Consider the following 118,342-nt stretch of genomic DNA (forward strand, 5'->3'; position numbering starts at 1 on the left):
AAGCCACCGTGGCCAGTACCTTGGGAAAAGATCGACGAATCCCAAAACATCAATTCCTCAAAGCTCAACCGAGATTGAAAAATAGTTATTGTTTCAGTGGTAGAAACGGGGTTGTCATGAGAACAGCCATCTCCAAGATCTGATACCTGTCAAACATGAACAGAGGTCAAAGGGAAGACCGGGTCAACCGGCCTTCGACCCTCCGATGCCTAAGTCAGTTACATGTAAGAATGTAGACTAGGGAGGAGTAAATGGAGAGTTGTGGCTTACCTTGAATGAGTGGAGAGACATGTATTTATAGTGTGGGGATGAGCTTGTCACCCCTTTGTTTTCAATGTGAGACTAGGTGTGGCCTACCCGATACCACAAGTGTATGGTATCGGCATTATTGGCATTGTTTCACTTGGCTAGTGAGCCATGTGCTTCCGATATTTGTGCCTAGGCGGTATATATACTAACAAATCTCCCAAGTCCCCGGTCAAGAGTTCTCTTGGGTAGGGATTTTGTCATGGTAGAAATATCAGAAGTGCAAGGAGAGCATTCTCGGCACATGACTTCTGTACAACCACTACCCCCAATCCCCCAAGTCCCCAGCTAAGAGGAGTCTTGACTGGGGTGGTGATTTCATTTTCCAAGTAAAAACCGCGCAAGCATTCATTGGATATTTGGCTAGAGTGTCTTCCTTAAGATAACCAGTCCCCCGAGTCCCTCAGTGACAAGGTTTGGACTAGGGTCCTCTAGCATGTGGCGTTAGGTGTTGCTCGCTATAAGGTGTACTCGATACACTTGGTGTCTGCAAGGATAGCCTTGGTTATGTCAGCCCATTTTTGTATATGGCGATAATAATAATTTTGGCGTGAAGCTGATAATGAATGTAATGAATGTAGCCGATAGTGGCTGGAATGTACGTGGCGATATCGCTGTTGTTAAGTTTGGGACATCTTTCTATTTTGCATGTGGTGTCATGCAATCATATAATGGATAAAGATGAGATATGGCGATATTGTATAATGGAGAGAAGACATGGAGATATCCTATCGTGTAATGGACAATTAAAATATGACGATATCATGTAATGGAGATAAAACAGGGCGATACCGCGTGTTGGAGAAAGATAACTCTTGCCGATATCATATAATAGAGAGATAACACATGGCGATATCGCGTATAAAGGAGAGCGTGTCGTAATCATGCTTGGTGGCGATATTTGGTGTTTTAAGGGATAGTGCTAGGCTATCTCACCACGACTGTGCTTGTAGTGGTGTTTAGTGCTGGTTGTTTCATCTTGATTGCATTTCGGCATTTTAGCCATTTCATTTTGGTTGCATTTAGCCATTGCACTTGATCGCATTTAGCGCAATCGCCTTTCATTGAAACATTTAGCCTTGATTGCCTTTCATTGAGGCCTTTCGGCCAATACCGTCCACGAGACATCCTGACTTGTGGAAACATATGCCGCCCTTTTCTGTCAACACATGCCCGGCCCCCTAGGCCCCCACAGGTGCCTGGGAGAAGCTCACTTAGTGCCCCATGAAGGCCAGCACCGAGGGTGGTGGAGAGCTTGACACCATGTCTCCCTCTATAGAGCATATTTTGCTTGAATGACCAAGCTGGGAGGAAACATCAAAATAACCGAGGAGACTAATATGCCATAACTAATTCATAGAAAATCCAAATGACATGCCGTCAAGTGCGTTGAACTCGTTTCGATGTCTCAGACATTTCTGGTGCTTTGAGTTTTCCCAAATTCCAAGCCGAAGTAACTCGAATCAGAACTTCCACTTAATTACGACAATGACACTCACCCTCCAAGGCTCGCTCCTCTCGGCATTTCATTCACAAAGTGTCACGATAGCACTACTTTTAAGTGCGGCTCGTGACACAGGGCATGCATGGAAACTATAGCATTTTGTATTATAGATTAGTGCAATGGGGTCTATTCAAGAAACATAGATAATGAATAATCGAGTCCTAGAAGTTTTCCTCAGCTCATCAAGAACTTGGTGTCGAACACACATATTTTGCCCAAAGAGTTCCAAATAGTTCTTGAACATTGCAAGGCCATGTGACATTGGAATTTTCACTCCACATTAGCTTGGAAAATTGTTGGTTAGTTCTTTCTGTAGGATGACTGCCATCGAAGAACACATAGTCAATAGGATTGTAAAATATATAGTTCATACTCTTTCTCTGGCCCCTTCCCTCCACAGTTAAACGGCTCTCTATGGACCACTTAGATCCACAACATACCTACTTCCGTTCCTTGAAATCTTCAAAGTTTTAACTTTTAAGTGACCAAAAGAACATTAGCACATAAAACAGCTTAGTTTAGTCTGGAACAAAACAATAGATGATCCAAATGTTGCTTATACCGTATTTTGTGGGGTTATTCAATCTTTCACTCATGGAAGTATAGAAGTCGGAGTACGAATATCTGAATCCTTTCAGCTTGATCTCTAGCACATGGAGGACTTTCAAAATTGCCTTATTGTGTATTTGTGCCTTTTCTGTGAGTTCGACCGTGCAAGTTCCTATTTTTCTTGGCTGAAATACTAGCAAAGCTTGATGACAACCATTTGGTCCCAAGCTTAGAAACCCAAGTTACCCTCCTCCTTTCTTGTATAATTCTTCCCAAATTGGGGTGTGCAAAACATGGTACAAACCGGCCAAACCGGTCAATGCAAAACACATAAAATGATAACATAACCTCCTTGGAATTTTTTTTTTTTTTTTCAAAAAAGAGAGAGAACAAATGGAATTACTTTGACCACATGTACTATTTTATTTAAAGAACAGATAATTGGGTTATGGAAAATTACTTTGACCACATGTGTTAAGTTGCCAATCACCATCCCTGTGAATTCTTCTTGTGAGTATGAGAATTCCTTGCTGATGTTAAACCGCAGAGGAGCGAAGTAATCATTGCTTCCGATGCTGAAAATGTACAGAGCACTAGAAAGCAATGTCTTGGCTTGTGCATAGCCTAGTTTGTGCCTCAATTGCTTTTCTACATTTTTGAAATAACTAAGCTGAGTTTGAATGTCTATCACCTGGGATGAAAAAGAAAGAAAAATTAATGACCCTTTTCACTTGGGGATAAGTAACTAAAGGTATGGGATAAAAACAAAGGGTACATTAGTACAAATATGCCATATGAGTAATGCAACTTAGATGAAGCAACCGTACAAATACCTTAGATCACAAACCAAGCCTTGATGAGTTTCATTTTAGAGCACCAGCTCCCCTAGATGCAAACTTCACTCCATAAACGTAGTTATTTAAACCGGTTTGTAGATATGGTGGAATCAACGGCAAATTGGTAGCTGCAGCAATCAATTTTAATTGGTGACCGATGAAGTTAAGAAAAACAGCACATTTTAGTTATGGCATATGTGACCGATGAAATTTAGAATGAGACGCTCATCGGTGTATCTTCTTGTGGGATACCCAAAATAGGTTTCTCCATATAGCCAATAGTTGACCTGAGCCGTCTTGGTACTGTTGATGTAGTTTATTGTTTCTAGCATCAAATGGTGAATCCCCAAAAACAAACAAAGGCTTGTGGGCTCCTTTTGAAGAGAGAAGTGAGCAAGGCAATTGCTAGGAATAACAATGCCAGCAAAGACGGACAATACAGAACTATAACAAAACCATTAAGTTGCCATGTATGGTAAATAAATTGCTTTTAGCCTATGAGTTAAACAGCAATTGTTCTTTGGGATGGATGGAATTGGCTTTAATGCTTTCATCCTCGAAACTCTGTTACTTTATGAATTTCTTCATGTTATGTCACATGAGACAATTTCGTATACATGTATAAGCATGCAAGCAAGTTTTGAAGTATTATAATTATTCACTCGTTCTCCATTTCAATCATGCCCTTCCAATCCAAAATATCACCAGAGATTAGGGTTTGACAGCCACAGATTAATTAACATAGAACAGAGCAAACCACACATCCCTAAATGAGAGAGAAAATTAGGACACGATTACTAACATAAAAGTAAAAACAAGTAGACCACAGATCGATATGAGAGAGCAAAGTCCCAGATCTGGGCCCTCCAGCCTATATTAACATATACTAAACCACGAACATAAAAGAAATAAGGGGAAATTACTGGTTACTCCCTGTACTTTTAGGGAGTCGACAATTCAGTCCCTGCTATCCTAATTTCGACAAGTTACTCCTCAGACTTTCAAATCTCACACAATTTGGTCCAAAATGACTATTTTGCCCCCCCCTTCCTCTTTTTGTGTTTTTATTTTTCTCTCCTCTCCCCTCCTTTCTTCTAAAATTCATAATTAATTCATACAAACTCCGATTTTTGCGTTCTATATATGTACGAGATCGTATCGATGAGCTCTACAAATTTTATGAATGAAGTTTTTTCAAATTTTGTATGTATAAACAGTCAATTTTCACGACTCCCCCCCCCCCCCCCAACCACAAAATAACACACACACACACACTCTCTCTCATTATGCACATTTCAACCCAAGAAATATCAAATATTTGAATTATGAATATTGAGACTATTTCATAAGTAGTTGTACGAGAAATTCGGTTTCGTATCAATTTTAGTTTCGAAATGAACGTTATTTAGGGGGGGTCGTGAAAATTGACTTTTTATACATACAAAATTTGGAAAAACTTTCTTCATAAAAATTGTAGAGATCATCGATACGATCTCGTACATATATGGAACGCAAATATCGGAGTTTGTATGAATTAATTATGAATTTTAGAAGAAAGGAGATTTTTGAAATGAACGTTATTTAGGGGGGGTCGTGAAAATTGACTTTTTATACATACAAATTTTGGAAAAACTTTCTTCATAAAAATTGTAGAGATCCTCGATACGATCTCGTACATATATGGAACTCAAATATCGGAGTTCGTATGAATTAATTATGAATTTTAGAAGAAAGGAGATTTTCGAAACGAACGTTATTTAGGGGGGTAGTGAAAATGACTTTTTATACGTACAAAATTTGGAACAACTTTCTTCATGAAAGTTGTAGAGCTCGTTGATACAATCTTGTGCATATATGGAACGCAAAAATCAGAGTTTGTATGAATTAATTATGAATTTTAGAAGAAAGTGGATTTTCGAAACGAATGTTATTTGGAGCGGTCGTGAAAATTGACTTTTTATACATACAAAATTTGGAAAAACTTTCTTCATAAAAGTTGTGGAGCTCATCGATACGATCTCGTACATATATGGAACGCAAATATCGGAGTTCGTATGAATTAATTATGAATTTTAGAAGAAAGGAGGGGAGAGGAGAGAAAAATAAAAAACAAAAAGAGGAAGGGAGGGGCAAAATAGTCATTTTGGACCAAATTGTGTGAGATTGGAAAGTCTGAGGAGTAACTTGTCGAAATTAGGATAGCAGGGACTGAACTGTCGACGCCCTAAAAGTACAGGGAGTGACCAGTAATTTCCCCAAGAAATAATCAACAACGGATCGGATCGGATCTCTAAGAAACTCAAGCTCCAGGCCTGTCACGAACAGTGGGGCACCACCATTCCTCAAAAGACAGCGGCCCTTGAATCGGACCTTCTTCGCTGGAGCAGCATCGGGAACGGGAACCACCTTCTTCTTCTTCTCCTGGGGGGGGCATACAGAGATGGGTCTCCGCACAATGAATGATGAGAAGCAGAAGAAGGCTGATCTGGCGAATCACCAGCACGCGGTTGACAAGGTCAAGTGGAGAAACTCAAGCTCCAGGCCTGTCACGAACAGTGGGGCACCACCATTCCTCAGAAGAAGGCGACCCTTGATTCGGACCTTCTTTGCTGGAGCAGCATCGGGAATGGGAACCACCTTCTTCTTCTTCTCCTTGGAGGACGTGGATCAGTCTTGCCCTTGTCAACCGCATGCTGGTGATTCGCCAGATCAGCCTTCTTCTGCTTCTCATCATTCATTGTGCGGAGACCCATCTCTGTATGCCCCCCATTTGCCCAGAAAATTTCACTGTTTCTAATTTGCTTCCTCCAATTCACACGGCCCGAAATAGTAGGCTATTTATAAAGAGGGATCACTGTGGTGAAACCCTAGTGGGATAGAATGGTAATTCTCACTTTAGAAATATCTGGAATCCCACTGGGGAGTAGTGGGCTTCTCAGTAATTCTCAGAGCCAAGGCCCAAATAAATTACCAATCTCAATTTTAAAACAAATATTAACATAGAAATAAATGCCAAACAAATATTAACATAGAAATTTAACTACAAGCCGAAAATAGCTCAGATAAATAAATCCCCTCAATCCTCTGAAATACAAAATCACCAAAACAAAATAGCTCAGATCTAAAATTTAACTACAAGCCGAATTCAATAGAAATAAACACAACTCAACTTCAGGCCAAAAAAGAAAATCAAAACAAAAGGACAAAAACTTCCGTCATTTAGGGCTTAAATCAATCCCCTATCTTGCATTCCAAGTATGGCAAGTCCCCGGTTCTATACAAATGTAGGACTTAAATCAATCCCCTATCTATATTGTGAATAGATATTCTCACTTCTCCGTCATTTAGATTGACAATTTGTCATCTATCAGATAATAAAATGGGCGGATAGTTGAGCCACCCAGTTTGTGGATTAAAAAAAAAAATTATTGTAGTCAAAATAAAGTGAAGGTATTCAATTAACGCACAAGTCTGAAATTGTAGATATGGGAAATACCAAATTATGTCTATAGGTTTTTTGTCTATACCGCACAATCCTACATACAGTTATATAAATGTAGAAAAGCACATAAAAACAAGCGCCAATCCCTATCTGAACCAGTGGCGTTGCTTTACATTCTTGTAGAATAGCTCACACGTTCGATTGGATTGGCACCATCACCATTCCCCATCACTGAACTCACACAGTACTAGTACCCATCACTGAACTCACACAGTACTAGTACTATTCTGAGATGAGGTATTCTATAATACCTCTGTTTTTTGTTTTCTGAAAACAATTCCCCGCTTAGCTCAAGTTTTTCCTTTTTTTTTAGGGATTTTGTCCATTTACCCCATTTCTAGGGATTTTTTTCCCACTTACCCCACTAAGTTTTTTTAATTCCCTCTTACCCAATACACTCTAAGGGAGTCTTCCCTAATACCCCATTAAGATTTTTTTTTTGTTTTTATTATTTTTTTAATACCATTTTACCCTCACCTTTGTTACTTAGAGAGAGAGAGAGAGAGAGAGAGAGAGAGAGAGAGAGAGAGAGAGTGGAAGAGAGAGAAACCATAGGGGACTTCGCCGGAGTCCGATCACCGGCAGCTGGATTCCGGTCACCGGCCGCCGGATTCCGGTCACCGGCCGCCGGATTCCGGTCACCGGCCGCCGGATTCCGGTCACCGGCCGCCGGATTCCGGCGACAACTTCGCCGGAATCCGGCCAATTTTCGCCGGAATCCAGTCACCGGCCGCCGGATTCCGATCACCGGCTACCACCCACCGGAAAGTTTTTTTGCCCCCAATAGACGTCTATTGCCCCATAATAGACGTTTATTGCCCCCCAATAGACGACTACCAGCCATGTATTGCCCCCCAATAGACGACTATCAGCCATGTATTGCCCCCCAATAGACGTCTATTGCCCCCCAATAAAGGGGCAATAGACGACTATCAACCATGTATTGCCTCCCAATAGACGTCTATTAACCATGTATTGCCCTCCCAATAGACGACTATCAGCCATGTATTGCCCCCCAATAGACGTCTATTGCCCCCCAATAGACGTCTATCAGCCATGTATTGCCCCCCAATAGACGTCTACTATCCCCCAATAAGACTTTCAGTTGCTAGAATGAGAACTAATCTCTTTAAATTTAGACAAATAAAACTTTGATTATAGGAAAAAAACAAGGAGATTACATCAATTCAAAACGTCTATTGCCCCAATAGAACCTCTTTTTTTTCATTTTTCTTTCATTTTGGTCTTCTGCCCCATTTTATCTATAAAAAAAAAAAAATAGTTTGGGCACCCAGAGAAAAGCTCTGGGCACCAAATCGTTGTTATCCTCCACCAATTTCCCGTCTACCAGCAGCCCGGCCGCCACCTCGAAGAGGGATGAGAGAGAAAGTGCAGATCGGAGAGGGATGACCGGTCTCCGCTTCCTGCTGCCTGGATGAGTCGAAGGCTAGGTCCAAGCAACCGGTGACGGCTTCGTGCCAGAGAGAGAGAGAGAGAGGTGCCGGCGACAGAGTCGTCCTTCGACCCAGACCTAGAACCGGCGCCGACGATCGAGGCTTTGACCGCCGGAGCTCCATAGCACCAAGCTCGATCTTGACCGCGAGGGCGAGGTGTTCGATTTGCAACACGGTGTTCGACAGATTCAGCTAGAAGATAGAGCTTGGGTGTCCTGAGCAATTGCTTGGGTGTGAAGAGCAGTCTGAGCAATTGCCGGAGTTCGTCATGTCGTTTGCGATCGATGTTGTGCCGGAGGTGGATACCGGAGGGAGAGGGAGGGAGAGAGAAAGAGAGAGAGAGAGACCGGAGGTGGAGATCCAGGGGAGAGAGAGAGAGAGAGAGAGAGAGATGAAAAAGTGGCAGAAGCTTGTAATTCTTTAATTAAGTTATGGGCAAAATAGTCATTTTCCTTAAAATTGGGTTAGTGGGAATGAAAAACTGTTGCTGGGGTAAGTGGGAAAAGTTTTGCTCATTTTGGTGCTTTTGGGCAAGGACCCTTTTTTTATCGTAAACTTACCATTTTGATCTCTTCAATGTAATCTTCTTCTTCTTTTTTTGCACCGACTCATCAACTTGGTTATAAGGTGACAAGAAAATCGCATAGTTTTTTTTGGTACATTGGATGGGTTCAAAATTTCTAATTTGTTTTCAGTTTTCTTAATTAACTTTAAAAAACACGTTCTCATGCAACGTACAGTGGTTAAACATTTTTAAAATTTAAACTATGTTTGTAGTACTGTATAATAGCTCAAGCTGTATTGATGAATAGTTAAAAAATTGAATTATGATATATCTGAGGATTCAACCCTCCCATAAACTTGGCAAACGGGTTGCCAACTCGGTAACTTACATGGTACAACCCAAAAAGTCAAGGCCGGCCCTGAGGGCTGCAGCCTGAGGCGGCCGCCTCAGGCCACCGGCCTCCGGCGGGCCTCCGTCAGTTTTTTTTATTATATAAATATAAACTTCAACGAGTTGTTATATATTTTTCTTCGCCAATGATATCAGAGAAAATATTGTAGTTTAGCGGTAAGGGAAATTAGTGGCCTCCTTTTTTAAATACCCCACCCAGGTTCGATTCACAGTTTGTTCAATTCACTTTGCCTATCTTTTTTTGTTTTTGGTTTACTTTGCCTTTTGTTTTATTTTTCTGGTTTCTTTTGGTATAATCACATTTAGTTCCTTTTCTTTTTTATGGTTACTAATGTATATGAATTTAATATATTTTGCCCCTTATAATTTAAGAAAACAATATACAAGTAATTATGTAAGAAACTACTATATGAAAAATAAATTTCATTATTGAACAAAACAATAAATTTGGTTATTGATCGAACACCCATTAATGAGGCCACATTTTTATTATTCGCCTCAGACCTCTAAAATGTCAGGATCGGCCCTGCAAAAAGTTATGATATGTCTCAGGATTCTAACTCTCCTTGACTCCTCGCACATTATAACTGTTTTTATTATTTAAAATATGATTAAATTTACAAGGGTTCGAACTCAAGATTTTCCTTGTCTGTAGGGAAAAAAAAAAAAAACCAAGAGCTAGAGAGAACTTCCATGAGATTCTTTACTTAAGGAGAAGTGATTTTAACACCTTAACTTTCACACTTGCACTTCGATCAGCTTCGGGAGCAAGAGTCTTGATATGTATTGACATGTTGGTTGCATGGTCACTTCTACTTTGTATAACTTTCAATATCTGGGAAGAGATATAGATTATAACTTGAGCACGAATAAGGCCGGTCTCTGAGTGACTTGTTGGCCTTGAGTTACTTTCAATGTCCAGCTAGTCGCCAGTTCGATTGGCACGAGGGTTTTAGGGGAAGGGTTAGTGAATGAAAAATTGGTTTTGGATTTGAAGATGAGGTAGGTATTTTAAAATACCTCTGTTTTTGTTTTTATTTATTAAATAATAACATATGACCATTCATTTAGCTTAATTACAGATTTTACTGGACTTTCATTCATGCCCTTCGGTTAAAATATATGGCCAAGTCTAGAACCACAGAGCACCTAATTAGGCTTTCCCCTTCTTTCCCTGTATTTGGTCCATATCTGCATACTACGTGTGTGATTATGATCTTCATAGTTAATGGCAATAACATGACAATTTGGTAATTTACTATATACTAATTCTCATCGAACTGTTCATCGGCTTATGAACAATGTCGGCTGGAGCCGAGCCGGTTATGGATGAAAGACGATTTTGCCCTTCCATTCTGTTTCTTGCTTCGACACTTGGGGTGCTGCTCAGTGTGTGTTGTTTCTTCCTTCGACACCTGGGTGTCTTTGCTACTTCACTCCACAAAGAGGTAGATAATGAAGGATTTCTTTGTTGGGTTTTCTTTGATTTACAGTTTATTAAATACGATTCGGGTTGAAAGATTGGGTTTTGGTGATGAGTTAAATTTCTGGGTTTCACGTAATCTTTTTTCTCAAGCTGACAGACATGATCTTTTCTTTCTCTCTTTTCGTCCTTGGTTGAGCTTTGTGTTTCTATTGTTGATATAGTGAAAGAGAGGGAGAGAATTACAGAGAATAGGTTCTGCATGTTCTCTGTGTGTGTGTTTTTTGTGTTCTCTGATAAGAGAAATAATCAAGAAAAACGGAGAATGAAAGAATTTGTGGTTTTTTTTTGTTGAAAGAATTCTGATTTGGGGTTCTGGTGATGCAGGGGTTTAGGGTTGTCGTATTGGGTTTGTCATCAACAAGGAGAAGGAAGGCGATTATGGGTTATTGGCTCAACCTTGAGGTGGAGGTGCGTTGAGAAAAGCAGGAGAGCTGCAGCTTCTGGCATTTGAGTTGTGGCCTGAAACATCCGATTCCAGAGTCATTGTTCATGCATGTAGACATAGGTTGCTTCTACGTTCAAGGTTCCTTAATTCCCCTCTCTCAATTTCTCTATTGTAATTGTAAATTGTTCCCATTAGAGTTTTCAATTGAGTAAAATGGTAGGGATGAAATTCCAATTTAAGAGATGCTCACCTCGGTTTTCTGGATGAAGCATCTATTTTTGTGAAGCCCTTTTATAAATTTGTAGCTTTGCTTGATAAGATTGAAAACCACGGGATTTTTTAGTATTTTTGGAGTTGTATTGGTTATATTCTTAATCTGTGATTGTAGGTTGCTATGGATTTTTGGAGTTGTGTACATAATTTGTAATCTGTATGAATTTGGGTTTTGTTTGGATTGATTCTGTTTGTTTAAATATTTTTTTTATATTATATATATTTTTTTAAGGGATTTATGGTTTTGATATGTGTTTTTAATGTCAAACTGTAATTGGTTTTGTATGTAGGTTTCACCTGCTACTATCATTGTTGTTGCAATTGATTTTTCTGTTGTAAAAAATTAGTCTGCAAGGTCTGAAAAAAAAAAGGAGAAGCTTGAATCTGTCAATCAAGGTAAATGGAAGAGAATGCATGTTAAGCAACTTTTGATAGTATAATGGACTATTTGATCAAAGTATGGTATGGAATGTGTCAATAAACGTTGAGAGTTAAAATCAATTAGCAACAATTTTCAATCATACTTCTCTGGTTTTTGTGTATATATCAGATTGGAAGAATTTTTGGGTGGAGCTATCGGTGATTTTTGCTCAAGTTGTATCTAGCTGGAGCTATCGGTGGTTCAGTCGTTTACTTGGACCACCATACCTGGATGTACTTACCGCCAGAGGTACCATGAAACTCAATTGATAACTTATCTTTCTGGGTATAATGACTCACAAACCTGTAAGAAGATCACAGCATACTTGACACAAAGTAGCTATTCAATCCATTCATTACAAACATGGTTTATACTTAGACACTTTTGAAATAAAATTGAAATAATAAAAAAAGAATCATTTTATTTGATTTAGTTTGGTTTGATTGGTATGTTATGGTCCAAAACAAGAAACTGCATGCATGTCTTTTGAACTGTGTATTCTCAATCAGCTTTGCTTTACTATCTATCTCATTTGTTATTTGTAAAATAATGAAATCTTATAAGATCATGCATAGCATGTTACTGTCCAAGTTTTTGTTCTATTTGGACATACCTCATGATATTTAGAAGCATGGCTTTTTTATATGAGTCGATTAATGGCTAACATAATCCCTCTATACTCCCTCATTGATTTTGGTATTTCATTAGAAATGGGTCTAAATGATGTGCTTTTTCTATTCTTCTAGGGAAAGATCTAAGGCATGCATCACCAGTTCGATGGAGTTCGGTTCTATTAAGCATCATAGACATTTCTGCTCCTAGATTGCATCAACAGGTAATGGAGCACCTGGATGGAAACAACCACAGTCAGCTTTACAATGTCAAGAAGGGTAAGATTATGTAAAAATCAAATCTGCTAAATTTTGATCATATTATTTTCAGCCTCCTTTTCAAAGTTTATGAGATCAAAATTTTTTGGATTATACAATGACTCAAATCAATGCTTTTGTAATTGTTTTTATGAGATGAGGTGCATATATAGCAAAAGAATATGCTTTGAGAGGCAATGTTTTAATTGTCTGTGAATCTGTGATAAAGTGGTTATGTGTGTCGGTAGGATGTGAGAATGAATTAATCCCCATGAAAATCAGTTCTAAGACTTTAGATCTGAAATCATGTAACTGAATGTTACTGTTCATATATGGCTAAACTGAAAATTATGCATGAACTCAAAGTAGCCTTGATATCAGCACACGAAAGATTGTCGCACTATCATATAGATTTTATTGTAAAGGTATTCCGAGAAGAATTAATATAGACTTGAACAGTAATTTGGTAAATTTGAATTTTGGTCTCTTATGATATGTTTGATAGATTTGCTTATATTTACCATGTGCTTTGCTTGCTCATATCAACTCAACCAATCAACTGAGTTTTAGGACCTAAATGAGTGGTCTGTGCTTAAACCCCTTCCATCTTATGGTACAAGAACAGATGCAGCGGCTGGAAGGTACTCCACTTTCATATTTGGAATAAATCTCACTGATCTCATTGTTACAAGTACCTACTTAGTTTGAATTCTGCAACAGGTTCCAAGTTATCATAAGAAGAGGCAGAGAATAGAAAGGTATATATGATTCGATTTATACAACCAAATAATCACTCTTTCTTATTGCAGTAGTATCTACTTGACAATATTTCTGTGAACGCATAAACCAAGACTCAGGTTTTGGTTTCTGTAATGTATCAGTTTTTAGTTAATACAAAATACATATCAGAAACCACATGATTTCATCGTATATTCATCTTTATATACTTCTTATTTCTCTGTTCTTTATGACAGTCTTGCCTATTCCATGACCAAAATGATGGCACATAAGATCTTAGTACGTCTACTTGATTTTATTTTTATACATCTCATGTTTATACTTTCAGAGCCTCAGTAGAATCTTAAATGCAAAGTAGATATCAGTTCATTGGGATTTAAGAATACTTAACGGTGCCTAATGGAACTAAACTTTGAACTAAGTGAATTACTGTTATAATCTCCTGGACTGGAACAAAACTTTGAACCAGGAGGTAGATCGTTTAACTTCTCTTTGTTTTTTGATTGATTAAAAGCAATCTGTGCAGCTCTGATCAATTAATAGCTCTGAATAGAAGTACTAATAGTGATCTATTTGAATCAAAAGTACTAATAGTATTCCAGATATTGCAAATAAAACAAGTGTGCTTGCATGCCTGTAGATAATTTTTTGTGTGGTGCTGATTTGTGAATAATTATTTATGCTGTTAGTGGGAAGAAAATCTATCCTTCTGACAATAAGTCATGATTGCCTCCAGTGCTATGGTCCTTAATTATTGAAAGCATTGCACAAACAAATCGCAGTGTCTACAGCTGAGATACAGGTACATCCTTAAAAACTGTTTAGCAGAAAGTTAAATGGTAAATCAAGGGTTGATGTGGTAGTAATTTTCTGTTGGTACCCTTTTCAGAATGGTACTGACGTAGAGGTTTATGGATCACCAATTGAAAGAGGAATTCTACACTTGAGGAATTAAGATTCTATTCAATCTCGAGGATCAGAGCTCTTTCCAATGTTCAATCTATCCATAAAAGGTAATCATCAATCATCTTCTCTTCCCTTTTGACCTTCAACACTGAAAGAATAGCCATATCTCATAGAAATCATCGCAGTATTCTGCAGAGTCTCAAGCAACAGCATTTGATAGAGTTTCAGATAACTACAACTTCAATACACTTCATGCAAGTGGCTTTCTATGGACTATCAGTGTGAGTATAATATATCCTATACATATTTTTCTCTTAATTACATACATTCAACAAAATTTTTCAAATATCAGTATCTAGAATTTGACGATCAACTATTTCACCTTGCAGGACCTCAACAACAATCTGGATCAACATTATCTTCTCAGTAGGTTTGATTTCAAGTTAATGATTCTGGTGGAGAAATTCGTGTAACGTGTTTTAATCATGCAGCCAAAAAATTAATGTATGCGACAAAAACAATATAAATATTCTGATATGTAATGTTATAAGATCACCTTACCTAAATTGTAAAGTTCGACAAAAACAATCAATGATTAAATCAATCCCGCAGCAAAGCACGGGCAACACTTGTAGTTGTAGAATAGCTGTAAATCTTATGTAATTATGATTCTTATTTATTTAGGTTATCATGTAATTATAGGAATGATTGTTTCCTGTTAGGGTTAGACTACTCCTCTTGTCCTTGTATATATACCCCTTTGTGGGATGAATAGAATATTATTGAAAACCCTAAAATCAAAGTATTCTTTTCTACTTGGTATCAGAGCCAGGTTCAATCCTTTGAACTTGCCTGCATCCTTTGAATCCTGAATCCTGAATCCCAAAGCACACCACAAACCGCTGCGTACCACCACCATTAAAATCAAGCCATCCCTGAATTTTTTGAAACCCTAGAAAAACCAAACCTGAAAAAAAAAAAAAAAAAAAAAACAAACAAACAAACAAACCCCAAATTCCTTAATGGCCGGACCTGCAATTGAAGGCGAACAGTCAAATCCCGAGAAGACAATGGTGTCATCCTCACCGATCATCCATCACCACTACACCACCCAACAAGACAACTCTGCTTTCCCCACAAGTGTTGTCTTGAATGAATCCAACTACACCATATGGGCTCCTCTTATAAGAATGTGCATTGGAGCACAAGGGAAGGTTGGTTATCTGACCGGAGTAAAGGCTAAACCCACCATGAATTCTGCAGAGTATGAAGCTTGGGCCACGGACAATGAAAAGGTGAAAAGTTAGCTAATTGACTCCATGGAATCCTCTCTCATGAACCGGTATATTCGTCTTCCTACTGCGAAAGATATTTGGGAAGCTGTAGAGAAAACCTTTTATGATGATTCTGATGAAACCCGAATCTTTGAGTTGAATAAAAAGTGTTTTGAAGCAAAGCAGAATGGAAGGCCCATTCCGACCTACTATAATGAGTTAGTGGCAATGTTCCAGGAGATTGATCACAGGGTGGCCTCTCAACATGATAATGTTGCAGCTGTCGTTCAAGAAACTTCAGCAATGTCCCGGATGCGTGTTCACTTGTTTTTGAGTGGACTTGACCCAGAGTATGATCAGGTGCGTGGAGAAATCCTACGCAAGGAGCCTAAATTCTCCTTGGAGCAGAGCTATGCTTACATTCGCAAGGTGCAATCAGAGAAACAAGCTATGGGGCGTTCGGTACCTACCGAATCTTCTGTTATGGCCGTTCAACACCGACCATGTCCTCCTCCAGGCTTCTCAGGTCCTTCTCCACGCCGTCCTCATGACAAACCAAACCCATACGCAAACAAAAAATGTGTTGTCTGTGGGGAAGTAGGTCATACCAAGGAGCGGTGCTATGAAGTAATTGGCTACCCTGATTGGTGGGACTTCACAAGGAAACCGCGAAAGAATCCGGGCAAGGCGGCTATTGCTACTATAGAGGAAGAGCATCTCGACAATGCCTCCGCTAATGTAGCACAGTCAGGTATGAAGGGTAAGGCTACTTTGAATAATACATGGATAATTGATACAGGTGCATCTGATCATATGACCAATGACCCTAGTCTTGTGAAAAACCTTAGACGTTCCTCTCAAAATATTGTCTCTACTGTTGATGGTACTCCAACTCTGGTCACCGGAGAAGGTTCTATTGTTGTATCTGATACCTTAACCCTTGAATCTGTCCTAGTTGTTCCCTCACTAGCTTATAATCTCCTATCTGTTGGTCAGATTATTTTAGCACTTGCATGTATTGTGACCTTCTATTCATCTTTCTGTGTGTTTCAGGACATTCTGACTCGGCGGATTCTTGGTTATGGTGTTAGAAGGGGAAAATTATACTACCTGGATCTAACAGAGACTGGAGAAAACCAGAAGCATCTTTTGGGGCAAGCTAATCAGATTAATGGGGTAGAGAATGCAAAGGAAGCAGTATGGTTATGGCATCGCCGTTTAGGTCATCTATCTTTTAGTTATCTTAAGAAGCTGCAACCTCATTTGTTTTCGGTTGTCAGTGATTTGGATTTCCATTGTGACATTTGTGAACTGGCCAAGAGCCACCGTATTTCATATTCACCAAGTCTTAATAAAAGTCATGTTCCTTTTATGAAAATTCACTCTGATGTCTGGGGTCCTGAAAAGATTCCTTCTCTTTCTGGAGCTCGGTATTTTGTAACGTTTATTGATGATTGCCCTCGCATGACATGGGTGTCATTACTGAAGAATAAGAGTGATGTATTTGGAATGTTTATCGAATTTCACAAAATGGTGGCAACTCAGTATCAACAATCCATCAGAGTGTTTCAGTCTGACAATGGTGGAGAGTTTGTGAATGGCCCTATGATTGAGTTTTGCCGGTCACATGGAATTCGTCATCAAACCTCCAATTCTTATACTCCTCAACAGAATGGGTTAGCAGAACGGAAGAACAGGCAGTTGATGGAAGTTGTTCGTGCTTCCTTATTTGGCATGAATGTACCTCAGTCCTATTGGGGAGAAGCAGTAAAATCTGCAGCATATCTTATCAACCGTACTCCTTCACGGGTGATTGAGTTTCAGAACCCTCATCAGAAGCTTCATACATTTTTGACCATCCCTTCTATGCCTAATTTGGAGCCCCGGGTGTTTGGGTGCACAGCCTATGTTCATATTCCCAAGCCTCAACGCAGCAAGCTTGATCCCCGTGCCCGTAAGTGTATCTTTGTTGGTTATGCTGACTTCCACAAGGGTTGTCGATGTTATGATCCCCTTACTGGCACTTTACATGTCTCTCTTGATGTTGCTTTTCGTGAATCCGAGCCTTATTACTCAGGGGGAGCTTCTCAGTCTTCCCTTCAGGGGGAGAGAGGTTGTGAAGGGAATCCTCGTTCTATTATTGATTTTGATGTCTTTGAAGACTTGGAAAATTTGGAGGATACATTTGAGGGTAGAAATTTGGAAATAGAAAATGCAGTTGCTGAACAGAGCATTGTGAATTCCGAAATAGACAATGCGACTGCCGAACGAAGTGTTGCGAATTCCGAAACAGAAAATGCGACTGCCGAACAGAGTGTTGTGAATTCCGAAACAGAAAATGTAACTGCCGAACAGAGTGTTGTGAATTCCGAGACAGAATAGACGACTTTTCTGGATAGTTTGAATTAAAATCAAGACGTATCTGAAGCTCACACACAAGATATTCCCCCTTCTGCATCACCAACTAAAGATCCCGGTCAGAATGATCCTCCTCAGGTACCCCTAAACTTTAATGAATCTTCTGGATTAGAAAGTGTCGAACCTAGGAAATCACAAAGGGTTACCAAGGGAATTCCTAAGAAACAATATGAACCAGATATCAAAGCCAAAGCTAAATACCCTATAGCTAATTTTATGTCTAACCATAGGATTTCTGGGTCACATGCACTTGTTATTGATCAATTATCTACTGTATCTATTCCTAGTAACGTGCAGGATGCATTGACGGATCCAAAATGGACAAAGGCGATGAATAAAGAATTGGAATCTCTTCAAAAGAATGCAACATGGGAACTAATACCTATGCCGGTTGGAAAGAAGACTGTAAGGTGTCGTTGGGTATTTACTGTGAAGCTTAATGCAGATGGAACTATTAATAGATACAAGGCAAGGTTGGTTGCCAAAGGATACACACAACGTTATGGGATTGATTATGAGGAGACTTTTGCACCTGTGGCAAAGATCAATACTGTTCGGATTCTAATCTCACTTGCAGCAAACAAAGATTGGCCCTTGCACCAGTTTGATGTGAAGAATGTGTTTCTTAATGGGAATTTGGAAGAAGAAGTGTACATGGATGTGCCCCCAGGTGTTAAGAATTACCCAAGTGAAGATGGCAAGGTGTGTAAATTGAAGAAGTCTTTGTATGGCCTGAAGCAATCTCCAAGAGCCTGGTTTGGGAGATTTTCAAAGTCCATGAGAGCCTTTGGGTACAGACAGAGCAATTCTAACCATACCTTGTTTATCAAGCGCAAGAATGGTAAGATTACAGCTCTTATTGTGTATGTTGATGACATGATTGTTACAGGGGATGATCCGAAAGAGATGAATGAGTTACAAAAGTATCTGTCAAAAGAGTTTGAAATGAAGGATCTGGGGCAATTGAAGTATTTTCTGGGTATTGAAGTTGCGAGGTCTAAGAAGGGAATTTCACTGTCACAGAGGAAGTATGTTCTTGACTTACTTACTGAAACGGGGATGCTGGACTGCAATCCAATTGAGACACCCATTGAGATGAATCACAGACTTGCCATTTATCCTGATCAAATTCCAACTGATAAAGGAAGGTATCAACGTCTTGTAGGAAGGTTGATTTATCTTTCACATACTAGACCTGATATTGCTTATGCTGTGAGTGTTGTCAGTCAGTTTATGCATTGTCCTAGTGAAGAACATATGGATGCAGTTTTTCGGATTTTGAGGTATTTGAAGATGGCGCCAGGTAAAGGATTACTGTTTGAGAAAAAGGATGAATTGGAAGTTGGGGGATACACAGATGCAGATTGGGCTGGTGATAAAACTGACAGACGTTCTACATTTGGGTACTTCACTTTTGTAGGAGGGAACCTTGTCACTTGGCGTAGCAAGAAACAGAAAGTTGTGGCCAGATCAAGTGCAGAAGCTGAATTTCGAGGTATGGCACATGGAGTCTGTGAAATGTTATGGATTCGTAATGTCCTGAAAGATCTATGTTACAAGCTTAGACAACCTATGGATTTGCATTGTGATAATAAAGCTGCAATTGAGATTGCACATAATCCAGTTCAGCATGATAGGACAAAGCATGTGGAGGTTGACCGTCATTTTATTAAAGAAAATCTTGACAGAAAGGTTATTCGTTTTCCATTTGTAAACTCAGAAGAGCAGTTAGCTGATGTTCTTACTAAAGGAGTGTCCAGGAAGATATTCGACAGCTCAGTTGACAAGTTGGGCATGATAGATATCTATGCACCAACTTGAGGGGGAGTGTAGAATAGCTGTAAATCTTATGTAATTATGATTCTTATTTATTTAGGTTATCATGTAATTATAGGAATGATTGTTTCCTATTAGGGTTAGACTACTCCTTTTGTCCTTGTATATATACCCCTTTGTGGGATGAATAGAATATTATTGAAAACCCTAAAATCAAAGTAATCTTTTCTACTGTAGTGCTATCAAGAGTTAAGTTAATGTACACGACATGTACATTAACACGACATGTACATTAACTTTAATGAAAAGAAAAAACAAATGGTCACCGAACACAAGCAGCCCAACACGTATGATTTCATTTTCCCCTTCCCATTCTTACTCCTATATATTTCCTCAAAGCTTCATTCTAGTTAAGGATATATCACCTAGGTTCATGTTCATAAGCAATGACATTTGCTCTATGAAAACTTTGAACTTCATCTCATTCGTCATTTTAACTGATCTAATGTTCAAAACATCATTTTGTGTCACTCACATTCAACATCGCCTTACACTTAGTATTTGTCATTAAAACTCTCTCAGGGCCAAGAAAGAATGAGCCAAAATCAGAGCGATAATCCTACCATTGTAAACACATGAAAGAAAAATAAATACAAACTTTGGAACAAGGAAAACAACAAGTTGTTTTTCCTAACCCATATGCCTCTGCTATTATTCATAACCCATATATATGCCTCTGCTATCCTTCTAATTCTATTCAAGAGCCACCGAAACCACCGTCTTAGAACTTGATGGCCTCTCTCTCCTAGCCTAGTTAACCTTGTAAGGCGTGTAGCAGATGACACTTCCGACTTTGGACGTGTGATCAATGACATCCATGCACTACTAAAAACAATTGCTTTTGCGACGCCTATTTTGCGACGGCAAATTGAGCTTTTGTGACGGCAAAAACTTTTCGCGACGGCAAATTGAGCTTTTTGCGACGGAAAAGTTAGCGTTGCAATAGGTGGCGTCACAAGATCCATTTGCGACGGTAAATTTCCGTTGCAAAAGGTATTTGCAACGGAAAACTGTTGCCGTCGCAATGGTTTAACTATTTGCGACGGGTACTTTGCCGTCGTAAAAAGATATTTCATTTTTTAAAAAAATGGGGTGAATTGGTTGCGACAGATACTTTGCCGTCGCAAAAGAATATTTCATTTATAAAAAAAAATGGTGTGAATTGCACTCCAAAGCTAATACCATCTGCAGCAAATATCATAAAGAATATTTCATTTATAAAAAAATATATCGCAAGCATTCTTAAAAGCGCGGAAAGGAATATATTAGTCACCAAAGTACACTATTACAATATGTATAAAAACTAATATCCGATCAAAGGAGAATCAACTACAAAATGAAATTAAAAATGTAACGTAACTACTATACTTGTCATTAGGTATGTTCTATCAACCTTAAATAGATGCAGAGCTGCATGAACTCCAATGATTTGTCCTTGCCAAAATAAGAACCTAAACAAACAAGCCAATAGACAGAAATTTAGATTATTGATACAATGTATCTGCTATAAGGTTGGTGTTATAACCTAGCAGCCAAAACTAAAACCATATGCAATTCAGTTACTAAGGTTTGTGTCAAATACATTTGCAGCTTTTCTACAATAGTAATAGAGATATGTCATGCATGCATATTAGGTAGGAAAAAGTAGGTAGGAGGTGCAGATTACAGATTTTCCTAGATTAAAACAATGATCAAAACTTAGCTTATATAAAGCTAATAGTAACTAGTATCCTAAATCATGCAAAATCAGCCTAGTCTTTAGCTTGGAGAAAAGTCATAATTTCCCTAAATCAAGTTCAGGACAGTGAATATATATCAAGCAAAATAAGCATCAACTTATACATCTTCTAGGTTAGGTGCAAATTTAAGAAGTTAAACAAATTTCTAAATTAAAACAAGAATCAAAGTAGTGCAAAATGAGGCCTTAAATTGAAAGCAAAGTCATGAGTTTCATACCTTTTGGGAGTTGTGGAGTCTTGACTCTTGAGCTTGCTTAGTATGGTGGACAATGGAGAGGAAAAAGACTGCACCTCCAAGTAGTGAGATAGGACAATGAGTGTCTTGATATGCTTCTCCATTTGCTGATAAGGGAAGACAAAAACAAAGGAGGGGATTAGTTGATCAAAACTCTCAAACTTTTGGTGAACTCAATCGACCAAATATAACAACAAACAATCAGTGCACTAAGATCTGGAATAAAAGGTTTTGGGATTACCTTTGTACACGATAAACTTTAGAAGTGTATTAACCTTTCCATATACATCATCTTCAAAGGATTATTCTCTAAAATTTCCACTCCTTCCGTACGATTCATGTTCTGTTGCTGCATCTTTGTGACCATATATGCCTTGAGCAACTTGATACTGCAATCCACATCATTTAAAGCACTCCATAAGTTTTTGATAAGTGAAGTTCAACATTGCAATGAAACTAAGGAATCTACAAAATTCAAATCATAATTTCACAGCTACATTTAACTGTTCCAGAAAATAATAACAATTATATAGAGTATAGAAGAGCATATTTCTTTTCTTTCATAAAGCATATAGAAGAGCATATAGAAGAGTATAGAGTATAAAGCAAACAAAACCCAGTAAGCAAGACATCGCTGATTTCTGGAGTGAGAGTCACTCTGAACGGCCTGAATGGAAGCATACCTGATTGAAACCACAAATATTTGACCATCGTTTGACCAAGCTTTACCGATCACAACTACATTACTTGTGAAATTACTCAACACTTTACTTGAAATTGGAATATCGACAGATTTCCATGCCCTTAAGGTACCATTTCTAATTTCCTTCACAATTATGTCGAATGGCGAATTACTATGGACACAGCACAATTCCAATTCCATTCTTTTCTGGTATCACGTAATGTAATCAATTAACCAGTGAAACGTATAAAAGCATTTAACCAAACTTATCTTAGATTTCACTCAAATAACCAAAGAACCAAAACTCATTTATTTTACTGCAACAAAACTCAAGTTACCATTCAACAAGTCTCAATTCACAGTGAGTATAAACAAACACGAGCAACCCTTTCCAAACCATTTTCACAACTGCACTAACCACCACAATCATATCAACATGATAAAATCAAATTTACAACCAGGATATTTCAATTTCAATTCCAACACCACAATTCATCTAAACTGTCGAAAAGTACCATAGAGCAGAATTTCAATTCAAGAATAAGAAGTTACCCTCGAGCGTATGATTAGTAAGTTTTCGACTTAACGATCAGCCACTAGCACGCACAGTCCTCAAATCCGACGAACGACGAACCAAGGACTCGGTGCACTCCAAACTGGTACTTCAGGAATTTAGCTCCAGTGTAAGTCAACACGCGTCAACAGGCGGTGGCATGGCGAAAGGAGAACCAAAAAAAGCCAGAAGTCACCGGCGTCAATGACCGCGACGGAGCCGAAACTACCCCAGAAAATCAGTCAAAATCGATTGAATTGAAAAACTAATTATACTAACGTGTAGAGCATGACGAGGGGATCGATTTCATACCACATGTAGATCAAGTGGTGGCCGGAGTCGCCGGAGAAACTCAAAGCTTCCAGCGTACGATTCTTCCTCCATGGCGGACGATTGGTCCTACAGGGCATAAACCAAACTAAACGAAGGCCTGCACATCAAGAGCAAAACACGAAACAAGCAAAGTCAAGATCTTTTCACTGAAATTTCAAACCTTTCATCAATCTCATAGTGGATCTGCATAAGCGCAGCCTCTTGGACCTCTTCTCGACAGCAGGTTTTCCGAGAGCGGAGCCGGGGCTGGTGCCTCTGGGCGGTGGGGGTAGAGTTACTGCCAATCATAAATACGAATCTGCACTCAGAACTTGATAAAATAGAAGATTAGAAGGCATAGCTAGCTAGATCTGGGTGTTTGGTATTTTAGGAGGGGCACTTTGGATAAAGAGGATTTCGATTTCGCTGAAGAGAAAGAGGATTTGGATAAAGAATACAAGCAAGGAGCTGGGAGCCTGGGACTGAGATAGGTTTTGACGAGAGAGACAGAGAGAGAGAGCGGTGAGGTTCTGGGCGAGAGAGACCGAGAGAGAGAGCGCGGTGATGTTTGGGACTTAGGGAAAAAAGAGGGAAAAAATTAGGGTTGTTTTGTTAGTAGGAAATTTGGACAAAAGAAAACCAAAAACAAAAAAGAGGGGAATTTTTTTGGGCTAGTGCGAAGATTACGATTGACCAATTCGATCAGATTCAAAAATATCGTGAAATTGGCTAAATTTTTTACCACTCTCATAATTTATTGTAATAATCTCATCCAACGGTCAGTTTTCCCATTTTCTTTGAATTGATAGAGGTTACCCTTTGGAGTGTATGATATATAAATATAGATTTATAAAAGTAACTAAATCTGACATAGTTGATCGAATTCGAAACGAGAACCAAATTGGCTGGATTTTTTACAACCACCATAAAACATTACAATCTCTCCATCGAGCGGTTGATTTCTCCAAATTCATTTTCCACTTCATGGTTGCTTTAGAATGAACATCAACAATTTAAATGCAATGTATAAGTCATACAATTTTAGGAGACAAATTGGTATAAGCTAACATATTTGTAATTAAAATTGAAATTTTTATCTTATGTCCATGCACATCCATCGATGAAATATTTACAAACGTGATGTGAAAAAATAAACACGTTTCGCGGTCATCACGTCATCGGTCAACCAAAAAGACATATATGTGACAACGATTGACCAATTCGATCGGATTCGAAAATATGGTAAAATTGGCTAAATTTTTTACCACACTCATAATTTGTTGTAATAATCTCATCCAATGGTCGGTTTTCCCATTTTCTTTGAATTGATAGAAGTTGCCCTTTGGAGTGTATGAAAGATAAATATAAGTTTATAAAAATAACTAAGTTTGACCTAGTTGATCGAGTTCGAAACGTGAACCAAATTGGCTGGATTTTTTAAAACCACCATAAAACATTACAATCTCTCCATCGAGCGGTTGGTTTCTCCAAATTCATTTTCCACTTCATGGTTGCTTTAGAATGAACACCAACAATTTAAATGCAATGTATAAGTCATACAACTTTAGGAGGCAAATTGGTATAAGCTAACATATTTGTAATTAAAATTGAAATTTTTATCTTATGTCCATGCACATCCATCGATGAAATATTTACAAACGTGATGTGAAAAAATAAGCACGTTTCGCGGTCATCACGTCATCGGTCATCCAAAAAGACATACATGTGACGACGGTTGACCAATTCGATCGGATTCGAAAATAAGGTAAAATTGGCTAAATTTTTTACCACACTCATAATTTGTTGTAATAATCTCATCCAATGGTCGGTTTTCCCATTTTCTTTGAATTGATAGAAGTTGCCCTTTGGAGTGTATGATATATAAATATAGGTTTATAAAAATAACTAAGTTTGACCTAGTTGATCGAGTTCGAAACGTGAACCAAATTGGCTGGATTTTTTTAAACCACCATAAAACATTACAATATCTCCATCGAGCGGTTGGTTTCTCCAAATTCATTTTCCACTTCATGGTTACTTTAGAATGAACATCAACAATTTAAATGCAATGTATAAGTCATACAACTTTAGGAGGCAAATTGGTATAAGCTAACATATTTGTAATTAAAATTGAAATTTTTATCTTATGTCCACACACACCATACCAATATTACAAAAGAGTAATATAGTGACATTTATGTGTTGCCACAGCTTCTTTCTGTAGTGTTTTTTTGTTTTTGTTTTTGGTAAAGTACATATACATATAAGTTTTGCGACGGCAAGAGGTAAAACCGTCGCAATTGAGCACAAAATTACTACGGCAAAGATTTTCCGTCGCAAATGATAAGGGTTAATCGCGACGGAACATTTTCCGTAGCAATAGGGTGTCAATTGCGACGGCAACTGTTGCCGAAGTAAAAAGGCGAAGCAATTGCAATTGTTTTTAGTAGTGATGCCTTTCTCATTCTCATTTATGTTGCCCACATTGATCATGTTTATGATGAAACAAATAACGTAGCACATGGATTAGCTACCTCTGCTATATCTTCTTGTCACGCAAATATCGTGAACTCTTAGCTTTTTACATCGCACCAGTTCACTTGAAGCCTTAAGATACCTTGTATTCTGCTTGTCATTGGTCAATCAATCAAGTACCTAATGCTCTCAATGCCTACAAATATATAAATCAAGCTCGAAGTATTGACGATCCCTTTCAACGCTGGTGGCTTTGCTTTACATTTCATGTGGAGCAGGTCCCAGGTTCGAATCGTTCGATCGGATTGGCATCACCACAGCACCAACAACCACACAAACTGTTTCAAATAAATGAGGTACTCTAAAATACCTCTGTTTTGTTTTTGATTATTAAAACAAATGCAAATTGAAATGTTACCAGTAAGTTTTTTCATTCTTCATGCTAAACATTTCATTTTCATTTCTTTAGTGTAATCCTTATTCTTGGTCAACGCTATTTGGTACATTGAACGGGCTCAAATCTATCATTGGAATATCTGACTCAAATCTATTGTCCCAACATTTTTCACTACTTAAGCAACTCCACTATCGAAACGTTCTCACTATATAATTTTCTAAAGGAGAGAGATTTTGTTTGCTAGACATGTCTAAAGGGGAGTATCAAGTTGGTTGTAACATTGAGCATATTAGACACGTCTTTAGGAATGTGATGCACCTAAATAACAGCGGTATATTTCTGTTTCAAAGAAGTCACTGATTATTGGCACCCCGTCTCACTTGTAAATTCTTAAAATTTTATATAATCCATCTGGAAATCTTTTAAGCAATTCTATGAAAGAAAAAAGTACTCCTAAAAACTTGTGTGGATTCTCTCACTCATGTTTTTGCTCCTTTTGGCTCTTACGATCATAGTGACTCGAGAAACTACCGCTGGTGTTTGTGTGGCTTGTTGGCATGGCCTTGAGCACTCTCTCCGTCTGAACAAGTCATCAGTTCGACTGGCATAAAAAGGAAAAGAGTAGAGGAAGATAGAAAGAAAGATGATATACAATTATGAGGTATTTTAATACCTCTGTTAATAACTGAAGTTGATGACTTGAATCTCCCAAGGAAGTATATATAGAGTATATAATATGCCTCCTAATTAATTTTCGCGTCGTCGGTCGCATCATTGAAATTCAGGCTTTAGCATTGAGACTAGCTACATGTTTGTTTGGGACTCCGGCCATGGAAATGTCTAGATTGAACAATAGGGTTGCACATGACCTTATTCAAGTTGAAGTCTTATGATCGATGTAGTATTTATATTTCAACTTTCACGAGGATGGTTTGGACAATGTTCTTTTTGACAGATTCAATAAAATTACCAGCTCCTTTCAAAAAAAAAAAAAAAAACCAGCTCTCGCAAATCATAAATTTTCTTTGTGCACAACTTTAACGTGTCAGATGTTACTTGTTAGCACCTTGATTCAGTTGTAAGTTCCATCTTAAAATGATTAAAATCTCTTAAAAAAACACTTCCACAAATTTCTGGATTTTCATTCATGTTTTTTTTTTCTTTACCCCGTGTTAATTGTTTGGACTCGAGAGAATGCACTGCTGGTGCCTGTGTGGCTTGTTGGCTTGAGCAACCCGCTATGTCCCCCAAGTCATCAGTTCGACCGGCATCGGATAATTTCTTTTCCAAAAATACAAGGTATTCTAAAATACCTTAATTTTGTTCTGGTGTTTTTTTTTTCCTGTTGTTTTGTCCTCACCTCAAAGTCATAAATCTTCAACTTCAACTTGAGAGGTGACTGCTGGTCCTTTCCTTGCCCGGTGGCATTGTGTTGCATTCCAAGTATTGTAAGTCCCCGGTTCTATACAAATGTAGGACTTAAATCAATCCCCTATCTATATTGTGAATAGATATTATCACTTCTCCGTATTTAGATTGACGCTTTGTCTTCTATCAGACAATAAAGTGGGCCTATGGTTGAGCCACTCAGTCTGAAATTGTAGATAGGTTTTGTGTCTATACCGCACAATCCTACATACAATTATATAAATGTAGAAAAGCACAACAAAACCAGTGCCAATCCCTATCTGAACTAGTGGCGTTGCTTTACATTCTTGTAGAACAGCTCACACGTTCGATTGGATTGGCACCATCACCATTCCCCATCACTGAACTCACACAGTACTAGTACTATTCTTAGATGAGGTATTCTATAATACCTCTGTTTTGTTTAGCTCAAGTTTTTCCTTTTTTTATCGTAAACTTACCATTTTGATCTCTTCAATGTAATCTTTTTGTTCTTTTTTCACCGACTCATCAGCTTGGTTATAAGGTGACAAGAAAATCGCATAGTTTTTCAAAATTTCTAATTTACTTTTTCAATTTTCTTGACTAATTGAGCTAACTGAAAAAAAAAAACACGTTCTCATGCAACGTACACTGGTTAAACATTCTCAAAATTCAATTATGTTTGTAATATAATAGCTCAAGCTGTATTGATGAATAGTTAAAAAATGAATTATGATATGTCTGAGGATTCAACCCTCCCATAAACTTGGCAAACGGGTTGCCAACTCGGTAACTTACACGGTACAACCCGAAAAGTTATGCTATGTCTCAGGATTCTAACTCTCCTTGACTCCTCGCACATTATAACTTTTGTTATTATTTAAAATATGATTAAATTTACAAGAGTTCGAACTCAAAATTTTCCTTGTCTGTAGGAAAAAAAAAAACCAAGAGCTAGAGAGAACTTCCATGAGATTCTTTACTTAAGGAGAAGTGATTTTAACACCTTAACTTTCACACTTGCACTTCGGTCAGCTTCGGGAGCAAGAGTCTTGATATGTATTGACATGTTGGTTGCATGGTCACTTCTACTTTGTATAACTTTCAATATCTGGGAAGAGATATAGATTATAACTTGAGCACCAGTAAGGCTGGTCTCTGAGTGACTTGTTGGCCTTGAGTTACTTTCAATGTCCAGCTAGTCGCCAGTTCGATTGGCACGAGGGTTTTAGGGGAAGGGTTAGCGAATGAAAAATTGGTGTTGGATTAGAAGATGAGGTATTTTAAAATACCTCTGTTTTTGTTTTTATTTATTAAATAATAACATATGACCATTCATTTAGCTTAATTACAGATTTTACTGGACTTTCATTCATGCCCTTCAGTTATAATATATGGTCAAATTCATTTGATAAAAAGATGAACAGTGAGTACAAGTCTAGAACCACAGAGCACCAAATTAGGCTTTCTCCTTCTTTCCCTGTATTTGGTCCATATATATCTTCATACTACGTGTGTGATTATGATCTTCATAGTTAATGGCAATAACATGACAATTTGGTAATTAGAAGTTAGAACACAAGTTAGTATGACACATAGAAGAGCCCACCTAAGATTATATGCATGATTTAAGAATTCAAATGCATCTTTTTTCCTTGGTTTTTGTGACTATTCATTACCCTAACACTTCCACTAAAACTTCCAAGTGATTGTAGATATATATATTAACCTAATGAGATATTGGAGGAGAACTGACACTAAATATGTAAAATGTGTTTAGAATAAAATGTTTGAAATGTCAGTATTCTAAATGTTGCTAATTCGAATAAAATTATCTATACTGATTTGTGATTCTCTTAATTTTAGGATAGATGAAAACTCTCTCAACCTCGCTCCCTCCATGCTAGGATTTGTGACCGTCAAATTTCGAGTTTGACCGCTCTAAACTTTCTTCATTGCTTGTCCTTGGAGACCCTTGTAGGTTTGGGCCTATTCCTCATTCTCTTCTTCCCTGTGAGAGATGGAGCAGCCTTTGCTCTTGATGGTTTGAGTTGGGATGTTGGAGAACATGGTCTCAGGTTATTTCCGGTTCGATCCATGGATTTTGGGGTGGCTTGGTCAACGACGTATGGGTTACAGACTTCATAGAGATATCTCTTTATGGCTTCGCTGTGTGGTAGTGAGGAGGATAGGTCTAGCCCTCATCCCTTTGCTGGTGGCGGCGACGTATAGGGCTCTTGGACCATGTCTCCTGATTCTCTTCTCCTCAAGAATGTGGTGGATGGCGGCAGGGTGAGGTTGCTAGGGACGATATCTCCGATGGATCTGAGTGTGGTGGGCTTGATACCGGCGAGGATGGTAGCAGCAGGGAAGGTGGCTCTATTGTCGGTGGAGGAGCTACTGCAAGGAACGTGGCTAGGGTTTCCTATGGGTGGAGAGTCTGGGCATCAAGCTGGAGTTTAGGCCTCCCTTATGGCCTTATGTGAGCTTGGGTCTCCTTAGTTCTTTTGTTTTTATTTTCTGTTGTTGTCTTGGGCTTGCCTTCTTTTTTACAAAAGGAGGCTAGGATATTTTTCTTTTTTTGAGTGGGAAAAATCGACAAGAGATAGGCTTCTTGGTTAATTTTATTTGATCTTGGGGCTGCCCTCTTTTCTTGTTTTTGCGCTTGATAGAATATATATCAAAAACACAACATAAGACACTTCAAATGATGGCAAGGAACCTGAAGATTCTCTTACAATTTTCTTCCTTAAAATGCCACAAATTCGGATACCATGAATTCCGCCACGCCCAATTAATAAAGAGAGTACATTTTCAGGTAATATAGAAGTTTCTTATGTCAGTAGTTTTAGGATAGTGTTGGGCAAAATAAAGATATAAGGAAGAGCTAGAATACATAAATGTTTTAATAAATTAATGTAGTGGAAACCTATTGAACTAGTTAATATGTTATCTACTTAAATGTTGACATATGTCATTTAAAAAAAAAAAATTATCATATTAACAATACATTCTATCTTGATATGTAATATTTTTCAATAACATGAAATATTATTAAAAGGGAAAATTTCAGAAATAGTACTTGAAGTTTGGCCCACTATTAATTTATGTACATGAAGTTCCAAAATATAAACTTTAGTACATCAAATTGCAAACCCGACCCAATATATGTACACGTCGTCAATAACGGTATTAACCCTTGTGTCATTATTCATTTGTCTAAGGGTACTTTAGTACTTTCAGATTCCTCAATCTCTCACTCTCACTCTCACACGCTCTCTGACTCACTCACTCTCCTATCTCCTCTCTCTCTCTCTATGTACACATACCTATTCTCTTTCTCTCCTCCATGTCCACGACCACCATATCTCATCCACCTTCCAAACCCATCCCCTTTCTCTTCTTCCATGGCCCCGACCGGAAGCTTACTAGGCCGGAGATAGGCCACCTGCAGAAGATTGGCGCCATATCTCTCTGCCATCTTCAGAAGGCCCATGACTCTCACTCTCTATCAAACCCTCAAATTTCCAGAATGGAAAAGCCCCAAACTAAGAACCCTAACCCCAAATCGAAGAATTCCCAGAATTTCCGTTGCCGAAATCTCCCGATCGTTGCTCCGCCTCCATTTCCTCCTCGCCCTCCTTTGGTTCTCGTTTGCTTGATCTGGAATAATTGGTGGCTGTGATGGGTTGAAACCTCTGCCCTCTTCTTTTTTCTTACTCAGATGTGTTGCTTTTGATTTGATTGCGTCTGTCTTTTTCTCTCTTCCTGATTTGGGGGTGTGTATGATTCTAATTATTTGGTTGAGCTTGAAGAGGAAGTGAGAGGGATTTCATATTGGAGAAGAAGACTGCAGCGTCATTTGGAGAGTCTCCAATAAATGTTGGAAGACAAAACATGCCAGGATTAATATAAATGGGATTTTGGGCAACGATGGTGGGCAAGTTCATGGAAAATTCGATGTGGGCGATGGGGGCAATTTCTACATCAAGAAATTGTTGTCAAAGATGAGATTTTGGGCAACGGAGGTGGGTTAGTTTGCAGTGGTGGTGTGGCGGAGAAATTGGGTTTGAAGAAGATGGGTGCAAGCTACGAGCCATCTAGTTGTGCCCTATATTTTGCGAGAGAGAGAGAGAGAGAGAGAGAGAGAGAGATGGGTGCCCAGAATAAGAGAAGAGAGATAGCTGGGTGCTCAGAGTAAAAAATGTGAAGAGACTGTTTTACCCCTTGAAATACGACAGCTGGCACTAGACTAACGGCGTCATTGACATCGTGTATGTATACTGTGTCGATTTTGAAACCTCATGTACCGAAGTTTATATTTTGGAACTTGATGTATTGAAATGCATAGTGGCCTTAAGTTGATGTACCCTTCTCAAAATTTCCCCTTGTTAAAACTGTAAAATGGTTGATAATCTTGTAAATGATGTAGTTTTTGAAGTAATTACTACAAATAGAACAAAAGTTACCATATTTACATCAATTGTTAGGGGTTTGGTCAAATGTGTAGTCATTGTAGTAATCATTTCATTAAGGATAAATTTCAGTTTAGTACTCTGCGGTTTGGGGGTAACATCGATCATGTCAGTCCCTGCTCTTTCAATTTGATCAGTAACACCCCTGTGCTTTCAATTTCAATCAGCTGTGCCCAAATTTTACTGTTCCATCCAATTTGAACATTAACTTTGACTGGATTGACAAAGTAAAATTTGGGCACGGCTGATTGAAATTGAAAGCACGGGGGTTGTCACGCCCTGAATTTAGAATAAAGAAAATTCAAATCCGAAACGCGAGAACAAACACAAGAAAACACATATAGAAAAATTTTCATTTAAACTAAGTAACAAACAAACTGAACTCACAATGTCAATACCGACTCATTCTTTAGAGTTACATATTACATTATAAATAGTTTACAAATCAAACTGAATGACAATTCAATAAGTAAACACACCCACCAGAACTCACTACCCAGCGGAAGACTTAAAACTAAGAGCACCCTTCCACGTCCACACCATCGAACGTACACCTCAGCTTTGATAATGATCACTCGATATTCTAACCTGCACAATAAACCTTACACCATAGTATGTGCACTGGGAATGAACATAACAAACCCGGTAAGCTTTTCAGCCCGTATGAGTAAACTTAAATAAAGTGACTCACGTCACGCATGCTTATAATTTCTCAATTCGTGAGATGAATTAAAGCAACAACATTTAATTCCACAACACAACCAAACATCAAGTTCATATCATATCATCTCAACGACAAATCACACTCACATCCCCTCAACATAAAGCATTTGTCAAAACGATGACCTCACAACTCACCACAACCGCACTTACAATTGAATTAAGTAAAATCAGTAATCCCTGCATGGAAACTTAGTTCAGGAGATCACATTAAAAACAAACAATAGAAATCATATAAATCCCTGCATGGAGTTTAGTTCAGGAATTTACATTAAACAAACAATTCAAAAAGCAGTAATCCCTGCATATAACTTAGTTCAGGAGATTACATTAAAACAAACAATACAAAATACAGTAATCCCTGCGTAGAAATTTAGTTCAGGAGATTACTTAAAAATCAATCATAGAAGAGAAAAAGAGACCAAACAATAGAAATGAAAAAAGAAATTAATTAAAGAAATCAACAACTCATGCTAAAACCAAGACTTCACCCTTCAACTCCAAATACACCATCTCCAAAATAACTCGTTTCAAAACTCGACATCGTTACCTCAATCGTAGCCCGTCACCGACTACGGTTATGGCAACGGATACACTAGCCTCAATCGTAGCCCGTCACCCGCCCAGGGTTATGGCATCCTATACTCTCAACCAATCGTAGCCCGTCATCCGCCTAAGATTAGAGCATCTGATTCCCTTAACCGATCGTAGCCCATCATCTGCCCAAGATTAGAGCATCCGATTCCCTCAACTAATCGTAGCCCCTCATCAGCCTAAGATTAGAGCATCTGATTCCCTCAACTAATCGTAGCCCCTCATTAGCCTAGGATTAGAGCATCCGATTCCCTCATACCGGTCACTACGTCGACCCTAAATCCAAAATTCACAACAAATAGGATAGCTTTCTCACGACATGTTCAACAATTCATTATTCAACATCTTACGTGCGGAAATAAAAGCTTGAATAATAATCAATCCATTCCAATCACCTCATCACTCGATAACACGCCAATCAATATATATATTTCACGTAGATATACATATACGTAGTCATTCACGTAGGAATGACCACTAATACCAACTATAGTTTACAAATTAACTACTCAAAAATCATTTTATATCAAAACATGTTTTAACTTACCCATGAACCGTTGTCGATCAAGTTCATATATTTTAAAACAAATAATTTGTTTCGAAAATGATACAATTAAACAAGTAATTCCGAGTAATAAATAATTCCGTTCGTAAATGAACCACTTGAGATTTACTCACCTCTAATCCAGCTGCGTCTTCACACAAAACCAAGACATGCACCAAATCATCCAAACTCCGCTCACACAATTCCGTCAATCACCTAATTACATCAAGGTCACAATCAATACAACACAAATCACACAATTCACAAAACACAATTATACGACGATCCAACAGTCGGATCGTCATCCGAGACCATCCAATGTCTTCGGAACACTTCTATAATCAATAAAACAAAACTACCAGTCGATCGGACGGCCAAATCCTCACGGATCGATAACCGAAACTATCGAAATCACAAAAACCCTAACATGCTCATACGATCTCCAAAAATTACATATTGTATATCGAAATGCTCGTATCGACGAGTAGATCGAAATCAGGAATAGAAACCATCCCTGAGGTGGCCGGAAACAGCCGGAAAACACCACCACAGTGGCGGCACTGCCACCGGCCCAAAGTCAGATTTTGGCAAACTCACAACATGAAAGTTCTTCATCTCAACTCCAATTGAAACATTCATAACTAGCACAAAGTCAGAATCAAAGACATTTGGTCGGAATTTACCTAGCAAGTTTTGAAAACCGATGAACCCTAGATTCCCAATCTTCAAAATTCGATCACCACAGATCAAATCGCTGCAATCCTTCTTGGGTGTAGCTTCTACTTCCTCTGGGATAGAAAAGCCCCCAAAGAACTCGAGCTATAGTGGCCGGAGCTGGGAGAACCAAGGCCGGTGATTTGCAGCTCCTCCACAGACGTGTAGAGGGGACTGAGGAGAGCAGGATTCCCTTTGGAATCGAAGCAAAATGTGGCCGGACGAGGAAGAAATCGACCGGCGAAGGTGAGAAGGCGAAACTGAGCTCGGGACCGAAGAGAGAGAAAAGTTTCCCTTTTTGGAAACTTCTGAATTTTCTGATAATTTCAGATTTTTTTGCTATTTAACCAAAATGGAAACATTTCCCGAAGGCCATACTTCTTCATACGAACTCTGAATTTCTCGTTCCGCATGTCCACTAACTCATATCGACGCGCTCTACAACTTTCGTGAAGGAAGTTCTCACAAAATCTAAACGTATAAAAAGTCAAACTTCGTAACCCCCTAAAAAGTGCACTTCGAATAATTATTCACCCGAAAATAATTCCACTCCACCCTCGAACCACGAAATCAAACAAACGAACACCTTATTAATCCCAAGAAACATTTTAGAATTAATAACAAATTTCCGAGGTCTTACAGGGGTGTTGCTGATCAAATTGAAAAAGCAGGGATTGACGTGATGTTACCCCTAAACCACAGGGTATTAAAGTGAAATTAATCCTTTCATTAATGATAAAAGCATAAACATTTACCACTCTGACAACAAATTTGTTGTCACACTTGTTAAATTGTCCATAAACTAGTACATTAGTTTAGGTGGAGTAATTACTACAAATAGAACAAAAATTACAGCTTTTACATCAATTGACGCGGATTGTGGTAAAATACATAGTCATTAAAATAATCATTTCATTAATAATAAAAATATAAAGATTTACCACTCTGACAACAAATTGATTGTCACACATGTTAAATTGTCCATAAAGGAGTACATAAGTTGTAGGTGGAGTAATTACTACAATTAGAACAAAAATTATTGATGTAAATTGTTGTAGTTTGTGATAAATTACGTCAACTGAAAGTGATTACAACTTCGACTATGAAAATTACACAATATATTACTTTAATTATGCAAGGGAGAACTTCATTACACTAATGAGGACATACGTGGTTTTAGTCAAAATATAATGGTTAATTTACCTATATGATAATACATTGTGGTAACATTTATAAATTAGTTCAAAAAGCAGTAATAATAAGTTGTACGAGAAGTAGTTACATCTAAAATAAAGATTATTTACTTTTAAAATTAGATTGTTTTGAATTGAAAAATAGGGGATGAGAGGGCCTTTGAAACTTGTGGAGCCACTAGGACAGGCGAAACCTAGGTTTAGTGATGGCAGTAGGGAGCGTCGCGTTCTCCAGACCAGACAGAGGCGAGTGGATGGCGGCGTGGGTTTGGAGAGGCCGTGGTCTCTTCTGTAATGGCGTCGGAATCTCGACCAAGTTTTTCGAAGGCTCCGGTTGAGGCAATTCTCAACTAAGGGTGGTTATGTGAAAGTGGATTGCCGGATCGGATCGGATCGGAGAGTGGCATTGGTGTCGACCCTGGCAGGTTTCGGGGCACTAGAATCTGCGTCGTTGTGGCTGCGTCAGCTGGCCAAGGTTAGGCTCAAGTCGGGACTACTGGAGACACTGGTTTCAGTGGTGTTGGGCTATACGACTATGCCGCGCTATGTGGAGGTGGTAGGAGGGTCGGTGGTTGGAACTGGTGCGCTGGAGATCAGTGCGGCAGAAGGTCGCGGGGAAGGAGACAGTCCAAAAAAATCGGCGGCAAGCCCTAGGTTTGAACTAGGGTTGATTGTTAGTTTGATTGAGCTGGCTTCTGGGCCGAAGACTGGGCCTAGGGCAGCAACTGGGCCGAAGGCAGGAACTGGGCCGAAGGCAGGAACTGGGCTGTAGGCAGCGACTGGGCCTATTTGGCTAAAATCTGAAGATGGGGGCTATATGTTGAAGACCCTCAAGAAGAGCCCAAGGATCAACCTAATGCCGAGGTTGTTGGTTACTGTGGGGGTTGCAGATGGTGCTGGTTCCAACCCTACGAGGAAGGGACTCGCGCTTTCTTTAGTGCCCTAAGCTTCTAGACATTCTGAACTCAAGCCTTTTGAAGTAGGGGTAATTTCTATAAGCTTTTCTAAGACGTTTCTAGTTGATATTTATACCACAATTGCGTGCTTGGCAGATTAGACTAGATGAATATTTTTCCTTAGAGAGCAAGATTATTCTTGCAGAGATTAGGCTTGCTGTTCAGCGAGCGTCCCTTTAGAATTTAATTAGTTTAGTTGTGACTTAGATAGGTTACCCGGTTTGTCCCGGGATTTCTTATGTAAGTTTTGTTAGACTCTGGCCTATTTCATGGCTTGATTAGTAATGCAATCAACTCCTTTTCAAAAAAATATTATTTATTTTTACATTAATTGTTGTGGTTGTCATAAAATGCATGTCAAAATAATTATATTTGGTTAAGGAAACTACTAATGATATAATTAATTAGTAATAAAGATTCTTTAACTAATACTAATTCCGTGAACCAAGGTTAGAAGGTTTTTGTTTTTAATAAGGAAAAAAAATGTAATTTCCAATTGTGTAATTGTCAATTGATAATAAGAATTAATCAAATATTAATTGGCTAATGATAAAATTAATTAGTAATAAAGACTATTTAACTAACAGTAATTTGGTGAGCCTAGGTTGGAAGTTTTTTTTAATTTCTTTTAAAAAGGAAATAACATAATCGTCAATTTTCATATGATAATCAAACAATAATTAACTAAGGGCTAAACAGATTACCAAATTTTTAATATTTTGGACCATTAGTAATATCCAATGGTCCAAAATATTTAACAAAATGGGTATATGGCATATAGTCGGGTATCTAAAAAAATCCCAAATGTTTTAGGTTTGTTTTAAATTATGTTTGTTAAAACATCTTTAAGGTTATAGTGAGAAAGGCCCTATTCCAAGAAGCAAAATACAATGCTCTCTTCTCTGACTCCTGCAAGGGAGGTTTCTCGACGGCGGCTTTTCGGGTGGTGGCGGTCTTGTGTTTTTGACTGTGAAGGGTGTCTTTCCATTTTTCTCTAGTCTATTTCTTGGTGGTGCCGGCGGGATTACTTGACTGGGCTCCTTGCTCCTAGGCTACTGCCTAATTCTTCTCTTTGTCGGCTCTAGTTGTGGTGATGCTGGTGCCGATCTAAGATTGGATCGGAGTGTTAGTGATGTGGGGTGAATGGATGTGAGGGCAGGAATCGACGTTCGGCCTACGGCATGCGGCGGCGGTGATTGCACCTGTGGTGGTCGTCACGTTGATTCTTTTTTTTTTTTTTGCCTAGGTTTGCATAGCTCCGATGGTGGTAATGGTGGATCGGTCTTGCTCGTCAGCGGCCTTGAGCTCGGATTCGATTCCGTTTGTGCAGTCTATCATGTGCGGCAACGATCTGTACGATGCTTGTGGTGGTTTCTATGGGAGCAGTAGTTTCCATGGCGACGGCAGTGGTTTCCATGAGGGTGGCGGCAGTGGTAGAGCCTTTGGGCCTATATGGAGGTGGCGGCGGCAACAAAGAGGTTGTCTTCTCCTCTAGGGTTTGCCGAGATTGGGCCTTGTTTATGGTCAATTTTTGCTGGGCTATGGGTTCATTTCTGGACTATGTTTTTTATTTTTTCACTTAGCAGCAGGCCTTTCTCTTTTTGTTCAAAAAGAGGATGGGTCTGTTTTTTTCTTAGCTTGAGTGGGAAAGATCGCGAATGAAGATTGGAGCTCTGTTGTCTTTTTTACTCTTCTTTGGAGCTCTGATTTTTCTTTGTTTGAGCTTAATACTAAAAGGTAGTTTGCTCTATTGTTAGGGGTGGACTTTATAGTGTACTCTACATAACGATTTTTATTGTCAATCCCATAGGGGTGTGTCGTTATTGTACTGCTTGAAATAAAAAAAAAAAAATTATGTTTGTTTTGTGCTTGTAATAAAATCAATGATAATAAAGAATTAGAAGAAGTTTAAAGAGAGATCTGGCAATACAAGAAATGAATACACAACATTTGATATTCATTGTTTGTAAACAAGTCTGGCTTGAACCTATGAAAAAAACAAAAAGAATGCTTAAATGGAACCATATGTATACGAGCAATAAACCATATAGACTTTGAATGTATAATTATAACTCTGTCATTGCAAATGTGCTTTCAGTTGAAGTCTATCACTCTATCTGCAGCACTAGTTTTTCTATACATGTAGGAAAAAAGTGGATGGGATCTGCGCCGAACCGTATCTGAACTAGTGGCTTTGCTTTACATTCTGTGTACGGTGGGTCACTGGTTCGATTACATTGGCATCCCCATCATCATCATGTCATCCACAGTTGCTGTTTACATATGAGGTACTCTAAAGTACCTCTGTTTTGTTTTCTGAAATCTCCCCCCATGCCACTTTGTTTTAGCTTTTCCTTGTTATTGTAAACCTACCATTTTGATCTCTTCACTGTAATCTTTCTTTTTAACCCACTCATCAACTAGGTAATCAGGCGACAAGAAAAATATTGCCGAACTTTTTTTTTTCTTTTTGGTATACTGGTGCGTTCAATTTCTAATCTATCACCTAAAGAAACTTGGTCTCATGCAACTTTCCTACTCAACAAGTTAATTTATACTCTGTTTTTTTTTATTGAACAACTAAAAGTCAGATTGAACAACTTTCCTACTCAAGATTTTCCTTATCCTTCGAACAATACCCAAGAGCAAGAGAACTTTCATAACAATCTTTTCATAAATAGCATCAGTTATAAGATCAATACGACTTTGGATATCTGGCAAAAGAGTAGGTAGTGATATATAATGATTTAAAGCGGCTTTGGGTCATTCTCAATGTTCAACCGGTACTGATAGATTGAAAAAGGAGGTATTCTAAATTTTCATACCTTCAAAATAATTATTTTGTGGTTTCTTACCACGATGTGGAAGGGTAATGGTCCATGCCAATAAGATCGCTCAAATTTCATGGTGCCTGAAAAAATTATACTAAAATAACAATAAAAACAAACATTTTTCATGTGAACCAATCACATTAATTCGAACCACAATATGCGTGATAATTTAGGACTAAATTATATTTTTTCCTATCTTCACACCAATTTTGTGAGTACATAACTTTAAAGTTAACAGCATTAGGAATTCTGCATGAACATGACAATTTGTAAGTTAGAAATTACAAAACTATTTAGTATGACATATTTGACGAGCCGATTGACCTAGAATTATATGCATAATTTCACATTGAGCTAGATCTTATATAAAGTTAAATAAACAACTGGTTGCGAAATCTTCTAATCAGACTGAGTTCAAAAGATGATGAGCAATATAATGAGATATTGGAGGATACTTAACATTATATGTGTAGATTTCTCTTTCTTATCATAGCTTTTTAATAAATAAATAAAAAACTCTCTAGAGAGGATGAGAGCACGACTAGGCCGGGTTTTTTAGCGGTGTCCTAGCAAGTTTCGGGGTAAGAGTTGGGTATTCCAATGAATTCGACTACAACGAAGATAATGGAAATGAGGGTTTGGGAATTGGGCTCGGGTGTAGGCTTTTGTACCTGGACTTGGGTTGTGGGAGTTACTTTTATCTTTTATTTGCCATGATGGGTTGATGGGGTGTTTGCGGCCTCTTTGCTTGCTTAGAAGAGATGCCGTAGACTATCCCCTATCCTCTATGCCATTTGCTTGTTCATGGGTTTTGTAAGGGCTTTTTGTTTGGGCTTAATATATAGCTGGAAAAGATGGTTTGCCTAGGTAATGGTTCTTCTGTTAATCCCATTGAGATGGATCGTTATGTGTAATCTCGTTGAATTATAAAATATCTAACATTTACTTCAAAAAACATTATATGTGTAGAAATGATCAGTAATATAATAAGATATTGGATGAGACTTCTAACATTAGATGTGTAAATAACGCCTAAACAGTACTAAATCAGGATTGTTGTTGTTCATTGGATTTCAGATGAACTATTTCGACGAGTACGAGGTTTAACTCGTAGCGAACCGATGGGGTCACGTTATCTCCCAATGGCATGAGATCAGATGAATGCACAATGTCTAAATATCTCTTCAAAAGATCTAACCACCACTAAATGGTGTACCTATTTTTTCTGTTTCATGTATCATCCTTTCTTTGGCTCTTTTCTTTTATTTCTTTAGCTAATTAATTGTAGGCAGAGATTAACCCTAGATAAAGCAAGGAACCATTAATTAAGTTCAACTAACTGAAAGACATAAACTCATAAAGCATAAATAAACAACGCTTGATCTTCACTCTTTGCGAAAGTTAAATTTCACTCTGTAATTATGCTTTCAACTTAATTAATAAAATAAAGTTACCTGAAGTACCAAGCACTAGTTCACTTGAAGTCTAGTATAAATCTATCAACAAGATGTGAACTAATGCCGATCCCTTTGTAAACTGGTGGTTTTGCTCTGCATTCTGTGTGGAGCAAGTTACTGGTTCGATTGGATTGGCAATTTGGCATCACCATCATCACCAAACCATCCATAGTGGCTATTGCTACCTACTATCATCTGTACTCTTTAATTAGATGAGGTATTTTAAAATACCTCTGTTTTGTTTTCTCTAGTCTTCCCCGCTTAGTTTAAGTTTTTTTCCTTTTAACCAACACATCAACTAGGCAATCAGGCGACAAGAAAATCGAGTACTTTCTTTTTGGTATATTAAGATAAGTCCACAATTTCTAATCTATGACAGATTCTAATTCTAATCTAATTTCTCCACTTTTACCCTACTCGTGGAACTAGGTTAAGAAACTTGTCTCATGCAACTCCTAGTAAATTAACTTATATCTTCATTTCTTTTATTAGTTTAGTTACAAAATCACTTTGATTTCGGATATAAGGCAAAACAGCAGGCAGTTAAATATAATGACTTTAAAGTGGCTTTGGGTCATTCTCAGCGTCAACCTGGTATTGATAAATTGGAATATATATGAGGTATTGTATATTTCCAGCTCTATCTCATACCAAGTTTGTCATACAATAAACTTGATAGTCAATAGTTAATGACACAATGAATTATGCATGAATATGACAGTCTGATACAGAGTTTAGAACATAATTTAGTATGACATATTTGAAGAGCCAGCCTAGAAGTATATGCATTCACCCTTCCAAGTACATCTTACATCCTCAATAAAATCATATAATCAACTGGTTGTAAATCTCCTAGTTAATTAGACTGAGTTCAGAAAAGATGAGCAATATAATAAGATATTAGAGGAGACTTTTTTAAGTGTAGAAATTATGAGCAATATAAGAAGGTGTTGGAGGAGATTTAACACTATGTGTGGATAACACGTAAAGTTGGCATGCTTGGCATCAAGCCCATTTAGAAAAATGTGCATCAGCATTCTTCATCTTGTTAGGACACCTCTGGTCAATTTCCAAACCGTATGTTCTTAATCTTTGATCTGAGATTAAATTTAAAAGACTAAGAGTAATGAGAAACAAATAGACAAAGTCCAATATGGTTCTTTGCTCTGATACCAACTTGAGAATAAGAATATGTTTGAGAAAATAACTCCATATTTTACTATTCTCCAATGGAGACTATATACACTAGGGTAACAAGTACAGACTAGATAAGTAAATATAAGGGAAAATGATCATTTACCCGATTTTAGGCTAAAAATTGCCCACTTGCTCCACCAACTGTTTTTTAACCCCATTTACCCAAAACACTCTAAGGGATTATTTCCCCTTTACCCAATTAATTTTTTTTTCTTTTTTTTTGAGACTTTTTTGCCCTCTCCTTCTTTCTCACTTAGAGAGAGAAGTCACCTTCCACCTTGCTGTGCTACGGTGACCAGTGGCCGGCGCGGTCTCCGGCGACCGGTGACCGGACTCCGGCGAACGGTGACGGGATTCCGGCGACCGGTGACCGGACTCCGGCGAACGGTGACCGGATTCCGACGACCGGTGACCGGATTCCAGAATCCAGCTATTATTGCCCCCCAGTAATCATATTATTGCCTCCCAAAAATCATATTATTGACGTCCAGTGAATTGTATGAACTCCCAAAACCAAAATGAATACACTACAGGAACAATTGATCAATTTATAATCATATTACTGCTCCCCAGTAATCATATTATTGCCCCCCAATACAAAGTCCAATGTCTCTACTGCCTCCCAATAGACCACCAAAAATGTACCATTTTGTAGGATTCACTGATAATTTGACCTTAATACACAGAAAACAACAAGTAACTTATCAAAACACCACATTATAGTGATCCATGTCCCTCGTATCAAGGTCTACTGGGGGCCAATAATGTGTCTACTGTCCCCCAGTAGACCATCAAACAAACCCCACAGTTACATTGCAATCTCAGGATACCAAAAAAAAAAAAAAAAAAAGTGCTCTGGGCACCCACGTCTAAAGCTGATCGTGATTTCTCGCCGGTGCTGGTGTAAGAGAGAGATAGGTGATTGTGCTTGGTTGTATTTGAACTCGATTGTGTACGAGAGAAGCATGGGGTTGATATCGTCAGTGTCGGGGCGAGAGACGGAGATGATGGTGGTGGTGGGCAACTCCTCGAAAATCCTCGGGGACTGGAACAACAATTGCCGGAACGATAGAGGCCTAAACCCTCAAAACCCCAGAACCGAAACACCCAGAATTCCAAACCCCAAAATCGAAACACCACCCAGAACTTCAAACCCAATGAAAGGCCCAATCTTTCGAAACCCCATTTTCCTTCACTCCCTGATGTCACCAACAACAGTGAAAAAGCAAAGACCTTTGAGAATCTTCCGAAGCTACCGTTGATTTCAGCCACCAACATTGGAGTTTGGTACGAAGAAGCTGAAGATTTGGAAGGCAAAGTGGTCGGGAAGATGAAGAAAGCCGAGGCAAGGAGTGACAAGGAGTGGCGATGGTCGGGATCGCCGATCAATCGAACGGCGACGAGGACGTTGGAGTGGCTGGATCGCCGATCATTCGAACGACGACGAGAACGTTGGATCGCCGACTGGAGCTTCATCGTCGTCTTCAGGTTTGGACTGCATCTCCGGCGCGGCGATCAGAGAGAGACAGACCGGAGGTGGAGATCATGGGGAGGAGAGAGAGAGAGAGAGAGAGAGAGAGAGAGAGAGAGAGAGAGAGAGAGAGAGAGAGAGAGAGAGAGAGAGAGAGAGAGAGAGAGAGAGAGTGGAGGTGGAGATCGGGGGGGAGAGAGAGAGAGAGAGTTTGCGAAGGAGAGAGAGACTGATAGGAGATGGATGGGTTTTAATTTAATAATAGGGGCACAATTGTCAAAAGATGTTAGATTTGGGTAAATGGGTTAAAAAAACTCTTAGTGGAGTAAGTGGGCAATATTTATGCTGAAATTGGGTAAGTGGTCACGGCCCCTAAATATAATAAGTGGTATTTACATTCCTAATAAAATACAATAAACGTTCCCTAATAGAAACGTTGACAAAGAAAAAAGAAAAAAGAAGAATCAAAACCATACATATAAATGGGTAGTGAAATTTGCACTCTTTGTTTTTGTAAATGACACTCCCACTACCTTTTTGTTACTCTTATATATTTCCATAATTGCTCTTCTTTTCTTTCCCGTCTTTTTGGTCTTCTGTTCTCCTTCTACCTTCTTCTCTTTTTGACCGATCAGAACCCATAAACAATTAGAAGCCTTACCCTAATATCTAATGTACACACCCTTCATTTCACAGTAATTGAAACGTCATTGTGGCCTTCTTTTCATCTTCTCAACCACAAACTATAATTATCATTTCTCAATAACGTGTTTCATAAAAAAAAAAAATAGTCTTAGAATCCAAAGTATGAATAATCATGTCCAGAGTCTGGGTCCTCTAGGATCAATATCAAAGCTGCAATAGGTATTAAATACTCTAGCTAACAGGTGAATATTCTTAAGCAATTGAATTATGCTAGGTGAATTGTCTTAAGTTGAATCTTATTTAGCTTAACAAGGTAGGAAATCAGATTGTAAATAAACAAATAGTCAGTTTAGGATATTTTCACAAACAGTGTATGAAGTACGGATGATTCTACACTTTGGTATTCAACTATGAGAGATTATTCAGAGCACCGCCGTGCACTTGCACCAACATAAATGAATGGTTAGATTGCATTAAATACACTTTTTGTTTATTAAAAATAAAGTTGATAATAAATATCAAGGGTTGAGATTATTTTATAGGGGCTGGGTCACTTACACCGTCGGTGCATAGAATAATTTCCATTCAACTATTCATAACACAACAAATTGACTAGGTCCTGCTCTCTTTAATAAATTAGCCTTCATATAATTGCTACATGCATGCATGAGAAGGCTACGGTTGCACGTGTAATAATTGTTCTCGCGTATTTTATTTTTCCGTATCATGTGTCTTTCCGTTTAATCAAATAGTTTCAAATTATATAATTAATAATGTTATTGCACGTGCAACGGCGGCCTTCCTATATATGCCCATATTATCTTTCTGCATACTTATATTATTTATTTTTTTAATTACGCTATCTTGTTGTTTTAGTCCTAATATATTTAATTTTATATATTAGTTAATATAGTTTAAAAATAGACAAATCTTGAGTTTTTGAATATTTACAAAGAGCCCAATCATGAATCAGTTAAAAGCTCAACACAACAAGATGAACGGCCCATGGCTGACCCAGCTCCAACATCAAAATCATCAAGATTCTTTGAAGAACCACAAGGAAGGTTATCATCTCAAAAAAAAAAAAAAAAACCACAAGGAAGGTTCTAGCTCCTTTGTTTTTTTTTTCCCAAGGTAATTTTAAATAAGATGTTTTGGAGAATGAAGATAAGGAAGATACAGTAGATGATTTTGGATTCGTTTTCGGTTTGGTTCAACTTTTATTTTGGGGCATTGACTACATTTCTTTATACAATTGCATTTGCCAAGGCGTGAAGCACAATATCCAAAATCATCTACATATAAGCTGCAATCCCCATTGCTGGTTCATTTGCAATCTAGTGGCTTTGCTTTACTTTGCGAGTATCGCAGGTCCTAGGTTCGATGGCATTAGCACACAGTCGGAAATCCAGAACCCTAATTAAGAATGATGAGGTATTCTATAATACCTCTGTTTTGTTTTTGGGCATATTTTTACTTTAGGTTGGGCATATTTTTACTTTAGGCCGACTAACCGACTTCGAATGGGTTCAAAAATGGTTGACAATGTAATTTATATATTTTTTTTTAATAATGTAATTTTTATTTAATGTAGCCCAAATGTAATAGATATTATAGAGTTTTTTAGACATCGATCATTGAACTTGAGATCTCATCTACTATCATGAAAGAAAAGTACCATTAATTACATAAGTTATTTTTTAGGCATATTTTTACTTTAGGCTGACTTCGAACTAGTTAAAAAATTATTGACAAATGTAATTTATATTTAATTTAGCCTAAATGTAATAGATATTAAAGAGTTTTTTAAGTATCAATCCTTGAACTTGAGATTTCATCTACTATTGTGGAAGAAAAATACCATTAAATTAAATAAGTCTCGATATGAAGATTACAAGATTGAGAAATGATTTATACCAAAGGGTTCATGGCATCGTAAAAAATCCGATTTAGTAAATACTGTAATCAAAGTCTTGGTCTGCATACTAAAAATCTGATCATAAATTTGCATGAAAAAGTGACCTAACTTTTGCATGAATTTAGATTTTAAATGCATCTCATTTTCCTCACTATACTAACTCAATCCTTTCTTTTTCTCTTTTCTATTGAAAAACTGCATGAAATATTTGTTTCTAATCTATACATATTAACTTTCAAATATAGTAAGGTATTAGAGGATACTTTATTAAGGAAACATGAGTAATTTAGGAAAACTAATGCAGTGATCGATGCTAGAATAGTGTTATGAAATCATGTCAATGCATCATTACTTTTAACTCATTCTAAATTGTATTCCTGATGCTATTGACATCCATCGTTCTTTATGTTGTTGGCTCTTAGGTCTCATTTGGTTCATGGAATTGAGGACTGGGAAAGGAAATTTATTCATTTCTTATATATGTTTGGTGTGCACAAGGAAATGAACAAATTTCCTTTAAGAATGGAAAATATGGGGGAAAATGGATCCTCCCATTCTCAAAAGAATTCATTTTCTCTTCTACTTTCACAACATTAATTGCATAATATAGTTATATTTATATCCTTGTTGAAAAGTATTATTGACAATTTTATTCAAAAAGTTTATGAGATTTGTATAATTCTATATTTTAATACATTAGGATATAAATGGAATCTTAAAATGGAAACAAACTATACACTTTCCTTGTACAAAACAAACACTAAAATGAAAACACGCATACATTTTTTTTTGTTGCTTTCCCAACGTTTCCAAATGGTGGAAAGGAAAAATAAACTTCCTACTAGCTGTTATTTCCTATAGGAAGTACAAAGGAATTGATTTCCTTTCTGCGAACCAAACGAGTTCTTATGGCCTCTGGTCTCGGATTGAAGTTCTACTATTAGGACTTAGCATTCCTAAGTATATCCCAACAATAATTGTAGCCTAATCTGCTTTAAGTCAACTACCAAATACATAAAGCTTATGCTAAAAGCTCAACTCTGAGGAGAGATGGATCGAACAACCACCACACGATGGAATTTTAGGCTAATCACTCCAAGGCTCCAAATTAATTACCTAATATTACCCTTTTAATAACTCCAAGTGATGAAGTCAAAGCTTAGAATAGAAAAACGTAATTAAATAAATTCAACAAGACAATAACTAAGAAACACATAAAAGGTACACGAACAAACAAATATCTCTTCATCGATCATGATTAGAACTTTGTAGAAGTTTCAAGTTTGGTGTTAAAACTTGTAAAAAAAGAAGGCGTAGGTTTATCATTAATTAATCAATCACTCTTATGGCATTCATCGAATCAGAGCAATATTCATTAATTTTGTCTAGATTGTAAATAATCATTTTTGACTCCATTCTCAAAAGAGTCCCTATTGATTCGCAAGTTAAAGCGGACTTAACGCTGGTCCCTTCGTAATCTGGTGGCTTTGCTTTACTATTGAAGCTGAGCAGGTCCTGGGTTCGATCGGATTGGCACGCAGTCAAGTTCATGAACTTTGCAGTACCAGTACAAGCTACTACTCGTACTAATTAAAATGAGGTATTCCAAAATACCTTTGTTTTTTGTTTTTATTTTTGGGCACTCAAAAATCCATTTTGCTAAGTAAATCTATGCATTAAGTCATTAACATTGCTGACAGGCACATACATATATAGTCCCTTTGCTTTGCTCTTCTTAGGAAGTAATTGTTTCTATATAGGTTTAGAATCATCGACAGAGTTACTTGTAGGCTGAATTCTGCTACTTATTAAGACATATATATATATATATATATATATGTTATCCAGAGCAGAGGTCCGCTCTGAAATTAAAGTGTGAACTTCGAGTTTTTGGTTGCTTTTCGGTCGCACATCCACATCTCGACTATTCAGTTTTTAGGTACAAGTGTATAGATCATCTCTGCAAATTTTCAGCCAAATTAATTATCGTTAAGGTATCTAACTCGCTTAAATTAATCGACGGATTGAATCTGTCAACCTGAACCGTACTAGCTTTGAGGCAGTAATCAATGCCTTAACGATCATCAATTTGGTTGAAAATTTGCAGAGATGATCTACACACTTGTACCTAAAAACTGAACGATCAAGATGTGGATGTGCGAACGCTATTACCACCAATTAAGACAAATGCACAAGAAGACTGAAATTTTTGGTCAAAGATTCTCCGATATCTAAGTCAGATACTTGAGAAAATATTGACAGAGTAATGGTAGGAAAGAGAACAGTAACTTTCATAAATAGGAATAAATGCATGTATAAATGATATGGGTCAGGATCTGTCTCTTTTTCATAGCTGGTATGTACATTAACATTGGTATGGTCATTGGTCATAGAACCTTGTTTTTGGCCATTAGTCATTGGTCAGTAGTCAACAATGGTATTTTTCGAGCATAAGCATATATGAAGCTGCAAACCCTTAAGAATTGAATACTAACACTTAGAGCTAACAAGCTCAAAATTATTTGTGACGTGCATCGCTGCCATCGCATAATCATCGTAGGTCAATTCCAACGCAATATATCTCTTTAAACCTAATTTAACAAATTACGCAAGTATTTCAATGAATCCAACATTAAAAGATAAAAATAAAAAATATGTACGAGACAAAAGTCACATGCACGGTTTGAATAAGATAAAAAATAAGAAAATTTTTTGCGACTTTAACTCTCCTACTCCAGTTGTTGTTTCTTCTATAATGGAGTTTCCCAATTTAACATATCATGACATGTTACATGTCTTAATACGTTTGTCAAAGTTTTTAATGTTTAATTTTCTTAATTAATTACTAACCATGTTTAATAATTACGAACCGGTGATTTTCTATACGAGAAAGTGTGGTTAGTAAATACTTTGATTCCTAGTTCAAAGTTACTGGACAAAGTATTTATAACCGTAAAGACTGAGAAAGACGGACCCCAAGCTCCAAGCTTTCTCCGTTGAACAGAAAAAGGCGAAAGAAAGCTCGAAACTTTCCCAATGAAACTGAAAGCAAAAGCCCCCAAAGCAAAGTTGGGGCTACCCACCATCGTCCTCCTCTGTTTCCTCTGCTTCATTGCCGGCCTTTTCACCTCCACCCTCCTCTCCCAGGTCTCCGTCCCTCAATTCCTCTCCGGTCCACGGTCGAGTTCTAGAATACTCGAATCCGAGGATGAAGATCACCGTCCAATACTGCCCGGGGAGACCGGAGAGAGCTTCATTGCGTCGATTCCGTTCCAGGTGACTAATCTTGGTTTTGATTTGCTTTTGGTGATTTGGGTCATCTGGGTTTTGATTTTAAGGCATTGTTTGAGTGCAGGTGTTGAGTTGGAAGCCGCGGGCGCTTTATTTTCCGAGATTTGCAACTGCGGAGCAATGTGAGAGTGTGATCAAGAGGGCCAAGGCTAAGCTCAGGCCTTCGACGTTGGCTTTGAGGAAAGGAGAGACTGTTGAGAGCACAAAGGGGACTAGAACAAGGTATCTTTACCTGTCCAGTTTAAATGTTATGTATTGTTTTTAAGCATCACAGCAATGGCATGGTGTTACGTGAATATGACTGAAAGGAGATAAGTTAGAATAATGTGTTATGTGTCGATCAGATATGCTGAACATTATGTTATGCAGTTACTTATGGATAGTGTAATTTGGAAATTTAGGAGTGGGGAGATAGAAACTTAGGTGCGTCTTTGGAAATAAGGTGGCACAAGCTGAGCCCAGCTGTTAAGATTAGTGACATTTCATTAATAATAACATTCTAGGAAGGGAAGTTTTTGGTTTATCATTTGGTTTTTGGGCAAGTGAAAGATGGTTACAATTTATTAATCATGACATTTTAGGAAGGGTCTTTTTTTTTTTTTTTTTCTCTTCACTTTTTAATGTTTGAGCAAGTTACAGATAGCTCTTGGTGTTTACCATAATGAAAACACAGAAGGGCAATAGTGTTTTTTTAGTTAACCTTTTATCCCAGAAACAAAATCTAGACGAATGCAAGAAAAACCAACCCTAGATTGAATATGCAGCAGTTTACTTTAAATTGGTCCTCGGTCCACCTCTTCTCCTCCATCTCGGCAAGTCTACTATGATCTTACTTAGTAACAGCGAGCAAATAAAGACACTGCTTGAACTCTTGTATTGGGAAATGTCAGTGTGTGACTTATAACCTTATTTATATCGAACACCAGCTTGTAACCAGTTTTAACACTACTGATCCTTGTTCAAAATTATTCTGTGAGTTTCCAAAGTATGTGTCCCATTCCTTTTATTCCGTTACTGACATTGTTTCTTTTACCCTGGGATTCTGTTGAAGTATGGTTTTTCATCTTATTCAGCTCCATTTTTTTTCCTGAGAATCCATCTTATCAAAGCCTTTTCCACCATAAATCGATTTTCTGTCAAGTTTGATATGATTAAGCAAACGAGGAATTCTGAGGGTGAGGAATTCTGAGGGTACAAATATCAAAATAGACTGAGCTGACCTTGTGCATTTTTCAGGTAAATAATAATATGGAATCTATATATTTACCCTACTAGAAAACTAGTTCTGACAGCCCTATTATGTCATAAGTGTCTTTTGTCTCTTTTCTCTAAACCCCACTAGGCTGCTTAGGTTTAAAGTTGCAATTAGATCATAACATACTCCTAGTCTTAAGGGTCTTTAATTCGGTTAAGATTAATTGCTTTATAGATACATTAATGTAGATGCAACGGAGGAATGGGCTGCATTTAGTTATCTTATTCATATATTTGGCATCCTAATCTTTTTAAAACACAATTTACTCCTGATCTAGATGATATACAAGGTAAATGATATCATAATTGGGACACTGAATTTTTGGGATGTTATGATGGGATTGTTTGAACTACTCTAAGATATGTTTCTAATGATTTGAGACTGTTTTTGACACTACCATGCTGAGGGCATGTTTTTCCTGTAAATGAAAACTGAGAAATGATTGAAGTTGAGTTAATGTTTCCTATTCCCACTAACTATTTCTTAAATTCTGCTACATTGACAATGCTCTTGGACCTATACGTTTTGTTAGTAATGCAAGAATATAGCATTAGAAATAGGAATGCAATTCAGATTTATTTTCATTTCTTTTTGCCACTTCAACTGGTAAGGTAGTACAAAAAAAAAAAACATACTTGACTTTACGATTTCATTTGCAACACTTTGTCCTTTTTGATTGTTAATGGGCCTGTAAATTTGTAAAATTTGTGAATTGAAAATCATTAATTCTTCACATGCCCATTCACGGACACTCTTTCAGAAGAAAGGAGTTTTGAAAGTGAATTGAAAATGGGCCTTGCTAAATTCCTCTCTGTAACATGTTACTTCTATATATGCTAGTGTCAAGTTATATGTACTATATGTATTTTTTGCTCACAGTTAATCGTCATTTGGATTTTTTTATTTTATATATAGTAGCTGAGCTTTTATATAGGACATTTTGGCTGCTTGTGACATTGACTCTGTATTCTAAATGTGTTTATAGTTCAGGGACCTTTATCAGTGCATCAGAAGATGAGACTGGAGTCCTGGATATTATTGAGCAAAAGATTGCCCGGGCTACGATGTTACCAAGGGACCATGGAGAGGTATGTTTGCTCGTTATTTATTCTTATGGGGTAGGCATAAGTGTGACGGTGTATTTGAGGAGTGCTCAAGAAGATGATTTTCATTTTTCATATATCTCTGTTACCATCGTTATATATTCTTATGGGTTAGGCATAGCTCTGTCTTCTTTTCATAGGTAGAAAATAGTGTATCTATGCTACCTCTACTTTCCTAAAGATTTTAAATGTTAACCTTTCATTACAGGTAAATTCTAAATTAATCTGAGTAATGCGGGGATGTCATCATGTTGCAGGCATTCAATATATTGCGGTATGACATTGGCCAGAAGTATGATTCTCATTATGATGCGTTCAACCCAGATGAATATGGCCCACAGCAAAGCCAAAGAGTAATAATCCTGTACTTTCATCCTAAATATATGTGAAACTTGTGAATAGTTATGGCTTTGGGAGAAATTTGATTTTCTTTGGCCCAAATATCTGCCTTCCTGTACATTCCTCATCAACCATTGGCTGTTAACTGTCACAAAATTACCCGCAATTTTGCAGTTTGCTTCATTTTTGCTGTATCTATCTAATGTAGAAGAAGGTGGAGAAACAATGTTTCCTTTCGAGGTAGGTTAGAAATTTCATATATTGTTGCTGCAGTCATGCACCTACTCTTTTCATTCTCAAATACACTTTTTGTTGGCAGAACGGTTCAAATATGGATATTAGATACGATTACAAGAAATGCATTGGTCTAAAAGTTAAGCCAAGGCAAGGGGATGGGCTTTTATTTTATTCGGTGCTTCCAAATGGCACAATTGATCAGGTGATTTGATTTGAATCTGAAATCACATCTTTCCTGTCCTACCTTTTATTTGTGATTGAACAAGAAGCCTCTGCTGGTGCTTTTTATATTTGTTACTCTATACTTTTTCTCTCATCTTGAATTTATATACCATTTGCAGACATCTCTTCATGGAAGCTGCCCAGTGATCAGAGGGGAGAAATGGGTGGCAACAAAGTGGATTAGAAATCAAGAAGAGGAATAAGAGAATCTGTTTCATTGATAACGGTGTAACACAGCGGATCACCTGACCATATTGTAGTCGAGAAGTCATCAATAACAGTGTCTTTTCTGGAAGCTTACTGGTTCTTTTAGTTTGATGCTTCAAATAGATGTATGGTGAACCATTTTGTTGCCACTGTAATTACTTATGTATAGTTGCACACTAAAACTTGATGTTAAGTTGGGGTACTAAATTGACGGTTCCGATTTCCTTCCATCCGGATCGGACCCTGACGTGCCTAGGTTAAAAGTCACCGGAGTAGCATTTTGAGTTTTATCTCTATTCAGTATAAATGGACCCTGTTTGAGAGGATCATTTACCCCTCTCGGAATATGATATTGTGACACTTGAGTTATCATTTACCCCTGTTTTATCTCTATTGTGCTTCTTCCTCCTAAATTGAGAAATGATCCAAGGATGGTATCAGAGCCACTCTCCGGCTGCAAGTGTCGATTAGGCCTTCGAGCCCTTAAGAGGGATAGATTGTGAGATCTCACATTGCCCGGGGGAGAAGAGGTGATATGCCTTATATGTGTAGACTCATTTCCCCATAGTAAGACGCGTGTGATTTAAAATATTTTAGCAGGCTCTTTATCTTGGCTTCTTAGCTATTTAGAAGAGCATGCTTAACGTTTTATCAATTTTAAGTGGCTCTCTATTTTAACTTTTAGTTATTATGCTTCTACATATAGAGAGTGAGATGAGACTATATTATTTTTTGTTATTTTAAAACATTTATACAATTAATAAGTACATTTAAACTACTTTTTCTTCATTCAACAAATGATATAAATTCAAAACTTACTAAAATGGAGAGAATTGATGCAGAAGTATGTTAAAATGACTTCCCAAAATAATTTTTTAGTCATTTTGGCTAAAATTTAACTAAAAAATACCAAATTTAACGAAAAAATGGCTAACATTGCTAAAAGTTCTCTTAGTTAAGTGATATAAGGACCATTGTATCATTTCTTCTTTCTTAAGCTTGATTTGGTATCTTTTCACTTTCTCTGTAATTAACACAGATCTGCAATGTAATTCACCTAGATTCCATCTCTTTGACCTAGCATGTACGACCATCAATTAGATGCATGTCACGAAAGTCAGAAAATGAATATCTTTGATTTTTCACATCAAAATAATAACTGAGCTCACGTTTCCTTTAGAATCAGAATTGATGCACAATCGGGTTTGCAATATATATTACTGAAAACGCAGTTAAGTACCATCATCACCCATCGACCATATTTCAGTGTAATTAGCTCTTAATTTGACCAAACTAAAATAGTTAATCTCTTAATAAAAACATTGTTGATTAGGTACAAGCTTCGTTAGCTAGCTGGTTTAATCTATAAGGGAGAGAGCTATGGTTTAGCTACTGATTGCTAGCATTCCTGTCAATTGGGGGACCCCGAGTTTAATTTGCTTACTGATTGCTAGCATTCCTCACTAAAACAGCAAAGAAGAAGAAGAAAAGATTAGCCATCTGTAAAAGGGATTGGGCATCTTTCGCTGGTCCATACTACACAATCCTATGTTTTTCCTTATAGATCGGTTGGGCATGCTACGAGTACCTTAGTGACTAACTTCTTAGAAGTTAGGATACTGTCAATTGTGTATTAAATGGTAATAGTACGAATTCATCATGGAAAATGGAGACCTTGTAAATGAGTTTATACGGATTTAGGCCACTCATTACCAATTGATTTTGGATCTATTCTATAAAGGTTTTGTAAAACTCTTTAACTTTATTCGTGACTAGCTATATGTGTATTTTGTGTGAAAAGATATACGCTTCTGACCACGAACTTACCTCCCTCGGAGGGCACTTGTGCACATACATGCCTATAAAAGCTTGGCTAAGGATGCATGTTTTATTCACTCATCCATCCATTTTAATTTTGTTTGTTGCATGAAATTAGCAATGGCTCGTTCAATTTCTCATTTCAAGAACACTGCCTCCCTTTTTCTTCTTGCATTGAATCTCAGCCTCACTATTCACCAGGTCCTGGGTGCCACTGATAACAGTACTCTCAAGTACTGCGGGCCCATTACAGCCACTGATACTGATCGAGTCCAATTTGCTTTGAACTTGGAGTTCTTGGAGACTGAGTTTTTTCTGTACGGTGCTCTTGGCAAAGGCCTCGACAGCATTAATCCTGCTTATAGCCAAGGCGGTCCTCCTCCTATTGGTGGTCAGAAGGCCCTTCTTGAAGACCCTGTTGTCGCTCGTATCATTGAGGAATTTGCTTATGAAGAAGTTGGCCATATCAGGTTTGTTAATCATGAAACTATCAATGCATGCATGAACGAAATTATAGCAATGATATTAGAGGATATTCATGATGTGTATTAATGAATTTCAGAGCGATTACTAGCACAGTAGGAGGATTTCCAAGGCCTCTCTTAAATATCAGCCGTGGGCTATTTGCAAGAAGTTTCAACGATGTAGTGGGTTACCCCCTCATTCCTCCATTTGAACCCTATGCAAACTCTCTCAATTTTCTGCTAGCAGCCTATATCATCCCGTATGTGGGACTAAATGGCTATGTCAGCACCCTTCCAAGCCTTAACAGCACTATTTCTCGCAGCGTAAGAAACTGAGAACTATACTATATATGAATATATCATAGAAAACGCCAATTATCTTGTGAGCCTATGAATTTGGACTGCGTATACGCACCCTTGCATGTATACAACAAAAGATAATTAAACCTAATGAATAATTCAAATTCACAGAGTAGTTGTACGTCTGCAAAGCTTGTTTAGTTTTTTGTGGTCCCCCACCCCTAATATATACCGTACTTGTGGCTGGGCAGTTGGTTGCAAAACTCTTGGCAATTGAAAGTGGACAAGATGCAGTGATACGTACGTTACTGTATGAGAGAGCAAACGAGAGGGTGGTTCCGTACAAATTCACGGTGGCTGAATTAACCAACCTTATCTCTGCAAGACGGAACTCCCTCGGTGGGTGTGGCAACAAAGATGAAGGCATTATACTGCCTAACAAGACGCTCGGGGCAGAAAATCAGACAACCAGCAATGTTCTATCCGCTGATGCAAATTCTCTTGCCTACGCGAGAACCCCGGCTGAGATCTTGAGGATTGTCTATGGAAGTTTCAATGAATCTGTGCCTGGCGGGTTTTTCCCTAAAGGAGCTAATGGTGTTATTGCAAAGAGCTACCTTACCAGGATCTAATTAGGGTTAACTGCATGCTGATACAAATGCTGCCTACTATAATAAACAAATAAATGCTACGATTGTAATTAGAACAGTATGTAACATCCAATAGTTTATTGGATTATCATGCCATGGGATACAAGAAAATATTGGTATTTCTTAGCAAATGATCTTTGGGTAACCTTTTATTTATTTGACATTAATCTCTGAGTAACCTTTTATTTATTTGACAATAATCGATCTCTAATTTGATTGAAAATTTTGTAAAAATAATCTTCGTAAGGTAATCTAGTATATAATCTGTTCCACTTACACTGTGATAGAAATATAGTCACATAGAAGAGATCGAGATTGAACTGGTAGACTTCTAAACTGAATTGCAAATTAAGTAGTGCTTTCCTTTGTACTCTTGATGTTCTTTGATGTAGTTCAGTGAAAATAATAGTTGCCTTGTTCATACTTGTAATCTGAGTGGAATACTTATTTTAGCTCCAAATTTGGGTTATATTATCAATTGTCAATTCATACATCGTTAAATTCCAATGAAGTTTGAAAATTGTTTTGGATGGATGTTTGTGTTTTCAATACTATTGTGAATTTGAAATGTGAGTTCAATACAATGAAATTTGAATGTTGAATAATGTTTTGGTAATGTGTTTTATGATTCTGATTAGGTTATCAACAAGTTTCTCCATCTTGAGTTTTAGACATTTAAGTTGTTGAGGTAGTTTATTTTCTCATTTAATGTTAAAGTTGATTTCTATTTTTTAATATTAATACAAGTATCATGACATGAGTGACTAATAGTAATTGAGAGAGATGTGAATTAGTTGAGAACATAACACTTTGAGAACATAATAGTTGAGAACAAATAATAAACTAGTCGGTGGATTGAAGTGAATTTAGAATTCAAAATCTTTCACACACAAAGAGATAATAAACCGAAGTCCTTTGAAATCTCTTATATTTCAAACCTCAAAAACATACAATAAGATCTTCTTTTTTTCTTTTTAAAATGCATAAAACTACTTTTTGAAGAGAGAGGAAAAAAAGAGAGAGAGAGAGAGAGAGAGCCTTCCTAAAATTGTGACGTGGAAAATAAAATCCAAGTAAGCAAAACAAGGTAGGTAACACAATTTTGAAAGGACCGTTAGAGGGGCCAAAAGACACCCTGTAACGGCTACACCCAAATTCAAAACAAAACCCCTCTCTCTCTCTCTACATCTCCTCCGATCCTTCTTCTTCTTCCTTCTCTCAAATCCCCAAATTCCTCTGTCACTTTCTTCTTCTACGATTCTCTGAGAGCTTAGTCGCAGCGAAATTGACCGGCCATGGACCTCGGCTGCTTGGACTTGGGTTGCATAGAGGTCTCAGACAAGCAAGGCGCTACTCCTGACTCTCACGGCAAACAAAACGAGCCGATCACGGCGAGCTCCAAGTTCGGAAAGGTTAGCGAGTCTCTTCCGTTCAGATTCAAGTCTTGTATTTCTTGATTCGGATTATTTGGTACTACTTATCTCCGACTCTGTGTGTGTGTGTGTGTGTATATGTACTTGTTCGATTTGAGTGGATTTGAAACCCTAGGACTCGGACTGGTCAGTAATTAGATTTCTTACCTGGTGTTGATGATTCAGAAGCCGAAACCGTGTGTTCTTTTTCTTGATGATCAAATTGAATGGAGGCGAGATTCCGATCGCCCTAGAAATTGAAATCCTAGCTTACGAGTTTGATTAGATTTCAGTGAACTTGAAAATCTATGCCTGGACTGGTATTTGTTTTGGTATTGTTCGAATATGTGCTATTTTTCATTTGTATTCACAGGAATATCAACGATTTAGAGTCCAGTAAATTTGTTTTTATTTCCTAAAAGGAGTGAAGAAATGTCTGTTCCTGAACTAGAGTACTTGATTTTGCTGCATAGTGTTCTGTTTTAGCGTTACTTTATGTTGATAATTCTGAAGGAATTTGATTTCAGTGAAATGCATGATCTTCGTTGCTTAATTTCGCTCGGCTTTTATTTGATTACTGATGGTTTAAGTGCCTAGTCTTTGTATTACAAGCAGGCATTCCATTGGATGTTAGGAAGAGTTGGGGTTAATTTTGTTTGGCTAAACACACAAGGTGATGATCTATGTTTGAACGAATTTGTTTGTTTATTTTGATATTTGAAGATTGGGGCTTCTTGTTCTTTTTGGTCTATATGTGCATTAAATGCTGTGATATAGATTCTCTGGAGCTGAGCTTCCTTTGTATACAGACCAAATGAAAATTTCTGTGAAGTCCTCTAATTGCCATCTTTTCACCACTAATTGTTTTGTATGCATTCCAGAACAAAAGTTTGAAAGAGACGGCTGTATCAACATTGAATTCTCTTAACAAATTCACATCACAAATTAAGAAGCCTACTCACCGTAGAACTTCTCCTCTCAATTGGTTCCCGCGAAAGAAAGGAGACTCCTACTTGATAAGGAAAATCAGAATGCTACAGGTTTTCCGTCTCTCTCTAATGGCTCAATTCATTTGCAATGTTAGTTTAAAAACTGAAAATACTGATACTCCATCTTTTTCAGGAAGCAGATGGCATGAATTTAAGTCTTGATGAGACTCTAGGTGATTCTAATCCGCATTACTCAAAGGTCCTGAGGGAAAAAATGGCAGCAAGAGAAGCTGCACAAAAGGCAATGCAGGCACGAAAAGCTGCATTGGTGGAAGCATCATGGTGTCGAATACTTCTGGCAGCCAGGTAAATGTTGAACGCGTGGTAGCATGAATACTTTAATGGTTACTTGGTTACTTTCTCAACTTTTTTCTTTTCATCTTTATGTCAGGATTCAAAGCAAAGAAGCAGAAGCTGAACTGTTAAAAGCAGACAAAGCTGCTGCCGAAGCTTTTGAGGTGGCATCATCCATGGGAGTTATCATGTATGACATACCAAACTGCACTCGCAAGCCTTTAGTAGAAACATCCACTAAAGATGGAGGAAAGTCGACTACCCACACAGTCACAGCATCTTTTGAGACTGCATTTGAGGTGGACAAAGAAGTAGCTGCTGCTGTCAAGGTTGCATTAGTTAGGCTTGGAAACAGCCCTTCTTTTAGTAAAGATGAGTTCAAAGAACTGCTTCGAAAAATTAGTGAGAACCCTGATACAGGTGAAAATAATCAGTTCAGTTCAGAATATGAATCAGAATCTGGATCAGAACGTGAAGCAGTGGCCGAGAAAGATGATGAAAGTTCCCAAGATTTGGATCGTAAGATGCAAGGTTTGGAGGTAAGACAAAAGAAAAATAGAAGGCAGTCTTTTGGAAAGCTTAATACGGAAAATATAGTGGTCATGATTCTCGAGAGGCTTCAATGCTTGAAAGAAGAGGAACTCTCTTCTCTTGCCACTATAGTTGCTACTTGTGGTTTAAATGCCGCTTTGGCAGAGAGCAAGCTGCTTGGTCCAGGATCTGCTGCTGAGACATTTCCGCGAAGGATGTCTTCTTTAGGAGCAGGGAAGCCTGAATACTTCTCAGATGGGCAGATAAGAAGGAAGGAAATTAAATCAGAACTCCCAAGTCTAGACAAGTTTTTGGTTAAGCACATGACTAAGCTTGAAAAAGAAGTGCAAGAAGCCAAGAATAGAAGGAATGAGTCTAAGGAAGGAACTGTGGGAAATTCTGATAGAATCATTGATGAGAAGGCCAGTTCAGATAAAAGCCAAATTACCTCAGAGACTGTTCCAGGATTGGGAACTATCCTTTTGAAGCATGGTTCAAAGTTTGAGAAGGAGATCGAAGAGGCAAAGGAAAATTCAAGAGGAGAATTTGAAACACTTCAGAAGAACTCAGAGAGAAACAAAACATCATCTGACACCACTCCTAGCTTGGAAAGTATGCTGATTAAACATTCTTCAAAACTTGAGAAGGAAGTTGAAGAGGCCAAGAAGAACTTTGCGAGAACATCTGCTATTAGTCATAAAAAAGTGGGAGGGGTTAGTCAGGGAGGAGAAAATGTCCCAGAACTCCCCAGCCTTGATAAGGTCCTAGTGAAACGTGTCTCAAGACTTGAGAAGGAAGTCCAAGAAGCAAAGAACAGAAGGGAAAACAATACTCAAGGAGTCAGGTTGTCACATCTTAAAAACAAGAAAGTTGATTCATCTGCTACAGAATCAAAGGAGAATGTCAATTCCTGTTCTAGTGAAGGACCAGAGGAGAAAGAAAATATTGACTTGAATAAGGATGCTGCCGAAAACATGGAGAAAAATGCTAGTGGAGTGGAAACAAATAAGAAGGCTGGAACCGAAGGGGATGAAGATAGTTTGGACAAGATCATGCTTAAACGAGTGCACAGGTTAGAAAGAGAGAAAATGCAAGCCTTGGCAAAGGGAAACAATTACGAATATCGTACACTTGAAAAGAAAAAGGGAGGAAACAGCGTTACAGAATGTGAGAGCTTGGACAAAGTTTTGGTAAAACATGTATCCAGGTTGGAGAAAGAGAAGATGAAGCTTGGTGCAGAAGAACCTGTTGAAGTGAAGAGAAGTAAGGCAAAGCTGCATTCGCTTGTGGATGAAGCAGGTGGTTTGGACCAAATTTTGGTTAAACATAAATCAAGACTTGAGAAAGAAAAGGTGGCTGCTGCTCAGCAACCAGAGGACCGGACTAGATTCTCTGTGACTCGAAAACAAGCAAGGGAGAGAGAACTACAAGAACAATGGGGAGGTCTAGGCTTAGGAAACTCCATGAAGCCACATCAATCGAAACTTGAACTGGATAAGGTATATCTCTTGCTCTTGTACTTTATGAGTTAGCTCTTGCACTTTATGTGTTGCTTGCAAATGCAGTGGTACTTTATGAGTTAGCTCTTGCACTTTATGTGTTGCTTGCAAATGCAGTGTGGTTCTTAATTATATTTCTGACTGTTGGTATTTCTAATTTTTATAGGCTGCTTGGATTAAAGCTGAACAAGAGGAAAAGAGGCAAGCTGTGGGATTCTCAGGTTAAGGGAGGGAAGATATGAAGCAGTTATCACTTAAATTGTAAAGAATATGTTTCTGAAATTGATCAACCTAATGATCAATGTTTTTGTGTTTCTTTAACGATTTTGTATTGTTACAGGAAAATACTTGGTGTATAAAAGTATGCAATCAGTTAGATTGGATTGGATTCCCCAATTTAAAGCCATCATAGTCAAATTGATTGACAGAACTTTTTCCCCATAATTAGTAATCTTACAAGTCCACAGCTAAAGTGGTTTCGTTGTCCCAAGCCCCTGGGAAACGGTTATGCAGCTAGGTGTGACCGTAACTATGTTTACAGCTAAAGCAAGCAAGCATAAAATACGCTGCTAGACATGTAAAAGAAGCAATCGGAAAACAGCTGCCAACAAAGCCAAACGTAGAATCAGCAAAATTCTCAAGCCAATTTGGATGTAACTGATCATAATTTATACGGGAAATAGGATGGGGAAAAAAGCATTCATTTGCTAAGCTACCAAATGATCTACCATAAGATGGGATGACCTATCTATTGCTTAAGTAACTACACTTCCTCGAGCTCAGTATTGTGTCTGTCCAATTGGTCTTTCAGCTCCTTTTTCCACCCTTGGATTAACCTTTCATTCTTCTTGATAATCTCATTCTTTACCTTCAACTCCTCTTCCATCACAGCAATCTCCTGGAGAAATGAAAATGCACCACAATTAAGTATGCAAGGCCAAATAGACATATGGTAAATAGACAACATGGTTATAGTTTACCTTTCTGAGTTTTTCAGCATTCGTGGGCAGATCCTCACGTTGCAGACCAATAAAATAGAGCTGAAGCTTTTTGGCAGCTTCCATAAAATCTCTGGCATGTCTCTCAACATCAACTGAAGCAATGACAAAATAAACGCCATTTCAACCGTAAAGTAATACCCTTGGTGAACTATTGGTCAGTGTGCACCGCAAGATTTGAACTTTATTCACTACTTAAGAGTAACGGACAATCATACAGTTAGATAAACCATCGATAAACAAACTCTCCCTAAGCTGATGAGTTCATACACATATACTACCATCCGCCACAATCTGAAACGTCAAACAACAGTCACTTAAAGTTTCAAGGATCATTGTGGCCACTGAAAAATGATACTTTGGGGAGACAATATTTACCAGAATCATGACCAACAGTTTTAAGACAATCCCAAACAAAATTCCATCAAGAGAGAAATCTCAAGAATGAACAGACATTGAACCAAAATAAATATAAATACCATAATTCTTTAGTATAAACAGCAATTTTAATGCATTGGTCTTGCTTGAAGAGGTGATGACTACTAAAACATGACTGTTTTCAACGGGAATAAGGTCAATCAGGTGATGACTACTAACAAATTTATATCATCATGAACACATCCGATGGGCAGAATGCAAACTTGAGGTTCTCACAAATAATTTAGTACTGCAGTACAATTATGTAATCTCCAACTTCTCTCAGGTCCAACCACTATTTACTACTAAAGACATTAACACTTGGTTTTTTAAGTTTTGTTTTCAACCTCCTTGAATGTTAAAGAGTCTTCAAACGAAGAAACTCTCCTTCTCCCAGCGACTAGATTTCTTTCCAAATCTCCCAATCCCTCTATTGAACAAAAACTAGAATGCTCCTTTGCCAGAGCTGACGCAAGAACCTCCAACCAAGTGTTTAACCAGTTTAACATATTCCTATTCTTCCCTTTAACTAGAAGATATTCCCCATTGCTACCCAAGTTTTAAATTGTTACATAGACATGTTACAAAGTTCACCAGCTCAAACAAAAAAGTCATTATCTTTTGTACCGAGAGCAATCCATGGCCCAAGTTTCATTTCAGAATATGAATTGAAATGAAGTCACACAAACACAAAACAAGCTTGACATGTAAAGAGATAATGGCACTAACTCTGATGAGACGGGTGGGGTGAACGGTCTATTGCTTGAAGCTCTCTGGCAGGCAAGCATGGAAGCAAAGCAGCCTCCAATGCCATCACAAATGCCACCATGTCATCCTTTGGAGATTGCATCTGTGCATCACCCTGGTGCTGCTGTTCTCTCTCAGCCATTTCCCAAATAACCAAGTGCTGCAAAATTTCAACAAAAACAACAAGAAGGAAATTGAAGTATGAATGAAATGTGCAAATGAGGTAACAAGAAACCCATCAAAGAAATCAATTTGCTAGAATTTAAACATGATTTGGTGGATTTACGTATCTGGGTATTGCCTTACGAGCATGAAAGTTTAATCTAAGATTCAAAAGTTTGAAGCTTTTCTGAACCCATTAATCGGAAGATTGAATTCAATTCATGAACAAGAAATGCTTGGCCAACCCCAAAACGCAAATGTGTATTCTGTAAAATTCCTACAGATGAAACCAAATTTCGTGTTACCTTGAATGAGGGTGAAAGCTTCAATCAAGCTTCGTTGGGCAACAAAATCTCATCTAGTGTAGACAGTGAAGCCTTCCTTCCCCGCCCTCTTTCTCTTTTCTCAGTACAGGTTTGCCTCTTATTCTCCAGTTTTATTCTCCCAAATTCAATTTTGTTCAACAAAAAAAAACAATCTTCTTCTCCACTTTTTTTTTTTTTGGTTACTTTTTTTTCTGTTACTGTAAATAAAAATATTTTTATCCTTTTAGATAAGACAAAGTAAACATCTTATGATGGGGTCGAGCTTTGTAGGCAATAACAAAGGTCTTTTGCATCAAGATGATTTTACTCAATGTTTGCGGATGTATGGTTTTATAAAATAGCAGTAAGGATGACTGGATCACTAATCTATCAATTTTTTCCACTGTCATTCTCAGAGAATCAGCTTGGTGTCTAGAAAACTAGGAAACAAAAGCCTATTTGACCCTGATAGCTAGCAGGTTAAAGAGAGAATTTTGTTCTGCTTTGCGACGTCTTGTTTAGATTGTCTTGCGACGACAGTCAAAAGAGGTCGCCTGAAAGGTTTTTCAGTGTGCTCTTGTGGTTGCGTTCGGTGGCGACTACTCAAAGACCGGTTGTTTCGATAAGTCTTTTGTTATTCATAATTTCATTAAATTTTTTGGTGGCTTAGATTATGGAAGTGTTATATTGTGGCGACGACTAGTGTTTTGCGGTTGATGTTGATGGCGATTGCTGATTGTTAGAGATGGTAAATTTCTAAGTTTCCTTTGAGTTAGGGTTTGTGTAAATTATACTTTAAATTAGCCCTGTAATTACCTTTTGAGATGAGGATGGAGTTTGTTTAAAAATTTAAGATCTGTTTAACTTTGGAATATTTCAGAACTTGGACCAAACACTCGCATTGACCGGCTCAACACAACAAGACCATGAACATATAAATTGTATTCTTTGAATCTTTGCACCATGTTGTGCCTTATTTTGTCTAATGAATATTATAAAAACAAGGGTCCTTGACCAAAAGCCCGAAAATGAGCCAAAGTTATCACACTTACTCCAGTAACAGATTTTTACTCCCACTAACCCAATTTAAATTAAAATGACAATTTTACCCTCACCTTAATTAATAAACTACAAAATGCCACTCTCTCTCTCTCTCTCTCTCTCTCTCTCTCTCTCTCTCTCTCTCTCTCTCTCTCTCTCTCTCTCTCTCTCTCTCTCTCTCTCTCTCTCTCTCTCTCTCTCTCTCTCTCTCTCTCTCTCTCTCTCTCTCTCTCTCTCTCTCTCCAGCACGATGCCCATGACGCCGACCCCCTCCCTCCCCGTCGCTACTGGCTATGCCGCCATCGCCGTGGAGCAAGAAGGAGTTGGTCCTCCCGGAAATCGACGAAAACGACATCGTCAGCGCCTCCCAGAGATCGAACTCGCTCCTCCGCCGCCTTCACCACACCTCGGAAAACGCTGTCTCCGCCGGAGATCATGGCGCCGGGGACAAGTTTATTCTGATCAACGATGGATTCGGCGGCCTTGTTCTTCCTTTGGCTCTGAGGCTCGAGAAGGAGAAGACGGAGGAGATGTTGAGGACGACGAGGATCTCAGCTTCCTCGAACAGCCGACCATGATCTTGATCCGGATCAACCGGTCAGAGAAGTTATTGTCGTTGAAGGCGAAGGCGAAATCGGCGTCCGTCAACGTTGTCACAGTACCGGCGAACTCTGACCCAATCATTCTACTATCTGCTATTTCCGATGCTCACAGTGGAGGAGATGCTCATGTTTTCCGACGCACTCTTCACATCCGATCCAGATTCAATTGAGCCACTCTTCACATCCGATTCAGATTCAATTGCATTTCTGGTTTGATTGCTTGTTATAGGGTTTGCACTATCCAATATGAAATGATTATTTTATTTTTGCATTTTGATGCTTTTGACTGTAAGAATTTGAAATGATTCTGTGTTACAATCCATCAGTAGTCGATGCTTCTGTCTTTCATTTCTTTGTTAGTTCAATTTGTTTCGTTTCTGCTTCATTTTGCTCCCACTTGAGGACTTCCTCTGTTTTCAATTTTCTCCTTTTCTCTCATCTGTGGGAGAAAGTGGCTAATGATGTTGAGAATCTACTCCTCCTGCTCTGCTTAGATTAGTTCTCATTTTGGCTATTGAAAGTTCTATTGGGGGGCAATAGACGTTTTGAATTGATGTAATCTCCTTGTTTTTTTTCTGTAATCAAAGTTTTATTTGTCTAAATTTAGGGAGATTAGTTCCCATTCTGGCAACTGAAAGTCCTATTGGGGGGCAATAGGCTTCTATTGGGGGGCAATACATGGTTGATAGTCGTCTATTGGGGGGCAATACATGGCTGATAGTCGTCTATTGGAGGGTAATAGACGTCTATTAGGGGGCAATAGACGTCTATTGCCCATCTACTATGGGGCAATAGATGTCTATTGGGGGCAAAAAAACTTTCCGGTGAGATTTTCAGCAAATTCCAGTGGACGGCAGTAGGTGACCGAAATCCGGCGACCGGTGACAGGATTCTTGAGAAAGTTGGCCGGAATCCGGCGGCCGGTGACCGGTGACGGGCTCCGGCGAAGTCTCCCATGGTTTCTCTCTCTTCTATTTTTTTTCTCTCTCTCTAAGTAACAAGGGGGTGAGGGTAAAATAGTATTAAAAAAAATTAAAAACAAAAAAAAAAGTATTAGGGAATACTCCCTTAGAGTGTATTGGGTAAGAGAGAATTAAAAAAACGTAATGGGGTAAGTGGGAAAAAAATCCCTAGAAATGGGGTAAATGGACAAAATCCCTAAAAACAAAGGTCCATCAACAAAGGTCTTTGAATCTTTGCTTGTCCTTAAATTTTTTGGCCCAACCGAGCTATAAAAACAAAAAATAAAAATAAAATTCTACCAAGCAACATTATATACTTGTATGGAAAGAGTAATTTTAAATACACATTCATATTTTATCAATACACACCCCTTAATTTTTTTGTTAAATTTTTCCCTGTTTACCCCTTCCTCTCTCATCCTTCCCCTCCTCTCTCTTCCCACGTCTAATCACCAGAGAAGCTACTTTTTTGATTTACTCTTTCTGTAAATTCTTAAGGTCCTGCTATACTTAGAAAATTCTGCCATACTGGACCAAGATTACACATGCACAGCAAGAAATGAAAAAATAAAAAATAAAAGACCGATTTCAGCAGCTATAATTGAAACATAGATGAGAAGAAGAGCACGAAGGAATACATTACTTACGGTGAAAGCAAATCAAGGGAACAAAGATGGGTGGGTGTTCCGTGTTCGGACCAAAAAAAAGGTAGAAAGATGGGTGTGTGCATGTGACCTCCAAATCGATCAGAAGCATAGTGGAAAATATAATATGGGAATTGAAAGCGCGGTATTTATGCTTTTTCCTTTGTCTCATGTTGATTTTAAGTTAGTATCTGAGATTGAAGCGATATTAATCTCTAAGTGAGCAAAGAAAAAGAATTGATGCATCTAATCTCCTCATATGGTAGAAATTGATTCTAACAGTGCTACTTTTAATTTTCAAACAATATCCATGATCATTTGAAATTCTAAATTTATTTTTTGTTCTTCAATCTTCAACTTTTGTTTGAAACAACCAAATTTATAATGGTTTTCAACTCTTATTAATTTGGATTTATCTTCTCTTAGTCTAGTCCATCTCTCTCTCTTTGCCTTCTCTATCTTCATTGCATGCTTGCCCTAAAATAGATCAGACCTTCAACATCCAAATGATGATACTTGGAACGGTGAAATAGGGATTAAATATTTTACAAAAAATTGGGTATGCATTCATAAGATAGGTATATGTGTATTTAAAATTAGGGTTTTTGTCTATTTACCTCAATTTTAGAGATTTTTTTTTCCTACTTATCCCAGTAAGTTTTTTTAATTCTCTTTTACCCAAAACACTCTAATGAGGTCTTCCCTAATACCCCATTAATTTTTGTTTTTTGTTTTTTTTTTGAGACATTTTTACCCTTAACCCTTTGTTACATAGAGAGAGAGAGAGAGAGAGAGAGAATGGAAGAGAGAGAAACCATAGAAAACTTTGTCGGATTCCGGCCAGCGGGCGTCGGAATCCCATCACTGGTAGTCGGATTCCGGTCACCGGTTGTCGATCGCAGGAATTTGGCCACTGGCCGCCGCCCACTGGACTTTTCTGAAAACCTCACCGAAGATTCCCAAAGAGGTCGTCGGAGATCTCAGAGGTCGCCGGAAAGGTTTATTGCCCCCAAATAGACATTTATTGCCCTCCAATAGATCTTTATTGCCCTCCAATAGATCTCTAATACCCCCCAAATAAACGTGTATTGCCCTCCAATAGACCTCTATTCCCCCCAATAGAATTTTCGGTCGCCGGAATGGGAACTACTCTTCCTAAAATTAGACAAATAAAACTTCGATTAAGAAAAAGAAGAGGAGATTACATCAATTCAAAACATTTATTGCCCCCCAATAGATGTCTATTGCTCCCTAATAGAATTTTTTTTTTTCAATTTTCTTTCTTTCTCCACCCATTTTCCAAAAAAAAAAAAACTGATTGGGCACCCACGTCTCTTCTGTTCTTCACCGGTTGCAGACAGTCCCTAATCTCCAACATCATTGAAGACCGGAGATCTCACTCATCATCCAACTGTGGGAAATTAATATCAAATTCCAATTCCACCGAGAACGATGAGTTCCAATCTCTACGACGCGCTGGGTTGGGCGGGGAGATTGGATTTGTCCTCCAGCTCCGGAGCTTCCATGGCAGAGAGAGAGAGAGAGAGAAAAAGAGAAACCAGAGGGCAAGGACCCAAGGGGAGAAAAAGCGCTCGTCGCCGATGAGGTCGTTTTGGACCGCCGAGGAGGTCGATCTCGACCATCACTCACATCCTCGCCATCTTCGCCGCCTCTGAAGATATCATTCTCGAGAATCTCGCCGGAGTTGAAAAACCAACGTGGAAAAACCGAAGGTAGTGTGTGCCGGAGAGGGAGGAGAGAGAATGTGTTGGCGTGCTGGAGAGAGAGATGAGATAGTGGCACAATGTAATTTATTAATTAGGTTTAGAGTTGACATTTATACCCATTGGGTAATACCCGCTGGGTAATACCCACCCAATAATAGTTCGTGGGTAATACTCATCAAATAATTCGGGGAATCGCGAGTATGAGTATTTACAAAACCCATTTCTAAACAGGTAAACTCATACCCACCCATTTATCCGTTTTCAATATGGGCAGGGTTTTTTTTTTTTTTAATAAATGTAAGGCCTTTAGCCTATTAAAGGCTGAGATTTTTTTTTCTTTAAATACTCACTATTTAAGCGCCCCATTCCCCATTGAGGATATTTTCAAATGGGGGATTCCTCGCCCCCGCCCCTGCATTAGTCATTTTCTCTATATGAATTTTTCTATTTTTCGATTTTGAAATTTTCTATTTTCTATCTTTTCAGTTTTTTTTTTCCTTTCCTTTTTTGACAAAAAAATAATTTTTTTATTCTTTTTATTTTCATCATTGTTTTGGTCGATTGGGTATTTCAAATACTTGAGACAGTGTTTAAAAAAGAAATTGTTGGTTTAGTCACGAGGAAGCAATACGTTGAAAACAAATATTTATTTCCGTAAAAATTTTTCACAACTTGGCGATTAAATGTAAAATAATAAAATTCTGTTCGTAAATGAACCATCTTCACAGATCGCCTTTTGGATCGTCTTTTCACAATTATACGATGATCCAACAGTCGAATCCTCACAGATCGCCCTTAGGATCATCCTCTCAAAATTATACGAAGATCCAACGGTCGGATCCTCACGGATCGTCCTTAAAATTATCCTCTCAAAATTATACGTTGATCCAACAGTCGGATCCTCATGGATGGCCTTTTGAATCATCTTTTCACAATTATATGATGATTCAACGGTCGGATCCTCACGGATCACTCATCCTCTCAAAATTATACGAAGATCCAACGGTCGGATCCTCATGGATCGCCTTTTGAATCATCTTTTCACAATTACATGATGATCCAACAGTCGGATCCTCACGGATTGCCCTTAGGATCATCCTCTCAAAATTATACGAAGATCTAACGGTCGGATTCTCATAGATCGCCTTTCGAATCATCTTTTCATAATTATACGATAATCCAACTGTCGGATCCTCACGGATCGCCCTTAGGATCATCCTCTCAAAATTATATGAAGATCCAACGGTCGGATCCTCACGGATCGCCCTTAAGATCATCCTCTCAAAATAATGCGTTGATCCAACAGTCGGATCCTCATGGATCGCCTTTTGAATCATCTTTTCACAATTATACGATGATCTAACGGTCAGATCCTCATACGAGATATATGGGTATTTGGGTAAAATTTGGGTACCCACGAGTATACCCATACCCAACCCATTTTTATACAGGTATTTTGTAATTACTCATACCCATATCCATAAACTAATACCCATACCCATTAACAGATACCCAAAAGGAAAAATTACCCGCGGGTACCCATACCCGTGGGTTTTAATGCCATCCCTAATTAGGTTGAGGGTAGGATAGTCATTTTTCTTTAAATTTGGTTAGTGGAAATAAAAATCTGTTGCTGGGGTAAGTGAGATAATTTTGGTACTTTGAGTCAATGACCTTTAAAATTACTCGTATAGAAAATAAAGAAAAGCAAAATTATATTATAATGATTGGCACCTGTCTTCTGGTCCGGCTGACACAACCTTCCCAATTATATGAAACTAGATACTCAAATTGTGCTCTTTTCCTTTGTTTCTTGGTGTTAATGATGCTAATCCATTCTTAATGATATGTTCTTTCTTACAAAATAAAAAAAGTTTTCTTTAATATCTGTTAAGAGAGGTGTTTCATGGCTTGATTACTAATGCAATCAACTCCTTTTCAAAAAAAGATTATTTATTTTTACATTTATTGTTGGGGTTGTCATAAAATGCATGTCAAAAGAATTATATTTCAGGGTGTGTGTGTTTGGTGGGGTGGTAAGGCTTTGGTCTCATATATAAGAGGTCAAGAGTTTGAGCATGGGGGATGGGGTTTAAAAAAAAAAAAAAGATAAAAAAAAAAAGGTGTTCATGTTTTTTTTCCCCGTCAATTCTTAATCATTTATTTATTTGAACCTGAAATTGAAATAAGATTTTATGCAAGCCGGATCCCTGGTGCTATATATCTCATCATCAATCATTTTGATTTTATAAATGTTTGATCGGATGTTTTATTTTTACAATTACAAAATTTTTGTGACATATGTCGGGTTGAGAATCGATTTTGTTATGCTGCTGAGGAATAGCTCTAGAGCAGTGACCAGCAAGCAAGCTCCAGTGGCTGATCACAGCTCTCAACAATATTCCCAAAGGCCAAAACTACTACACAACCAAGATCCCATCTTTCTTTGGTTCTCCAAGATTCAGAGCCTTTTTCACAATAAAGAATAGCCACTCTGAAACTGACCAAACCCCATTGGCGGACGCACGTGGGGAAAAGGGGGGGCCAGTGAGTTTTTTTTTATTTTCCTAAGCAGCCTCAGATACTGTATGTTCATTGCTTTTACCCCCACACTCCTCCAGACTTAGACCTATAAGTATACAACACCTATTGACTATTGTGTAATTTAAGGAGCAAGGAATCTGTTGCCCCACAGCAATTAAACAATGGAAACGTGTTAATCTATTATTTGTCAAGTATTTGGCTTGTGTCTGCAAATCAGTTATCAAACTGACTTGATCTTTCGCTTTTTCTTGTTTTTGAATAAAACCTTGATCTTTCTCTTCTTATCTTATTTGTACGTAAATTTCTAATTTATAGGAGTTTCACATAGTAGGTGTAGATTCATGATTTCATAACTAATCAAATTTTTTTTTTTTTTAAAGTATTACATGATGATTACTAACATTCATTTGTGATAGGGTTTTAATCATTTTATTATATTGCTTATTCTATGTGTAGGGTGTTTCTTTAAAATCATGAATAATATTGGAGAAGGATCTTGACTGTGCTCTTAGTCTTCTTTAATAGTGTCAGGTTACTTGGTTACTTAGAATTTCATCCCATGGTTACATTATGTTTGTTTAATGCTAGAGTTTTTGCTGTAGATTTTTCATTCATCGCTCATTTCTATAGTAGCCTAATTGTTCGGGTGAGTCACTTTCTATCATGTTTCTTACTATTACATCTAATGGATTGACACCCGGCTAAAAAAAAGAAATCTTTTATATTGCTTAGTCTTTATACAAGAATTGTCGGTGATGGTGGGTTTTCCCTTTAGTGCATGCTGAATTTCTTTTTTCTTTTTTTTTTTTGCCTGGAAATGTAGTGAGTGTATTTTATGACAATTAGATGGAAATAAAATATGTACCGAGAAATATATTGATTCAAAATATGTAGCGAGTGTATTTTGTTCAAATTTTTTTTGCCCCCACCTACATAAATTTTTGCGTCCGCCACTGCCAAACCCTATGACCACTACAATCCTTGACACTTTTCACTCCCTTTTGGAAACCCTTTTTCATGTGAAAAAAAAAAAAAAAGAACCCAACCCAATTTAATCCCAAAGACTTTAATTGTCAGGGAACAAACGCAATACAAATATCAAAATTTTCAGAATTTAAGCATCACTCGATTCCCCTTTTTCCTAAGCTTAGATCTTTAGTGTATGTTCCATATATTTCATATTTAATACGTACGGTAAAGTGTAAACATATCTTTAGTTGTAAGAATAAAAACAAGATAATATCGATCAAATTAGCCTTTGCAATTTAAAGTTCGACTCGTCAAGAACATAATTATGTTTTGGGGTTCTCAAACAATATCAGAATTACACAAGACAGGAGAGTGAAGTGAGAGAGAGAAATGGTGACTGCTCACCGAGAGGAGGATAGAGAGAGTAAGTAACTGATTTAGGACACTAAATATTGATCAAGAAGAAGCACATATAAAAAGCAATATAAAGACCACGGTGCATTTCGTTTATTTCCATTTTTTGTAAACATTTGTATTTAGCTTATATTCTGTTTCATCTTCGACTATTTAGTATATCTTTAGTTTCTTCACGATTGAAGATGAGTGGATCGGGAATCTTTATCATTTAGCAATAATGCAAAATAACTTGTGTTTATTATTCTTGACTTGTCTTTAGTTTCTTCATAAAAGACACAAGATAAATTATCAATAATTCCAAGAAAGAAGTTTAAGAATTATACGTGGCTAGGTTGTCTCAAGACAAAATCTCTGCGCTAGGGTTTCTCTAGGTTGAGAAGTTTTGGCATAGCTGTCGTACGTACATGATGGTGGAGGAGGTCTCAGCCCGTATGGCTGCTGCGCTCGCAATCAAGGAGAATGGGAGGGTGTCTTTTGGGACTGCGGGCTAGTCGGCGATCTCTAGCTAGGCCTATGCCATTGGGAGGTTGTTGTCTCAGAAGAAGAACTTTGACTCACGTCCTTTCATGGCTACCATGGCCACTGTGTGGGGGTTGAAACAGCGACTCTCTATCCGGAATCAAGGCCATCGTTTCATTTTGCGTTTTAACAAGCCGGAGGAACGAGATAAGATCTTGTTCGGATGGTCGTGGTTCTATGATCGCTCTATGTTTGCTTTGGCGGTGTATGACGGCTGCTGTGAGGCGGAGTCGGTGCCTATCCCAGTGATCCCAGTCTGGGTGGAAGTGCTTGGCCTTCCTCCAATACCGATGACCATTCAAGCTGTCTCCATGATCGGTGCTTCTCTGGGTCAGGTCCTTCAGTTGGACAAAGCGAATATTCGACGTGGCTTGAAGGCTAGGGTTCACATCTCCCATCTGATCACAACTCCAGTGAAGCAAGCCTACCCTCCTATGCTCTTCGAGTTTGGGATAGGAAAGGATATGGTTTCTACTAGGGTGACTTTCCGATATGAAAAGATGGTTGGTTTTTGTAGGGTTTGCGGCTTACTAGAACACTTGGAGTCTGGCTATGCAGGGCCGCCGGATATGTATAGCACCACCGTCGTGGCTGGTGCGCAGCAACAGGCCGGGAGTTTGCAGGTGGGGGGCTCTAACCTTAGATCAAACCCGCCCCTGATTTTGTTGGGTTGGGTTCAACGTCAGGGCCGACGTTTCTGGCTACTGCAGGTTTGTTTATGAGCAGTAGTGTGGCCACCGCTACTGTCAAGCCTTCCCATTCTAGGTTGTCTTTCTCTGCACCCGGCCACGCTACAGAGGAGCTAGCTAGGCAAGTGGCGGTCCCGGTTATCCCTTTCCCACCCCGGCAGTCGGTGGAGAAGCCTGTGGTCGATGGGACTAAAAGGAAGGCTGAGGCTAGGGAATTGGTGACGTACAGTAAGAAAGCTCGGGCTGTGGTTCCTGTCCCCATAACTGAATCTGTGAGTATTGGTTTTGTCCCTGAGTTAGCTCTACCTCATCAGGCGGGTATCTTGATTGTCTCTCCCCTGAAGAGGCGTAAGGTGGGTAGACCTTTAGGTGCAAAGAATAAGCATAGGGTGGAGGAGATCTACCCTTGGAAGCTAGGGACTGCCTCAACCAAAAACGTTAAGAAGTGTCAATTTCATACTGCCAAGAAAGCTTTGGTTATGGAGGAAGATCCGGCGATGGGGGAGGTTCCTGCGGGGAAGGCTGTTGTGGAGGAAATTTCTCCAATGGTAACAGTTGAACCTGAGACGACTACAGTGGTGGAGGAGACCGTCGTGGGGGAGGTTACTTCTTTGAGTGTGGTAACTATGGATCCTGGGGATGCCCCCTCTACGTAGGGTGGTCCTGGGTTCCGTTGAATAAGTTGGGGGTTTTATTTCTTTTCTTGCCCTAACATTGTCTAGGTTTGGTTCTTGGTCCTATTACCATAATGATTTCATTTGGTTGCTTTAGGGTAACTTGCATGGCTTGATATTGACGTGGCCCTCTCGAGGGTAGGTCTTGTTGTGCAATCACTTATATTCGAATATATGAAAGGCTTGACGTCTTTAAAAAAAAAAATTATAAGTGGCTTGGCATGGAAATTCCAGTGTGACTTTCCAAATTTCACATTTGTTTGAAAATAACTAAAAAATAATCTATCTGAAAAGATGAAAAGGGCCTAAAAAAGAGTAATCTAAACTAAAAAGTCATGATCAGCTAGCAAAATTGTAGGTTGATCAATTCATCATAACGAAAAGAGATTATTGGTACTGTGCTGTGTGTCTAGTCATATATGAGGGTTCTATTCTCAAAAAAATAAAAAGTCATATATATATGAGGGTTCTGAATACTGAAATTTTCGCAAGCCTAGACTGTAAACCCAGCTCTATGTTTGACACGGCACCCAAGATTTCATGATTTGATGATAACTCTCTCAAATCCACATGAAACATTGAAGGGGTAAAATAGCAATTCCTTGGTTGACGGGCACGATCTACGCTCAGCTCCAGTTGTACGACCTAATTTGCTGGGGCAGAGCAGATGGAGTTTTCAAACTCAGAAACCACTCGACATTTCTCACTCTCTCATGATGTTCTGAATGGCTTATGGAACTCCAGACCTGGTGGGCTGTAAGAAATTCAAGAAATCCTTTCTGTCAATTAGCCGTTTAGCCCCATATTTTATTGTAAAAAAATAGAAAGTTAGCCCCACACTTGGGGTTCCATCATTATCTTATTACTTATCTGGCAAATATTTCTATGGTCCAGAATATTAATATTTACATATGGTCAACTACTCAGACCCAAAAAAAAAAAAAAATACATATGGTCAACTACTCCAGAGATACAACTGTGAACCGTACCAGACGAGCGAACTTGTAATTAAGAGTTTATATATTTGCTCACATATATTCTCTCAACTCGTTATATGATGTTCACAACTTTGCAAGAAGTAACTCATAGCGTATACTATGCATTGCACTGTATGCTATGAGTTGCTTCTCGAATAGGAGGATTGCATCCATGACAATATGATAATGATTGCATCAGTGATTTGGTGTTATAGCTACCTTTTTGGTACTCTAATTTATTGGAACTTATAATCTTGTTGTTCGTTATTTACAGAAGTATATGTGTTTTGTTAGCTTCATCAATGATCGACACACAATTTCCATCGTCTCTCTTACTACTCCAAGGCTCGACTGACACCACCCACCGCCCTCTTTCCTCTTTCCTCCAATGGTGAAGAACAACATGGGCGATAAAGTTAATTAGTCGACAATTAAAATGAATAAGTTGTTGGCTGGTTGTGATCGAGAAAAATGATTTCAAGAGATTAACTTCTATTTTGATTTGAACATATTACGATCTCTTAAACAACATATAAGTGTGACCCAATGCTAATTGGAACAAGATTAATGTCTTACTCAACTTTATTAAGGATAATCACTACATGCGGGGTTTGGATCCCTAAAATAGACATTGAAATTGGACATTTGATGCTCCCATTTTTGGCATGCCGGTATTTTAATCGTCAGAACAATGAACCCAAAAGAGGTCAACTCATATTGGCAATAGATAACTCAAGTTTTGCTATAGTTCAAGTTTCCTTGAAAAGATCAAAAGGCAGTGTTTTAGGGAGAAAATGAGCCTTGCTAGGGGAATCTCCAAGCTATGCAACAATATTCACCCCACATACACCACTAGTTTATAACTTGATGAATAATCCCGATAGCTCATAATCTCTAGCAAATCTCCTATATTCAGTAGGAGAGCAAGTCAACTGACATGACGGCTTGGTCTAATCCGCGACATGATGGGTAATAGAGTTAGCAGAAGGTTCACATCCACATTAATCACAATATTGTCTGAGGTCAAGGTGTTCGTTTAACATAATGCATGTTCTTCTAATGATCAGCCTTGCAGTATGTTATTGAAGAATGAAGATCATATTTCTTTCTTGTGTAACCCGTATTATATTTCCCTAAAGCATGAACCCTAGAAGAAAAAACAATGTGACAAATTGTTGTAAATACTACAGGGCATCAAAACTTTGTTTCAAATTCATGCAAGAGAGATGAAGGTGCTGGATTTACATTCTTTTTTTTTTTTTTTGATGAAACAACTAATCTATACTATTATTAAGAGAGGAGGCTTTGTTAGCCAGAGTGGACGTGAAAAGACGACTAAATCCTTAGACCATAGAGTTTCTAAAAATATCTTTTAATAAATAGAGGATATAATCGTAATAAGCAAAATAACAAAATCAAATTTTAATTTATTTTCCCCTAAAATCTCTCTCTATAACTTCCTAATTCCACAACAAAAAAGGAAAAACAAAAAACAAAAAAAATATTCCAAAACTCCCCACGTTTTCTCTAATGATTATTTATTTATTTTTTATTTTTCAAAATTAAACTCACACACAGAGTGTGTGTTTTGGTCTAGTGTATATATAACAAAAAGGGGGAGACAAAAGCCATACCCCCCCCACTTCCATCGTTTTTATTTGGTAAACGAGGTTAGTCTCGAGAGAACAGAAGGGGAGATTACTGAAGAAACCTCAACTTCTCAGGGCGCCGTATTCTCTGGTGTGGTTCTTTAATCCTAAAACTCCCTAATCCCCAATTCGATTTGATGAAACCCTAACTATTCGTTTCATTTCATTAGGTAATTAAATGTTTGGTTTTGGTGTTTTACAGGCGCTGTAACCGGTGTGCCAGGAGAGGTTAGTGTGAAGAAAAACCCTGTGTTCCATATGATTCAGTGCTTGGAAAGCCTAAAGCAGTTGAGTTCTGGTGAAAGCAGTCAAAAAGGCGACAGGGTAACTTAACTATTTGATGAATTTATAGAGCTGTGTAGTTCTGAAGGTTCTAGCTAGAAACTGCGCAATTATATTGAGTTGTTCTACATGTTCTAAGGTTTTGATTAGGTGCCAGGCTACTCGAGATCTTGTTTTGGGCTTGAAGAACATGGCTTCATATCTTCATGGTATGATGAGTAATGCGGCTTTGACTGTAGTTTTCTTGTGAAAATTTTCTTTAGGTATTGTATCTGTTGTTTGTGACATCTCGGGTTTTATTGATTTGTAGATTTGCAAAGTAGAGAGGAATTTAGAGCAAGAGATGGACCAAAGGTTGTGGTGCGTATTCTAAATGATGGATTTGGGAACAGAGACATATTGTTCAGTGGCTTTGCTGTCGTTGCTGCTGCTTCAACGGGTAACAAGGATACAAAAGAGTCTTTCATGAACTTGAACATTGAAGAGCTTATTTTGCAAGCACTTTCAAAAAGTAGACACGCAAGAGGTGAAAGCAGCATTGACTTGAATGTCAGTTTATATGATGCCATACATATTCTCTTAACACCTGACGATACTCGTTTTCCGCCTTCCCAAGTAAGTTGAAGATTCTTGCAAATTGCCACAATCTTTTGTCTCACATAAAAAATGTACGTAAATGAAATCATTGATTATTTAAACATGAATACATAACATCTTTTTTGGTAACTCCTAACTTTACATTCAAATGCTTATATGCTACAAAATAATCATGCTATGAACTCAAACTTTCAGATATGTGGTAATGCGCGGAAATTCGCCCAAACTGGAATTGTAGAAGTTCTGCTTCAAGTTATGAACACAGCAGCCCTATCTGAGCGTTTTTTAGCAGCCATCGCTTTGGACGCTATTGCTTTCAATGTAAGAATGTTGTATTCTGTTTAGATACGGTCTGAATTTTATGTTTTATTAAAACTCAAAGGGGTCTTTATATTTTAGACAGTTCATGCTCATAATCTTATTATTCTCTAGGATAAGATCTCTGTTTTGTGCATTATTGATGCTGATCCTATTTTTTCAAATCCTAGTAACATGTAGAAGCGTTTAACATGACTTTTGTATTATGACAAAGTTTTGCATCTTTCATTGGGTATTGTCATCATGAAGTCAGTACTTCAATATGCAGACACGCATAAGTTGGAATATCACTTCTATTGAGTGAGATTTATGTGACACTCTGTTCCTCCAAGGAGGAGTATCTGCTCTAGGTGCTTCTGCCACGAACTCAAATTAGAGTTGGCAAACCTACGAATCTCACCTGGCCTAGCCAATGCATCTCACTAACACATTTTCTGAACTTTGTTAATTGATCAGATAATAACTTGGTCAGAATTCCGCATAATTATGTCATTATAACTCATGTCAATACAAAGGTCCTTTTGTTTTTTTTTCCCCTACTTCGTTATTTTAACTGTGTCTTACAGTTTGGCCTTTTCTTTTCACAGAATAAAATATGTGCAATCATAATTCAAAAGGGTGGTACTGCTAGAGTTCTCTCCTGTCTTCAAAGCGTTCTCCCAGATATATTCGGTACTGACCAAGACAAAGCAGTAACAAAAGCTTGCTGTTCTTTGTTCTCCAAGGTACAAGTCATTTTATTCTTATACCATTACGGATTCTTTTGTATAAAAGACGCCGCGAAAATGCTGTGCAGATTTTTTAAATTTCAAACTTTATTGTTTATGTATATTAGTATGGGAAAAATAATTGAAACCACAGCTTTTGCATCCATTCTTTATTTATTCATTTTTTTTTTTTTTTACTCTTAGTTGAGTTTAAGGTCAACATAGAAACCGATGATTTCAACAATGTGGATGATCTAGAAATAATTTAAGGTCTAGGATTTATTATTGTTTGGTGAAGCTCTATGGGCACCTCTTATATATTATCATCTTTTAGTTGGCACGAAGTCCAATTCTTTCTGAGGAGAGTTTGGCTGAGGTTTCTAAACGGAGTTTGGCTGCGCTAGTTTACCTCAGCGGTACTCCATGTTATTCTGACTCTTCAGTCCTGCAAGAGGTAAAGTGCAATCTGCATAGTGATCTGCATAATAATGGTTTATTTTGATGGCTAAATATGGCAATGCAACATTAACTTAACTTTTCCATCATGGTACAGATGATGTCTCTTATTTCAATACTCTCCCTAAAATCCCCTGCCTGTGCATTTGAAGCCGGGGTTGGAAAACTTACAATCAAGGTCATGAAGGATTTCCCTGCTGCACAAATACTACAATGGAGATGCTGTCTCATTATCCGGAATCTTGCTGTAAAAAACTCAGAAAACATGTAAGTTTCTTTTTTCTTTTTTTTCTTTTGTAATTCCCATTTTGTTCAGCACTTCCTCACTTGATTCCCTTTTCGCAAGATTGCCCAAGGCGATACTGAGAACTAACCGTTGTAAAATCAACTTTTTTCACTGGACAGAAAAATTATGGTCGAGAATGGTGTCGAAACATTGATAAGGCAGGCGAAGCAGACGCATGCAATCTGTAAGGATGCTGCGACAGACGCCCTAATGTGTCTGGAACTTGATGATTACTACGTGTAATTATAAAAGAGCCTATACTCAACTTCATGTATGTTTTCCCTGTTTGTTTTGGCTTTTGCCCAAGGTCTGTGATGTAGCGGTTGGTTTTGATATTTCAACAGCTGGGATCTTATTATATTTTTCAACGGGGTTATTTGGAAGAGTTTTTAACCATGCCAAACGCTATTAATGTATAGAACTGAGGAGCTTTTTATTCAACTGCTTTTTGAAGTACATGCTGCCTGTTTGGTGCTTCCAGTGCTGCAAGATGTAACAAAAAAGAGCACCCCATAAAATTGTGTTCGTTCAACAAATAAAAGATTGTACATTCAAATAACAAGGGATTCATTGCAATGGGCAAGAAATAGACAGTATATAAGATTATTGCAGACCTTCCTAAAATGTAAAATATATATCACAAAGTAGGACTGAATACCAATATCTGGCTCAGATTTTATCAGAGAACCTTATTTAGCAATTGATCTCTCTTTAATAAGAATGCTACGTTCTTAACTTATTATACCATATTAACTTATTATACCATACTGGCTAAATATGGTTTATTTTGATAGGGAAAAGACGTTGAACTTTCCCGACCAGTATCAAACGAAGAGATTCTCAGACCAAAAAGGAAGAGGTCGTGGACAAATGCTGTTAACGAAATTAAGAATTTCCTATATTGTGGATTTTTGATACTGTTGATATTCCTGCATGCGACCTGTGAAAAAGTGAGCTGATTGCCTACAAAACGAGGAAGACATCCTCATATCAGTAATTGCCAAAAGAGCTGGACAATCTGGTTAAAGATGTATCACCATTGAACACTAAAAGCAATGCCAGAAAATGCAAGTAAGCATAGTAGAAGAGGATAAAGAGTAATTATGATGTAAACAAGAATGAATAATATGCTCGCTAAATGAGTGAATGTGTTTGTGTTTTTAATACTGTGTTTTTCAAATGTACCGAGCTTAGATGAGAGCAATTTTGTATATGGGCTAGGCGCCTGAGCAATGTGTTTGTCTTTGGTAGCTTCCACCCAAGTTCGAGTTGTTTTCTTTGGCAAATAGTCTCAAAAAAGTTTGAAAACGACATTTTTGATGAAATTATTTGACCAAATTTGACACAAAATGTGCCCAAATTAAGACTATATTGTTTAAGAATAAAGGATTCGAGAGAGAATTGTGTGTTTTATTATTGAGAATAGGAGCCCTATATATAGGGATTACAAAATACATATTCTAATGTTACAAGGAAAACTATTCCGAATAGGACTAGGCTATACCGAGAAGCTCGGTTGGTATCGGTTGGTTGGTCCTCCAACCGAGTTTCTAACAAATGAAGATGAAGCTTGGTGCAGAAGAACCTGTTGAAGTGAAGAGAAGTAAGGCAAAGCTGCATTCGCTTGTGGATGAAGCAGGTGGTTTGGACCAAATTTTGGTTAAACATAAATCAAGACTTGAGAAAGAAAAGGTGGCTGCTGCTCAGCAACCAGAGGACCGGACTAGATTCTCTGTGACTCGAAAACAAGCAAGGGAGAGAGAACTACAAGAACAATGGGGAGGTCTAGGCTTAGGAAACTCCATGAAGCCACATCAATCGAAACTTGAACTGGATAAGGTATATCTCTTGCTCTTGTGCTTTATGAGTTAGCTCTTGCACTTTATGTGTTGCTTGCAAATGCTGTGTGGTTCTAAGGTTCTTAATTATATTTCTGACTGTTGGTATTTCTAAATTTTTGTAGGCTGCTTGGATTAAAGCTGGACAAGAGGAAAAGAGGCAAGCTGTGGGATTCTCAGGTTAAAGGAGGGAAGATATGAAGCAGTTATCACTTAAATTGTAAAGAATATGTTTCTGCAATTGATCAACCTAATGATCAATGTTTGTGTTTCTTTTACGATTTTGTATTGTTACAGGAAAATACTGTGTATAAAAGTACGCAATCAGTTAGATTGGATTGGATTCCCCAATTTAAAGCCATCATAGTCAAATTGATTGACAGAACTTTTTTCCCATAATTAGTAATCTTACGAGTCCACAACTAAAGTGGTTTCGTTGTCCCAAGCCGCTGGGAAACGGTTATGCAACCACAAGTACATTAGTTTGAACCTCATGTGACTAGCTGTGACTGTAACTTTGTTTACAGCTAAAGCAAGCAAGCATGAAATACGCTGCTAGACATGTAAAAGAAGCAATCGAAAAACAGCTGCCAACAAAGCCAAACGTAGAATCAGCAAAATTCTCTAGCCAATTTGGATGCAACTGATCATAATTTATGCGGGAAATAGGATGGGAAAAAAAGCATTCATTTGCTATGCTACCAAATGATCTACCATAAGATGGGATGAAATATCTATTGGTTAAGTAACTACACTTTCTCGAGCTCAGTATTGTGTCTGTCCAATTGGTCTTTCAGCTCCTTTTTCCACCCTTGGATTAACCTTTCATTCTTCTTGATAATCTCATTCTTTACCTTCAACTCCTCTTCCATCACAGCAATCTCCTGGAGCAACGAAAATGCACCACGATTAAGTATGCAAGGCCAAATAGACATATGGTAAATGGACAACATGGTTATATTTTACCTTTCTGAGTTTTTCAGCATTCGTGGGCAGATCCTCAAGTTGCAGACCAATAAAATAGAGCTGAAGCTTTTTGGCAGCTTCCATAAAATCTCTGGCATGTCTCTCAACATCAACTGAAACAGTGACAAAATAAACGTCATTTCAACCATAAAGTAATACCCTGGGTGAACTACTGGAGTACTGGTCAGTGTGCACCACAAGATTTGAACTTTATTCACTACTTAAGAGTGACAGACAAGCATACAGTTAGATAAACCATGGATAAACAAACTCTCCCTAAGCTGATGAGTTCATACACATATATTACCATCCGCCACAATCTGAAACGTCGAACAACGGTCACCAAAAGGTCCAAGGATCATTGTGGCCACTGAAAAATGATACTTTGGGTAGACAAGATTTACCAAAATCATGACCAACAGTTTTAAGACAATCCCAAACAAAATTCCATCAAGAGAGAAATCTCAAAAATGAACAGACATTGAACCAAAATAAATATAAATACCATCATTCTTTAGCATAAACAGCAATTTTAATGTATTGGTCTTGCATGAAGAGGGGATGACTACTAACATATTTATATCATCATGAACACATCCGATGGGAAGAATGCAAATCTTGAGGTTCTCACAAAGAATTTAGTACTGCAGTACAATTATGTAATCTCCAACTTCTCTCTGGTCCCACCACTATTTACTACTAAAGACATTAACACTTGATTATTTAAGTTTTGTTTTCAACCATGGTCCTTGAATGTTAAAAGAGTCTTCAAATGAAGAAACTCTCCTTCTCCCAGCGATTATCTTTCTTTCCAAATCTCCCAACTCCTCCATTGAACAAAAACTAGAATGCTCCTTTGCCAGAGCTGAAGCAAGAACCTCCAACCAAGTGTTTAACCAGTTTAACATCTCCTATTCTTCCTTTTAACCAGAAGATATTCCCCATTGCTACCCAAGTTTTAAATTGTTACATAGACATGTTACAAAGTTCACCAGCACAAACAAAAAAGTTACTAACTTATCTATTGTACCGAGAGTAATCCATGGCCTAAGTATCATATCAGAATATGAATCGAAATGAAGTCACACAAACACAAAACAAGCGTGAGCTTGACACGTAAAGAGATAATGGCACTAACTCTGATGAGACGGGTGCGGCGAGCGGTCTATTGCTTGAAGCTCTCTGGCAGGCAAGCATGGAAGCAAAGCAGCCTCCAATGCCATCACACATGCCACCATCTCATCCTTTGGAGATTGCATCTGTGCATCACTTTGGTGCTGCTGTTCTCTCTCAGCCATTTCCCAAACAACCAAGTGCTGCAAAATTTCAACAAAAACAAGAGTGAAATTAAAGTATGAATGAAACCCATCAAAGAAATCAATTTGCCAGAATTTAAAGATTATTTGGTGGATTTACGTATCTGGGTATCGCCTTACAAGCATGAAAGTGTAATTTAAGTTTCAAAAGTTTCAAGCTTTTCTGAACCCATTAATCGGAAGATTGAATTCAATTCATGAACAAGAAATGATTCATGCTTGGCCAACCCCAAAACGCAAATGTGTATTCTGTAAAATTCCTACAGATGAAACCAAATTTCGTGTTACCTTGAATGAGGGTGAAAGCTTCAATCAAGCTTCGTTGGGCAACAAAATCTCATCTAGTGTAGACAGTGAAGCCTTCCTTCCCCGCCCTCTTTCTCTTTTCTCAGTATTGGTTTCCCTCTTATTCTCCGAACTCACTTTTATTCAACAAAAAACATCTTCTTCTTCCTTCTTCTTTCTTTTTTTTTTTTTCGTTTTTTGTTACTTTTTTTTTTCCTCTTACTGAAAATAAAAAAGATTTTTGGTCACTAATAAAAGGACATTTTTGGATGAAACAAAGTAAACATATTATGCGAGAGATGGAAGAGTTTTGCATGTTGAGCTTTATAGGCAACAACAAGGTCTTTTACATCAATATAATTGTACTCAATGTTTGCAGATGTATGGTTTTATAAAATAGCAATAAGGATGATTTATCTATTAATTTTTTCACTGTCACTCTCAGAAATCAAACGTGGTGCATGTATGGTTTTATAAAATAGCAATAAGATGATTTATCCATCAATTTTTCGACTGTCACTCTCAGAAATCAAATGTGGTGGATGTATTTTTTTTTTTTTTTGAGAAAAAGATAGCTTCATTAACTAAAGGCCAGAAGGCACATACATCAGATGTTGTCTCATACCTAAGATCTAGATGGCACAAGCCGCCAAACAAAAGACAAGTACCTTCACTGTTAACACATATGCTCACTTATTGAGCCTACATACAAGAGATCAAATCCTCACTACAAGCCTCTCTTTGAAAATTAAACCTAGTCGCCTAGAGACCTCAATTGGTGTACAACTAGAGAGAACTAAGAAGCAAATAGTAAAGATTTAATTTCAAGTACTAGGCAAGGAGACCCGGGAACCAAAAGCTTCCCATTGCCCTTATCTCGAGAATCCTCTGTCGTTACTATCTAGAGGATTTGCTAGAGGCACGAAAGTGCGTAGTTCCCTACCAAATAGAGAGTAATACTAACCTAGGGTTCCCATAACAAAGAGAAGACAAAAGTAAAGTAACTTAAAAACACAAGGCATGGCCCAAAAAGAACCCCAACTCAAACTTCAGCCCAAATCCCAGAAGGTTAGACTAGAAGGTGGGCCGTACCCAACCCTCTCGGCCCAAGCCGCTGACTGCCTCGCCTCTCCTTCACCTCTGCCTCCCAACCAGTGGCGTCGAACCTGCAACATGACCCATCGCCGCCCGACCAACCGGGAGTGACTGCGAAACCGGATCCACACCAACCGCCTCTGCCTGAGTTGAAACCAACGTCCAATCACTGCCGTCAGCCAACCAAATCAAAACATTCAAACCCAGCCGGCCGGCCGCAGACCACCACCACCAAACGTTGCCTCCGCCCCTGCAAGGACTCGTGCCCACTCCAATCCCGTCCCATTGCCACGACGCATCCACCACCTGTAACCGGGAGAGAGGTGGTAGAACACCCACCCAATCTCAACCTCCGAGTCGAAAGCACTCACAGAACTAAACTACCTGTCCGGCCACCCCCAACGTGCGCCGGCTAGGCCAAGGCCGTCGCCGACGCCGGAGAGCAGCCGAACAGGCATCTGTGCAGCCAACGGGTGTTCTAGAGAGAGGGGTTCCTCTAGGGTTTTTCTAGAGAGAGAGGTGGATGTATGGTTTTATAAAATAGCAATAAGATGATTTATCTATCAATTTTTCCATTGTCACCCTCATAAATCAAACGTGGAAAACTAGGAAACAATATATTGGTTTAGATCTTTCTTCTTTACTTTGGGACTAAAGCCTATTTGACCCTGATCTAATGGATTTCGTAGTGAGCAAGCAAGTTAAAGAGAGAATCTTGTAGTGCTTTGAAACAACATTGTGGTCTTCTTTAGATTGTCCAGCGACGACAGTCAAAAGGAGTCCCCCGAAAGGTTTTTATCTATGTGTTCTTGTGGTTGTGTTTGGTGGCGACTACTCAGAGATTAGTGATATTTGTGGTTCCCCTTTAACTGACAACTTAGAGAAATATCCGATTTTCTGAGATGTAACTGATATTATGTCTCTGAATCAGATGATTAATTGACTCAGTTGAATACTCATATATTAGGCGAGCGGCTGTGTGACAACACTCCAGAGAAAGCAGCACTTTCGTGTAACATGACGAAGCTGCTTACCCTTCTGCCTGTCTTCTTGACTCGACCCAGGCATAGTCTTAGGTAAGCCGCATGACGATGTCGATTAAACAGTGAACTCCCAAGTCACCTGTAGGCAAGGAGACAGTTCGGACTCTTATGAGATCGTAAGCTTTAAACATCCTACCGTAGTTATGGAATTTATGTAGTTGTTCTTTCCTGTCGGGTCTAATTTCATTGAAGTTTTCGGTGGCTTGGATTCTGGAAATGTTATATTTGAATGCGACGACTACTAGTGTTTAGCTATTAATGGTGATTCTTGATTATTAGAGATGGTTTCTAAGTTCCCTTTGAGTTAGGCTTTGTATAAATTACGCTTTAATTGGGAGTTTAGCCTCGTAATATCAGAACTTGGACCAAACATTCGCACTGACCACCTCAAACACAACACAACCATGAACATATATATGGTATTCTTTGAATCCTTGCACCATGTTGTACCTTATTTTGTCTAATGAATATTATAAATCAAAGGTTACATCAACAAAAGTCTTTGAATCTTTGCTTGTCCTCAAATTTTTTGGCCGAACCGGGCTATAAAAACAAAAAACAAAGATAAATTCTACCAAGCAGAATATTCTAAATTTGTATAGAAAACAAAGAAAAGTAAAATTATATAATAATGGTTGGCACCTGTCCTCTGGTCCGGCTGACACAACCTTCCTAATATTGTCTTCCGAGAATCCGAGTTCACCTCCTCTCCTATATATCTCTTACGTATGAACATGATATAAGAAGCATCCAGAAGGCAAACACATTCCCAAAAGAAGCATTGACAAGGCGTTTGGTCTTCTGGAGAGTCTGGTTTTCAAATCAGATCAGCCATGGGAGGAGGCAACGGACAGAAGGCCAAGATGGCACGCGAGAGGAACATGGAGAAGCAAAAAGCCGCAAAGGGTACCTCAAAGAATCAAGCTTTCTGATTTTGTTACATCTCTCTCTGATTCTGACCTTCATTTGTGAATTTGGGATTTTTCAGGTAGCCAGCTTGAGACCAACAAGAAGGCCATGTCCATCCAGGTAGCCTCTTTGCAAACCCTGCCTTTCATTTGTCTTGTCTTGCATGATATGATTTATAACTGGGTTCCATATTTGATTGATTAGTTCTGCTATATTCAATTATATGAAACTAGATACTCAAATTGTGCTCTTTTCCTTTGTTTCCTGGTGTTAATGATGTTAATCCATATAATGATATGTTCTTTCTTACAAAATAAAAAAAGTTCTCTTTAATATCAGTTAAACAGAGGTGTTCATGTTTTTTTCCCCCTCAATTCGTAATTATTAGAACCTGAAATAGAAATTTGAGTTAGATATCAGATTTTATGTGCAATTGCTTAATCCTGGGTCTCTACGTTGTGGAATCCTGTCTCTGAGCAGCCAAAGAGTTATTGACTTACCTAATTTCTTGTATTTAATCGGTTATACTTCAGTGGGGTTTGGGAGACTGGCATTTCTGATTTCCTACCTAACTTGATTGATGGTCAGTGACGATTTGTATAACATACTATGTGTGTTAACTGTACGCTTCTTGTAGTGGTTATAAAGATGGTTGGTGGTTGGATTTTTCGAGCATTAATTCTGTATCATGAGGTTCCCACTCTGCCCATCTCTTTTCAAAGTGCATTGTTAATATCAATGTACAAAGCCAGAATGTGATATAGTTTCCCAAAAGCTTTTATTTCATGGCATGCTGTCTTTCAATTTATCTTCAATAATAGCTAATTTTCTCTGTCTATTTGTCTTTGCCGTTTCTTGTAATCCAATTACTCTACTTTGATTTCAGCTCTTTAGGCCTTGCTGATGAACAACTGCCATTTATAAATCCATACTGAATCAGTGCACTTGATCATGGGCAGAAAGTATATTGAGTCATGAGTCCTTTGTGATTTCCAATGCCTACAATGTCGTGTCAGTCACTTTCATGCATTGTTATAATAAATCTTAGGAGATGTGTTGCTTGCTTTCTTTATTGCTGTTTATAAGTTGCCTCAATTTTGAACTACCACACGTACACCTGATATACCTTGTCTACTTTTGTACTGGTGATTCTACGGCTTTTATACGACTTGCAGACATCTACAAGGATACTTCTTGGCACACAACAATTGTTAGTGCATTTTAGTCTCTAATCTTGCATTCTCTTGAGTTCTTATTCCTGGTAGCTCGATGCATTCCCTTATTTGATTATGAAGAAATTGGTGTTAGTGCATTAGAGAGAATTTCCTATTCACAAAGTTTGTGACTCGGTTTGCTCTTGTTACAACGGCTCTTGGTGTAATCACTGGTTCCTTCAACGATGCATCTTGGCGGGTGATTTTACTGAATGCAGTGCAAGGTGTGCATGCAGACATTTATATGTACCACCACAGAGGTGAAGTGTCGAGAACATGCAGAAGCAAAGCACCCCAAGTCCGATGTCTTTATGTGTTTCCCGCATCTCAAAAAATGATCCCTAAAACTGGTGTAGAATGTGTGGCAGATCATGTGTATCTTCTTGCTCTGTAAGCACTTCTTAGTTAGTGAAGTGTTTCCATTAAAAGACTAAAGAAGTGCACTTCGAATGTAAAGTTATTTAACTTATTTTCGCCTTAGCAAATATATCAAAAACTCGGTATTTATGTGATTCATGAATTTTTCGTACACGTACAAAAAAGATTATTAATTATAAATAATAGCTTCTTGAACAACTAGAGTATACAATATTGAATTTGCAAATCTAAGGGTCTAGAACTCTCCGAGCTTCTCGGTGCGACTTGGCTTTCGAAACCTAGGTTTCGATTGGCGGCGGCGCTTCTTCCTCCGAGAAAGGCGATGATCGTGGACGACGGCGGCGTGGGGAGGGATCTCTGCGGCGATCGTGGGTGCGGCGAGGGGTTTTCTCAGTCCGTGGTGGCGGTCTTCCAGTCCAGGCGGTGAGTGACGAGGGCGACAGTAGTGGGAGTGGCTGGGGAGTCTTCGTGGTTGTCGTCTGGGCTGCAGAGGGCGAGCAAGAGTCGAATCTGACTGCGGCATCTGGGCTCGAGGTCGCAAGGCTTTGAGTCGGGCTTGGGGCGGTTTGGTTATGGGTTTGTTCCAATCGGAGGTGTAGATCGGAATCTTCGTGTTTCCGGTGTAGCCTGGATTGTAGGGCTTGACGGTGTCTGGGATTAGCATAGCGGCGGAGCAAGTTGCAGTTTATGTCGGATCTAGGCTTGGACGGGTCAGAGTTTAGAGCGGCGGGGATTTCTGATTGAGGAGATTCTCTGTTATGAGAGTCAACAGGTCATGATGGTGTTGCTTTGTTGGAACGATCGGCCACTAGAGCTGTGGTCGAAGGGCTTGCCGCTGAAGGATAGGATGGCAGCGGACGCATAGGAGCAACATGAGGCTCTCCTGGTGTTGGCTTGGGCTTGGGCCTGGGCTCAATCTTGGGTTGATGGGACAGGGGCCTGCGCTTGGGCTGCTGGGCCTGTTTGCTTTTGTTTATGTTTCTGCTAGACAAGACTGGACTTGGGCTTGGGCTCGGGTCCAGGCAAATGGGGCCCTAATGTCTTAGGGTATGAGCCTGTGTGAGGTTGGATTAACTTCATGAGTCTTCTATGACGTTTCTAGTTTCTTGCTTGTACCACAATTGCGTGATTGGCAAGTGAAGGCTAGTTGAATGATTTCTTTTCCCTAAGAGGCGAGGTTTTTTCATTCTTGTATAGGCTCGCTTAAATGTGAGCGACCCAGTGATCTTTAAAGGTTTGCTTTAGCTTAGGTAGGTTACTCCGGATTTTCTTGCCGGATTTCTTATGTAAGTTTTGGTAGACTTTAGCCTGTTGGCTGTTGATCTAATGAATTCAACTTATATTTCAAAAAAAAAAAAGTATACAATATTAAATACAACAATTATGACCTAAATTTGCACCGGCATCTGCTGCAAATGAAGATGTTTAAAAGTGATCAAAGTAAAAATTGCAGCAAGATTTTGAATGTCTTTGAACAACATTGATCAGTCTCTAAAGTGGAGAAATGGCATGACAAGCTTTGAGTCTGCTTCTACTTGAACATTGAGATAGCCTTTTTGCTCAGCATGTGAGTTAAGAATTGATGGTCATTCTGGTTTACAGCTTTCAGTCCTAACACAAACCACGGAAGTATTTCCAAAGAGGTGGTTATGATTGGGCAGGGCTTGTTTGTCTTGGTCAGAGTTTCTCTGATCCACCGTACTGGTTAAGTTTGGTGGGACTGAGCAACCAATTATGTCAATATCTGTGGTTTGAAGGTAAGGCCAAAACTGAGCAACGCATTTTCTTATTTTGGCCAAGTTGCAAGTTGGAATCCTAATCATTCCACCCGTGGTCAAGCAAAATTGCTACTACTGATTGCCTGCCAGATATATCATTCTTGGTTCACATGGGCGGTGCCCCCCATCAAACTCAATATTCTTTGTTTAAACCGAAAACGAGGGAGTTTACCCACACACATACGAGCCCCCTGGCATGTGTGTGGTAGGAGTAGGAGAGAAAACAAAATAGGAAATCACTTTATAAAGGAAATAGGAAATCACTTTACAAAGGAAGTTTCTCTATGAAGCAAAATTGCGCAGAAAACCTCTTTATGAAGCAAATCACTTCTTATGAAGAAATTTGAAGAGATGTTCAGGTTTTTATCTCCTTGTCTCTATCTTTTCGTCATTTTCTATCCTTTTTCGTAGTAAATCTTTTCTCTGACTGTAAATAAGTATGTCACTAGCTTTGCGTTGACTCTTTTTTTCTATTTTCTAAATGATCTTAATTTATCAATGTCAGATCTTTTTTCCTGTTATTTCTCTCATCCTCCACATCTAACAACTTAATATTTATTTCTATAAACTTTTCTAAGATGTTTCTAGTTGTTATTTGTACCACAATTGAGTGCTTGACAGATTAGACTAGATGAATATTTTTTTCTTAGAGAGCGAGATTATTCTTGCATGGATTAGGCTTGCTGTTCAGCGAGCGTCCCTTTAGACTTTAATGAGTTTAGTTGTGGCTTAGATAGGTTACCCGGTTTGTCCCGGGATTTCTTATATAAGTTTTGTTAGAATCGGGCATGTTTTCATGGCTTGATTACTAATGCAATCAATTCCTATTAAAAAAAAAAACAACTTAATATTTATTTCATTGCTAAAGAGCACATTCTCTTCATCCATCAACTCAAATTTCAGCGAAGGTTCGTTGGTTTTACAAAAGCTACCATTATAGCATTGTATCTCATATTACAAGAGAACATTCTCTTCACCCATCAACTCAAATTTTAGCGAAGGTTCGGCGGTCATGTGTCATGTTGTTGATCTATCATTCATAGGAGGCTCTACAATTTGGCTGGTTGTTAGAATTGAATACATGTTGATGTCAAACTCTTCTATATAGGTTTAGGGTTTACATTTTTATAACATACTGAACTCAACTCCAACTGCACCCTAAAGACTTTGTCATTCATTCATGGAGTAGGCTAGAATGAACCAAAACATTTGTAGACCAAAGGGGCCCCACTTACGTGGCCAGTTTTCATCCATATATACTGCTGAAAAAAATTGACTGTGAAATCTCCGTTAACGTAATTCCATTGCCGTCATGGTGAAAGGAGTCGGGCAATTACGACTTTTGCAAGCTTGGAAGAGTTCAAGAGTATTAGCTGGTTTGTGAAAACTGAAAAGCATGGACACTCTCTCTCTCTCTCTCTCTCTCTCTCTCTCTCTTCCTCCATCTTCATCGATAATCAAAGCTCCGGTTTTCATTCCCCTCACGAACTAATTCCTCGATTCTCATCATTACTCTCTCTATCGCTAAAGATGTGAACTAATTCAAGGCTTCTCGATCCCTATCTCCAACGTTTGGAGGACGAGGACATTTCGAATTTTGCCAATGTTTCTTTTCCCTGCTTTGTCTGCTCTTACTTATTTAGCGTATATGAAATTCACAAGGATGCCTGAGTGTCTTAAACTTTCCAATTTCCAGAATGAAAAAAAGTGGGTGGACTTTCTTTCTTCTCCGATTGTTTGAGAAAAGAACTAGGAAGTTATTTGATTATCGTCGTCGGAGAAACTCAGGCACCACGTATCCGTAATTCTAATGTTCTCGGATTTTGTAACAACCCAGACTAAAGAGAAGATAAAGTTTTGATTGGGAGAGAGTGGTATTGGAGACGCACGCGGTGGCCGTTTGAGAGAGAGGAAGACTTGACTGGGTTTTGGATTGAGAGAGAGGCAGATGAGTGATTAGCACCCAACAACAACCTAGTTGAATTGAATTATTATTGTTGGATAAGTAGAGGAATAAGCGAAGTGCTCGGCTATGGTAGCCAAGTCCGACGAAAACCCGCTCTCCTCCTTGATGCGCATGCCTTTCTCCTTCTTCCTTAAAAGCCCCTCCAGTAACAACACGAATAACAGTTTCATCTTCTTTGTCCTATGCGTGTTGACTTGGTCAATCTCACAGCTAAACTGACGGCATCTGTTGGTCTACAAATCTTTTGGTACATTCATATAAATTTAATCCATGTAGGTACCCTCTTTACTTCATTCATATAAATTTAATCCATGTTTAAAATTAGCTTCGAGTCTGCATCTATTCTTTTTTATTTTTGATCCGTTGGTTTTGAAAATGCGATCTTTTCTTAGAACTTGAAAGAACCAATGGACAAACCCTTTTATTAAGGATATTAAAGAGTCAAAGTGTTAAACAAATATATATGCATCATTTACTGAGGTTGACATACTGATTGAAGTAATGAACAACAAATTAGAGGTGCATGCGTGTGATGAAAGCTCAATTGTGATTAAATTTGCAAAACAGAAAGATAAAAGCTAAAAATGTCAACTCATGTGTGAATTAAGAACTACTTGCTGCATCTTGTCTTTTCACGCCACAAACTCCGTCTCTCTCCTCTCTTCGATCTCCAAACTCGGTAGAAATATATTGAACTTTCAGGCAATGAAAATGCATGTTCTTATACCTGTTTGTAAATTGTTAATATTTAATAAAATTTTATTTTTCATTAAAAAAAAAACACGAACCATCACATTGTGATTCAATAGTGTAAAAAATATTCGTGATTATAGTCTAAAGTCAACACTGTTATCAATCTTAATTAGCTCAAGTTTTCGTACGACGAAAAGACTCCATAAATGTCTCTAAATTCTTAACACATAGATAAACATTGTAAAATCACCTTTTTCGACTGATCATTAGTGATCTTTAACAAAACTTGAAAAACATATTTCTTAGTGTAAAAAATCAGCAACCATCACACTGTGATTCAATAGTGTAAAAAATATTAGTGATTATACTCTAGACTCACCAATCTTAGTTCAAGTTTTTAATCTGGCTCAACTTTTGTCAAAAAGTTTGTCAAAAAGACCCCATAATTGTGTCTCTAACTTCTTAACACATAGACAAACATTATAAAATCCCCTCATTCATTCGAACCATCATTAGTGATCTTTCGCCAAACTTGGAAAATAGATTTCTCGAACATGAACATGGCTGTGAGGACCCAGAACTGTATGGGTGTTGCATGCCATAACATGGGAGGGCATAATGTTTGGCCAAAAGCCAAAAACTAGCTGGAAACAAAAGTTACCAGAGTGCGCCCAGGTCTTCACTTATTACTACTGTTTCTGTGTTTCCACACCAATTCTGACTCTGACTCTCTGACTCTGACTGACTCTCAACAATTTCCTAGATTCCCATCATCTGGTCCCCACTTTACGCGCAAAGGCCAAGCTAAACTTTCAAAATTTCAACTTCCTGAGTTTCATCATTGTCCACAACAAAAACAAATTTCAAATCCCCTTGGTCAAAAAATTTTTTTTTAGTATTTTGAAGGGTTAAAATTTTAAAATAAAAATTATTGAATTAGTTCATAAAAAGTTTTCTCTATTGGTAAGTTGATATGATATATTGAGTTCGTCTACGGTACATCGATTTAATGTACTGATACATTAATTAAATTAGTTTAATATTGTGATAGATTAATAGATCAAGTCAAGCCAATTTACTTATACATGGAGTCAGTATATATCTATATTAAATTTAGTGTATTTGATGTATTCGTATAGTGATATATAATTTACTTATACATGGAGTCAGTATACATCTATATTAAATTTAGTGTATTTGATGTATTCGTATAGTGATATATAATAGAATTTTTTCGATATATTAAGTAAATTTAGTTTCATACAAAAGTAAACTAGATTAATATAAAAGTAGAATAGTTACTACTAGTCTACCAATAAATGAAACGAATCTTCTTCTAAATCAACTCAATTTATATTGGTTTTAATTCTAATGACTTTGGTGTCAAACTAGTCTACTTATGTATGGAGTCAGTCTATCTCTGTATCAAATCTAATTTACTTGATGTATTCGTAAATTAATATATCCGTAGAATTTTCTCCATACATTAAGTATATTTAGTTTGATACAGAGTTAAACTACGTCTATAAAAAAATAGAATAGTTACATATTAGTTTACCAATAAATGAAATCACTTCTAAATCGACTCAATTTATGTAATGTATCGATGTATTGATTTACCGTTGACAAATTCTTAATTTATCAAGCAAAAACTAATTTAACTACAATCAATTCAAAGAACAAAAACAAAATTTCTCCAATTTTCACAACTGATCGATCACACTCATCACAAGTCTCTCAAAGACTACTCATCACAGGTCGATCATGAGTTTCCCACTTGCTTCCAATTGCCCTGCTTTCTCTTTCTATCCTTCTCTCAAGTCTCTGAAGACTGTGAACAGCATTATATTACTATTCCTATTCCTAAACGCACGCCACTGCCACAACCTGATATTTTGACTTGGACCATCACTTTGCCCTCCAACTCTTGTTGAAGTCGAACCACTTCCCCTTCTTGGTTTTATATTCTCCCAACTTCGGCCATTTCCTTTTGCTATCTTTCTCTCTAAAAATGGCTTCTTTTCCTCTCTCCCTAGTCTCTTTCTCTCTAACCTTCCTCTTCTTCCTGTCTCCTGCCTTGTCTACAAACTCTGAAGGTACCCTCTTTACTTGATCCCTCTATTTTGCTCTACAGGGTTTGCTTTCAATTCTGTTTTTTGTGTATTGGGTTTTGAATTTTTGTGGGTTTTGATATGGTTTCAGGAAATGCTTTGCATGCTTTGAGAAGTAGGTTCAATGATGCCACCAATGTTCTTCAGAGTTGGGACCCAACTCTGGTCAATCCCTGCACCTGGTTCCATGTTACCTGTGATGCTAATAACCATGTGATCCGTTTGTAAGTTTATTCTCTCTTTGATTTTGAAATAGGGTGTTTGTTGTTTGAGTTTGAATTTGAATTTGTTTATCAATTACCTTTTTGAATTTCTTGTAATTTTTGTGGCTTGATTGACTTTCTTGTCTTCAATTTTAGGGATTTGGGCAACTCTAACATTTCTGGGTCTTTGGGGCCAGAGCTTGGGCAGCTGAAGCACCTGGAATACTTGTATGTTTCCCTTACTCAAACCAAGTTGCTTATGCTTTATTGGGTTTCCTAGAAAAGCAGCCTTTAACTTTAAGAATGTGAACTTTCTTAATTAGACCTTAGTGATTTTGTACCTGGTTGTAAAGGGAACAGTTCCTTAAATTTTTAATTTGGAGTTATTCCGACATGATTAATTGTACAATTTGTGATTGGAAATAAGTTAAATAACTATATAGGTCTTGTGAATTTCAGGGAGCTTTATAGAAATGATATAGGAGGTAAAATCCCAAAGGAATTGGGGAATTTGAAAAACCTTGTCAGCATGGATTTGTATGGCAACAGATTTGAAGGGAAAATCCCAAAATCTTTCTCCAAGTTGAAGTCACTCAGATTCCTGTGAGTACTCTTACACTGATCAGCTAGACTGTTTTACCTTTCCGAAATCTCAAATTCAGCTCATTTGAGAATATGGTTAAAAATGTTGCAGGAGGCTAAACAACAACAAACTATCAGGATCTATTCCAAGGGAACTCACCGGCCTCTCTAACCTCAAAGTTTTGTAAGTTTCTAATTTTGAGAAAAGAGGAGGATTTCTAAAATCTGAGTGTGTTTGTTATTCTGAACTAGTATGTTTTGTTTGTTTTTACTGTTTCCTTACATGTCTTATGAACTTTTATTGTGCCAGTGATGTTTCGAACAATGATCTATGCGGAACGATTCCAGTTGATGGCCCATTTAGCACCTTCTCAATGGAAAGGTACTACTTCTATCACTTTTCTTTCTTTGATGCTCTCAATTATATGGCACCCCTGCACGGAAATGAACTCGCTTATTATCTGCTTATTGTTTTCCTGAAAATAAACAAAAAGGAATCAATAATTTATTATGGGTTTGCTAGTCGTTTGATACGAATCAAGAGATAGGTTTTGCCAATTTAGAGGCAATTGTTTCAGAAGTGCTAGATGACTTGGCCAGTGGAATTCTGTCCTATGTCTAAAGACATCATGCATTTCAAATGTTCTCTGAGAAGACAAGGTATTTTACACCCATGGCCTTGAGCAGCCCATGCTGATACCATGAGGCCGTTTGGTAGTGTGCTCTTAGATGTGATCTGAATCAGATCTTAATTTTTGGCATACAAAAATTTGTCATCATTGGATGTATCTAGCTAATAGATAGTGTTGAGTCTCAAATGCTGGTGTTTTCTCTCACCTCTTTTTCTTGATCATAGAGGAGGGTGGAGTTGAATAACAGACCTCTTCGAGCATTTGCTGGAGAGGAATGCCTTACCACTAGACCAAATGCTAGTTAGTTGGCTATGGTGAAGTTGCACTGTAGTTTAGAGTATTGAGATATCAATGATCCGAATGAATCATAAGCTATCAGCAAACTTTAAGATTATTTTCCATAGTTCAATCATGATTTTTAATGTCACATTAAAGTACTATCTAAAAATCATGCAACTGTTTATAGAAAGTATGATTGAACATTTTCCATGGTCTAGAGTCTTTTGCAAACAGGCTTCTATGTCCAAAGTTCCATACTCTGTAAAGCAACTATCTAATGTGTTGCAAGTTTTTAATACATTTGCCTTCTGCTTCTGTTTCAGTTTTGAGAACAACAGACTCAGTGGCCCAGAGCTGCAAGGACTGGTACCATATGACTTCGGGTGCTGAAGAAAGCTGGAATTCGTTTATCATCCTTAAAGGACAGTAATATTGTACGATAAAGGAAAATGTTTGTATCTCTAACTATATTATGTATCTGACACTAGCACACTGTTAAAGGTGTGGATATGAATGTAACACTAGCTATTAAAAATAAAATGATTCTGAGATTGGAACCTTTAGTAACTTCCTGCTGTCCAGTGAGCCACAGTATTTTGCTTTGGACAGCTTAGGCAGAAATAGGGGACGGTATAGCAGAGTCGATGATGAACTTGACACCCCGGGAAGTAAGGTGAAGTTCTGTAGACTGATACGACCTAAATAGGCATATAAATAAATCTCTGCAATCACAATGGTTATAGGAAAGAGGGGTCTCCCGTAGAAGGATTGTGGTTAACAAAAGGAAATCAAGACTCTGAAAACAGAAAAGACACTAAACTAACACTTAATAAAGAAAATAAAATTTCTATCTAGACACAACAAAAAATTATGAAACTAAATACACACAAAAGAGTACTCATACAAAATTTTAGGGAAATCGAGTTGATTTACTATACGAAATAAAATAAACAAAACAGAGGAAAAAGTAGACGAAAACAAAAAATAACCTTTTGGGCGGTTTTTATTTTCGGGTTTTGAAATCAATGATAAAAACTAGCTAATAACTACTTCTCACCGCTAGACAATGACTACACCTTTGATATGTTTACTAACATATTCATTTTTATTTGGATGCCTTTACTCAGATAAAGCCAATGATCGATGTGTTATACTTGACCTATTTAACCTTTCGTAATTGGTATGTTAAGTGCATGATGTGTCCATCCTAACTTAGTTCTAATATGAAACCTAGAATGATGTTTTGGTACAGTTCACAAGTCAAAAGTCATTAAGAAAAAAAAAGTTTTGAATAAAGTAGGCAATTTCAACAGTGGTGTTGTTCTAATCTACTTAGGTATTGGTTCATAAAAATGGGTCTCAAGTCATTCAATCACTACTCTAGAATGCATATAGACATGGATGATCATACACACACTCATAGTAGTATAATCTAGCATGCTTGCTAATGTTGGCCACCACTAACAAATATACTAGACTAATCAATAATAAACCAATGAACCAATAAACATCCAAAATTCAAGAAACATATTAATAAACGCCAATATCATAAATTACATCATGTCTAGGGCTGAAAGCAGCCCCTAACTACTAAAAATTTAGCTACTCATAATGTTAATTGACGCACAAAACATAGGCATAGTTGAGAAAGAAATAAATATAGAAAAGATGGTGGAAAACAGAGTCAAAATCGATCACAACAAGGTAGAGATTGATCGTCGACATGGCTCTGAGTTTTTCTTCTTCTCCTTGAGTTGTTTGAATGGTTTCTCTAACTCCTTGCTTCAAAGAAAAGTCTCCAACTAATTAACTAATTTGCTGATTGGTATGTCAATAATTGACATCACTCATCCAATAAAAGCTCGCCATGTCATTAATTTTGTTGCATAAGATTCCATCTTTTATATAGCTTCATGAATTGAGCAATTCTTAGTCCATCAGGAATCCTTGATGCATTAAAATTCCACGCAATTTCCTTCTTTAAGCTTATTTGTCCTAATTTGCTTCAAAAAACCTAATAAATACAAAAATAAATATATATTTTTAAATAAAATAGACTAGCAAAGAAAACATAGAGATTTATTTTAAATATATCGCATAAATATGCTCTTATCATAGATCCTAAGAAAAAAAAAAAGGTTGTTGGAGTAAGGTTTAGGAGGATGGAGGCCTACATTTGAAATTATATAGTAAAAGATAAGAGATGCTTGCAGCTTAAGAAATCTATACACAACTTGTGGCAAGTAATATTGACTCTAGACTCATTATTGGAGTGAAGTAGAGATGCTAAAGAATTTAGAAGATTTTGTTTACGAAATAGTGTAAGACTAAATAAATATAGACCACCCTAAGGTTTCAGTTCTCTTCATACTAGCCACGCTCTATGCTGAAACCTGATTTTGTGAGCCGAGTTTTAAGAAATGGCTCATGCTCGGACAAAACTCCAGCAATCTACCAAAAACATACAACTTACTCAGACCTTGGTTTACAAAATACATGCATTTAGACTCCTATTTTTTCTGACAAGCCAAAACTGAGCTGAACAGATAATAACTAAACACTCACATTCATATCAGCCAAAAATGACATGAGAACTATTTTGTGCGAGTTTCATATTACATCGACCTTGTTCAACCTCTTGGGTTGTCGAGCATTTCAAAACAAATCTCTTATACTAAGTCTTGGATTTGATAGTACCACCAATTACTTATATACCATACAGAGCCTTAAACCTTCTTATAACTCACAACCTTTTCTGAAACATTTTCAACCAAATGCTCTATTTCTGAGCATGCAAAACCTCTAAGAGAACCGCGAGGATTAAGAATGACATCCACATCCCTCTCATTGTATAGTTTGTTCCATGTGTGAAGAGGCAGTTGTAGATGGTCCATATGGATACGATGGAACATCACATTAGGGAATCTCCTGTATTTAAAGTTTAGGAATCATAATACACATTTGAATATGGCAAAAAGTTAAATTAATTGAAACTATCTAAAACCGATTAAGTCACCACTGGAAAATGTATCTCACATCATCATATATCACATCTGGATGGCAAATGTAGAATGTAGCTTAAATAGTAGAGCTTTCTATATATTACAAAATATTCAAAACTACAATTAATGAAATCTAAATTTTAGGAATTAACACAACTAGTTAAAATATTAGCATTGAATCACCTTTCATTTCTTACGGCGAACCTTGATGATGCAAAAAATAGAGAACAAGAGCTTTCTCTTTTATAAAAGCTAAATGGGTATGAAACCTGGAGTCAAAACCCAAAAAAGATCGAAATCACCAGAGTTCATATTCTTACACGGCATGTCTGCTGGAGCATAGTGTCATGTGTTTCCTAGTGTTGTAAGAATTACCAATTTGATCAACATATTGCTTCAAAATAACATAAAAAATGAATTGAAATATAAAACTCAAGATCAGGTAACAAATGTTAACCACGAATCATGTTCTGCATTTGGATGAAACATTTATAAATTCTTCAAAATTTTTGAAATGTTGGAATCTACAACTCCATCATTGTTTGGTTGTATCTATTTAGAATTTGGAATGTGTAATAAATTAAGAAAACTTAAAACAAATTAAACTATTAAAAACGAAAAGACTTTGCTTTTAGTGACGGATCTAAGAACGGAAAATAGGTTGGGCTAAACATGTATGTAAAAAAATTTATGTTGGAAACATTTTTTTAAGCTGACTTTCAGTTTTAAGAATTAGCCTCCTAGTTTAAAATTAATTCATATTTTCTCTATACGAAGTCAATGGCCTCCACAAAGATGGCTCAGTTCAATATTTAAAAAGGAAATTGAATGAAAGCCTAACTCAAACTTGATTCATGCAATTCCAAATTATATCAAAATCATATCTCCCAACTAACTATAGCCACTGGTTTAATCTGAAACTGAAGGCTGAAGGATGAAGACTGTCTTGGGAAGACGGAACTGAATCGAACTATCGAAGCAGAGTAATCTGATATGATTGAAAATTTGAGGTACTTCTATACTTGGAAGATTTTTATCCCAAAAAATATAGAACGTGAGTCTCCTTATCATAATAATCATATTTGATACTTTTATTTCCAATCACCCGTTCATAATTCTTGTGTTCATGGATCAGGGCACGAGTACTGTTGAAGTTGATTGGCAAGTACTATTGGCTGTCATTTTCTCGAATTATGAGAGTTTGGCCATAATCACATCCGCATAATATGCAGGTTTCTAAAAACATACTTTTAGTAAATCTCTTCCAAACATCTGTCTTTTTCATTTTTTTTCAAATTCATAGTAATCGTTTGTCTTTTATTTAGTAAATCACATATCTAAAAGTCACGTGTCTACGGATCAGCTCACAAGCGCGTTTGAAGTCAATTATGTTGTTCTTTTGACTGTCATCATCTTCAATCAGGAAACTTCAGGTGGGATTATAGTCACATCCAGTAAATATGCAGGCTTCTAAAAATATTCCTTTTGTAAACCCCTTCCAGCAATCATATAACTGTGTCATTTTTTCAAATTCATAGTAATAGCAATCACTATTATCTGGCTCCCAATCATATATTATCTACACAAAATAAATATAACTAAACAAAAACACTTGAGAAATAGGGGATTCCATGATTAAAAACAACTTAAATTAAATAAGAATGAAAAAATAACTTACCCTTGAAACCCCATAAGCCATAAGATCTGAGTCGCTTGTCATGACAGCATAAATGTACTATTTCTCCATCAAGTATGTTAGCTCTGCATCAGATTCATAGAGGGAATAGATAAACTTGATTTCATGGTGACTCAGACACTTCACAAAAAAATAAAACAAGATCAATCGACATTCGCAACCCATCAAAATAATTTATAGATAGCTAACATTTGTTAATAATTTATGAACAAGATAACTTTTGTTACCTCACGTACGGCTCTCTCAACATAATTAGAATGAACATTATTTTTCCAGAAATTTTTGTTCATCTCCTTTACTAGTGGCACAAGTGTGTCAAACACAACAAGAGGCGTAATCTTAAGCATTCTCAGTGCGAAATACTTGTGCACAATATAATCACCTTTGCTATAATAAAAAATAGAATATAATTAATTTTTGACAAAAAAATGTAATAAAATAATTCAAGATATTAATTATAAAGAAAATATTATACCTCAACTCATGTTTATTTTTCTTCTTATCATTGGCCTCTACAAGCCAAAACAGTGTCATCTATTCCTACTGTTTTCCCCTTAAGCTCCGGAAAACTCTCCAACTGTATAATCCTCACATATTGTCTCATCTTTTAAGTATACTAATTTGAGGTGGATCAATTCTCATACTTAAAAACTTGAAACAATAAATAATATTTAATTCTACAGTAAAAGTAAACTGTTGAATCATAAAAATATTGGCAATTAATAAATATCATTTAATTTTAAACTAAGATTAAGATTTATAAAATAATGAACAACATAAAACCTTATAATCTTAGGGGAAACAGATGAATTGTGCATACGACTTGTAGGGGAAACGGATAAGCCATAATAAACAAAAATTGATGACTCATAGTCGGACGCACAATTGACATACTAGATTGAGACTAAATTCATCCTCACAATCATACAAAAATGTACCTAATCCCAATCAAGTATGTCAATTGTGCGCCCGACATCGTAATTGAAACGGATGAATCATATATAATAAATGAAAACGGATGACTCATAGTTGGACGCACAATTAACATACTTGATTGAGATTAAGTTCATCCTCATAATCATAATAAATGTACCTAATCTCAGGTAACAAATGTTAACCACGAATCATGTTCTCATGTTCTGCATTTGGATGAAATATTTATAAATTCTTCAAAAATTTTGAAATGTTAGAATCTACAACTCCATCATTTTTTGGTTGTATCTATTTAAAATTTGGAATGTGTAATAAATTAAGAAAACTTAAAACAAATTAAAATATTAAAAACGAAAAAACCTTGTTTTCAGTGACGGATCTAAGAATGGATAATAGGTTGGCTAAACATGTATGTAAAATTTTTTATGTCGGAAACATTTTTTTTAAGCTCACTCTCAAATTAATTTTTTATGAACAAACTAATTTTTTATTACCTCACGTACGGGTATTTCAACATAATTAGAATGAATCTTCTTGTTCAAGACTATTTTGCTTAGGTCTTTTATTGGTTGCACAAGTGTGTCAAACACAAGAAGAGGAGTAATCTTGTGCGTTTTCAATTCGAGACACTTGTTCACAATATAATCAGCTTTGCTGTAATAAACAATAGAATATAATTACTTTTTGACAAAAACAAAATAATAAAATAAATTGAAATATTGATGATAAAGGAATTATTATACCTAAACTGATGTTTATTTTTCTGCTTATCATTGGCCTCTACAAGCCAAGCGGTTCCATCAATTCCTAATGTTTTGCCCTCAAGCTCCGAGAAATTGTCCAACTGTATAACTCTCATAAATTGTCTCATCTCTTTGAGTATGCTAATGCCAGGTGGACCAATTCCCATATTTAAAAAACCTAAAACAATAAGTATTATTTTAATTACACACAAATATTGGCAATTAATAAATAACATTTATTGTTAAACTAAGATTAAGATTTAGAAAATAATGAACAGCATATAACCTTATAATTAAACTTATCTTAGTTTGGGTACTTAACCTTGTTGATTTCAGTATTCTGGGAGTACTAAGGCTGGTGGTGGACGTGGTGATGTCGTTGGTGGGCGCGGTGGTCTTTCCGGCTTTGGCGGTGGCCCCGGTGATTTGCAAGAGACCAACAGATTCAGCTGGGTGATAAAACTCCAAAAACTCCAAATTTTAACAATTATTTTGGTCAAAATTGTTAATGATACTCCTGGAATATGAATAATGCAAAGACGACTGAATATGTAAAATTTCTATGAGACATTAGATTAGAATCGTGGAAATGGATGAATTGTGTATGCGACTTGTAGGGAAAATGGATGAGCCATAATAAACGGATGATTCATAATCGGACACATAATTGGCATACTTCATTGAGATGAGGTTCAACCTCACAATCATAATAAATGTACCTAATCTCAATCAAGTATGCCAATTGTGCGTCCGACTCATAGGGGAAACGGATGATCCATAATAAATGGATGACTCATAGTTGGACACACAATTAACATACTTGATTGAGATTATGTTCATCTTAATAATCATAATAAACATAATCACAATGACGTATGCCAATTATGCAACATAGTGAGTTTCGCATAGTCTAACTGATTTTGAAATGCCTAGCACCATAATCTGACTGTTCGGTTAATCATCGCGGGGTTCTTGGTGATCACCGACCTTTGTTTCTCTAACGACATTGAAAATTATTAATTGTGTGAGCTATTAAATGACTGACTGCCAGATTGGGCAAGGAATTCTTGGTAAATAACCTATTTATTAGCTTTCAAGTTATTAACATTCATTTGTATCTTGGGCATCGAACATGTAGCAAATACCACTGCTATGTCACTTAAGAATATTGTAGATGCACTATTTTCCATGGATTATAAGCATCTCTAGGCTACGTGATTAAGGTTACAGTGGCGCAAGTAATATGAGTGGAGAACTCAATGGTCTGAAGTTACTTATTTTGAAGAAAAACTCGAGTGTTTTTTATGTCCATTGTTTCACTCATGAGCTTCAATTAGTTCTTATCAGTGTGGCCAAGAAACATGGCATTGTAGGTCCTTTCTTCACATCTGTTAACAATATTGTAAACATTGTTGGGGTATCTTCTAAACGTCGGGACATTCTTCGAGAAAAATAATCTCTCAAAGTCATTGAGGCACTTAAAATTGGAGAACTTACAAGTGGACAAGGACTCAATCAAGAAACTGAAATTGAGCATTCACGTGACACGCGTTGGAGCTTACATTATGGTACTTTCATAAACTTTACTGTCATGTTTTCTTTTGTAATTGATGTTTTGGTTGAAATTGCATTTGATAAAGTGGGTTCTAATAAGAAGCATGATGCATTCATTTCTTTCAAGTTGTTACAATCATTTGATTTCATATTCAATTTGCATTTGATGAGAAAATATGCTTGGAATCACTCATGAGTTATCGCAAGCCCTACAAAAAGATTATCAAGACATAGTGAATGCTATGGATTTAGTGAAAGTGTGCAAGAGAAAATTGTAGACTTTGAGGGAGAGTCAATGGCTTTCTTTGTTACGGAAAATTGTGCTATTTTGTGAAAAGAGAGTATTAGTATTTCAAACATGGATGATCAATATGTATATCCAGAAAAATCACGGCGTAGAGCTCTTGAAATGACAAATATGCAATAGTTTGACTTCTTTTGTGCAGTGATTGATTTCCAACTTCAGGAGCTAGATAACCATTTCAATGAGGCTACTACTAAACTTCTCCTTTGTTTGACATCTCTAAGTTCTAATTATAAATTTGCAGCCTATAATAAACAAAGTTTAACAGGTCTTCCTGAGCTTTATCCTCATGATTTTTCTATATCAGAGTTGTTGTTGCTAGAATGTCAGTTGGAGACGTATATTGATGATATGCGATCTAACAACAAGTTCCAAGAATTGCAAGGTATTGCTGATCTTTCAAAGAAATTAGTTGAGACAAGAAAGCATAAGACATATCCTTATGTTTATTTGCTGATCACTTTGGCACTAGTACTTCCTGTTGCAACAACCTCTGTGAGAGCATTCTTTGCCATAAATATCATAAAGAATCGAATGGGAGACCAAAGGATGAATGACAGCTTAATTGTATATCTTGAGAAGGATATATTCAATGTCATTAAAAATGAATCTATTATTCAACGTTTTCAAAACATGGCACCTCGTATAGGACAATTATAGATGTGTGGTACTTTGTTTTGCTAGGATTGTACTCTTTTTTGCTTCTTGTACACAGCATGCCAATTCTCAGTAACCATAAGTACAACTTTGCTTCTTGTTAATTGGTTTGTACCCTATATTTAGTTTGTTCTGATGGATTACCTATATGACTATATCTCATAGTTTGTTGATGCTGATCATTGCTTGATTTAGAACATATCAAATCAAAGTAGCTGCAAAAGATTTTGTGTCGTGGCCAATTGAAATACGATTTTGTGAGCCTAGTAGCCGGACCAATCAAACTTAATCTCCACCAAGGTTTGCTTGCTTTACCTTGTTGCACAATCTCATGTTCTCTCGTGCCTTCAGTATCCTTCACACTTAATGTGAAGATGGATATCTCTTTTGTTTTGTTATTTACATTTTTAAGCCTTTAATGTACCAAACTCCTACTAACTAGAAGTTCATAACATTGCAGTTTGAGATTCTGGTTTAAAGCAAAAGGAAAACTTTTAGATGATCAGGCTTTGCATAAGTGCAGCCCCACATTTTAGTAACATACTAATATACACTTTTTTGGCTATTTGTGTTTGTGAGGATGTTGCATATTCATTTAGAGCATCTTTAGCACTCTATTTTGGCTCCTTAGCTATTTCAGAGAGCATGTTTAGCTTTTTATCTATTTTAGCAGCTGCACCAGACTCCTAAGTGGCTCTCCATTATAACTTTAAGCTATCTCGCTCTTAAATATAGAGAGCGAGATGAAGCTCTCTATAATTTAAAACATTCATTTTGAAGTATTTTATGTAATTTATAAATGCATTTACACTATTTAATCTTCATTTAGAAAATAATATAAGGAGCCGTGACCACTTACCCAATTTAAGACTAAAAATTGTCCACTTACTCCACTAAGAGTTTTTTAACCCCATTTACCCAATCTAACAATGTTTGACAGTATTGCCCTCATACTCCCTCTATCTCTCTCTCACGACTCTCCTTCTCCTCCCAGACTGTATCTCTCTCTCTCTCTCTCTCTCTCTCTCTCTCTGTGCCATGGCTCTCCGGCGCCCCACCTCCGGCTTCGGGCCAACACCTCCATCAAGTCAACACCGCCAGGTCCCCCAAGCCAGCCCCAAGATCGGAGCTCTCAACTTATCCGGATTTGAATTGAAGCTCCGAGCGCCGCCGTCACCCAAACCAGACTCTCTCTCTCTCTCTCTCAAACCATACTCTCTCTCTCTCTCAAACCATACTCTCTCTGCCATGGCTGCTCCAGCGCCCCACCTTCGGCTTCGGGCCAACAACTCGATCGTTCCACCTCCGGCGTCGCCGTCACCCAAACCACAGATCCAACGATCCAAGGCCCATTGCAACAACTCAGGCCCAACGCCGATCCGACTCATCTCCAACATCGCCGTCACCCTTAACCCCCGACCACTCCTGCATCGGCCTCACACTCCGGTGGGTGCCCAGAGTTTTTTTTTTTTTTTTTTTTGGGCCAAGCCAGTGTTAGAGTTGTGCTTGGTTTTGAATTTGTAGAGTTCCGGAAAGTCATCGTCTTCGTGAGGTCTAGTGACAGACGAAAAAGAGAGTATATCCGGCTGTCCTGTTTTGGGTGCCCAAAGTAATCTGGGTTACCCGGATGGCTTGGTGTTGGGCTGATTTCATGAAGATATTTTTGGGCTGTTTTTTTTTTTTGGGTAAATTTGGCAGAAGGATATAAGGAAAGAAGAAAGAAGAATGAAAAAAAAAAAAAGCTTTATTGAGTAGTTATACATGTCTATTGCGGGGCAATAATATGATTATTGGGAGGTAATATGCATATAAATTGATCAATTGTGACTATAGTGTATTCATTTTGGTTTTGAGAGTTTATGCAATTCACTAGAGGGCAATAATATGATTAATGGAGGCAATAATATGAGTATTGGGAGACAATAATATGAGTATTGGGGGGTAATAATATAATTACTGGGGGACAATAATATGGTTACTGGGTATTATTGGGGGGCAATAAATTCAGCCGCCGGAATCCGGTCACTAGTCCGGTAGCCGGATTCAGGATTCCGGTCACCGTTAGCTGGATTCCAATCACCGGTCACCGGAGTTCGTCACCGGTCGTCGGAGTCCGCTGCCGGCCATTGGTCACCGGAGCACAGCAAGGTGGAGGATGACTTTTCTCTCTAAGTGAGAAAGAAGGAGAGGGCAAAAAAGTCCCAAAAATAAATAAAAACAATAAAAAAAGAATTAATTGGGTATTAGGGAAATAATCCCTTAGAGTGTTTTAGGTAAATGGGGTTAAAAAACTGTTGGTGGAGCAAGTGGACAATTTTTAAGCTGAAATTGGGTAAATGATCATTTCCCCATAATAAAATTAGTTAAAATAGTGAGCACTGATACATACGTATTTCTAGAGTGGCTAGCTAAAATGACTTTTTAGCTACTTTGGCTAAAATTTGACTAAAAAATGGTTAGCATTGCTAAATGTGCTCTTATAAATGCCTAGACAATGGCGCTTGTTGTATTGAACCTGCATTGTATTTTTGGCATATGAGCATAGTCTAATTAAATTTACAAGTCACGTATTTCTTTTCTCTTACAAATTAACATGAACGAAAGTCAATTGCACATCTTTTTTTTTGTATTTTGGGTCCCTGGCTTTTCCACTTCTTTGATTGATTTGCTTTGTTGAATTTGATTCAAATTCTAGCTTTAGGATGTACACGACAGCTTTAGGATCTCCTTCCTCTTTGCTTCTTGTACACATCAGCTTTGTATGATGTACACAACAGCTTTATTTGATGTATACAACAACTTTATATATTTGCTTCAATTTTTGCATTCCGCCACTATCCCTAGATGTACCCTGGTATGGGGCACTCCCCTTCACAGTCTCACTCATGGTTCTCTTTAGAACGAGCTATAGAGCTTAGTCATTCTGTTGGCTCTTAGCCATTCGATCTTGTGCACGTACCTTCTCCAAATCTGGAGTTTCTTTAGTGATCTCAGTATGCGCCTCCTTAGTTAGACACATATCAATGTTCGTGAGTCCAATGTAAATGTCTATGTCCGCTCTCCATTTCTTAAAATTCCAACCACTCAATGGTTCAATGGTAGCTAGGCTAATTCTTGAGGTTCTCAAAATTGAAAAGAAAAAGAAGATTCTGCTAAGTTTTCTGTCTAGCTTAAGTTTTATGAATGTTTCTTAAAGGAAAGATAAAATTGAAGCAAAAAACACATAAAGTAAGCAAATAATCCATTTCACGGTAGATGATAAACATAACATTATCAAATCCCATTCACATAATGTCATGCAGTACTTTTAATAGCAAAAGAAGAGATTCTTACGTAGGGCAGACGTACCACGTGTCTAGTAGAATTGACTAATCAGTGCACATGCAGGGGGGTGTTTTGGGTATTCACTTTAACATAGTAAGAACAATTTCGAACACACTTAAAATTTTCTAAGTTTTGATTGAGCAGCTCAACCATCACGTGGTACATTTGAGGCAGTAGTGTTTACCTGGTCTGTAATTGATCAAAAAAACTAAGCACAATAATTCTTAGATGTAAATCTAACGGTTGAAAATAAATAACTCAACTTTAAAATAATTATTTTTACTATTAAATTTACATCTAAACGTAGTTGAATATAATTTTTTTAATAAGTTACTGTCTAGATGAACATGCTCGTAAGGTTAGTAAGCGAAGATCAATCAACATCTTTTACCGACAACAGGAAAATACCTGGCAGTTTGATTTAGGGAGCAAAGCGAAGTATGATATGGTCCGTTAGTTTTAGGAGCAAGCGAAGTTGGTCAAAGGAGACTAGTCTAGTCTGGCCTGTTCAGCACATGTACAGGTGCATCACGCTAACGGCAAAGGCAACGTGTGGAATTGCTGTATACGTGGCAAAACCTTGCAGAGAGAGGAACACGTGTCGGGAGACGGGTGGCAGACCTGACTTTCTGGAAACTGCTCCAGAAAGTTTAGGGAGTCAGTCTGGCAGGCAGGGGCGTTCGAAAAGGTATGTACTCTCTTCTTACTCGCTGCGTCTGAACAAACAAAGCTGTACTCGCTGCCTACTTGCTCCATCTTTATACACCTTCCAATATTTTTCTTCAAATAAATGTCTGCAGCACACTTTCACCGTTTGGGTTAGCAGCTCTTCATGGACTTTGATGTTTATCTATTAGTAGATAACTAAAATAATTAAATGATCTAATCGTGAAAAGAATTTCAATTGCTAATATAAATTAGAAAGAAAAAACATTCTAGTTGTTAAAAATACAAAGAGTAACAATTTTTTAATTTTATGAGATGGTTGCCTACAGGTTACTGTACATATATTCAGTTTGTTTATACTTTATAGAGGTCATAAAAGAGGAATAACAAAGTATAGATGAGACAGAGAAAATAGATATAACATTACAAAGCAATATATATCATAAAATCTAAATTTTAAATGTAGGCATCAAAACTGATATTATATTTCATGTGTACTCAATATTAAATATGGGTTATAATTTTTGTAAATGTCAGTATTTCTGAGCCAATTTGGAAGTCACTTTGAGCATCATTAAAATTATGAAATTTTTTGATCGTTTTTAAGGTACCTAACACGTCGCATAAAATTAGTTCCAAAATAATTTACAATTTAAAGGCTTTAGAGTTATCTCAACCAGTAACTGTGGTTAAGAATTGAGCTAGAATTAAGCTAGACTCGAAATTTTAGTTGTTATACCGACACTAGTATGAAAAACACAGAGCAAGCGAGTACAAATGTCCCCTTGTAGACGTGAGACTACACAATCGAACAAACCCTGCTTCATTTATGTACTTTTTACATAACAAACTCCCCCAAACTTGCCAACAAAAACCCAAAACCTCATATTCCTATATTATATATAAAAGAACAAGACACATTTCACATTGCAAAAACCCCTTTCTGTACCTAAACCCCGACACATCACACGGCCTCAGAGCGACGTTGACACCCAACCAAACCACCATGTCCGGCGCTCTGAGAAGAAACACTACCCTCACCCGCCTCATACACAAGCACTCCATCACCGACCACCGCACACCTCCGCCGGGCCTCAAGGCCCAGCTCCAGTCCAAAGCCTACCTCCGCGCCCCCAATGTCTTCCGTAAAGCCAAAGACTACGACCTCTCTCCCCCCTCCCTCTTCTCCTCCGCCTTCTTCTCCGCCAAGTCCTCCTCTTCCTCCGCCGCCGCCACCGCCTCCACGGGGCTCGTTGGCTGGTACCTGGGCCTCGTCAAGAACCGGCCCATTCTCACCAAGAGCGTCACCGCCGCCCTCATCTACACCGCCGCCGATCTGTCCTCCCAGGTAGTGGCTGTAACCGTAGTTAAATCTATGATTTTGGGTGTGTTGGTGTTAATTGGGTTTATGTAATGGTGGGTTTTTTTATTTTTTATTTTTTTATTGTGATGATGATCAGACTATAGCGAAATCGGATACTTATGATCCTGTGAGGACATTGCGGATGGCTGGATATGGGATGCTGCTTCTAGGGCCGTCGCTGCATTTCTGGTTCAATTTCATGGCCAAAACGTTTCCGAAGCGGGATATGTTTTCGACATTGAAGAAAATGGCTCTGGGGCAGGGACTTTATGGACCTACTATGACTGTTGTGTTCTTTTCTGTGAATGCATTTTTACAAGGTATTGTGCCGTGATGCATAAAGGTCACCCTTTTTTTCGTGATGAATGTGTTTGCAAAATTATATGTGCTTTGCTCTCGCCGCAGTTTTGTATGAATTCACAGTATTGGTTCGACTAAGGGTGTTAAATTTGCATATTTTATAACTGCAAGTATTTAATTGAGCAGGTTGGAGTTGTGGACAAAAAAAAACTATGACTGTTGTGTTCTTTTCTGTGAATTCATTTGTACAAGGTATTATGCCATAATGCATAAAGGTCACCCTTTTTTTTTTTTCACGATGAATGTGTTTGCAAAGGTCTGGGGACTGTATATGCTTTTGCCTCAATTTTGTATATTTCACAGTATTGGTTCGACAAAAGGTGTTAAATTTACATATTTTATAACTGCTAGTATTGAATTGAGCAGGTTGGAGTTGTGGAAGAAAAGAAAAAGTGAAAAACTAGGAAGAATATTTGATTGTTTTAACTATTATTTCATGACAATCATGACTGAGCCTCCTATACTCTTTAAATTACCCTCAGCAGGCTCTTGAATCTAAGACCAAAGATATGTTGACAGAGTAATAAGTCTAGTTGTTTTGAGTTTAAATGTTGACCTTTGTGTTTAGCTTTCGGAACCTGTTTGTAGGGAAGCCTTTGGCTGCATATAATGAATGATAGTATAGATTTATGCTTCTACGTCATGGATTCTAGAGGCAAACCTTTGTTTTGGGGGGTTTTATTTTTGTTTGTTTTGTGTATATGGTAATGATTGTTTAAGCTTACTGTTAAGTAATTTTTTCTCTTGTTGCATATAATGTCTCTTGTTATATTGAATCGAGTCTGCTGAAAGATGTTCTATACTAGACAAGGTGTTTAATTGATGTTCATATGAGGTCTAAGTAGTTGCTGTGATTGCCAATCTCAGGTGAAAATGGTGGAGAAGTTTTTGATCGTTTAAAGCGAGACTTGGTCCCGACATTGTTAAGTGGTGTTATGTACTGGCCAGTGTGTGATTTTATCACATACAGATTCATTCCTGTCCATTTGCAGGTTTGTAAAAAGTTATTGTTCATTTTTTTCTCCTTTCAGCTTTCTGGATTTTGAAATTGCTTTATTTCAAAGGGGTGGTTCGGTGATTGATTATTCATGCAATCTAAGGTGTCACCTGCCACCTACATGGGTTATGAACCCGTTTTCTTTGGCACCAGATTGAACAATTTGTGATTTGATCAGTTAACCTGGTCATATGTGCTCTTCCTTCGTACTCAAGTGATTTGAACAATCTGTCAATTAACTTTTGAACTTTATTTTTTTTGATGTTCTCATTTGACAGACATTAGTGAGCAATGGATTTTCATATCTATGGACCATTTATTTGACATACATGGCAAGCCTGGAGAAAGCAAGTGCAATGGCTAGTGATTGACTGTAGGTACCCATTCTTTTTGCTTGTCTTCAAGATTTAGACTTTTCTCCACAAACGTGCTTGGAAGTTGCTCATGATGCGAGATGTTAAACCCTCCCAGAAGTGCTAATGTTACATCCACAGCCAAAGCATGGTTGAAGCGGAAGCTATGACATTCTAATTTTGAATTAGACTGAGTAAATTCATTGGTGATCATGTTTAGCTACTTGTAGAACATTGTTACACATTATGTATTCATGTTGTTGGACCAAAGGGTTTTGTAAAGTGGTGGGTTAATGTTATTGAGGACACTTTGGAACTATCAGCGCAATCTATTTTCTTGGAAAGAGATGCTTGCAGGAGTACAGATCAGTTTGAGTATTTTAAAAACAGGTTGAGTGTCTGAGATGGATAAATGGCAACATGAAGTCATTACATTCGTAGCAAAAACCACCTTCTAAGGGGGAAAGTCCAGTTAAACTTGTAGAATTCAGCAGATTTGCTTTTTGCTTTGCAAAATCAACCATAGCCTCTTTTCTCCCAATCTGGAATCAAACACACAAGTGACAGTGATATGCTGATATGCATGAACTTGTTTTCAGAATGTCAATGATTCTACGAGTCTTTGCTATGTGTTACACCATGGTCTTTGCTATCTGTTACACCTGGCAGATCATATTAGTTTAGTATCTATCCTCTAAATCTCACAAATGTGTTGGTTACAATTATAAAACAGTACAAAAGACCAAACACAATATGGAGAGTTTCTTCAGAACTGGTTGATCAAAGATTTCTTTGAAATTGTATAGCTGAACGGACCAATACCCACCCTCTCCTTCTCTAGATGGAGCTGACCTGGTTAGTGCGAGGTCCATGTAGAAAACACCATAAACTTTGGATTTCACAATCAACTATTGACATTCTTCAGATCTCAATGGACATCCACTCACTGTTCCACAGTTGAGTGCCTATACAGAAGTGAAACAATACCAAACATTGTTATCGACTGCCAACTTGGCTCTTCACCAGCTTGTTGGTCGAGAAGGTCCTTAACTGTAACAAGCAAACGCACAGACAACACACATTTTGAAGGCATAATTAATAAACATGGCGGATATTAATTCCTAGAGAAGTAAAAAATTTCATACTAGGAGTAAATGTAAATCTCTTCAAGATCAAACAATAGAATTAGTGAGGGTAATTTTGAAGCAACACCACTGACTCACAGAGATTATATATCAATATATGGCTTACGATATTGAGCTCAAAATAATGTTGCAACGGAACCAGCTGCCTTCACCCAAAAAGATGTGATACAAATTTGGCTCAAATCAGAACATGGTTTGCATGGGCCTTAGACATTGATTATGTCAAGGACTGCAAATGCAATTATGACAGCTGAGCCAAAGAAAATCACTCTGTATAAATCGGAAGAGAAAAAACTAAATGAAGCAGCAGCAAATATTTAAAGCAACAACCATCTATCATACATGGTTTGATTAATGTAGCCTGGTTGAGATTGACTATGATACAGAATTATTACAATCCTCCAAATGAGCTAACTATAAGAGTTTAAGACAGATATTATTTCCAGGCACCTGTTACTCAAAAAGACTCGAGAAAAATAAGTTAAGTGACTAGGGAGATTTCAGTTCTGAAGCGGAATAAGACACTTGAATTGAAATAAGGTAAGCACTAAGCAATGCAAGAAAATTAAATACGTAACTGTGAATAATGTGTTTTCCCATAACTTGGCCAATAAGATGGAAACAAGAAGTAACAGTACTTCAAGAATGGTGTCAAAATCTTCAAACACTAACAATCTCTTTCTTGTATCAAAAAGTTTACATTTCAATATATTAACATGCCTCCTCCATAACAATTATCAAGCCTATATCTAAATGCACCTAATGAACTTTGACTTCCCACATAATCTAAAACTTATTTCATATTGCAATACTTCAAAACTAGTAAGAACTAGGAACTAAAATTCCATGTAAGGTTAAAGAATTGGCTCAAAACACTGAACCATGAATAATTGAGGGTGTAATTTCATGTTTCATGATCTCATCAACGGCTAATTGTGTGTATAAGGCTTCACTCTTCAGAAGCTCGCAAAGAAATCTTCTCAAGCTGTGTGGCCCAATCTTCACCAAGTATTTGGGGATTTAACTCCATTGCTGCACGAAAGTCTACCATGGTAGCATATTTTGCTTCCCTTTGCATATCTCCCTGACCAGACATCCCATTTGAACCATGTATGTACATACTATTTGGTTGTTTGGGATTCTCTTTTTCATGCCTACTCCCAGCTAACCGAATACAAGGTTCAATTAACCTCTTCAGATAAGCATCTAATCCGTTATTCAAGAGGTTAAGACAGTCAACAGAAACAGTCATACCCTCCATCTCCAACTTCTGCTGCAAATGACTCCTTAATGATCTTGCATCAGGTAGCTCACCACTGCTTTGACAGGTCTCAGGGCGGTATGCACCACAGACTGATACATTATGAACAGATTTGCGTGATCCGCCCAAATTCATAGATATACCAAGAGGAGCTGTTACAGGACTTCGACTTTGAATACCTGGACTTCCTGCATCCTGTTCAACCTCTTCTCCATCTTCCACTGATGCAACTTCAACTGGAGGCCTGCTGCCAAGAGAAAGCAATTCATGCTGCTCTTGTGCTTTGGAAATTGGTTCTTCGGAAGCCATATTTTGGGGCTTTCCATTTGGCACCAAAGGAATTGGACGATCCCGAAACTTTCGGTGGTCTCGATTAAGTGGAGAGCGGACCTTGCGAGGGGATTTAGGAAATGCATCCCCATAAATCGATTGAAGACAGCTCCCAGGATACCCATTTTCAACTTTAGCATTAAGGGTACTTCCTGCTTTCCTTTCTCCTCTCAAGGGTGGAGCTTTTGCAAGGCAGGCATTCTTGATAATCGACTTTATAAGCCGGTTATGAAGATGGATATTTTCCCTCCCAATAGTCCGATTGCAAAACTTGTCGAATTCACACTTGCTAATCTTGGAACTAAACAATCTCCTGATCATATCAAAGTACTTCTCAGCTCTCTGATGCCCAATCTTCTGCATAATCAGATCCTTCAGCTCCAAAGTGTCGATCCGAGAATAGCTTTGATTCGGCATCATCTTTTCCCCTCCACTTCCAATCACTTACCAAACTCAGATCCTCATTGAAACCTTGAATTCCCCAGCAAAACCCAGATTCCAGAAAACAAGATCTCCAATCCAAAACCTAAAACCCTAATTTCCATAGAGTGTTTCCACCTGTAGCAGATCAAATTGGCATCAGAAAACAAAAAACCCCCAATTTCTCAATCAAATTGAACAAATCCCATCTACAATTACTGCTCAAATTACTTCAATTACATGCACAAATATCGTAACAATGTAAAAATCTCGACTATTTCTAAACTTCATTGAGAATAAAAATCACTAAATCATTCTGAAATCCAAACATTCACCAAAGAGTACCAAAAATCGAACAAATTAAGCAGCAATTTGGAAAAGTAAGACGAACCCATTTGAGATTTCTGTGATGAAATTAAAACCCAGAAAGCGAATTGAACAGAGAATGAAGATAGAGACGCACCTGAGCTGAATGAAGCCGATGCTGCTGGGTTTGGCCTGCTCGAGTTTTAGTGTTTTTTTTTTTTTTTTTTTTGGTTTTCCCCAATTGGGTTTGATCGATTTGGTTTGATATTATTTGGAAGCGGCTAAATGTTGGTTTTTGTGTTATAAACAAGGACAGACAGACCAAACAGGGATTAACAAGTGAAGGGCTTTTGTGTTTCGTTTCGAAGCTTCCAACGTCGTACAGCGCCACGTGTGAGCTTCTGAGTTGAGATGTACTACTTAGGAGTTAGGATCCGTTTGTTTGCGCCTTTTTCCAACCGTTTTCACGTTTTTTTGGGTTTTGGTTTCCCTCCATGTCCCAACACTTCCCTCCATGAAATATTGGGAAAAATAAAAATAAAAACAATATACAAACCGCTTGATCTTACTTCATTTTTCAGGTAAGAGAATTCAGAGCACCAAAACGCGCGCACTTATACCAATACGAATGAATTGTTGGAATACATTAAATGTATTTTTTATTCTTTACAAAAAAAATTGAATATAAATATCTAGGATTAATATTATCTTTTAAGTGTTAAATCAGCTACGGTGCATATGAGTATTTCCAATTTTTCAAAGATATGAACTAATGATATTCACCAGAAATATTACTCGACAAATAACTAATCCGTACAGACGTTGAGCTTGATTTTAATTCATTGATGATCATGTTTAGGGGTTCAGGACCTTCCACTACTTCTCTTTCTATTTTTTTTTTTTGGAGCCCTACTCTTTTGAATAAATGATTGAAACAAGTGATCATGTTTAGCCTAACCTTAAGGATTCAGGACCTTCCACTTCTTTTTTTTTTTTTTTTTTGGAGCACTACTCTTTCGAATAAATTGATTGCTCACTAAACATGATCATCAATCAATTAAAAAATAAGTTGGGGTGTAACGCATGACCAAAAAAATAAGTTGGGGTGTAACCGCCCGCTGCATTAGGATTGCAAGTTTGAAACCCAGTTTCAGCAGGTCTCTTCAGATTTGGAAATTTAGAAAGTAGGAACAAATGAAATTAGATGTGGAGGTCAAGCCAAGGCAGTACACAAATGAACATAACATAATGATTAGAGGATGCCCAAAGAAAAGGAAATAAAAAATAAAAAAATCATGTTGTGAGTAGCTGAGAAGAACAAACCCTTACCCACCTTCAATTTTCTTTCATTCTTCAGATGCCGGCAGAACTAGTAGGTAGGAGTCATTAATGGATTGGTGAGATCCATATGAAGGAAACAGCAAAAAGATCCTGGGTTTCACAATCAATTAGACTCCTTCAAATCTGGATTTAAATGCCAACTGACTACAGTTGATGCCTTTACATAACCAACTTGAATATATACAGCATTCAAAAAGCAGGCTAGGCTGGAGAAGTCATGCATTGAGCTTTTGAAACCACCATCAATATAAGTATCATAGAACAGAAAGGCATTTAACAAATAGAACTTGAAGACAAGCACCACAGTTAACATTAAATAGGTTGAATATTGAAGAAAAATGGCTTGATTGGTATTTAATATGACATGTAACTGCAACATATTATGTCGTAGTGTAGCTTCCATGGAAAGAAAAAAGAAAGAAAAAGAAAAGTCTTTCTAAAGCTGCTTCACATCTAGTCCCCAAGTAACTATATCTTCATTCGGCAGACCAATATCTATGTCACAGATTTGTTCTAATTTCTGATCTAAAGGTGATTCTGATTCTTTTACTTTCTTTGCCTACGTCAAATCAACGGAATGTGAGCATGCATGGTTTTGAAGCAACAACAACCAGACAAATGTCCATGTATATCATGGGAAGGAAACTATATTGACTCAAAAAGATGGGTACATCCTACCTTGAAGAACTAATATGCTTAATAGTAATCAAACTCTCACCTGTTAAGGATTACAGTTGATCATCGGTGCCCAGATACGCATTTCCTCACTACTAGAAAATTGAAGCAAGCCCACAATCAAAGATAAACATTATGATGAAATGGGAACTTA

At 37.6% G+C, this 118,342-nt stretch overlaps 11 protein-coding genes and 1 long non-coding RNA gene across 25 annotated transcripts; 9 read left to right on the forward strand and 3 right to left on the reverse strand.

The window, feature by feature from the left end:
* The first annotated feature begins 9,970 nt into the window (after positions 1-9,970).
* Positions 9,971-14,902, forward strand: LOC112168716. 11 transcript variants are annotated; one of them, XR_005801009.1, is made up of 12 exons: positions 9,973-10,515; positions 10,878-11,076; positions 11,502-11,607; positions 11,762-11,881; positions 12,379-12,522; positions 13,072-13,142; positions 13,222-13,259; positions 13,476-13,518; positions 13,929-14,041; positions 14,129-14,252; positions 14,331-14,426; positions 14,535-14,902. It is a non-coding gene; the product is annotated as an uncharacterized LOC112168716 (long non-coding RNA). The 11 variants fall into 11 exon arrangements; XR_002924387.2 differs by having other exon boundaries at positions 9,971-10,515; positions 12,379-13,142; positions 13,976-14,041; XR_002924383.2 differs by having other exon boundaries at positions 9,972-10,515; positions 12,379-13,142.
* A 34,230-nt stretch (positions 14,903-49,132) lies between these two features.
* LOC112169036 (probable prolyl 4-hydroxylase 9) lies at positions 49,133-53,200 on the forward strand. The gene is made up of 7 exons (XM_024305974.2): positions 49,133-49,446; positions 49,526-49,683; positions 51,702-51,804; positions 52,077-52,172; positions 52,333-52,398; positions 52,478-52,597; positions 52,737-53,200. Exons 1-7 carry the CDS (start codon positions 49,207-49,209, stop codon positions 52,818-52,820), a joined length of 867 nt encoding a protein of 288 aa, XP_024161742.1. The 5' UTR covers positions 49,133-49,206; the 3' UTR covers positions 52,821-53,200.
* A 1,427-nt stretch (positions 53,201-54,627) lies between these two features.
* Positions 54,628-56,164, forward strand: LOC112174722 (desiccation-related protein PCC13-62). The gene is made up of 3 exons (XM_024312513.2): positions 54,628-55,112; positions 55,205-55,430; positions 55,658-56,164. The coding sequence occupies exons 1-3, from the start codon at positions 54,751-54,753 to the stop codon at positions 56,036-56,038; spliced, it is 969 nt and encodes a 322-aa protein (XP_024168281.1). The 5' UTR covers positions 54,628-54,750; the 3' UTR covers positions 56,039-56,164.
* Positions 56,165-57,212: 1,048 nt separating this feature from the next.
* On the forward strand, positions 57,213-61,187 carry LOC112172667. The gene is made up of 5 exons (XM_024310103.2): positions 57,213-57,468; positions 58,350-58,508; positions 58,591-58,763; positions 58,849-60,781; positions 60,948-61,187. The coding sequence occupies exons 1-5, from the start codon at positions 57,352-57,354 to the stop codon at positions 61,005-61,007; spliced, it is 2,442 nt and encodes an 813-aa protein (XP_024165871.1). The 5' UTR covers positions 57,213-57,351; the 3' UTR covers positions 61,008-61,187.
* A 172-nt stretch (positions 61,188-61,359) lies between these two features.
* Positions 61,360-63,570, reverse strand: LOC112172669 (mediator of RNA polymerase II transcription subunit 28). Its single transcript, XM_024310105.2, has 4 exons — positions 63,411-63,570; positions 62,926-63,103; positions 61,762-61,874; positions 61,360-61,679 (listed from the first exon to the last, which is right to left on the reverse strand). Exons 2-4 carry the CDS (start codon positions 63,083-63,085, stop codon positions 61,545-61,547), a joined length of 408 nt encoding a protein of 135 aa, XP_024165873.1. The 5' UTR covers positions 63,086-63,103; positions 63,411-63,570; the 3' UTR covers positions 61,360-61,544.
* Positions 63,571-76,789: 13,219 nt separating this feature from the next.
* On the forward strand, positions 76,790-79,926 carry LOC112172668. The gene is made up of 9 exons (XM_040508959.1): positions 76,790-76,915; positions 77,027-77,148; positions 77,246-77,315; positions 77,417-77,721; positions 77,899-78,024; positions 78,609-78,746; positions 79,063-79,182; positions 79,282-79,451; positions 79,590-79,926. Exons 2-9 carry the CDS (start codon positions 77,083-77,085, stop codon positions 79,711-79,713), a joined length of 1,119 nt encoding a protein of 372 aa, XP_040364893.1. The 5' UTR covers positions 76,790-76,915; positions 77,027-77,082; the 3' UTR covers positions 79,714-79,926.
* A 344-nt stretch (positions 79,927-80,270) lies between these two features.
* On the forward strand, positions 80,271-81,645 carry LOC121050103. 3 transcript variants are annotated; one of them, XM_040508960.1, is made up of 3 exons: positions 80,271-80,541; positions 80,962-81,309; positions 81,434-81,645. In XM_040508960.1, the coding sequence occupies exons 2-3, from the start codon at positions 81,028-81,030 to the stop codon at positions 81,491-81,493; spliced, it is 342 nt and encodes a 113-aa protein (XP_040364894.1). In that variant the 5' UTR covers positions 80,271-80,541; positions 80,962-81,027; the 3' UTR covers positions 81,494-81,645. The 3 variants fall into 3 exon arrangements, with proteins under 3 accessions (XP_040364894.1, XP_040364895.1, XP_040364896.1); XM_040508961.1 differs by having other exon boundaries at positions 81,040-81,309; XM_040508962.1 differs by having other exon boundaries at positions 81,050-81,309.
* A 35-nt stretch (positions 81,646-81,680) lies between these two features.
* LOC112172670 (mediator of RNA polymerase II transcription subunit 28) lies at positions 81,681-84,049 on the reverse strand. Its single transcript, XM_024310106.2, has 4 exons — positions 83,879-84,049; positions 83,413-83,590; positions 82,275-82,387; positions 81,681-82,192 (listed from the first exon to the last, which is right to left on the reverse strand). Exons 2-4 carry the CDS (start codon positions 83,570-83,572, stop codon positions 82,058-82,060), a joined length of 408 nt encoding a protein of 135 aa, XP_024165874.1. The 5' UTR covers positions 83,573-83,590; positions 83,879-84,049; the 3' UTR covers positions 81,681-82,057.
* Positions 84,050-86,675: 2,626 nt separating this feature from the next.
* On the forward strand, positions 86,676-88,665 carry LOC112172671 (uncharacterized protein At2g23090). The gene is made up of 3 exons (XM_024310108.2): positions 86,676-86,919; positions 87,002-87,042; positions 88,355-88,665. The coding sequence occupies exons 1-3, from the start codon at positions 86,847-86,849 to the stop codon at positions 88,472-88,474; spliced, it is 234 nt and encodes a 77-aa protein (XP_024165876.1). The 5' UTR covers positions 86,676-86,846; the 3' UTR covers positions 88,475-88,665.
* A 6,093-nt stretch (positions 88,666-94,758) lies between these two features.
* Positions 94,759-97,323, forward strand: LOC112168730 (leucine-rich repeat protein 2). Its single transcript, XM_024305629.2, has 7 exons — positions 94,759-95,047; positions 95,154-95,286; positions 95,422-95,493; positions 95,725-95,868; positions 95,960-96,031; positions 96,158-96,229; positions 97,082-97,323. The coding sequence occupies exons 1-7, from the start codon at positions 94,963-94,965 to the stop codon at positions 97,146-97,148; spliced, it is 645 nt and encodes a 214-aa protein (XP_024161397.1). The 5' UTR covers positions 94,759-94,962; the 3' UTR covers positions 97,149-97,323.
* Positions 97,324-110,535: 13,212 nt separating this feature from the next.
* LOC112170507 (PXMP2/4 family protein 4) lies at positions 110,536-113,029 on the forward strand. 2 transcript variants are annotated; one of them, XM_024307826.2, is made up of 4 exons: positions 110,538-110,985; positions 111,098-111,320; positions 112,228-112,352; positions 112,636-113,029. In XM_024307826.2, the coding sequence occupies exons 1-4, from the start codon at positions 110,644-110,646 to the stop codon at positions 112,726-112,728; spliced, it is 783 nt and encodes a 260-aa protein (XP_024163594.1). In that variant the 5' UTR covers positions 110,538-110,643; the 3' UTR covers positions 112,729-113,029. The 2 variants fall into 2 exon arrangements, with proteins under 2 accessions (XP_040364694.1, XP_024163594.1); XM_040508760.1 differs by lacking the exon at positions 112,228-112,352 and having other exon boundaries at positions 110,536-110,985.
* Positions 113,030-114,420: 1,391 nt separating this feature from the next.
* Positions 114,421-116,489, reverse strand: LOC112170506. The gene is made up of 2 exons (XM_024307825.2): positions 116,330-116,489; positions 114,421-116,004 (listed from the first exon to the last, which is right to left on the reverse strand). The coding sequence occupies exon 2, from the start codon at positions 115,864-115,866 to the stop codon at positions 114,805-114,807; it is 1,062 nt and encodes a 353-aa protein (XP_024163593.1). The 5' UTR covers positions 115,867-116,004; positions 116,330-116,489; the 3' UTR covers positions 114,421-114,804.
* Positions 116,490-118,342: the final 1,853 nt, after the last annotated feature.

Source organism: Rosa chinensis, chromosome 6, assembly GCF_002994745.2.
Source record: "Rosa chinensis cultivar Old Blush chromosome 6, RchiOBHm-V2, whole genome shotgun sequence".
Classification (NCBI taxonomy): Eukaryota; Viridiplantae; Streptophyta; class Magnoliopsida; order Rosales; family Rosaceae; genus Rosa; species Rosa chinensis.

Bases quoted from the DNA above. Each gene is read 5' to 3' on its own strand.
- LOC112169036 (XM_024305974.2), top strand. From the start codon at position 49,207: ATGAAACTGAAAGCAAAAGCCCCCAAAGCAAAGTTGGGGCTACCCACC. The intron at 49,447-49,525 runs GTGACTAATCTT...GTTTGAGTGCAG, and splicing joins TTGCGTCGATTCCGTTCCAG to GTGTTGAGTTGGAAGCCGCG. The intron at 49,684-51,701 runs GTATCTTTACCT...ATGTGTTTATAG, and splicing joins ACAAAGGGGACTAGAACAAG to TTCAGGGACCTTTATCAGTG.
- LOC112174722 (XM_024312513.2), top strand. From the start codon at position 54,751: ATGAAATTAGCAATGGCTCGTTCAATTTCTCATTTCAAGAACACTGCC. The intron at 55,113-55,204 runs GTTTGTTAATCA...AATGAATTTCAG, and splicing joins GAAGAAGTTGGCCATATCAG to AGCGATTACTAGCACAGTAG. The intron at 55,431-55,657 runs GTAAGAAACTGA...GTGGCTGGGCAG, and splicing joins ACAGCACTATTTCTCGCAGC to TTGGTTGCAAAACTCTTGGC.
- LOC112172667 (XM_024310103.2), top strand. From the start codon at position 57,352: ATGGACCTCGGCTGCTTGGACTTGGGTTGCATAGAGGTCTCAGACAAG. The intron at 57,469-58,349 runs GTTAGCGAGTCT...TATGCATTCCAG, and splicing joins CGAGCTCCAAGTTCGGAAAG to AACAAAAGTTTGAAAGAGAC. The intron at 60,782-60,947 runs GTATATCTCTTG...TAATTTTTATAG, and splicing joins CGAAACTTGAACTGGATAAG to GCTGCTTGGATTAAAGCTGA.
- LOC112172669 (XM_024310105.2), bottom strand. From the start codon at position 63,085: ATGGCTGAGAGAGAACAGCAGCACCAGGGTGATGCACAGATGCAATCT. The intron at 61,875-62,925 runs GTTAGTGCCATT...TCATTGCTTCAG, and splicing joins ACCCCACCCGTCTCATCAGA to TTGATGTTGAGAGACATGCC. The intron at 61,680-61,761 runs GTAAACTATAAC...TCATTTCTCCAG, and splicing joins ATGCTGAAAAACTCAGAAAG to GAGATTGCTGTGATGGAAGA.
- LOC112172668 (XM_040508959.1), top strand. From the start codon at position 77,083: ATGATTCAGTGCTTGGAAAGCCTAAAGCAGTTGAGTTCTGGTGAAAGC. The intron at 78,025-78,608 runs GTAAGAATGTTG...TTCTTTTCACAG, and splicing joins TGGACGCTATTGCTTTCAAT to AATAAAATATGTGCAATCAT. The intron at 79,183-79,281 runs GTAAAGTGCAAT...ATCATGGTACAG, and splicing joins ACTCTTCAGTCCTGCAAGAG to ATGATGTCTCTTATTTCAAT.
- LOC121050103 (XM_040508960.1), top strand. From the start codon at position 81,028: ATGAAGATGAAGCTTGGTGCAGAAGAACCTGTTGAAGTGAAGAGAAGT. The intron at 81,310-81,433 runs GTATATCTCTTG...AAATTTTTGTAG, and splicing joins CGAAACTTGAACTGGATAAG to GCTGCTTGGATTAAAGCTGG.
- LOC112172670 (XM_024310106.2), bottom strand. From the start codon at position 83,572: ATGGCTGAGAGAGAACAGCAGCACCAAAGTGATGCACAGATGCAATCT. The intron at 82,388-83,412 runs GTTAGTGCCATT...TCACTGTTTCAG, and splicing joins GCCGCACCCGTCTCATCAGA to TTGATGTTGAGAGACATGCC. The intron at 82,193-82,274 runs GTAAAATATAAC...TCGTTGCTCCAG, and splicing joins ATGCTGAAAAACTCAGAAAG to GAGATTGCTGTGATGGAAGA.
- LOC112172671 (XM_024310108.2), top strand. From the start codon at position 86,847: ATGGGAGGAGGCAACGGACAGAAGGCCAAGATGGCACGCGAGAGGAAC. The intron at 86,920-87,001 runs GTACCTCAAAGA...GGGATTTTTCAG, and splicing joins GAAGCAAAAAGCCGCAAAGG to GTAGCCAGCTTGAGACCAAC. The intron at 87,043-88,354 runs GTAGCCTCTTTG...TACTGAATGCAG, and splicing joins AGAAGGCCATGTCCATCCAG to TGCAAGGTGTGCATGCAGAC.
- LOC112168730 (XM_024305629.2), top strand. From the start codon at position 94,963: ATGGCTTCTTTTCCTCTCTCCCTAGTCTCTTTCTCTCTAACCTTCCTC. The intron at 95,287-95,421 runs GTAAGTTTATTC...CTTCAATTTTAG, and splicing joins AATAACCATGTGATCCGTTT to GGATTTGGGCAACTCTAACA. The intron at 96,032-96,157 runs GTAAGTTTCTAA...TTATTGTGCCAG, and splicing joins CTCTCTAACCTCAAAGTTTT to TGATGTTTCGAACAATGATC.
- LOC112170507 (XM_024307826.2), top strand. From the start codon at position 110,644: ATGTCCGGCGCTCTGAGAAGAAACACTACCCTCACCCGCCTCATACAC. The intron at 110,986-111,097 runs GTAGTGGCTGTA...GATGATGATCAG, and splicing joins CCGCCGATCTGTCCTCCCAG to ACTATAGCGAAATCGGATAC. The intron at 112,353-112,635 runs GTTTGTAAAAAG...CTCATTTGACAG, and splicing joins TCATTCCTGTCCATTTGCAG to ACATTAGTGAGCAATGGATT.
- LOC112170506 (XM_024307825.2), bottom strand. From the start codon at position 115,866: ATGATGCCGAATCAAAGCTATTCTCGGATCGACACTTTGGAGCTGAAG.